The sequence below is a fragment of the Cryptomeria japonica genome, chromosome 8 (assembly GCF_030272615.1).
Source record: "Cryptomeria japonica chromosome 8, Sugi_1.0, whole genome shotgun sequence".
Taxonomy (NCBI): domain Eukaryota; kingdom Viridiplantae; phylum Streptophyta; class Pinopsida; order Cupressales; family Cupressaceae; genus Cryptomeria; species Cryptomeria japonica.
The window spans coordinates 724,835,370-724,979,548 of record NC_081412.1 but is presented as its reverse complement, the minus strand read 5'-3'; the positions used below and the strand labels follow the sequence as shown (position 1 = coordinate 724,979,548).

At 38.8% G+C, this 144,179-nt stretch overlaps 2 protein-coding genes and 1 non-coding gene across 3 annotated transcripts; 1 reads left to right on the top strand and 2 right to left on the bottom strand.

The window, feature by feature from the left end:
• Positions 1 to 22,736: 22,736 nt before the first annotated feature.
• LOC131046802 (secreted RxLR effector protein 161-like) lies at positions 22,737 to 23,492 on the bottom strand. Its single transcript, XM_057980587.1, has one exon. The coding sequence runs from the start codon at positions 23,490 to 23,492 to the stop codon at positions 22,737 to 22,739; it is 756 nt and encodes a 251-aa protein (XP_057836570.1).
• A 14,794-nt stretch (positions 23,493 to 38,286) lies between these two features.
• Positions 38,287 to 38,358, top strand: TRNAD-GUC (transfer RNA aspartic acid (anticodon GUC)). The gene has a single exon. It is a non-coding gene; the product is annotated as a tRNA-Asp (tRNA).
• A 21,828-nt stretch (positions 38,359 to 60,186) lies between these two features.
• On the bottom strand, positions 60,187 to 115,803 carry LOC131046804 (protein NEDD1). Its single transcript, XM_057980589.2, has 7 exons — positions 115,548 to 115,803; positions 98,708 to 98,820; positions 86,203 to 86,463; positions 85,884 to 85,988; positions 85,229 to 85,294; positions 84,709 to 84,930; positions 60,187 to 60,636 (listed from the first exon to the last, which is right to left on the bottom strand). The coding sequence occupies exons 1-7, from the start codon at positions 115,693 to 115,695 to the stop codon at positions 60,187 to 60,189; spliced, it is 1,365 nt and encodes a 454-aa protein (XP_057836572.1). The 5' UTR covers positions 115,696 to 115,803.
• Between the last annotated feature and the right edge of the window lie 28,376 nt (positions 115,804 to 144,179).

Sequence of the window (144,179 nt, the reverse complement as noted above, 5' to 3'; positions counted from 1 at the left end):
GTAGATATTTACCCCCCTATTTATGGGTGTGGGTCCCCTTTTTGTAAGGATGAATCTGGGCCACTTGTCTAGATTAGATCTTGGCCATTCATCCATTTTTGGAAACCTATTTAAGGGGACTGGTTTTCCCTCATTTAGGAGGAAGTTCTTGAATTGTTGCGAAAGCTCTGAAGGAATTTTGCAGGAATTAATACAATGGATTAAAATTACCTTCAAGATTCCTTGTGAGTGCATGGTCTCCTTCTTCATTTAAATTAGAAAGCTTTTAATTATGTCTATTCATTTTGCACAGCAGTTCTTACCAAGCATCTGATAGAACCTTCACAATCCATACCATTAGAGGATAGCTGATTGCTTTTTTCCTTTCTGCATGGTTAATCTGGGCTATTTTACGATTCAGTTCGATTATCAAATATATACATATCATGAATGTAGAAGTTCTAATATTGTATTTGGTAATATGAAAATCTGGTTTCTCCTTTGAAGATTGCACTAAGTTTATGCAAACATTGTGTCTGAATGACTGATGATGCTTAATTTGGTTTCCTGGAGGTGTCTGTCTGCTTGAGTGAACTTGCTGTCCTAGTTAACATTTACAGTTCTCTTTCTCCCTACCCTTCCTTTCTTTCCTCCCAATTTTATCCCCCTTTTTAGAAATCTGCAGTCCTGCTAAATCAGCTTCAAATTAACCAACACCACCTGAAAGAAAACCGTAAAAGGTCCCTGAGAATTTATACATGGAATTGCCAATCAAACGTAAGTCCCCTTGTGTTTCCAGCATAAACACATAAAGCCACTGAGAGATCCCGCAGTCAAGACCTGACAAAAGAAACCTTGAGGTAGTCTCCTTTGATCAAACTTAGAAAACAGCATTAGAGACTTCCTTATCTCAAGAGAGAGTAGGGTAATCAGTCGGCTATTCTATTCTGCGTTGGCCGTATGGAGTTTGCAGCAATGCGATTTCAGACACGTCAACAGGAACGTGAATCTCACCAAAGATCAAGCCCAACACTTAGTCCTTCGAACTTAAATACTACTTCGACCGAGAATGATTCAAGAAAATAAACAACCATGAAGATAGCCACAAGAATTGCAATAAAACACCATAACTTCAATATTTTATTGATCTCAAAGCCAAAATAGACAACAATTGTTTGAAATTCTTTCTTCAATACTCAATCTTGCTACAAAATAACTTTCTTCTCTCCAAAGCTCTAACTATCTCCTTAATATCTAATCTCTAATCTTCTAATTTCTAATTGACAAAATGAAAATGAGTGAGGGTATATATGGCATCCTCAATTACAATGAACGGCCCAGATCAAAAGAAGATCAACGACTGAGATTTTGACACCTAAACCCTAATTAGGGTTTGTTACAAAAAGTTCCCTTTTTAGTTGAACATTATTAAATGCATAGCCAAATATTTAATTGGCACAAAAATCGAGGAAACATAGACCAATGATAATTAAGATGCCACATCATTTTATAACAACCTCTCTTCTAGAACCTCATTCCGCTTCCAATGTTCCTTCTTAGCATATGCAACGAATCTGGTCACAATTCCTTCAATCTCAGCAATAGGAATCTCGGGAAGATTCCTCATTCGCTCCTCCAAGTGGATAACTTGATCAAAGGCTTTGAGAAGAGCCATTTCCCATCCAGGTTCGAGTTCTTTGATCTTCTCAATCAGGAGCATAGTAGTGAACATCAGATCTCGTTGCCCATCTGTGATGACATTCTCATCCTTGTAAAAGATGACCTTGACTCTTTCTTCCAACTCTTGAAGGTCCACATCTGTCTCAACTTCGATCCTCCTGCCAAGAATCGTACACAACACTTCGAACACCTTGTCCTGAATTGGATGGATGACACCTTCAACTTGATTGCATTTGGTGTTGATGTCCTCGAAAAGAACCTCTTTCATCTGGAGTAGAGTTGACACTGAAGTAAATTATGAGCTCCTCCATCCATTATCTTTTCTTGTGCTAGGATCTTCCTTGGTGTTTGCCTGATTACTTGCAGAACAGGAATGATAACATCTCTAGTGTGAGTGAAAGCGGCTACCGTTATCATTAGGTTGTGGACGATCTCAAGGACCTGGATAGCTCGGTGGATTGTCTGCATCATTCTTGTTGTAAATTCAACGACTACTGTGTGGGATTTGTCAATCCAAGAGCTCATAAGCTAAACCAAGCTCTTGACTCTTTCTGCCTCGCCAACTGATTCAAGGGGAAGTGCTTGCACAGGAGAGACTGCTGGATCCTGACGTCCCAAGGGCTGATTGAGATGGCTAAAGTAGCCTCTCCAAGCACCGACTTCTCTCTCAAGCTTTCTATTCTTTTCCATTTCTTCCTTAAGCTTGTCTTTAAGTGCTTCAAATGAATTAGTTGCCTCATCCAGTGCCTATTCAACAATGAGTGGACCAAGCTCCAATGTTTCTACATCATACTCTTCTGCAAGAATTTCACCTTCATACTTGTCCACTACTGGTGTAGCTATCTGCAACTTCCTAGATCCTGCCTCACCTGTGATCATCTTGGACATCTTGGTGGCCTTCTTCTTCTCCATTACTTCTTGAGAATTTCCTATAAGACTCTCTAAGTCAATCACATCCTCTTCATCCTCAATCACAATCACCTTCGTCAGTCTCTCCTTCAACCAATCCGGAATGGTAGATCTTGTCTCTCTAACTTGTATTTCCTTAAGCAATGGTTCGTCTTCTCGGAGAGGGGATGTCACTTCATCATCATTCTTCTCTTCATGTAGCTCATCAACTTGGAGAGATTGACTTGATGAATGCTGAGGTGCCTGCCCCTTTTCAGGTTTATCATTCTGTACCATCGACTCCATAGATTCATCAACCTCAGGCACCGTTTTCTCTTGTCCTTCAACTTGACTTGTCCTTTTTTCATGTCAAGAAGATGTGCCTAATGAGCGATCTCGATTGGCCTCTTGCTTCTTTTTGGAGGGCTCTCTTTTCTCAGGTCTTTCTTCCTCTTCGCGCCTCTAGGATGAGAATTGCCTTCACTTGCACTTTCTCCTCCTTCTTCCGGTCTTTCCTCCAAAGTAAAAGTCATTGATATGTTCTGTTCTCTTAGCTTCTAATATTGTACATCCACCCATCTGCGAGTACATGACAAAACTGGAGCCATCAAAGCTCTCAACTCCGAAATCTCAGGCTCGCTCCAATCTATCTTCACTGCTTTGTCCTCTCTGTCATAGGATGACTGAAGATGTCTGCCACTGTCCTGAGCTTGATCGGCCACTCTGTAGACTTTGCATTTCCTGATGAAATCTAAAGGTAATCTGGAATGCATCTTTCTTTTCACCTCTAAATCACTTGAGAGATTCATCCAAAAGTCCTCTACCTGAAATTCATGCTTGTACTTCCTACCAACTGTCTCTTCCATATAACCATGAGGATCGAAATTCTCCCTTGAGGCAAAGAACGTGAATGAATATAAAGCCAATTCCTTCTCTGCATCATCCAAGGCTTGAGCATTAGGACATACCTCAACTGAATTCCCCAATATGATGGGCACGGGTATTCCATTTCCATGTTTGTGTCTGGATGCCTTCACATAAGCTGCCAACTGTCTGGTCACCTCAAGTAGCACTATCCTGTCTATCAGATACCTTGGTAACATGTAGGGAGGTGAAGGACACCCATGAACTCTGATATATGTAAACTTTTGAAACTGGATGAACTAAGCACCATACCTCTTCACAAGCTCTTGTGCATCCAGAGATAGTCGATTGTGAATCCTACCTTGCAATATCCTAGTGATGTTCATCGTGAAGGTATCATTGACTAACTTGTAGTCACCTCTAGCAGGATGATGCAAATGAATATAAGAGTCACAAACTCTCACTTCTCCGGGTCCTCTTCCGATCACTCCTCTGTGAGGTAGTCCTGCATATTTGAAACTTCTGATCAAGGCATACATGATGTATGAGCTCATGTGAAATGACTTGGTAGGCCTTAGTCTTCTTAACTGCACATCCAGGCAATGGCTAATAATTCTAGCCCAATGAATCATTCCTTTTCCTTGGACTATCACTTGAATGAAGTAGAACATCCACTTCTCAAAGTAGAAGGCTTGAGGAGCCCTTGTAACTCGATTGAGCAAAGTTATCAAATCTCTGTACTCCTCCTGGAAGTCGATCCTATGTGGTGTGTTGGGAATCTTGCTCAAACGAGGATGACTTTTGAGCAACCAATTCTTATTGATGATATTCAAGCAAGTGTCGAGATCATCTTCATACATTGACCTGGCTCCTTCTAGGCTTTTGTAAATCATATCTTTATGCTCTGGAAGATGGAGAGCTTCACTTATAGCCTCCTCTGAAAGGTAAGCCAAAGTGTTTCCTTCCTTGGATACGATCGATCTTGATTGTGAGTCATAATGGCGGGCACACTCGATCATCAGCTCATGACACTGGACTGCTGGAGGGAAACCGGCCACCTTGATGATACCACTTTCAATTATTCTCTTTGCGACAGGTGATGGCTTGCCAATGTAGGGGACCTCTCGAAACTTCTTCACACTGAAGTTTCCCAAGTTAGTATCTCCAATATTGCTCCATTTGGACCCGATCCTGATCTCCAATTCTTCGTTCTTTTGATCTTCCTTCATGAGAGCTGGACGACTAGTAGATGCTCCTTCCTTTGGAGTCACCATCTTAACACCTACACAACATTTCATAATGAGTAATATATCTTGAAGAGTAGCAAGGAAGATTAAAAAGGAAGATAAAAGATATCAATTAGGAAACTTCATGATAAATCTTGAGTTATCATTTCCTAATTAACTACGTCAAGCTTAGAATTTTCAAAACAAAGCTCAAAATTCAAATCCTCAACAATGGTGGTAAGGTAATTACGCCATACCTCCACTTGAGTACCAACTCTAAGAAATGATGCAAAAGAATAGGTGAATTTTGCTAGGCAAAATGTAGATCAAAGCTCTCCCTTTAGCAAAATGCGCCTCCCTTTAGTCTTCACAAGAATCAACTCCACCTCCTTCTAGCCTCCAACACTTGAGATAAATTCGCTCCAAATAGACCAGATTTCGCACCTTCTTCTTGCTCTCCAAATTCGCACTTGAAGTAATGAGTGAATGATTGATTAAACTTGATCAAAACACCCCTATTATATAGGGCGCTCACCACATTGCTTCCCCATAGGCCAACTTGTCAAAACAGGCCTAAAAAATAAATAAATTTGCAAAAAGGAGAGGCCGACTTGATGAAATAAATAAAAATAAGACTTCAAGCGCTCCATTTTTAATTTTAATTCCATAAAAAATTAATTTTAAATGCCTTTATAATAAAAATTCGATTTTTAAGGCTCAAAATTAATTTATTAAATGCCAATGTGTCTTTTATTAAATGCCAATTTAATTTAATTTTTTCAAATATTTCGAAGTTTAGCAATTTGGCATCTAATGCAATTTTGGAGGATATTAACGCTCAAATATGGTAAAAATAAAGAATGCCATTAATTTCGCCCTGGGCCCTTGGAGAGGGACAGGAGCGAACTTTCAATTTAGGCCTTGCATTCCTCATTTTTCTTGCTCAAAACTTTATCTAGGCATTAAAATGGCATTTTTAATTGGAGCTTTGAGTTTAATTTCACTTGATCTCTAGGAGGAAAGTGCATTAGAACCTTTTTCGCCCTGGACCCTTGGAGAGGGACAGGAGCGATTTTTCACTTTTGCTCTTAATCCTTCACCTTTTATTTGTCAACTCTCCTTGTGGGATAAGCAATGATCTCTTTCATCCATTCTATGCATGCTTAATTTGTTTTTGCAAGGCAAAATAGGTGCTCCAAAGATTTTCGCCCTGAGCCTCCACTAAAGGACAGGAGTGACTTTTGCATTTTAGCCTAGGATTATCAAGTTTTGAAGTCAAATCTTTGTTCACCATGCTTTAGAAGACCTTTTCCATCCTTGCACAACCTTGCCTTAGCGTAATCTTGGAGGAAAGTTATTGGTTTTGAAAAAATCGCCATGGTCCTTTAGTGAGGGACAGGAGCGCTTTTGAGTCCTTTGCACAAATTCTTAGTCACTTCAACCTTCAAATTACCCTCAAGGCGTAGAACATCATTCTTCACTCCCTTTTGAGTCTTGAAAACGAAAATATTATCTCAAAATGCAAGGAAAGTGGGCAGATTTAGAAATTTTGCCCTGGACCTTTAGCAAGGGACAGGAGCGAATTTGCAAATTGTCCTCAAAATTTACAATCTTAGCATCTTAATTCCACTTCAAGGCATTTCAAACATTGTCTCAAACTTGTGTCAAGGCTTAGATTTGTCCAAACTTGGAAAGAAAGGCTGGATATTAGGTTTTTCGACCTAGTCCCTCAGAGAGGGACAGGAGCTATTTTGCACTTTCAAGTTTATCCGTCCTTTGTTAGCCCTCCAAATTATCTTCAATGGGCAAAACACGCCTTCTTCCATTCATTTCAATCACAAAACTTGCTTCGTCCTTGCAAGAAAATTGCACTTTTTAGAAAATCGCTCTGCACCTTTAGCAAGGGACAGGAGCGCCTTTTGTTTTTTGGGTTGATTTCTTCTTTTGTTGACCACTCAAGTTATATTCAACGCACAGAACATGCTTTCCTTGATCTCTTCGAATCATAAAATTACTTTGATCCTGCAAGAACAATGCAAATTTGAAAATCAAGCTCCGGACCTTCAGTGAGGGACAGGAGCGAACTTTGCCTTCTAGGCCAAAATGCTTCATCTTTCATCATGAAATGTCTTTGCTAGGGAAGATTTCATCTTGTTACACGCCATGAATAAGAGTTCCAGTCCAAAACAGGTCTAAAAACGTGTATATAAAGAATTTCGCCCTGGACCCTTGGAGAGGGACAGGAGCAAAATTACCCTTCTAGGCGAAACTCCATCATTTCATTGTCTTTAATCAAGTCTGGATGTTCTATCACATTCATTTCGTCCTCCACCATGCCTTTGATGTTTCAATTTGACCAAACAAGGTCAAGAATGACTCAAATAAGCTTTTTCGCCCTGGACCCTTGGAGAGGGACAGGAGCGATTTTGATGATTCCAACAAAATCCTTTATCATCTCGAGCTAAAACTCCTTCAGGCGGGTGGAGAAAGTCACTTGTTTTCCAATCATATCCAACACTTGATCCCTTTTCACTGCCAGATGAGGGAATTCAAAATTTCGCCCTGGGCCTCCAGTGAAGGACAGGAGCGATTTTTCCCTTAACCTCCAAAATTCATCATTTTCATGCCTTCAAAATCTTCAGAAGCATCAAGTCACGTCTAATCATCTCTCCTGAGACCTTGCACAAAACAAAATAGAAAAGTCAGTGACAAATATGCATTAAATAACATTTTCGCCCTGGACCCTGAGCAAGGGACAGGAGCGATTTTATCCTTTCTGGCTAATCCATCCAAAATTTAAGTCTCCAATCACTTCACAAGGCAGAGTTAGGTCATCCTCAAAGCCAGGAACCAGTTAGCAAGCCTTCTCAAAACAAGAAATTGCACTTAGAATGAATTTCGCCTTGGGCCCTTGGTGAGGGACAGGAGCGATTTCTCTGTTTCAGGCATCATCTTACCTCCAAAATTTGATCAAAATTTACCTAGGCAAGAACACACAATTTCACCTTCAAAATGCTAACACTTAGACAAAATTTGGATTTTACCCCAAAAACCCTGAATCTAGACTTAACTTGAGACCTATCTGACTTTCCTGACAAGCTTACCCTATCGCCTCAATCTCAATCCTCGAGAGGACGCTTAACAACTTTCAAAATTTGCCTGGACTCAACTTGAAAAACATTCAAAAGAAACCCCTAAGGTTTAGCTGTAGCCCAGACAGATAACTCACTCACTCAAAACCCTAAAAGCAAAGAGAAGAACAGACAAAACAAAAGCGAGAAAGAGGGGGTCCCCATTCTAATGGGGCAATGTGTGAAATGGTCACAACAGGATGCCGCAAGGTGCAATATTCGATGGATGGATGTTCTATTTCATCCAGGACTATCTTAGAGGGACATTGGTAAATTGGTCTAGAATCATAAGTGACAATATGGACTTTCAGTTGAGGAATGTGGAGCGGTCCAAGTCATTCGCCGTGACTTCCTACCTGGTATACCTGCTTGCACGGTTTGTTTCATACATAGGATTGATATGCAAAGGTGAAGTTGGGAATGGGCAAGGACAATTCAGGAGTCATGAGTGCTATCACCAATTGAACATGTATAAAATTGAAGATTATAAGAGAGTGAATGACGTATTCACAATGTACATCTCGCAGATGCTGCAAGGCGGAATCCACAGAAGATTGTCCAAGGAGGCAACAGAGATAATAGAGAAATATGGATCGTGGTATATTCAGTTTCCCACTTTCACGTACCTTAGGATTCATGGGTTTCAATCCGAACCCTACAAGCTTCCTAGGTATCCGTCTAACAGAATGATCTTGTTGGAAGTGGTGAGACAGCTTCAAGATTTTGATTCCATTCAGAGATAGAAGCATAGGACAGGCATGACATTCCCTATTTAAGTTGGCAAGACGTTGGAGGTTTGCCAGTCTACCTTAGCCGCCAGCACTACGAGTGAGGAGCTTGCATTCAATCGATTTGCAACCTTCAAGAAAAGAGAAAGGTTCAATCCCGATAAGAAAGTTGGAAGGATCGGGGGAGAGAAGTTCATCCACAAGGTAGACATAGAAGATTATTGGGCCAACCTGATGGACGAGCAGGCAGTGAAGAGACGAATGTGGTCCAGAATGTCAGTGGATTTCATGAGGAAGTGTGGACTTTTCCTCATTCCTGATTAGGTGTTAGATGACAGGGATCATACGCATCCACAGTATGAGAATGAAATGAAGAAGGCAATCTTATTGCCTAATTGGTCAGAATCAAAAGAGATTGATCTGAATGTATTGATGACAGAGGTCTTGAGTTTCTCCCGTACATGGGTAGATATTCAGATGAATAAGTTAGTTGATATGGGTGTTTCCATCACTTATGAAAAGATGAAGTTAGAAGAGTCTACTTCTGAAGACGATCAGAGGACTATCAGTGATGTTCATGCAGACGGAGAAAATCAAGCTCCCAAGAGAAGCAAAAAAACGCCAGGAGGAGTCAAGGCCAGAGGGAAGAAGATTGAGGAGGTGAAGAAGAAGAAACAAAAGACTATCATTCCTCCACCTATCATTCCTTCACCACCTCTCAGTGTCTCATCAATTAAGGTAATTGAAATAACAGAGCAAAATAAGGAAACCCAGCAATGTTCCAACACAGTGACACTACCAGAGAATATTCAAGAGTTACATGCCACAGCGACATCTACAATACCAAATGAGAATGATGATCAGCCGGGATCCCCTATTGTCCTTTTGGAGGTTAGTTTGGGAAATGAGGTATACGATTTGACCAGGAATAATCCTAATGATGATGATGATGATGTTATCTCGGCATTGAGAGGGCTTGATCGAGAGATGTGTCTCGATGATGGTATGGAGATGGCCACTATTCCTGATTGGCTGATGAGAAGTATGGAAAAGAGTATGAAAATGATAGAGGTACAGCCTATTGATAACATTGATGATTACCTAGCTAGGAGCAATAAGGAGAAAGAACCCAAGAGAGCTGAGATTTTGTCACACATAGCTAGAGATGAGACAGGAATGCGGATAGCGCAGGTTGTTGTTCCTATTGGAGGTGTGACAGTGGACATTGCTACTCCTATGGATTTGCAGATTACTTCAGTTGCCCTTGGTCGTACATCAAGAGAGCAAGAGTTTCAGGATGTTGGTGATAACCTTAAGGTGATCAGCGCAAGGTTAGACAGAGAAATAGAACAGAAGGAGAAGTATAGAGAAGAGAATATCAGACTTAGAGAGTATATTGCGGGGATAAGGCGTGAGAATCCCACCCTTATTTCCCCTATTGCAGTTGATCATGAACTGCATTCACACTATGAGGCAGCGAGAGATACACTCTCGCAGGTGGAAAAGTGGATTGAGAGTGCACGAAAACAGGCGGATGATTTCCTTGCTCAGTTTGTCCAAGCATATGATAGGACAACAAGGCTCGTGTTTAGAATCCAGTATTTGGAGGGAGTTTGGGAAGAATTCCGACCTATTCAGGAGAAGACTATTCCACACCTCAAGGCTTTGAAAAGGATTCCTAATTCCACCTTGGTCAGCGAGAACATTGTGCACAGTGGAGACAGATATGATTTTCATGGCTGGTATTGTTCATTGGCCGTAAAGAGATCAACTTATGAGAACGCCCAGTTGAGTTGTATGGAGATGGAGGGATTGATTCAAGACATTCAGATGAAGATCCTTGCCTCAATTGAGGAGTTAGTGGGTGTTGATGTTAGTGATGCTAGTGGTTTACACTTAACCGAATTAAGAAACAAGATGAAATTTATGTTTTTTGCCAGTTGAACTCTTTGAAGAAGAGTCAAATAGATGAGTTGGTCTCTTTGTTGATTCATGTTCATAGTTAGCAAAAGCTCATGCCAAATTGGGAGAACACTTTGGACGCTTGCTCGGATTCACTGGACATGATTGATTTGTAGAAGGATACCTTGCCTAGCATTTCCATGGAGAAGTTAGATTTTGTATTGGCTAGATTCTTGGAGTATGCTAGGAGAGAGACAGATGCAGGGAGGAATCTTCTAGAAGATTCCCTATTTGATGACTAGGTGTCTTTTTATTGAGCTATATGTTGGTGGTGCCATTTTATGTAAACCCTAATTAGGGCAATTCTAGGGTTTTGTTGGCATGATCTTGGTCGTTGATCTTGTATCAATCCTGGCCATCCATTTTGTGAGAGACTATATATACCTCCCTGTCTCTCATTTGTAGGGGAGAGTTTTTGTAGAATTGTTGGTATATGCTGCAGCTATTTGAATCTAAGTCATTGTTCAATTGTTGGTGATTTTGCTCTTCAAATGTTGTCTTTGCATTCATGGTTCTCAATTCCTCCAAGTTAGATTAGAATTTTAGATTAGAATTTATTTTCATGTATGTTAGATTGAGTGGAAGATGTGTTGAATATATTTGTGTGGAATCATTAATCCATACCACTAGCCTCTTGCCGTTGGTAAGTGTGCCTTGTGTGGTCAACTGGAGATTTGAGTAAGCTTTAACTTCAACTATTATGCGTCCCTTGACAAGCATCAACTTGGATAGTGTCAACATTTGATGGTGATACTCTGAAAATCCTTAAGTATACCTTAGATGATTGCACTAAGCTTGTGTCAATACCTGTTTGTGAGACCTTGCCTAGTTTGATTCCACTAGATTCGTTTATCATTTCCTACATTCTTAGGCCTAGAATAGATTTCCTGAACCCTATTCCTTTTGCCCATTTTTTAGTAAGAATTAAGTCCAGAGCTATATTGTTAAATCCTAAGTTGTCGGTACACCTATTCCGCATTTTCATGATCGAAGAAGATAATCCTAACATTTGCGTAAGTCCCCAAGTGAACACAACAATTCACATCGACCATTGAGTTACCCACTCGTCAAGACCTGACATGTAGAAACCATTTTAGTTGATCTTATCCTTAGCATCTGAGGTGATTTTGTTCATGAGAGGATAAATTACCTTGGTATTTTATTCTGAACTGTTATGTGCATAAAACACACATCAACACCACCCTGATTCGGAAATACGGTGCATGGTTCATCTAGTTCCCCAGATTCACCTACATCAGAATAGCAGGCTTTGAGGGAACACCGTATCAGCTTCCGCATTACCCATCATATAGATTAGTCCTCATGGAGGTAGCAAGACAGGCACATCCAGTAGGCAGCATACTCAGAGACAAAAAGAAGTCAGGATTTACCTTCCCTATGATCATAGGTAACCTTGATGTGCACTTCAAGAATTCGGTGTAGGCCGAGGAATCATTCGACGAACTGGTGTCCTATTGCTTACAAGAACATTTCCCCAGGAAATGCTTTGATCATGCTAGATTGGGAAAGAAGGCCTACGGCAAGCATTACAGGTCCAAGGTATCAATAGAGGACTATTGGAGCAAGTGTACGAATGATTTTGAAGTTTGTCAGCGGGAATATTCAAGGTTGAGTGTTCAACAAATGCGACTTTATGAGTATCGTCAGGTCCCGGATCAGGTAACAGACTATGGAAATTGCTTGCAAGTCCAAGAATTTGAGGTAGTCAAGGACCTCCCGCCAGCCATCGATTGGACTCAAGACCTGTTGACGTGTATTTTATACACCATCATACACAGAATAAAATACCAATAGGCATCTTATCCTCTCTTGAGAAAATAGTCTCTAACTGCTGAAGATTCGCATAAAGGATCAGTTAGGAAGACTCTAAGGTTCTGTTAGTAGGGTCTCTACGTGTGGACAAACTCCAGTGGTATGATGTGATTTGCTGGAATCACAAGGGGACTTACATGTGATGATTGAACTTCCGATCTGCTTTGCTGGACACAGGCTCTTACTAACTTAGATTTGAAGAAAAAAATGAAAAAAGGATAAGGGCGAAGAGAGGATCTAATCCTAATACTAAGAATGTAGGAGCAATGACTTAATTTTTGATGAAACTCTAACTAGATCTTGTTTTGACATCAATGGAACATCTACACAAGACTAGTGCGATCTTCTAAGGGAAGCTTTATGATGTTCAAATCATCACTGCAGGCATTGATACCATCCAAGTTGATGCATATCAATGAAGAGGCAACAAATTGAAATCGAGCTTAAGCTGAACGATTCCAGTTGACTACACAAGGCAAGTCTGCAATCAACAAACTGCTAGTAGTATGGATATACGAATTCCACCATTAATCAATCGCATTTCCTCCATTCATCTAATCATCTACCATTTAGGATTGAAGACTCAACAAGAAACCATGCAAATTGCAAGAAAACGACATATTTCACCATTACTTCAATGAAAATGGAGTTTGTTTACAATCAATGGCAACAATTTCTTGCCTTGTCCTCCTATTCTACTCTAATTACTATTCTATCAACTATATTCTAACTCTTCCAACTATTTACATGCTATCTCTAACTTATTGCTAATTACAAATGAAATGCCTGGGCTTATATAGTGCCCACAATACAATTTGATGGCTTAGATCAATTCAAGATCAATGGCCAAGATTCAACGATGAAAACCCTAATTAGGGTTTGTTACAACCATTACATAACATTTAATGCTTGACCAATGATAAAATTGTATTGCTTGGACACATGTCCTCTCTAGAAAAATCGACCAATGGATAGCCGGGGTAGGTACATCGGAGTTTGTGCCACCTTCCATGAGTTAAGTACATTGAATCTGGACATGCTAAGGTGGACCACACTGACTGGAGGAGTGATGACTAGGATGCCACCTCATCTGACACTTGTAGCTTGCCAGATATTCAATTTGATGTCGTTGAGAGGCTATCTTTAATTAACTCTTGTCCTAACTCCTTGTGTCCTTGATGTGCAGGATGATGATGTACCTCGCCTTGGAACACTGGATTGAAAGAGGTCACCCCTGTCCTGGCTTGATCGTCCTGGCGAAGACCGTCCTTGATCCGGCTTGATTTTCCTTGATGAGATCTCCATTTGATGCCTACACAACATTTCAAAATTAGCAACATGATTTTGCAATACATAACATAAATTAGAGAGCAAATTTTAGGAAACTTAATGATAAGTCCTTTATTAATCATTTCCTAAAAATGACTGAGCTAAGGGAAAACAAATTTTCAAAATTCAAAATCTAAGCTATGACGATCAAAAACTAAAACAATAAAACAAATATCGCCATACCTCAGTTGAGAGCTAACTCTAGAAATAAAGGAATTTGCCTAGGCAAAATTTGGAATAAGATGGTCTTCAACGTGATCTCCCTTCAAAATAGCAATTTCGCCACCTTTCAAGTTTTTGACGTGATCTTCAATGATAAGGAACGTCCTCTTTGTCAATTCGCCACCCTTGGGGATATCTTTGATGTGTTCTTCAATGTCCTTGGCAAGTTCGCTCAAGTGGAAACACGAACTCCTTTGATAATGCTTGTACCTTCCCTTTGAAATTCGCTCCTCCCCTTGAATGATCTTGGCGCCTTCCTTTGCTTGAAATGACTCTAACACACAACTCGCACTTCTCCTTCCAAGATCGCATGTAAGATGGTGAAATGATAATGTGAAAATAATGATTTTCACTTCTCCTTTATAAGCGCTCTCACCACAATTACCATATAGGCCGACTTTGGAAAAATTAAGCAATTAAAACGATTTTTACATCAATAACAAAGCCGACCTCATAACCTTAGCGCTCCTTTTGTTTTTTTATTAATTAATAAATAATTAATTAAATGCCTTTGTCATTTAAATTAATAAATTCGGTTTTTCTTACAAGGCAAAATAATTAATTAATACCAAACGCAATTTTTAAATGCTTTCAATTAAATATCGATTTTTTTTTAGCATTTAAGATAAATTCAAAAATATTTGCTTGAGCGCCAAATTTTGAAGATGAAAATACGTACCTCATCGCCCTGGTCCCTGACTGAGGGACAGGAGCGATCTACCTTCTTGGTCTTGATTCGTGCAATTTTGACGTCCAAAGTATTTATTTCCACGTTGAATTAGACATTTTTGCTAGGATCTTTGAGCTTGATTGTCTTGTTCTTGCAAATGAATGTCCTTTTGTGGTGATATCGCCCTGGTCCCTTGGAGAGGGACAGGAGCGATCTAGATCTTTTCACTTGAAGTTCTCCGTTCTTGATATCAACTTCTCCTTTATTACCTTTCAAACAACGCTTTGAACCCTTTGCAAGTTTGTTTTGTCATGATCTCCGAAGGAAAATGAGTGCTTTGGCAAATATCGCCCTGGTCCATTCCCGAGGGACAGGAGCGATCTTAGTGTCCTGGCTCAAATTTGCAAACTTTTGATCTTTTTTCTTCGTTCATTGCCTTCCAAAGGACGTCCTTGACCTTGGCTATCCTTGCCTTGTCTTGGTTTTGAAGGAGCATGAGTGTTTTAATAAAAATCGCTTTGGTCCTTGTCCAAAGGACAGGAGCGATATAGGCTCCTTGGCTCAATTGATAACATTTTGACGTCAAAAACCTTTGTATATCATCTTCAAAAGACATCTTAGACCTTGTATGACCTCGCAAAACATTGACTTAACGTGATTTTTGAGAGATTTGGCCAATATAATCAATATCGCTCTGGTCCCTTCCTGAGGGACAGGAGCGAACTTCAAGTTTTTGAGCTTGTCCTTGCTTCCATCAACTTGCCATCACTTTCATCGCGTAGAATGAAGTCCCTTTGATCCCCTTGGATACTTGATGTTTGATAAACTTTCAAAATTTAGAGCTTCATGAGGATTTCGCTCTGGTCCCTTGGAGAGGGACAGGAGCGAACCTAGGTTTTTAAGTGCAAATCCTTCATTTTGGTGATCCTTGTAACTTTGTGCTTGATTGAGACGCTTCGAAATGTCCTTGCCACCTCTCTCCTTGACTTGGAGTGGTTTGAATTTGAGGAAAAGGCAACATAACTAAGATATCGCCCTGGTCCCTTGGAGAGGGACAGGAGCGAATTTGTACTTGTAGTCTCCATCACACTTCGCCAGCTTCCAAATTTATCTTCAACGGTCTCGTAATGTCCCCTTTCATTCATCCATGCCTTGGAATTCATTGTAACTTGGCAAGAAATTTGTCTAAGACAAAAATCGCTCTAGTCCCTTGGAGAGGGACAGGAGCGAACTTGGGCATTTGGGTCCCTTGTTGACGTTTGATAATCTTCAATTTGTCTTCAACGGGCTCAAGTCACATCTTTTCTTGTCTTCAAACCAAAAACTTGCTTGATCTTTGCCCAGATCGTACCTTATGAAGAATTTCGCTCTGGTCCTTCAGTGAGGGACAGGAGCGAATTTGACCCTCTAGGCAAAAACTTCACCATTTCATTGTTTTTGATCAAGTCTGGATGCTCTATCATGCTCATTTCGTCCTTCACCATGCCTTTGATGTCTCAATTCGTCCAAACACGGTCAGGAATAGCTCAAATAAGTATTTTCGCTCTGGTCCCTTGGAGAGGGACAGGAGCGAAATTCGCTCTGGATCCTCAGTGAAGGACATGAGCGAAATTTGACTTTTCGCACTCTCTATCAGGGCAATTTTAATGGAATATAACATTTAAGTATAAGTGACATTTCCTTCTATGTTTCTTCTTTCTTATACTTTAAGTTATATTCCATATATACTTTCAGGATGTTTGAGAGTGGTTTCAGACCTCCAGTAGTTATATTGCAAAATCTAGTTTTTGGAGGTTTTTCAGTTTCCAGACTTAGTCAAATTTCAGGATCAGGACATTCCAGACTTAGCCAAATTTCAGGATCAGGACCTCACTCAAGCCGGACTTGCTATCCATGTGATCACCTGGGCGACACTCAAAATGCAAAGGCTAACCGACAAAACCCTAGAAAACCTAAAGAACAAACCCTAAAAAGCAAAAAACATGGGTCCCCATTTGCAATGGGGCGATGTGTGAAAACGTCACAACAAGACCCTATCTCAAATTTTGAAGCTGTCATGGAGGGTCCAAGAAGGTACACAGATAACTGGCTATCCCAACAGATAGAGAGGCTAACCCATGAGGGAACCCAATTTACATATAATTTGATGGGTAGTCTCAATTCCCAGTCTTCAAAAGATGAAGGAACATCAAGCGCGCCAAAAGAAGAGGTTGAGAAACCTAAAAAGAAGAGAAAGAAAGCAAGAGCCAATAGGGGGACTCGGATGTCAAAAAGGACAAGAAGAGAAAAGATGTCGATCAGGAGGCCAGAGGTTACTTCCTCATCCAAGGACCCCGGTTCAAAAGATGATGTGATTGAACTTGATCACCTTCCAACTCCACCTTCACAGGATAATCCTATTGCATCAGAAGCAAATGATCCACAAATACAAAATGAGCAAGAAGCAGAGGCAAGGATCACTGGTTTGGATGGACTTGAGAATCAGGTCGAGGAAGGAGAGATTGCACCTGATCAAGGAGTTGGTAAACAAGAGCTCACGCAAGAGAGCAGGCATGAGTTGCAGCAGGAAGGCAGCAACAAGGATGACACCACGGTTGAGGGAGAAAGGGAAGAAGATAGAACCCAACAGAACTAAAGAACAACCACTATTACAGGATACCCATCAGTTACTCAGTGAGGTGGGAGAGAACTCAACTGTGAGTAAAGGATTAGATACTGCACCCATTCCACCTTCTGTGTCCAATCAGTTGCAGATAGGCAGTGAATCAGCTGGGGCATTCAAAGAACAGAGTGGGGATTTAGTAGTCACATCTGGACAGACCATCCCTCATGACTGGTTGATAGCCTGGGCACAACGGAAGGCGGTTGTCAAGCCACCAATTAACCTGGAGAATATCTTCTCTCAGATAGTAGAAATAAAAGCTAAAGGAAAGAAAAAGCCAAAGACTTACTCCAGGATTACCAAATATGAACAAAAGAATCGTACAATTTATATTGCTGCCCCACCTGTAGACAAACCAGCAAATCAGGTTGCATTGGCTAACTATAGCATCACGTCCATTCCAATAGGACGAGCAACCAAAGAGCAGGAGAGGGAAGAATTCAAAGATTCTGTACAGAATAGTTCAGACAGTTAGATGAAATTACTGTTGAGAGAGATATGTACCAAGCTCATGCTGAGCAAGCTGAGGGGTACATAGATCACCTATTGAGACCACTGCAACATACCGATGAGTCCCATATTCCCCCATTGGCGTTAGCACTAAGGATTACAGCTGAATTTGAGGGAGCGCGTGACACCGCCAAGGCCGTCAGAAAATGGATCCAGGACATTAAAAGAAAAGGAGAGAAAATCATTATGGATGTGCGAAAAATGGCAAGGTGATTGAAGTAAAGAGAGAATGTTTCAATGTCCATGAGATGGCTGGTATGGTTTTGCCCCTCATGAGGGCTCTTTTCTAGACCCACGCTCAGATTCCCACATTACATACTATCCTAGATCCCTACGACATCAACACTTTCAAGGAGTGGTACTAGATTGCGAACATGAAAAATGATATGAGGGACACGATAAATAAAGAACAAGATGAGTGCGATGAAGTTTTGTCAAGCAAGAAGGATGTTGGTGAAAAGATCTTCAACGCGTTAGTTCCTACTTGGAATAGTAACATGAAAGAGAACGATATAAGATCACGGTGGGAAGATAAACTGAGAATTGATAAAACCACGTACTCCACAGAGGACCTGGAATTTGCCAGTGAGTTGCATGCAAACATATTGGGTTTTGAAGCTCGTCGATCGGTCTGGAGCGAAGAGCTGAAACATGTGGATCGCCACCGAGAGGGTATGCAGTACAAAATACACAATCCTCCTATGCCTCCCAGCAAAGAATTGTTCCAATTGTGCATAAGATTTCAGGATTACGTTCGGGTAGAACGTGCAGCAGGTCGAGACATCTGGAAGGACTACTTGCAAGAAGAAGTTGAATTCTTGGAGAAAGAGTCTACCTTGAGGAAAGAAAAAGTGCTTTCTTGAAATATTTGTTTCTCTCAAGTTCTAAATGCACTTTTTCAGGATAAAGTTTCTTTCCAACTACCAAAGTCATTGTAAATTTTTTGAGCTCCATGCAAGTGCACGTTTTGGAGCAACTTTATGTTTGGTAGTTGGTAGTTATTAGTTAGTTGATGGTTGGTGATGATATTTTGTTATACATTAATGGGTATGGGCAGCCATGTTTTATAGGATGAATCTGGGCCACTTGTAAGATTAAATCTTGGCCATTCATCAATTTTTGAAGGTCTATATATAAGGGATGGTTTCTCCCTTATTTTGTAAGAAGTATAAGATTGTTGCTGAAACTCTGGCGGAATTTATGTAGATTTAATGGTTATTAAAATTGTCTGGTTTCTTTGTGAGTGCATGGTCTCCTTCTTCATCTTTCATTTTTTTCTGTTATGTAGTTTAATTTCAGATGGTATTTTTTAGAATTATATCTGATAGAAACCTTAAGTGTTCACACTATTAAGGATTGATTGATTGTCATTTCCTCTTCCATGGTTAATCTGAACCAGTTTTATGCTCTTGTTCGGTTATTAAATATTAAATGAACGAATATCTGATTCTGAATTTATGTTTAATAGCATGAAAATCCAACTCCCATTGAAGATTGCACTAGTTTTTACAGAGTTGTGCTTCATTAGCTGATGATGTTTAATTTGGTTTTTTCAAGGTTTCTGTCTATTTTTTTGAACATGTTGTCTTAGGTAGATTAATTAGAAATTCTCTCTCTTTCCCTTCCCTTTTTCCCCCTTTTTTATCAAAAATTGAAGTCCGAACAGCATCATGTCAAAGATAAATTTGATGAAATCAAAACTGTAGAATCTTAGGGAACCCGTGCGAACAAAACCGATTCTATCTATCCGTAAGTCCCCTTTGTGTTTCTAGCAAAACACATCAAACAGTTGAGCTATCCTGCAGTCATGACCTGACAGTTGAAACCTTGAGGTCATCCCCATTGATCAATTAAAAACAGCATTAGGGATTTCCTTATTTCAAGAGAGGATAGGATACTCAGCATTCTATTCTGCATTGACCGGAGAAAGTAATAGCGATACGACTTTAGCCACATCAATAGGTAGCATGTAAATAATCTCAATCATCTTAGTTTTCCTATGCTCATGAAAGACAGTCACACAAAACCTAGGATTTCACACTTGAGCTTTTTCCTCTCTTCTTTCCTTCATTCTTACCAAATCCAATGCTAACAACAAATATTTTGGCCCTTTGCACATCTATTTGTACTCTTTCTAGTTTGGTGATTTCCTTCTTTTAAGATTAATCCTCGTGCATTTAGTCATTTGTTTTTCCTTCTTTTCTTTTCATTGTATTTTCTTTGAGTCTATAGTCCCCTTTTTGCCGTTCTTTTATTGTAACTGATGTATATTCCAATCCCATTGACCTATTCTCGACCATCCATGGACATTAATATAATTTCTTTCTCTCTCTAAGCATTTCTATTTAACTTTATTTGAAGAGCTACTCTCTTAGTTTGATCACCTTATCATTCTATGGTAATGTATTGAATGCTAGTGCTACTAGTGTCAACCTATTAAACCTATCCCTACTCCATCTGGTGGTGGAAGAAGATTTTGAAAGACACTAATGAAACCCCAATAGATTACAAAAATCCTGATTATATATTGCACAAGGCCAGATCTGAAGATTTAAAAGAGTTTTGAGTTTGCCTAAAGCCAAACTACTGGTTTCCACTAGGGAGCAGAAGTGAACAAAAAGATCCTATTCAAGAGCCCCTTCTATCGTGCAATGGAAACACATTTGTTCCAATAGTGTAATTAGACCACATATATATTTTGTGCCTGATTCTACTACACATCTTTATATCAGACACTATGTGGAATAGAATGAATGAGATGTTCCCCTCGCAAAGGTTTGTACTCATGAGATGCATATAGTGCAAGTGAGATCGATGAAGCTGCCAAAGGCTACACAATTAATTGTTGTGAAAGGATAAGAACCACATTATTGGTTATGGAAAATGTGGAAAGGGCCTTGCTTCATATCGGAGCTTTGTGTGAAGAAACAATGGTTTTCACCATTTCCAATAGATGGAAAGATTGCGAAGGCAAGTCGTTGACAATAAAGGGTACTCTCCATACACACCCAAACACATCCTCCAATACACTTGATGAAGGGTTACTCCACCCAATATTAATACATCGCAGCCCCGAAGACAGGGAACAGGCTCAAGGTAAACTCTCATCAATGAGAATTCAAGAGGAGTGATGCCTAAATCATGAAAAACACAGCCAATATTGAGAGGGGGGGTGAATCAGTATTGGAGAATTTTAAAAAACTCTAACAAAAGTTGAACCCACTCGAAAAGTAAATAAATGAATGCAAGCTAAGCATATAGACAAACCCTTTTGGGTAAAAAAACCACGGCACAAAAATCTCTTCAATATCTTAAAGTGGGCACCAACCCAGATTACAAAAACATCAAGAAGGCACCAACCCTCTACTCAGCACCAACTGAGAATGATCACTAAACAAGAACTTTTGAGAACACCAACTCTCTTACAAGCAAAAATTTTCAAAGATAAAACTTACAACTCCTTCAATACAATGCTCAGACAAAGGATTTAACACTGCTCGACTCTTATTGCACATTTTGACTGTCTCAATATGATAGTAACATGGTTTCTTTCAACAACACTGTAGACACTAACTTGTCCTTGTGCAATTGTAACAACACATAAGGCGAACTCCACTATAAATTCAGTGTAGGATTTTGAGAAAAGAAAACCTTTCATCATTACAATACTGTTTTGCTTATTCAACGCACGGACACAGAGAAATATATTTTTTGTGTCCACTCTACATCTCAATCACCCCTGAAATCCACGAACAAAAAAATATATATCCCTGTTCAAAAATATATATCTCAAATCGGAAGAATAGCTTGTTGTATTTTCAGTTACAACAAATCTAAAAATAATAATCACTCATTCATGCAACCCAACTCTAGCACCCCTGATGCATGCAGTCAATCTCGAAAAGAATTTTCTGTCAAAAACAACTTTAAAAAAAAAAACGCCATGCATATTCTTCTTTATTTTTGGCATCAAAAATAAACTCCTCATGAAGTAATTAAATGGTCCGACTTATTAAAAAACTTCTATCAAAAGCATTCCACCACAACCCAGCCGCACACGGTGAAATGATTGCAAGTCATAAACTCCCCTAAAATATTTGAATACGAAACAAATTCGAATTCAAAGTAAAACCGATGAATTCAGACTTAAACGCATATACACATATGCCTAAAACAGAAGGCATGATATCTGCCATAATAAATAAATTCGTTCCACCATACAGCAATATTCGACTTAAAACAAAAGGCCCTGCAAAGAAACTAATTATCATCAGCAAAAGTCTCAGACCACTATCATCTATTCTCCAAGCGATTTCTGAAAATACGTCATACATCTTAATTGACCAAGCCGCCAACACTCCTTATTAAGAAATATTAACACTCAACCATGTATGCCAAATATGGTCAAAGGATATTCAAATTGTTGAGACACAGCTGATGATGTGTCACAAAAGAAAATGATGTGGCACAAAAGTTTTAATGTCCAGCCATGCTTGGAAAATATTCACAAAAAAAAATCTTAAGGAAAAGTCTAGTCCCACCAAAATGATATTGGTGTCTGGAAAATATTCACAAAAAAAAACTTTAAGGAAAAATTTGGTCCCACCAAAATGGTATCGCTAGCTGGAAAATATTCACAAAAAACTTAAAAGGAAAAATCTTGTCCCAAGAAAATGATATGGCATAATAGGCTGAAGTGGCATAAAGTTGACTGCTGACCAAAACAAATAAGCACATAGGCAGTTCAAGCTGCTCAAACAACCACATAGATAAGAAGCTTAACCCAACAACCAGCAACCAAACTTTGACATCAATGACAAGAAAAAAATCAACAATCTCCCCCTTTTTCTTCATTGATGGCAACACAACCTTCATCTGGAACCCAAGGGATAAAACTTCTTCATTTCTCCCCCTGAACTCGTGGTCCCCCTTTGACATCAATGACTGATACAAAGCTGCAAACTAATAAAAACCAATGAATAAACCTACACAAACTGAACTGGGGCATAAGATAACACAATGGATGCTCCCCCTGTGCAATACAGGTCCCCTTCAATAATGGAGTGAAATCACTCCAAGCTGCTGTCTTATCCTTTCAAAGGTGTCCTTGGGCAAAGGCTTTGTAAAAATATCTGCGAGTTGATCCTTAGTAGAAACATATTCAAGCTTCACTTGCTGATCACTAACTTGTTCACGCAAAAAGTGATATTTAATTGGAATGTGCTTGGTTCTAGAGTGTAAAACTGGAATTTTAGAAATGCTAATAGCACTCATGTTATCACATAGAATAGGAATTGGCTGACTAAAATATACCTTGAAGTCTTGCAATGTTTGCTTCATCCAAAGAACTTGTGTACAGCACGACACTGCTGCTATATATTCAGCTTCAGCAGTTGAAAGAGAAACTGGAGCTTGTTTTTTACTGTGCCAGGAAACCAAACACTTACCAAGAAAGAAGGTACCTCCGCTTGTGCTCTTCCAGTCATCAACTGAGCCACCCCAATCTGCATCTGTGTATGATGTAAACAAGAAGTCATTTCCAGTTGGATACCAAAGACCATACTCCATTATACCTTTGAGGTACTTGAATATTCTCTTGATTGCATGAACACGTGCCTCGTTAGGGGTTGCCTGAAACCTTGCAACATAACCTACAGTCTGCATTATATCAGGTCTAGTGGTTGTAACATATAACAAGTTACCAATCATAGACCTATAGAGAGTCTGATTAGCATTTGGTGATTCATCATCCTTGCTGAGTTTACAACCAGTCGCCATAGGAGTGCAAACAAGAATGCAATCTTCCATTTTAAATCTCTTCAACATCTCTCTAATGTTATTTTTTCTGAGAGATAAATATACCTTCCTTAGATTGATGAATTCGCAGCCCAAGGAAAAACGACAGCTCTCCCAACATTGACATTTCAAACTCCTTCGTCATGTTATTTGCAAAAACTTCACACATCTGCACACAATCACTTCCAAAGATTAAATCATCAACATAAACAACCACAATTAGCATGTTTTTACCTTCCTCTTTGATGTATAGTTTGTTGTCCGCAACACCTCTTCTAAACCCTTGCTGAAGCAAATAGCTGTCCAATCTGTCATACCAAGCATGAGGTGCTTGTTTGAGCCCATAAAGTGCCTTTTTCAACTTGCACACATAATCTTGATCCTCTGAAATAAAGCCATCAGGCTGTTCTACATATACCTCTTCATTCAAGTTGCCATTTAAGAATGCAGATTTAACATCCATTTGAAAGACTTTAAAACCTTTAAAAGAGGCAAATGCTAAAAACATTCTAATAGCCTCTAATCTAGCAACTGGTGCAAAAGTTTCATCGAAATCTATACCTTCAACCTAAGCATATCCCTTGCACACCAATCTTGCCTTATTCCTTACCACTTGGCCATCCTCATTAAATTTGTTTCTAAAAACCCACTTTGTACCAATCACGTTTTTGTCTCTAGGTCTTGGAACAAGCTCCCAAGTTCCACTCTTGTTTATTTGGTCTAACTCCTCTTTCATAGCTGAAACCCAAGACTTATCCTCTACTGCTTCTTCAAACATCTTTGGTTCAATCACAGCAGTGAGATATCATCATCCTCATAGTAATTAACTTTTCTTGATGCTCTAGGTCTGTCCTCTTGCATAATCTGATTAACAGGATGATTTTTCTCAACAAATCTTGAAGTGGACTTGAGGGAAGTTCTGATTGTAGTCGCATTTCTATCTTGTGAAGTTGTAGGACCAGCTAATGCATTTGCTGTACTTGACTGATTTTCTGTTGTTTCATCCTCAAAAAGTGAACCAGCACCTTCATTTTGATCATTAGAAGGAGTATTTGGAACATTGTTGCTTGCTGTCCCAACTTGTGGATTAGTAGAAGTTGGCTGGCCAACATTTTCAGCTTCAACTCCCTGCAAGCTATCATCACAACTTTGCAAATTTTTAGAAGAATCAGTAATCTCATGAATTTTACATTAGCGCTTTCAACTATTTTGTGCAATCTCTTATTAAAACATTTTTAGGCCTTACTTTTTGAAGAGTATCCTAGAAAAATACCCTCATCAGCTCTAGGATCAAATTTGCCTAAGTTATCTTCATCTCTCCTAATATAACATGGGCTACCAAAAATTTTAAAATATTTAGCAATTGTTGCCCTACCATTCCATAGTTCATAAGGTGACTCGTTATGCTTAGCCCTTACAAAACTTCTATTTTGAATATAAACAACTGTATGGACAGCTTCTTTCCAAAAACAATCTTTTACCTTTGATTCATTCATCATGCTTCTTGACATCTCTTGAACTGATTTGCTCTTTCTCTCAACCACACCATTTTGTTGAGGTGTCCTAGGGGCTGAAAATTGTCTCTTGATACCATACTTTTCACAAAAGTTCACGAACTCATTGGAGGTAAATTCCCCTCCATTATTTGAACAGAGACATTTGATTTTCAGTCCTTTCTTATTTTCCACCAAGGTTTTGAAAGATTTGAACTTCTTCAAAGCTTCTGATTTTTCCTTCAAGAAAGCCACCCAAGTCATACGTGAGTAATCATCAATTAATAACATAAAATATCTCTCAACTTGGATGCTTCCAGTTCTTATTGGTCCACACAAGTCAGTATGAATCAATTCTAAAGGCATTGTGCTTGAATATTCTTTGGCCTTAAAACTCCTTTGAGTTTGTTTGCCCAACTGGCAGTCTTTGCATATAGTATCAAATGGTTTAGTGAACTTTGGCAAGTCTCTCACCACTTCCTTCTTGCTGATTTGAACAAGACTATCAAAACTTATATGACCAAGTCTCTTGTGCCACAACCAAGCTTCATCAAGTATACTTAAACAACATGATTCATCGTTAGCATCATCAAGAATATATAAATTATTCAAGGCCCTATGTGCATCAGAAATATGAATACCATCTTTACTGATTTTACAACAGTCAAAACTAAAAGTTAGAATATGACCTTGATAACACAACTGACTGACACTGAGTAGATTGTGTTTCAAGCCTTCAACATATAGCACATTCTCAACCTTAGTCTTACCATCACTCAACATGAGTGTACCTTTCCCAACAACTTTAGCAAAAGAATTTCCACCAAATCTAACCTTACCACCTGCATATTTCTTGAGAGTCAAAAATTTACTCTCATCTCCAGTCATGTGTCTGGAGCAGCCACTATCCACATACCATATATCCTTCTCATTATGTGCAAGAAGAGTTGTTTGCACAATTAGACTTAGTTTTAGCCTCCTTCTCCTTCTTCCTCCAAACTTTGGTTTCTTTCACATTGTTCATATCATCCTTTTTTTTAAATCTGCCTTGCCATTCTTACAAAACTTTGCACTATGCCCAATGTTATTACATTTATAGCAAACATAAGTATAATCTCTCAAAGAAACAAAAGAGTTCTTGCTTGCAAAACTGAAATTATTTCTAAAAGACATCCTACAACTTGTTGCCTTGTGTCCATAATAATTACATGCAAAACAATAACCATGAAAGAATGAATGATTAAACCTGGTTAAGTGTGCTTGCCTAGCACCGAAGGGTTGTCTGAAAGCATTGTTTTTGGTTTTTGTTGATGAAAACCTTGAGTTTTCTCCATTTGTGGTCTGTTGCCCTACTTTCGAATTCATTAAGACCAACACCACTCTTGTCTAAGGAGTATTTTTGCGCAGCTAACAAGTTGTCCAATGAGAGTGAACCAATCTGATTTATCTCTTCATGATTCAACAGAGTAGTTGATTTTTCTATCTTCCTTGAAGAAGATATCTCATCTTCAAGTTTTTCACAACTTTCAGCTTTAACCTTAATCTGATTTCTAAATTCCTCTTCAAGTTTCTTAGCCTCTTCAATCTGAAATTTCAGATTTTTAATTCGTTTCTCTGCATCTTCAAGAGCTTGTGATTTAGAAGATTTTTCTTCACATTCTTCTTTGAGCTGCACTTTTAAAGCCAGATTTTTCTTCTTAAGAATTTTGATCTCATGAAAAGCACTTATTAATTCTTGCTCTAAATCAACTTCTCCATCTTCTTCTCCAAGATCACTTTCACCATCCTACTTTTCTATATGATTCTCTTCCATTGCCACGAACAAGATTTTGTCACTAAGAGATTCTTCATCACTTTCATCAGACGATTCACTTTCCTTCTTTGAGTATAAGCTCTTCTTAGATTTTCAAGTCTTCTTGTCTTTTCCTCTATACTCCTTATTGAACTTTGACTTCCTTTCAGTGTTGTTGTCTTCTTAAGGGCACTTTGTTGCAAAATGTCCAGATTTGCCACAGTTAAAATACCTAAGAGAGGTCTTCTTTTTGTTTGTGCTAAAGTCCTTCTTAGATCTTCTAATGAACATTGCTTCTTCTGAATCAGCATCATCCTTTGAACTATCACTTTCATTTGCTCTTTTTGTTTGCCTTTCTTTGATGCTTTGAAGGCAATCTCTCTCTTTGTTGATTCAATGTTTGTTCTCATCTCATATGCTGTTAAAATACTATGAAGTTTGTCAATAGCCATTTGATCAAGATCAGCCATCTCCTCAACTACAGAAATCTTTGCATCAAACCTTAGTGGCAGAGATCTTAAAATTTTTTGTATGACAATTTTATCATCAACTGTTTCTCCTAAGCCTTTGAGAGAGTTGACCACTTCATCAACCCTTAGGAAATATGCTGCAACATTCTCATCCTCTTTCATTTTCAAACTTTCAAACTGCATCTTGTGAGTCTGAAGCTTGGCCTTCTTCACCTTTCCATCTCCTTCGTAGGCATTTCTAAGCTTGTCCCACATAGCCTGAGCACTGTCACAGTGAATGACTTTCACAAACTCAGATTCAAATAATCCACAAAGTATGGCATTCATGGCTTTAGCATTACTTTCAAATGCTCTCTTTTCATTAGAAGTAGACGGTGGATTTTGAGGTGTGTAGCCGGTTGACACTGATTCCAGACATCAAACCCAAGTAACATTAGGTAAACTCTCATTCTGACACACCAAAAGGCATAATTCAATCCATCAAATAGAGGAGCTTTGCTAGTTGCTAATCCTTGAAGAGCACTCATTTTGAGGTTCCAACTCTACCTCCAAGCTTTTAAGCCTAACTAGAAGGTACTGGCTCTGATACCAATTGAAAAACACATAGCCAATACTGCGAGGGAGGGCTGAATCAGTATTGGAGAATTTTAAAAAAACTCTAACAGAACTTGAACCCACTCGAAAAGTAAATAAATGAATGCAAGCTAAGCATATAGACAAACACAAAAATTTTCTCTTGGAAAACCCTTTCAGGTAAAAAATCCATGGCACAAAAATCTCTTCAATATCTTAAAGTGGGCACCAACCCAAAATAACAAAAACATCAAGAAGGTAACAACCCTCTACTCAGCACCAACTGAGAATGATCACTAAACAAGAACTTTTGAGAGCACCAACTCTCTTACAAACTAATATTTTTTAAGATAAAACTTACAACTCGTTCAATACAATGCTCAGAAAAAGGATTTAACACTGCTAGGCTCTTCTTGAACATTTTGACTATCTCAATATGATAGTAACATGGTTTCATTCAGCAACACTGTAGACACTAACTTGTCCTTATGCAACTGTAACAACACATAAGGCGAACTCCACCATAAATTCAGTGTAGGATTTTGAGAAAAGAAAACCTTTCAACATTACAATACTGTTCTGCTTATTCAACGCACAGACACAGAGAAATATATTTTTGTGCCCACTCTACATCTCAATCACCCCTGAAATCCACGAACCAAAAACTATATATCCCTGTTCATAAATATATATCTCAAATCGGAAGAATAGCTTGTTGTATTTTCAGCTACAACACATCTAAAAATAATAATCACTCATTCATGCGACCCAACTCTAGCACCCCTAACGCATGTAGTCAATCTCGAAAAGAATTTTCTGTCAGAAACGATTTTCAAAAAAAATGCCATGCATATTCTTCTTTATTTTTGGCATCAAAAATTTCCACCTCATGAAGTAATTAAATGGTCTGACTTATTAAAAAACTTTTGTCGGATGTGTTCCACCACAAACCAGTTGCACACGGTGAAATGATTGCAAGTCAAACTCCCCTAAAATATTTGAATACGAAACAAATTCGAATTCAAAATAAAACCGATGAATTCAGACTTAAACGCAAATACACATATGCCTAAAACAGTAGGCATGATATCTGCCATAATAAATAAATTCGTTCCACCATACAGCAATATTCGGCTTAAAAAAACGACCCTGCAAAGAAACTAATTATCATCAGCAAAAGTCTCAGACCACTATCATCCATTCTCCAAGCGATTTCTGAAAATACATTATACATCTTAATTGGCCAAGCCGCCAACACTCCTTATTAAGAAATATTAACACTCAACCACGTATGCCAAAAATGGTCAGGATATTCAAATTGTTGACACACAACTGATGATGTGTCACAAAAGAAAATGATGAGGCACAAAAGTTTTAACGTCCAGCCATGCTTGGAAAATATTCACAAAAAAAAATCTTAAGGAAAAGTCTAGTCCCACCACGGTCCCACCAAAATGATATCGGTGGCTGGAAAATATTCACAAAAAAAAACTTTATGGAAAATTCTAGTACCACCAAAATGATATCGCTGGCTGGAAAATATTCACAAAAAAACTTAAAGGAAAAATCTGGTCCCATCAAAATGATATGGCATAATAGACTGAAGTGGCATAAAGCTGACTGCTGACCAAAACAAATAAGTTGTTGCTGACCAAACCAAATAAGCACACAGGCAGCTCAAGCTGCTCAAACAACCAAATAGATAAGAAGCTTAATCAACAAATCAAAGATCACATCATTTTGGAGCAATGTAGGAGACACCAATCTTGGTCAAATTGATATGAAGAAGTTTCAAGGTCCCTTATACACAAGCAAGCCATCCGGATTCTCGAAGAAGATGATCGAGAGTGGGATAGTGAATGCAACAAGTTTTCTTCCATCCATCCAATGCAATGAACTGATAGTTGAATGTGCCAAACACTACGATGCTAGCACTACAACAGTAGGGGCATTTGATGGTAGAGTACTTGCCTACCTATCCAAGACAGCCATTGATGAAGCCTTCCACATCTAGGGTCACAAAGGGATGGTTTACAAGAGCAAACGAGCACAAGCAATCTATGATGATGATCCCGACAGATGCCTAGTCATAATCAACAAGTACTAGGTATTTAAGAGCAAACCTGAACTATCAAAGGTACCCAGCAGGTTACACAGAATTGATTTCAAGGAAGAGTTTGGTGATTTGATCACTCTACTTAACCGAGTTACGGGAAGTCCTCAAGCATATCAATTTGAGAATTGGATGTTCTATTTTATGGAAATAGTATCAACAGGAAGAGAGAAGATCAACTGGGCAAGAATTATAACCAACAACCTTGACATACAGTTGAAGAGGCTTCAGCGCACTAAGACATTACATGAGTTCATACCTCATATATTCATTAGCCAGAGCTCATGAATATGTAGGATTAATGTATAGAGGTCTAGTTGGAATGGGAGTTGGAGAGATGAGAGCATGTTAATCCTACACCCAGCTACACTATCTTGGCAAAGCACATTACAAGAGGGTGAAAGATGCTTTCACCATGCACTTGACAAGAACATTGCAAGGAGGCATCCATCAAAGACTATCCCCGTAAGCAAAAGAGTTAGTAAACAAATTTTGTGCTTGGTATATTCAATTGCCCAAGTTCACCTACATAAGGATTCAACGATACTCTTGCCCGCCTTACATGCTACCACACTATCCTACTGACAAAATAATATTGCTTGAGTTGGTGAGACAGTTGACCACATATAATAAAGTGCAAAAGAATAGACGTAAGATAGGGATTACTTTTCCCATCTCAGTCGGGCAATCATTAGAGGTACATCCATCCCTACAGGAAGCCTCAGAAGAAGAGTTGAGATCCCACTTCCTTATTCCATACTTTTCTAGAGAAAAACTTGATCCTTACTACAACATGAGAAGAGCTAACGGAAGAAGACACAAACACAAGCTATAGTTGGAAGACTATTGGATGAACACCCAAGATGATTTAGAAATCAAAAGAAAGATGTGCTCAAGGCTACCGATTGACATCGTCAGGATGTACAAATTTTTTGACATCCCAAGTCAAGCACAAGATAGTGGAAAACACCTCCAACTGGTATATGAGCAAGAGAAAGACAAGAAGAAAGAGATCAATTGGATTGATGTGGAGATCACTGATTTGAAAGACTTGATGAAGCCAACCTTAGCATACACAAGACAATGGGTAGACATCCAAACTTAGAAGTTGACGAGCCAGAATGCACAACTAACATTCGAATTGATAGGAGAGACAGACTCGTCCAATGAAGAGACAAAAAGCACGAGTGTAAGTGGAAGTGCCACCCAATTAGCTCACTCTGTAATGTCCCCATTTCTCTAGTGCTATCCAGATGTATGAATATGCCTGACCTCCATCCCCACAGGCAAGTTTACAGTGTAAGGGGATGATTGGCTAGCCAGAGGGGACAACCACTTAGACATATTTTGTTTGGTGAAGCCTTTAATAATAAAACTATATAATTTTATGTTATAAAGTTACTTTTTCTAAAAATAGAAAAAGTTAATAAAATTACTATTTAATTGAATAAATGACTTTATATGCACCCCTTGGCTCATATTCCTAAGCAGCATATTATTAAAAAGTGGCCCCACTTTCAATGATGAGCTAACCCCTCTATTAGGCGAACCTTTATGAGAGCCTAAGATTCCATTGGAATCTTCTAGATGCCAAGAGGGAGTTCGAATTAGGTTTGGGAGGCATAAGGAAGCTTCTACGTGAAAATCTGGGCATTATTGTTTTGGAAATTATCTTCTTGCTTTGGCACGTATTGCAGCAGAGAATCTAGGTTTGGGGAGCTTGGAGAGGACGAAAAATCCTCCAATAGCTACAGGTGTGGACGATACCCCTCACCCCCAGCATTCCCATGGCAGCATATTATGGTTCAGATTTGACCATTAAGGGTCAGGTTCAGCAAATTCCTCCATCAGCATCAGCTGGCCTATGACAGCAGATCTGGGTCGTTTGCAGGTTGTTTTCAACAGTTTTGGTGAAATTTATTGAAGGCCGTACTATTTCCAGCCCAGCCGTACCACCCCCATGCTTGGGTGAGCCAATAAAATAAATATGGGGGCTTGGCATTGAAGTATGTGCCCAGATTCCATTGACAAGGATTAATAAAGGCAGATATGTGGTTAACTTGGAGATTTTACAGTGTATGTGGGCTGCACCAGTATTTATGTGAGGAAAATTGATCAATTTGGGAGGATTTGCCTGGCAACCATTGGAATTTCTATCCGGGTCATCATATTTCTGCTCAATTTCTTTTTGATAATTCATTTTAGGGTCAAATAAGTGGTGTGGAGCCTCTATCTCAGTTATCAAGCTCTCCACCAACATTCTTTTAATTTCAGTCAAATAAAGGAGGCTTTCTAGGCAGGCTTGGGATCCCTGGTAGGCCAATTCTGGCTTTGAATGTTATTAATAATGATTTCTATTGATTGGTTAGTTGTTGCTAATAAAACCTAGATGTTGATTGTTTATTTCAGTCATTTACTATATTTGCTAGCATTAGTTTTCTTGCATTTTACCATAAACCTCAAGCACAAAACTAAAAACAACTCATCAAAACTCAAAACTAAACTCGCTGATCAAAGAAATTAGAACCTGAAAAATAAGTCAATTTGTGGGGAAATTTTGGTTGGCATCTTTCAGTGGTATCAAAACGATGATACTGCCAGCCTGGGGGTCAACAGAGTAATTCTATGCAACGGGGCAGATTTGGTACCTACAGATATTACACACAGGAGACCTAGAGTGGATTTAAATTGTCACAGAGCCACCCCTTGTTTACCTTACTGGGTAAACAGGAAGAATACTGAGACCGAACAGCAATGCACAATGCAAATACACAAGAAGTACCAGAATAAGCTTGCCATTAATGTCAAAAGATGTTAATATTATAATCTGTCGTCATATTACATGTCCTCCAACACCCGGAGGTGGTACAATATATGACAGCCGAAGGGGTGCGACACAACCGTCGCGACTCCAACTACCTACCCATCGGCTAACTAACTGACCGCCGTAACTCATTATTACCGACGACAACATAAACATAATATACCAACATAACATAATGATTATTCCCGTCAACATCATCCCCCCCAAGAAAAGAAGTCGACTCTGACGACTTAATACAAAATAGAGATGAACGGCAGGAACTACTAACGCCAGTCGGGCCCGGATCTTATACACTTGCTGCGTCCTCGCCTAAAAACCCTTTTCTGCTACCATCTGATGCTCAAGTGCGGATTTCACCAATATTGCTTCCTTTGCCATCATAGTTCTCCTGGGCCTAACCCAAACTTGTCTGCAAAACACGTTTTTCAGTCTCAACTTCCACCAACTGCTACTCAAATGATTCTGTCTCCCTAGCCAATTTGTCCTCGATAGCCACCCGTGCTGCTCTCTCGGCATCCAACTCCTGGGTACGCTAAACTAAGTCTCACGTGACTATTGCCTCCAACCTGGTGGTCAGCTCCTCCCGAGCCCTCTGTGCATCCACCACGGCAACCTCACGTCCAACCGAGACATCCTCCGAGTTCCTCAAAGCGTACCAGTCATGCCTGGAGGTGGCCACAATCCACTGGCACAAATGCTAGGAGACACCTCAAATCCTCCATCACACTCCCCAAAGGCTAAAAACTGAACTGAATAACTCCCTGGTGTCATACAACTGTGCGGACCTGCAATGCCTTCCCTCAAACTCTGTTTGTTCCCAACCTCCAAATCCGTCTCCCTCTACAGCTTATGGCTTCCCCGCCAATGCTTAGCTGCAAGCTTCTTTCTCACAAGACAGACAACTCCAGCAAATCATTTGAAATCTGGTCGTCGTCGTTTTTTTTGTTTTTTTTTTTTAGCACTGTAATGTCCCCGATGGCACCCCGGCCATACAACCTCCCTGTACAATCAACAACAGCATTGGCACCTCCGATCGTGCGGCTACCTTCCCGTGCGCTCGATTATCGTACGGACACACCTCCGGTCAACAACAGCACTGGCACCTCCAATTGTGTGGCTGCTTGGTCTACCTGTGGCGGTCATTTTGCCCTTACGTGGCTGTGTGGATTGTGCGGACTTGGTCTCTTTTTTTCTTTTTCCTTTTACGGCTGCTGCGTGTAACCCTTGCTGTGCGTGTTGATCGGGCCGTGCGGTGCGTGGTCGGGCCGTGCGGTGCGTCTTCCTCCTCCTTTATCCCTTGCTGTGCGGCGGTGTTCGGTGTTGTGCGGTGGTCGGGCTGTGCGGTGTGCGGTGTCTTTCTTGTTGCGCGCGGTTGTGCGGTGTCTTATCCTTGCGCGGCGGTGTCTTCTTTCTATCCTCGGTGTGCGGCATGTTATCCTTGCGCGGCCTTCGGTGGCTCCCACCGCACGATGGTGCCAACGTCGGTGGTTCCACCGCACGGTGGTGTCACCGTCGGTGGTTTCACCGCACGGTGGTGATTCCACCGCACGGTGATGCCACCGTCGGTGGTGTCACCATTGGTGGTTTCACCGCACGGTGGTGCCACCGTACGGTGGCCATTTTCCTCTCTCTTTTCTTTTTTTTTTCTTTTTTTTTTTTAATTTTTTTTTGACCGCACGGTCGCCTGTCATACGACCGTACGTTTTTGTTTTTTCCCCTCATCTCCTAATTTAGATGTCTTAGAGAGTCGTCTGCTCGGGTCCCGTGTCTCTAGGATTGCCCTTCATCCTTCTCGGTTTTCCTCGCTCGAGAGTCTCCTTTTTTGGTCCTATACTTGGCAAGTCGCCTGCCCGGCCTCTCGAGTCCCCTTCCATCCCCTCGGGTCCCCCTCCGGACTCCCGGGTGTCCTTCCGGCCTCTCGGGTCCCCTACACGCTTCTCGTCGTAGGGTTTCCCTTTGAACCTATTGGTGGCAAGTTTATTTTCCATGGCCATCCGAAGACCTAGAACCACAAATTCTACAGGGACCATGGTCTCCTTCCCGTACATAAGAAGAAGAAGAATAATAAATATTTTGAAGACTGCGGTCTTCCACACAAGGTTCCAATCGTTGCCAACACTCTTCGAATTATCTACGTCGCTAGGGTTTGGGGTGTCTCCCTTCCAATATTCTTTGTATTCCGGCAGGTACACCTCTGTTGGTTGCTCTGGTTCCTCTACTTCGAGCCTGTAGCTTTGGAACATTTTGTAATCTTCCATCTGCCAGTGGAAGAGCCCGTTAAGTGAGCATCTCTCATCTTCAGAACATCCCTTCAATTCAAGCACCCCTTCACTGTTCGGCTCCATCGCGTTCTTGCCCTTGCTTTCATCAGGACCCCCTTCCCCTTTATTAGAGTCCTCCGAGTCGGAAGAGGCGAGCTCTTCGCCAACATCTTGGGTGTGTAGGTCAATGGTATATTTCCGCCCTCCCTTCTCCATGGAAAGTGTATTTTTCTTCCAGTTGTGGTTTACCCTCGTGTTGATCAACCACGCTCTCCCCAGGATGGCGTCATAGCCTTTCTTCTTCGAGGGAATAACCACAAAATCTAACAAGAATGGTTGCGTACCAATTGTCACTTGCTGGGCCATCAACAGGCCGAGTGGCTTAATGCCGTGTTGGTCCGCTCCCACCAGGTTGAATGTGGGTGGCCACAGGGTGGGCTTCCCCAGCCGCTTCCATGTTTCTTCTGGTAGTACATTCACCCCAAATCCACCGTCCACAATGGTGTCCTTCAGAATGGTCCCACGGATACCCATTTCTACCACAGCTGGGTGTCTACCACTGCTCAAGGCTAGTAACATCGGGTCAGTCGAAGGGCTGACAGAAACCTCCACCTGTGGTGTACTCTTCGAAGCAGTGGCGGGAACCCCTACCTGTGGTGCACTCGACGATGTGATGGTGGGAACCCCTACCTGTGGTGTACTCGACGATGTGGTGCTTTGCACATTGGTGAGGATGGCAGTCCTCAATTGTGGCATAGAGTCTAGAAGGTCTTTTACCTTTATCGGCACCTCCATCTGCAAGATTTGCCCAATGATGTTATTTTCCGCTTCCGTACAGGATGATGTACTCGCCACCTCGTTGTCCCGTCGTTCGGTCATCATCTCACGTTCAATATTGGCCTTTGCCTCCCGTAATCTCTCCTTCTCCGTACGGGGGTCGGGATAAGTGGCTTTTTTCGTCTGGGCGTAGGTGATCTCCAGTACTTCTTTCTCACCAGTCTTCTCAGCCTTCTCAATGTGGAGGAGATTAACCCCTACCTGCGGGCAATTTGCGTCCTCATGGTCGCCTGGCCCACACCAACGACAAAGGTGCAGAGGGGTGGCTTCCTTCGTGCAATCACGGGCGAAGTGCCCCCATTGATTACAGGCCCTGCATTGGATAATTGGCCGTCCCTTGGCGTCATACTGGATACGGCTTCCATTATTGGTATTGTTGCTATTCCTTCCGCTGCCGCGTCTGTTGTCCCGGTATCCTCCAGATGATGCCGTTGTGTTAGTATGTTGGCCGGTACCCGCTGGTGCGGATGTTGTGGCCTGCTCCGTGAACATCACCTAGTTCATTTGCGTACCGCAGGTTTTCATGTTGTATGGGCAGTCCCTGGTGGAGTGTCCCATCACTTGGCAAATCTCGCAGAATGCCTTCTTTTGGCAAGTACCCTTTGTGTGCCCTTCCTCTTTGCACTCAATGCACCATATGTCCCCTTCGTTCCGACCAGTGCTTCTCATTATTTTGAATTCTTTTCTCATTCGCTCCATGTCTTTCTGGAGCGCTTGCACCCGTTTGCCAGCCTCGTCGTCGCTGCTGCTTTCCTGTGAAAAGTCATCGTCCTCGGATGAGGATTTATTACTTCTCTTCTTCTTTGATGTTTTGTGTTCGCTCTCCAGGTCCATCGCCCTATTATAAGCGTCGTCATATGACGTCGGGGGTACAATTTTCATCTTCCTCCGTAGGGAGGATTTCAACCCTTCAACGAACCATCGTTTCTTCAATCCATCTGCGGGTTGGCTTTCCATTTTACCCAAGAGTTCTTTCAGCCTCCGACTGTATGCACGTACTGTCTCCTTGGTACCTTGTTTGGTACTGTATATCTCCGTTACAATTTCATTGTCATCACGGAGCAACCGAAACTCCCCCGTGAATTCCTTTTGTAGATTGGCCCACGTGGCCACTTTTTGCTTGTCCACATCGGAGTACCAATCTATGGCAACTCCTCGTAACGTGGCTGGGAATTGCTGTACCCAGTCATCCTGGTCTGTTACTCCATTGGCGGACCAAATGGTTTCACATGTACGGCAGTGCCGTAAGAGGTCTTCCTTGCCCTCCCCTGTGAACTTTGGCAATTTCTGTTTACTCGCCATCCCAGCGCTGGGTCTCGCTCCTCTAATTCCTTGTGTGCTTGTACTTGGCGATCCTCCACCTCCTGCAACTAAACCTCCACTCGTGGGTCCTCCGGAAAAAGTTGCTGACACCGAACCAAACAAATTGCCTCCCGTACGGTACCCTTGTGCTCCCTCGGCACCTTCGGTCGTACCGTCACCTTCCGGTGTCTCCCTCCGGTTGTCCTCCGAAATAGACAAATTCTTTAGCAAGTCTCTAGTAGCGTCGACCAGGTTTAGACTTCGCCTTGTTTGTTCCACCAACTCTTCGTGGCTTCTTACCCTACGGTGGTATTCTGGCGAACTGTAGAGTTCTCCTTGGGCACCCTCCGTGACTCCTTCTGGCAGCCCTACAACAGTGTAGACAGTGTAGTTCTCTCCGTCTATCTCTGCCTCCGCAACCTCTGTGACACCTCCTGGGTTCCCTTCGGGCAACCCCTTGGCCGGTCGTCCCTCGGCAAGCTGCCTTAGCCTACGGCTTCGTTCTATCTGCTGTCTGAGATTCAACGTGGTTTGTACCACTTCCCATTCGTCACTCTGTATCTTTTTATTTTTGTCCTTATTTAGTCTATTGGGCATAAGTCACTTCCATACACAGCAAACACATGCCATGTACACAAAAAAACTTTTATTATTTTTATTTTTATTTTGCCTTTCGGCCACAATTTATATCAGCAGTGTGTCGGGATTATTACAAGGTTCAATTTCCTCCTGGCCTGGCACCATCTCGTTCCATTTCCCGTCGGCTGTTCTCTTCGTAGCATTGCAGGATTTGTTGTCGTCACTCTTCCTGGGCAATCTCCTCCAGGCGGGCCTGTTGTGCCAGCGATGCCTGTGCAAGCAACCGGGGGAGGTGGTTCATCAACCGGTTTACTGCCGGGCTAACCTCCGGTGCTGTCCACACGGCACTTGGTGGGATTTCTGCCTCCGCCGCCTCTCGTCGGACGTAGGTCTGAATGGCTACTTGGAGCAAAATTGAAAATTCTCGCATTGCCGTGTCTTCTCCTATGTAAAGTTCTGTTCGAGCGTCGTCGGCCTCCGGGTTTACTTCACCAACAGGTAGGCCCATTGTGTCTGTGCGCCATCCGTGTCTTCCGTTCCTGAGTTCGTCTAGGCAGCGGCGGTCGTTGTAGTATAGTGGTGAGTATTCCCGCCTGTCATGCAGGTGACCCGGGTTCGATCCCCGGCAGCGGCGCCAAATGTTTACCTTACTGGGTAAACAGGAAGAATACTGAGACCGAACAGCAATGCACAATGCAAATACACAAGAAGTACCAGAATAAGCTTGCCATTAATGTCAAAAGATGTTCATATTATAATCTGTCGTCATATTACATGTCCTCCAACACCCGGAGGTGGTACAATATATGATAGCCGAAGGGGTGCGACACAACCGTCGCGACTCCAACTACCTACCCGTCGGCTAACTAACTGACCGCCGTAACTCATTATTACCGACAACAACATAAACATAATATACCAACATAACATAATGATTATTCCCGTCAACACCCCTTGAGACCAATATGGGTGATATACCTAAAGGATAGAGGAGCCCACCTAGACAGGAGAGACGGATTCCACTCAATCCTGATCAGATTATGAAAACCTGGCTGAAGCACAGCAAAGAATTGTTCAGGCAATCAACAGGTTACAGGACACACTTGACATAATGGATTTGGGAAATAATAGGGGAAGGCACAAGAGTCGTAGCAAGACAGTATCAATTGCAGGAAGTAGGGGCAGCAGTAGAATTCCATCTTCCCTGAGTAATGCATCCATCTCACCACGGAGGGATAGGACCCATACTAGGACAGCAAATAGGCCTATGCTCCCACGGTTCACTACTAGACGTGAACCACTGTTGGCTGCTCCTCAGAATGGAATCACCTTTCAGGACACAATTATAGCTGCCAACAATGAGTGAGCACGTCTACCAGCACATGTCAGAGATGCATTTCCATTGCATCAATATTTTATGCAGCGCCTTGATTCCATGAGGGGACAGAATGACAAGTGACCCAAACAGCAATAGAATAATGATCTGAAGAAGGCTACAGATAAGCTGATTTTATCCACTTTTGATGGTAGTGGTTCCACTAGTGCACGAGTGTGGGTTCACAAGCTAGATATATACCTCTCCTTGAAACCCATGGCTGAAAATGAGGCCACTCAAATTGTTGTCCTGCATTTGGAGGGTGTCGCATATGACTGGTGGCACCATGGATTGGTCACGCAAAATCACGCCCTTATTCATTCATATGCAGAGTTCACAGAGAGACTAATTTCCAGATTTGATAGGAAGGACGTGGAACTTTACTACAAGGATTTAGCTCTGCTGAAACAGTCGAGACATGTGGATACATATATTAATGAATTTCAGCATATAGCAGTGATGGTACCTGAGATGCCTGCTAGGAGGGTAATTATGCTCTTCATAGAGGGACTTCATGAGAGATACCATGGTTTGGTTAAGGCTTTGAAGCCTAAGACTCTGCAAGAGGCTATACAACTTACCTTGGATTTGGACACCACACCTCCACCTTCTACATCTCAACAAAACGGGAAATCTTTCCAAGGTCCTAAACCTTCTCAAAGTTCATCTACACAGTTACCCAGTGCACCACCTCCTCTTAAGATGGATCGTGAGTCACCGAATGAATTAAGGAGGAAGAAATTGTGTTTCTCATGCAAGCAGCCACGAGAACCAGGTCATAGATGCCTTGGAAAAGCCAAGGCACATCTTATAGAGGTCTTTTTTGACAGTGAGGATGAGCAGATGCGAGATACAGGTGATGAGCATACATTGGCATTTGCCAACGTTACGATTGCATCATTATCCGGAGTACCTTGGTATTACGCCTTTCGATTGAAAAGAACTCTTGGGGAGCAGCTAGTGGATTGCTTGGTGGATACTAGTGCTACTTACAACTTCCTTAGTGAGCAGACTGTAGAGAAATTTGGATTACTGGATGAGAAATTTTCAGGATTTAGAGTGACAGCTGGCAGTGGTAATACCTTGAGTTGCACTATGAGAGTTCTCAGCTTAGCCTTCAGTTGGGAACTTATCTCTTGACTGATGATTTCTATGCGATGCCGATAGAGCAATATGATGTGGTTCTTGGTATGCAGTGGCTACAATCCATTGGTAGGTACACATTTGATTATCATAAGATGCAGTTAGAGTTCTCAGTGGATGGGAAGGAAGTGGTGTTGAGAGCTTCAACAGAAGGAAAGCCTAAAAGAATGACATCATGCTGGTTGGAAGCTAATATCGATGCATCTTGTAGTAAATCAGATTTTGTGCACTTTGGAACTGCTGATATAGAGCAATCCCAGAGGTTGAATGAGGATTGGTTGGCAAGAGCATGACATGCCAAATTGATAGCCCAACAAGCTAAGAAGCGTCTCCTTCATATTCATGACATTTGCCACACGGATGATAAGGAGAAATTGGAATTGTATTATTCTGAATTTTCAGTTGGTGCTGGTCAATTTCCATCTAGTGTTAATGAAATTGAATATGAGATTAAAGAATGGACAGCAAAGAGTAAGTTTATTTGCACCGGCTTTAAGGACTCCAAGGGTATGAGTACAAGTTCTAATCTTCAGATTTATAAGAGCAGTGAATTATTGTTCCTTCATCATGGCATTGATGCATATTATCACGAGGCAGTGAGCCATAGAAATTTTGCAGTGTTGAATACACGTGACACGTGCTTTGACTCTTCCTATGATGGCATATATATTTCACCTTTGAGTTTGCTACTGGTTACTCTTAGTGTGGCAGCGTTATCCTTGCTGTGTGAAGGGTTATTTGACATCATGCTCTCCTACTTCGGAAACTTTATCAGAGTGGAGCAACGTGTTGCTTGATATTGCTTGAGGGCAAGAAATACCGGGAAGGGAGGACTGTAATGTCCTCTTTTCTCTAGTGCTATCCAGATGTATGAATTTGCCTGACCTCCATCCCCGCAGGCAAGTTTACAGTGTAAGGGGATGATTAGCTAGCTAGAGGGGGCAACCACTTAGACATATTTTGTTTGGTGAAGCCTTTAATAATAAAACTTTATAATTTTATGTTATAAAGTTACTTTTTCTAAAAATAGAAAAAGTTAATAAAGTTACTATTTAATTGAATAAATGACTTTATATGCACCCCTTGGCTCATATTCCTAAGCAACATATTATTAAAAAAGTGGCCCCACTTTCAATGATGAGCTAACCCCTCTATTAGGCGAACCTTTATGAGAGCCTAAGATTCCATTGGAATCTTCTAGATGCCAAGAGGGAGTTCGAATTAGGTTTGGGAGGCATAAGGAAGCTTCTACGTGAAAATTCGGGCATTATTGTTTTGGAAATTATCTTCTTGGTTTGGCATGTATTGCAACAGAGAATCTAGGTTTGGGGAGCTTGAAGAGGATGAAAATCCTCCAATAGCTACAGGTGTGGACGATAACCCTCACCCCCAGCATTCCCACGGCAGCATATTATGGTTCAGATTTGACCATTAAGGGTCAGGTTCAGCAAATTACTCCTCCATCAGCATCGGCTGGCCTATGACAGCAGATCTGGGTGCTTTGCAGGTTGTTTTCAACGGATTTGGTGACATTTATTGCAAGCCATACTATTTCCAGCCCAGCCGTACCACCCCCATGCTTGGGTGAGCCAATAAAATAAATATTGGGGGCTTGGCATTGAAGTATGTGCCCAGATTTCATTGACAAGGATTAATAAAGGCAGATATGTGGTTAACTTGGAGATTTTATAGTGTATGTGAGCTGCACCAGTATTTATGTGAGGAAAATTGATCAATTTGGGAGGATTTGCCTGGCAACCGTTGGAATTTCTATCCGGGTCTTCATATTTCTGCTCAATTTGTTTTTGATAATTCATTTTAGGGTCAAATAAGTGGTGTGGAGCCTCTATCTCAGTTATCAAACTCTCCACCAACATTCTTTTAATTTCAGTCAAATAAAGGTGGCTTTCTAGGCAGGCTTGGGATCCCTGGTAGGCCAATTCTGGCTTTGAATGTTATTAATAATGATTTCTATTGATTGGTTAGTTGCTGCTAATAAAACCTAGATGCTGATTGTTTATTTCAGTCATTTACTATATTTGCTAGCATTAGTTTTTTCGCATTTTACCATAAACCTCAACCACGAAACTAAAAACAACTCATCAAAACTAAAAATTAAACTCGCTGGTCAAAGAAATTAGAACCTGAAAAAGAAGTCAGTTTGTGGGGAAAATTTGGTTGGCATCTTTCACACTCCAAAGGTTCGAAGAGGAAAGAAAATCATAAGGGAAGAATCATCACACAAGAGGCATGAATCAAATTCAGGTCATCCTTCTACTATTAATTCTTTCGTACATGATGTAGAGATGAATCAAGCAACTGATAAGGAGAGTCAACCACTTAGAGGAAACATAGATCATGGAGTGAATGAATCGATGGAGTCTACAGTTCAGAATAGCAGATGTGAAAAGACAGACAAAAGGAAACAACCCCAAGTTCAAGACAATTCAATTCCACATGAGCAAGCTAATAGCAAAGTAGGTGAAGATGAATATGTGGATATAGAGAATAAAGATGAAGAAGTAACCTCTCCAACTCGAGAAGATCAACAACTCAAGGAGGTGCAAGTAGGAGAAGAAAGATCTGCTATCCCAACATGGCTTAATAGGCGAAGGAAGTCATAGCAGTAGAAGAACCTTTGGATGATTTAAACGATTTCCTAAACAAAGCTCATGAGACAACTGAAAAGAAGAAAGCCACTAAGATGTCAAAGATAGAAAAGGATAGTATAGGATCTTGAGTAATACAAATTGCTACTCCAAAGATAGATAAACCTGAAAAAGAGATCACAGTAGAGGATTATGATTTGGAGACTATTGACTTAGGTCCTCCAACCACTGAGCAGGCAATGGAAGACTTGAATGATACAGTGAAGACATTCCATGATATGTTGAAGCTAGAAGTAGAGAAGAACAAGAAATTAGAGAAATAAGTGAATGCGTTGAGAGGCTATCTGCAGCAGTTCAAAGAACCACTAAGGCAACACGATCCTCAAGCACACCTCCACAGCTGCTTCCTCCAGACTCAATTGACAATTTAGAGAAAATGAGAACTTTAGCTCACCTAATGGAAAGTTGGATAGATAAGTCTTTCAAGAAGGCAAATGCATTTGTGAAAGAGCTAGTAAGGATATCTGATAACGTCACAAGTGTTCTTGAAAGAACTCAAATCCTCATGGCAGCCTATGATGTTTTCACTTTCACCAGAGATCATACTATGTCGAGATGTCAAGCAATGAAGAATTTACCTAAGCAGACTGTTTCCCGCTACAACGGGTAAATTAAATACAGGAAATAATAATGTACATGAAAATGCATACCAAACACGGCAGTAAAATATATCTTTATTCACACATTCAATTATTACAGAGAAGAGACCAAAGATGGTCGGCCAAGGATTACAATAGATCCAACAATACCATGCCACTTCCTTGACAGTACACGACATATTTAAAGGACCCGACGGTTGCCAAGAGGTACACAACCGTCAACCAACCAACACATAACTACCCGAGACTGACAACCCACTTGATACAATTAATTAATACCTTGTCGGATAACAAATATTATCAAACATAACAATAGGCAATTTATGTCGACGACATCATCCCCCGCAAAAGAAAAAATCATCTTCCAAACGACAAGCAAATATCAAGTAATATTCAGGAAGACTAACGACAAATAGCGACTTCAACTGGACAACCCCAACTTGTAGTGTACCTGCCAAATCAAATGGGGGTTTGGGGGCAACGCCCCCGACGGGATCAAGGGGCAGCGCCCCTCGCAGGGTCCCGGGGTAGCGCCCAACACCAAATTTCACATGATTTTCATGATTTTTTAAGATGCCAAAAACAATGCTGATGAAGCCAAAAAAGAGCTTTAACCAACATCTGCAACATGTCGTGAAGAAACCACTTTGTTGTACGGAACGATGGCATTGAGAGGATTGTACCATATATGACACGATGAGAACTCCACACGCAGGCTAAGGTTGATGATGTACGGCTGATTAGTGTTCCCGTACAGGATGCGACCCCTGTCGTACGATGCGAAAGAAATGCTCTTGTCGTACGGTGTCGACAATAGGCTTTGTCCGTACAAGATGAAGTATCATCCGTATGGTGTGGGCAATATGATCTATCCATACGTGACAGAATTGACATACGGCAATAACTCCTTGGAACTTTGAAATGTGCATTGGCAGTAGGGAACAATGCACTAGGTGTCGTATGAAAGGAATGCAGTATGAAAGGAATGCACCTGTGATACCGTACAAGATGAATGAACTTGCCATGCCGTATGGAATGAGCTAAAAGTCGTACAATACAAAGCAATGACTGTAATAAAGTTCGTATGGTTCTGAGGTGATGTACGTGGCAAGGAGAAGGTGGTCGTAAGGTGGTGATTGCCTCATGGCGGTTTGGTGTCCGTACGATGGTGATTTCCTCATGGCATTTTGGTGTCCGTACGGTGGTGATTCCCTCATGGCGGTTTGATGTTCGTACGGTCGTGATTCCCTCATGGCAGTTTGATGTTCGTACGGTGGTAATTTCCTCTTGGCAATTTGATGTGATATCGTCTTGGTCTTTACTTGCCTTCGTGTCTCCTTCCGTACGGACTGCTTCGTACGGGTTGAGCCTTATTCCCTTCGTCCAACCCCAAACCCTGCCAATGTACAGTTTGTCTGTGTAGCTTTTCTAAATTTCCCCTCTATATGGATTTGCGGTACGGAACTCTTCTTGGGTAGTATTCCACAGGGCGTACGGATCCTTTTGAGGTAAATGGTGTGCTTCCAAATTCCGTACAGATTTGTTGTACGAATGATGTGCTTTCAACTTGTACAACCTTCTCTCATACAACCCCCTATAGCATACAGAAGACGTACTTCATTATTCCTACAACTTTTTTTCTCCTCATACGGCCTAACCCCATACAATTCCTTCAAGCCTGTTGGACTTTGCACTTCCTCAATTTCACTAATCTGTAGCATGTTACAGTCGGAGTGGAAGACTTCATAATCCTCCATCTGCCAGTGAAATAATCCATTAAGAGAACTCGTCTCATCCTCAAAGCAATCTTCCAGTTCGAGCACCGCTTCATCGTTGGGCTTCATACCTTTCCTCCTTCCATCCATACCTAACTCTCCACCCTCAGACTCAAAGTTCGAGGGTGCCAATTCTTCACTCACCGCTTGGTTCCTCAAGTCAATGATGTGCTTCCTCCCATCACTCTCGATCGAGAGTGTGTTTCGCTTCCAGTTATGATTCGCCTTGGCAATAATCAACCATCCCCTCCCGAGGAGTGCATCATATGCCTTCTTCTGTAACCAGATGACTACAAAGTCCAAGAAAAATTGTTGTGTCCCAATCATTACTTTTTGTGCCATCAATGTTCCCAACGGCTGGATGTCGTGTTGGTCGGCACCTACCAAGTGGAAGGTTGGCGGCCAAAGCTTCGGCTTCCCCATACATTTCCATGTGTCTTCTAGCAGTACATTTACTCCCGAGCCTCCATCGACAATGGTGTTTGTCAACTTCTTCCCCATTATTTCCATCTCGACGACCGTCGGCTTCCTCCCGATGCTCACCGTCAACAACATTGGATCACTAGACTCATTCCCTTCGGCTGATGGTTTTCTTGTCAATTCCTCCTCGTGTGGCTTACATTGTTTCTAGATGACTGTGTTGGCAATTGCCATTCTAAATTGTGGCATAGTTTGAAGAAGGTTTGCCACCTTGATGGTGTTGTGACATATTCACACATCGCCCCATTGCAAATGGGGACCCCTACTTTTTTTGCTTTCTGGGGTTTGCTTTCTTGGTTTTTAGGGTTTGTCTATTAGCCTTTGCATGCTGAGTGTTGCCAGAGGGATCACTAAGATAGCAGGCTCTGTTTTAACTAAAGGCGAGTCAGTGGATGCTCCGAGTTAGGCTCATCTTTAAAAGTCTTCCTTAGGACAAAGTTTTGCTCTTGTTGCTAATTGTGTCTTGTTTGAGTTTGAGGAGGTCAATGAAGCTTGGTGAGTGAATATCCTCTTTGAAGGTCTGAGTTAGGTCAAGTTGGTGAGTGATGAAGTCTAGAATGTCATCCTGATCTTCAAATGTCCTGAAATTTGGCTGTCTGGAATGCCATCCTGATTCTGAAATTTGACTGTCTAGAAAATTGAAGAATCCTCCAAAAACTAGATTTTGCATTATAACTCCTAGAGGTCTGAAACCACTCTCAAACATCCTGACAGTATATATGGAATATAACTTAAAGTATATGAAAGAATATACTTAAATGTTATATTCCATATATGAATCCTGACGAAGAGACCAAAATGTCAAATTTCGCTCCTGACCCTTCCAAAGGGTCCATAGCGAATTCCAATTTTGCTCCTGACCAAAGGGTCCAGATCGAATTCCTCTATAGGACATTCTACTTTGATCCAAATTTAGAACTAACTCATTCCTAGGCATTATTGAGGGCAAAACACTTATTTGGAGTGAAGAAATATGAAAATGAAGTCGGGATTTGAGCATAAGGAGGAATTTCGCTCTTGACCCTTCCAAAGGGTCCAAAGCGAAATTCATATGAGACCGTTTTTTCTTCACAAAACCTTGAAGTGAATGCTAACTTGGACTGGAGAATGATCGGGAGAGGCCTAATAAGTTATATCCAAGCCAAAGAAGGGAGGAAAAAGGTGAAAATGAGCCTAAAATGAGAATTTCGCTCCTGACCCTTCCAAAGGGTCCAGAGCAAAATTCACTTTTCCTCTATTTTGCTCTTTGATATGGCCAAGTTTTGGATTTTTGAGGCATGGTTGAGGAGGCTTTGATGCATATTTGCCTTTGAGAAAAGGTTTGAGGCGATGAAGTGGTAGAAATCAACCCAAAAGGAGAATTTCGCTCCTGACACTTCCAAAGGGTCCAGAGCGAAATTCCCTGTAGGTCCTATCCTTGGCCAAGGTCCAAAGCTAAATCCTCTCTTTTGGTCTTTTAGGAGGTCAAATCAATGATGTCTTCAGGAGAAAGCAATTCAAAGGTCAAGGGAAGTTCAAGGCAAGGAGATGATAAAATTTGAGCTAAAATGCAAATTTTGTTCCTAACCCTTCCAAAGGGTCCAGAGCGAAATTCTTATAGGGCCTGTCCCTGGGGAGGATCTTGAGCGAATTTCATTCTAATGCCTTTTTGTTGATGATTTAAGGTAAAAAATGCTATGATCAAGATAAATATATCATGTGTCCTTAATCATCTTTTGGTTTGTTTTGCAGATGGAGGAGGATCAGACCAAGACAAGGACGACCTATTCTAGTCCATCATCATCAAGGACATTCCAAAGGCATAAAGGTGGACTACATGTGTTCTAGGAGTTGCCATCTACCTCCAAAACCTTCACTTCGCCACACTAAGGAGCCACAAGATGACAAAGAAAGGCTTCGCCAGCACTTCAAGGCAAGGTATGCTACTAGAGAAGGAAGACTTGACGATAAGAAAGCCTCATCAAGCACTTGGGAGTAAAAGAGGTACATCATTCATCAAATTGAGACAGAAAAGAGATCAACCAAGACACAGACGTCAGACAAGGTTGCATCCCAGTCACTGCTCCTCCAATCGGATTGGTCCACCTCAGCATGTCCAGATTCAATGTACTTGACTCATCGGAGGCGGCACAAACTTTGGTGTACCTACCCCTGCTTCCTATTGGTCCTCGCTCTGGGAATGTAATTTTCTAATTGGTTAAGGAAGTTTGTTGTAACAAACTCTAATTAGGGTTTCTATCTTGTAATCCTAGCCATTGATTCTAAGTCAATCAGAACCATTTGTTTGTAAAGGGTTCTCTATATAAAGCCCTGGCTCCTCATTTGTAAAGGTTAATAGTGAATAGTCAAAGAGTAGGAAATAGTTAGAGAAGAGTAGAAAGAGAAGGCAAACATTGTTGCCAAGATGTTGTTGCAAAAGACTTGTAAACTTCATTGAAGAAATGGTGAATTCTATGTGTCGATTCAACAATTTGCATGGTCTCTATACTTCTCAAATTTGATTTCATGTTATTAGGTGAATGGAAGAAATTTGTATGATCAACGATGAAATTCGTATATCCATACTACTAGCACTTTGTTGATTGCAGACTTGCCTTGTGTAGTCAACTGGAATCATTCAGCTTAAGCTTAACTTCAATTATCGCTTCTTCATTGATATGCATCAACCTAACGGTGTCCATGCTTGTAGCGGTGATCTAAAGATCATAAAGCTTTCCTCATAAGATCGCACTAATCTTATGGAGATGATCCTAGGATGTCAAAGCAAGACTTAGTTAGAATTTCATCAAAGGTCATTCATTGCTCTTACGTTCTTAGTGTTAGAAATAGATCCCGTTCCAATCCTTATCCTTTTTCCTTTTTTTAAAATCAAGGGCTGGTGAAATTCCACGTTCCAGTAATATCCAAAGCAAATCAGACGTTCAAGTCGTCGAAAGTAAGTCCCCTTGTGATTCCAGCAAAATCACATCATACCGCAAGAGCTTCTCCACACGTAGAGAACCTACATATCAGAACCTTGGAGTTACTCCGACTGATCCTTCGGCGAGATCTTCAGCAGTCGGAAAACTTTGTTCAAGAGAGTATAAGGTACCTTTAGGTATTTTATTCTATGGTTGGTCATGTACAAAAGACACATCAACAGATGGGTACGGTTGTTTGTAGCATCTACCGAACTATGTTCTTCTCTGACTCCCGCAATGATATACTTGCAGTTCCATTGGAAGTTACTTGTTCCTTTGCCAACAGTTGTTCTACTTCGGCTTGTTCCTTTTCTGTACTAGAGTTTGAATACATCGCCTTCTTTGTTTGTGCTCTTGTGATTGCCAAGACTACGTCCTCTTGTTCCTCCATGTCTAACATATTAATACCCTTTTGATTTGGGTAGTTGCTGTCTTCATGGTCACCTGATCCACACCATTTGCACAATAATTGTATGTTGTCTTTTTTGTTATGGAAGTCTCTCGCAAAGTGTCCCCATTCACTACATTGTTGGCACTGTATGATAGGACATCCTCTGGAGTCGTACTGTATTTGGTTTCGCCCTCGTTGATTTCCATAACCACTTGGCGATACATTCTGTGATTTCGATGGGCTGGACTCTCCCTGTATGAAGAGTACTTGTGTACTTCTCATCTTCAAATTGTATGGGCACTCCTTGATTGAATGCCCCAGCACTTGGCAAATTTCACAAAACATATTTCTAAGACAATTACCCTTCATGTGCCCCTCCCTTTTGCACTCAATACACCATAGTTCATTACCTTCATTGTTGGTTCCTTTCTCAACCTTCAATTCTTTCATCATTCTCAACATATCCCGTCGAAGGGCTCGTACGGTTTTGGATTCTTCGTCACCGCTACCTTCGGTGCTCTCATCATCATTGGTCTTCCTCTTCTCTTGGGAGGAGGTTTTATTTTCACTCTTGATGTCCATCGCTCGATTGTACACATCGGCGTACGAGGATGAAGGCACTACTTTCATCTTCTTGCATAGTGAGGGTATCAATCCCTCCGTAAACCACCTCTTCTTCAACCTGTCGGCTAGCTAGTTTTCTATCTTGACCAACAGTTCTTTGAGCCTACAGTTGTAAGCGTGTACACTCTCATTTTTCCCTTGCTTAGTATTATAGATTTCGGCCATGATCTCATTATCATCCCTCAAGAGTTTGAATTCCTTCCAGAACGCCGTCTTCAGATCACTCCATCTCGTCTTCTGTTGGGTGTCTTGTTCTGTGTACTAGTCAATGGCGATCCCCTAAAGGGTGGTGGGAAACGCCTTCAGCTAGTAGTCCTTGTCATCTTGGCCATTTGCCTCCCAAATGGTTATACATGTTTTGCAATGTCGTACCGGATCCTCCGACCTGTCTCCCGTAAACTTTGGCAGTTTCTACTTCTCTTGGGTGTTCAACATTGTTTTCACTCGGAAGGTACATGTGTATTTGCCTTTTGTGTCGGACTTGGGTTGACTGTTTTGACCGCTACGTTCCGATGCTTTCCCTGCACTCTCGGCCACGCAGGCATCCTCTACACGTCCACCTTCAACGTCCCCAACAATTCGAGTACTTCCCGGTGTGTCAGACCTGAGTGAACTGGTCCGACCGCTACGTTCCAATGCTTTCCTTGCACTCTTAGACACGCGTGCGTCCTCTACACGTCCACCTCCAGTGTCCCAACACTCCAAGGACTTTCAGGCTTCAACTCGTCTCTATGCTCCCTCGGGCCGAGGGTTGTGTTGATGTGTTTTTATGCACATAACATTTCAGAATAAAATACCAAGGTAATTTACCCTCTCTTGAACAAAATTACCTCAGATGCTAAGAATGAGATCAACTAAAATGATTCCAAGGTTTCTACATGTCAGGTCTTGACGAATGGGTAACACAATGGTCGATGTGAATTGTTGTGTTCACTTGGGGACTTACGCAAATGTTTGGATTATCATGAATGATGCGGAGTAGGTGTGCTGACAACTTAAGATTTATCAATATGGCTCTGGATTTTACTTCTTACTAAAAAAGGGGCAAAAGGAATAGGGTTCAGGAAATCTATTCTAAGCCTCGGAATGTAGGAAATGATGAATGGATCTGGTGGAATCAAACTAGGTGAGGTCTCACAAACAGGTATTGACACAAACTTAGTGCAATCGTCTAAGGTATACTTAAAGATTTTCAAGCTATCACCATCAAATGTTGACACCATCCAAGTTGATGCTTGTCAAGGGATGAATAAATAGTTGAAGTTAAGCTTACTTAAATTTCCAGTTGGCCACACAAGGCGCACATACCAGCGGCAAGAGGCTAGTGGTATGGATTAAGGATTCCACACAAATATACTCAACAAATCTTCCACTCAATCTAACACACATGAAAATAAATTCTAATCTAACTTGGAGGAATTGAGAACCATGAATGCAAATACAACACTTGAAGAGCAAAATCACCAACAATTGAACAATGATTATGATTCAAATAGCTACAGCATATACCAACAATTCTACAAAAACTCTCTCTTACAAATGAGAGACAAGGAGGCATATATAGAGTCTCTTACAAACTGGATGGCCAAGATTGATCCAAGATCAACCACCGAGATCATACCAACAAAACCCTAGAATTGCCCTAATTAGGGTTTACATCAAAAATGGCGCCACCTACATATGGCCCAATGAAAAGATACCGAGTCATCAAATAGGGAATCTTCTAGAAGATTTCTCCCTGCATCTCTCTCTCTCCTAGCATACTCCAAGAATCCAGCCAATACTGAATCTAACTCCTCCATGGAAATGCTAGGCAAGGTATCCTATTGTGAATCAATCACATCCAGTGAATCCAAGCAAGCATACAAAGTGTTCTCCCATTCTTGCATGAGCTTCTGCGAACTATGAACATGAATCAACAAAGAGACCAAGTCATCTATCTGACTCTTCTTAAAACAGTCCAACTGGCAAAAATACATAAATTTCATCTTGTCTCTTAATTCGGCTAAGTGTAAACCACTAGCACCACTAACATCAACACCCAATAATTCCTCAATCGAGGCAAGGATCTTCATCTGAATGTCCTGAATTAATCCCTCCATCTCCATACAACTCGACTGGGTGTTCTCATAAGTTGATTTCCTCACGGCTAATGAACAATACCAGCCATGGAAATTGTATGTCTCCACTGTGCACAATGTTCTCGCTGACCAAGGTGGATTTAGGAATCTTGTTCAAAGCCTGGAGGCATGTGATAGTCTGCTCTTGACTAGACCGGAATTCTTCCCAAACTCCCTCCAAATATTGGATTCTGAATGTGAGTCCCGTTGTCCTATCATATGCATGGACAAACTGAGTAAGGAAATCATCTGCCTGCTTTCTTGTATTCTCAATCTACTTTTCCACCTCCGAGAGTGTACCTCTCACTGCCTCATAGTGTGAATGCATTCCATGGTCAACTGCAATAGGGGAAATAAGGGTGGGATCTTCACGCCTAATCCTTGCAATATACTCTCTAAGTCTAATATTCTCTTCTCTGTACCTTTCTTTCTCGGCAATCTCTTTGTCTAACCTTGCATCAATTGCCTCGAGGTTTTCACCAACCTCCTGAAATTCTTGCTTTCTGGATGTATGACCAAGGGCAACCGAAGTGATCTGGAAATCCATAGGAGTAGCAACATTTGTTGTCACGCCTGCAATAGGAACAGCAATCTGCATTCTTGTCTCATCTCTAGCTATGTGCGACAAAATCTCCGCTCTCTTGGGCTCTTTCTCCTTAGCACTCCTAGCTACGTAGTCATCAATGTCGTCAATAGGATGTACCTCTATCATTTGTTTACATTTCTTCATACTTCTCATCAGCCATTCAGGAATAGCGGCCCTCTCCATACCATCATCGAGACATATTTCTCGATCAAGTCCTCTCAATGCCAAGATAACATCATCATCATCATCAAGATTATTCCTGGTCCAATCGTATACCTCATTTCCCAAATTAAACTTCCAAAAGGACAGTAGGGGATCCCGACTGATCATCATTCTCATTAGGAGGTGCAAATGTCGTTGTGGTATGAAACTCCCAAGCATTCCCTAGCAGTATCAATGTGTTGGAACACTGTTGGGTCTCCTTGTTCTGCTCTATTATTTCAATCACTTTGATTGATGAGACACTGAGAGGGGGTGAAGGAATGATAGGTGGAGGAATGATAGTCTTCTATTTCTTCTTCACCTCCTCAATCTTCTTTCCTCTGGCCTTGACTTCTCCTGGCGTGTTCTTCCTTCTCTTGGGAGCTTGACTCTCTTCGTCTGCATGAATCTTGTCATCACTAACATTCCTCTAATCATCCTCAGAAATAGACTCTTCCAGCTTCATCCTTTCATAAGTGAAGGGAACACCCATATCAACTAACTTATTCATTTGTATATCTACCCATGCACGGGAGAAACTCAAGACCTCTCTCATCAATACATTCAAGTCAATCTCTTCTTGACTCTGACCAATTAGGCAATAGGATTGCCTTCTTCATTTCACTCTCATACTGTGGATGCGTATGATCTTTGTTATCTAACACTTGATGAGGAATGAGGAAAAGTCCACATTTCCTCATGAAATCCACTAACATTCTAGACCACATTCTTCTCTTCACTGCTTGCTTGTCCATCAAGTTGGCCCAATAATCTTCTATGTCAACTTTGTGAATGAACTTCTCTCCCCTGATCCTTCCAACTTTCTCATCTGGATCAAATCTTTCTCTTTTCTTGTATGTAGCAAATTGATAGAATGCAAGCTCCTCACTCGCATTGCTGGAGGCTATGGCAAACTGGCAAACCTCTGACGTTTTCCCAACTGAAATAGGGAATGTCATGCCTATCCTATGCTTCTCTCTTTGAATGATATCGAACTTTAGAAGCTGTCTCGCCACTTCCAACAAGATCATTCTGTTGGTCGGATACCTAGGAAGTCTGTAAGGTACGTGAAAGTGGGAAACTCAATATACCACAATCCATATTTCTCTATTAGCTCTGTTGCCTCCTTGGACAATCTTTTGTGGATTCGCCTTGCAGCATCCATGTGATATACATAGTAAATGCATCATTCACTCTCTTATAGTCTTCAATTCTATACATGCTCAGCTGGGGGTAGCATTCATGACTCCTGAATTGTCCTTGCCCATTCTTCACCTTTGCATATTAATCCTCTGTATGAAACAAACTGTGCAAGCAGGTATACCAAGTAAGAAGTCATGGCGAATGACTTGGACCGCTCTACATTACTCAGCTGAAAGTCTAGATTGTCACTTATAATCTTAGAAACAATCCTGGATGAAGTAGAACATCCATCCATCGAATATTGCTCCCTACGGCATCCCCATCACTCTGTTGAGTAGGAATATTAAATCGCTATACTCCTCCTTGAAGTCTATGCACATGAGTGTCTTGGGAGCCTTGGAATGATGAGACCTAGGCTCAATTATCCACTCTTTGTTTATCAAATTCTTGCATACACCCATCTTCTTCGTGTATCTTTCTTCATATTCATCCTTAGTCACATCCTTCATGTTCGTTCCGTGTGGAATTCCGAACACCTCTGCAATAGCATCCTCAGCAAGGTAGGCAATGACAATGCCCTTATGAGTCTTGATCATTCGAGTGAGCGGATCATAACATCGTGCACGCTCCAGGATAAGCTCACTGCACTGTATGGACTGTGGAAATCCAGCAGCATGAAAAATACCACTCTTCATAATGTTCGCATATGCTGGGGAAGGAACTTGATCTTCGACTCCGAACATCCGCTATTGCATCTGGTCAAAGTCTAGGAAATGCATGTTTGTATCTGTGATCTCCTTCCATTTTGATGAAATCTTAAGCTCTAGATAAAATCCAATCTTCAGTAGTTCTTTCCTTTCCTTAAATCCGGACTTCGACATCGTACCTGTACGAAGCTTGAAGTTAGACTTAGGAAAGTAAATAATGCTCTTGATAAAATTCCTGACTTTCTAAAGATTTTAGCTAATTAGAGCATGAAGTCAAGAAAATAATCCATACTCTTTGTAGATTTTAACAATTAGATTCAAAGTGTGACAACGCTAGGGCATGGAGACCCTCTATTAAATTCATTAATACCTCGTTATGCTTGGAAAATATGCAAGCTAAAATGCAAAGGAGTATATCGGATCAACAATGACTAAGGAAAGGTGTGAAAAGTTGTGTTTTCACACAAAGTATGTCTAAAGACACCTTCCACAATCAACAATGGAGGTCAACAAATCTGAAGACAACCTAAAAATCAGACTTTTAAAACATGTTGTAATCCTTCAAAAATATGCATAACTTGATAAAAATCAGTTTTGGTGATGGAAACAATCATATTCAGGAATGTAAGTGTGGCTGGTAAAAAAAAATTCGAAGGACAAGTCTGAAAATTGATTACTTCAGACTTACCAGCACCTTGCAAAGTAGTAAAAAAATCCCTGAAAATGATGGAAAATAGCTAAGAAATCAGCTCCAAGCAAAATCGCCAAAGTGGTTAGGTGTCTGAAAATGAAAATTTCTGAGGACAGCTGCCTATAATGGAGTTTTCAGACCTGCAACAGCGATAAAATGGTCTGAAAATGCACTAAAAACTCCATAAAACACCTCCAAATTGAAATCGCCTAAGTTAGAATTGGCTGGGCAATGAAAATTGAAATCTGAAAATTAATGTGCAGCCAACAATGGAGGTCAAATCTGAAGCAAACCTCAGATCTGAAACAAATCAGCGAACTGGGAAAGATGGCAGCCACCAAGCATGAAGAAAATCACCCCAAACAATGGCACAAAACTCTCCAAATGAAAATCAAAATTTTCCCAGCTATGGCACCATTTTTTAAATTCTGAAAATGTCTTCAATGGCAGCTCGGATCTGCAACAATGGAGGTTGGAACAACGAGCAACAAATGGAGGAGAACTATCGCCAAATTCTCCAACACCAAAAATCGCTAGCTTTCACCAAAAATTGCCAAACTTAGGAGAATCGAAAAATCTGAAAATGGTCTTTAATGGCAGCAAGGGAATGGAACAGCCAAACTGGAAAAAAATGGAGGAAAGAATCCTCAACCCAACACTTCACTTGAGCACTTTGCCAAAATTCGCCAATAAGGGAGAAAAATCACCTTTCATGGGGAAACCTAGCATATTTAATAATAAAATAATGTTGGAAACTCCTCTCTTATACTTGCTTTTACCTCTCACTTTCACCACACAAGCAATGTGGGATAAAACACTTGCTTATATACTTGTTTGGTAAAAAACCAACTTGCTTCTAGAAGGTTAAAATATTAAATGCTTATTGCAAGTTATTTAATTTTTTGCTTTTAAAATTTTAAATAATCATTAATCATCATTTACAAACAATTCAAAATGGGGCTCACTTATTAAATATTTCAATTTAAGTCCAAATTGAGCCTCCAGGGGAAAATCAACTTTAGATGGGATTAAAAAATCCCTTAAAAATCATTTAAAATGTCAAAAATTTCCCTACAAGGGAAAATCGACCTTAGCTTGGATAAAAATCCATGCTCAAATTTCATCAAAATGCACATAAAACACTCCAAGAGAAAATCGATGGTAGTCTGGACACAAAATCCACACTCCAAATTCACTTTACTTGCAAAAAATACTCCCTGGTGGAAAATCGACCTCAGTCTAGATGAAAATCTGAACTTAAAACTCATCAAAATGCTCTCAGTGGAAAATCAACTTGGGTCTGGACTGAGAGTCTGCACAAAAATCCGCACTAATTTGTCACAAAACATCCTGGTGAAAAATTGACCCAGGCATGGAATCATCCTCAACGTTGTCCGCACTATAGTCTGCACACCAGTTCGCACTCCTGGTGGAAAATCGATGGCAGTCTGGAAAAATCCTGACACAGCCAAATTTTAGCACTTCCAGGGGAAAATCGACCCAGGTATGGATAAACAGTGGTGGAAAATCATAGCCAGTATGGATTTCAGGGGAAACCCATGTGCAGTGTGGATTTTGAGTGGGGGAAAGGGTGGGTAGTCTGGAAGATGAGGGGAAAAGCACGTCTAGCATGGATTTTGACCTTCCAACCCTTGGAATATGGATTTCTCTTAGGAATTTGGCATTTTAACCACTCAAAATCACCTAGAAACTTCAAAATTAGATTGGACTCAGGCAAATTTTCCAAAATATTGAGCTAAACGCTAGGAAATTGTATGGATAAAGTGCGAAATCAATTTAAATAATACCTTAGGAGCGAGAAAACAACTCCAAAAGGTCTGGGAATACCTTGGCACTTTAAAATCACCGACGTGCGTGTTTAAAAACGCGTTAACGCTGAAAAGGTCAACACAGACACAATTTAGGATAATTAAAATATCAACATTTGCAACTTGATCCTATAACCTCAAAACCCTAAACGACACTAGGCATGATCAAAAACTTCGAGACTCGAGCACGGGAAACGCAAAATTGCCCACTAAGCAGCCAAAACCCTAACCTAACAACGCGGAAAGCCAGAAAAAAGGGGGTCCCCATTAGCAATGGGGCGATGTGTGAAAAGGTCACAACAGGTCGGTAGATCACCTAATCGCTTGGTCTTGACCACCCTGTGGCCTCTTCTCACCTTTGATGGGATCTACGGACATGAATCACTCAAGGCTGACCCAATTTCTTTTAAGGCAACGGCGCCAAAATGTTTACCGCTACAACTAGTAAATTAAATACAGGAAATAATAATGTACATGACAATGCATACCAGACACGGCAGTAAAATATATCTTTATTCGCACATTCAATTATTATAGAAAAGAGACCAAAGATGGTTGGCCAAGGATTACAATAGATCCGACAATACCATGCCACTTCCTTGACAGTACATGACATATTTAAAGGACCCGACGATTGCCGAGAGGTACACAATCGTCAACCAACTGACACATAACTACCCAAGACTGACAACCCACTTAATACAATTAATTAATACCTTATCGGATAACAAATATTATCAAACATAACAATAGGCAATTTATGTCGACAACACAGACTTACGTGAATGGAGGAGTAGTGAAAGATGGACAATCACCTGATTTCCACCAGTGGTATAACTTGCTCCGAATGAGGAGGGTCATCTTTGAGGATATCAGTAGTGGTTGCACTCAAGTGGACAATGCAATAAACGTGATACATGATAAGATTGTGGAGGTAGCCGAAATCATACTTGAGAAGGAAATGAATGAAGGAATTCATATAGATGTCGATCAGCTGATTGAGAGAGTAAAAGTCACATTCTTTGGGACACCTGGATCACCTTCAAAGAGGCAGTTGGAAGACATACACACATTCATGGTAATTGTCAGCAAGACTAAAGATTTTGGGCCAAAATGGGAGAAAACCTTTTCTTTTGCCTTAGACGAGGTGAGCTTCATGGAAGATCAATTGAAGAACATACTTGCTGCTCCAATAACCAAAATTGAATTCACGGTGTCCAGATTCATTGAATTTGCAACAAAGGAAAAGGATAAGGGAAACAAACTTCTAGCAGATAGTTTGTTATTATCCCATGTGGCATCATTTTTCCTCATTGGAGGATTTTTCCTCAAAGTTTGTGCCAAATGGATGTCACATTCCCATTGGTTGATATTTAATAATTTGCATAAGATTAGGTTTTGTTATAGCAACCCAAATAGGGTTTAGGTGGCAATATCTTGGCCCTTGATTCTGATTTAATCTTAGTCATTCATTGTATTTAAGAGCACTATACAAGCCCCACTCATTTCATTTGTAAAAGATCAATTAGAAGAGTTTTGAAGAATTGTTGCTTTGATGCTGCCAGAAATAATAAAGTCATTGAAGTGTTGGTGAATTATTGTGTTTTGGAGCATTTGCTTGTTTCTTCATCCTTTTATGAGAGAACTTAATATTTAAAAGACAAAAAAAGATAGAATAGAATTTACTTAAGTATTTAGATGAATGAAAGACTCGTGTGCATGATTGATAGTGAAGCTCTTATTGTTCACACTACTAATATTTCATCAAGGGTGAAGTATCTTGTGTAGTCAACTGAACTCATTTTGGCCAAGCTTAACTTCAATTACTACTTCCTCATTGATATGCTTCATCTTGATGGTATCTGTATTTCTGGTAGTGATTTGAAAATTATTAGCTATTCCTAGAAGATCACACTAGCCTTGTGAAGATGTTCGTTGCATGTCAAAGAAAAGCTTAGTTGAGCTCACTTGAAGTTGTCCATTGCTCTTGCATTCTTAGTGTTAGTTTAGTATTCCTAAACCTTACCTCTTTTTCACTTTTTTATAAAGATCATTAGTAGTAGTAGTAGTAGTAGGAAAGAGCTATATTGAGAATTTGCAACATCATTAATAAAACAGCATTCCTTGCGATTAAAGAAGTTTCATCTCTTCAAGAACAATTACATAAGTCTCGTTGGAGGAGTAGCAAACACATCAAACCATTGAAGCTATCCAACACGTCCAGACCTAACATTGTAAACCTTGGAGTCATCTCAAGTGATCCTAGCACTTAGCATTTGAGAAGTCTTTGTTCAATAGAGGATAGAGTATTCAATACTTTATTCAGTGTTCGATCATGCATAAAACTCACATCAACAAGTGCGTAAGGAGGTGACTTGAAATCCCCAAAATGGGCACCTATAAATCTATCTATTCCACTCCACCTTATTATGACTCTTCACCTTCCATATGTGGCCGCCAAGAGGGGTATTCTTCCTATCTTGCCTTCAAAATGATATAATATGGGTCCACTCATGAAAAATACATTTGCCTTTAGTCATAGGCCACAAATATTAAATTATTTCAACTCCTTATGCCCCCTTGCACACTTTCCTTGGTACATAGAGACCTATAGAAGCAGGCATTTATTATTATTCACCTAATCTTAATAAAAAAATAAAATAACAATATTTTTTGTTGATGCAAGATTTCTCTAGGCCCGTGGATGCTCGTGCATCACACTCCCAAATTAGGAAACTTTTGTGAGCTTGGTCTCACAAAATGGAGTTGGATGATAGAGCCACCCTTTCAAATTGCCAACAATCTTCAGTGAACCCCATCACTATAATAGGTACCTCCAATTGGTTCTGTCTCTTCCAACACCTAGTTGGAACAAAGATCCTTCTCCATTGACTACATCTTCTCTACACTCTTCTTCCTTAATTTGGAACCAACTCTGCCATAATCCGACCTCCTCCACCATATTTTCTTTGCACTACTCTTCCCCAATATAAAATATGTTCCACCATAATCCGACCTCCTCCAATATTACTCCACTCAACATTCCTCTTCTCTTCTTTGTGGGTTTTAACCCACCCAAATCCAGTCACCTCAACCAAATGCATTCTACAATCTCCTTTGCACTTACCACCTCATCATACACCTTTCTAGCATCCTCTACTACAACATCTTAAATATTTTCTTCCTTCAATATCTCTTGCTTTACAACCAATCTCTCTATGGTCGGCTGCTCCACGTTCTCCATCATCCTCATGCCCTCCAAAGGACATTTAACTTCTGCTACATCTTCATATGCTGCAACACCACCCACAACTACAATCTCTTTCCTTTCTTCTTTCATGCCTTTCCAAAGACATGCTCCCTTATCTTCAATTGAAGCCAACCACTCTACCTCTACTGCTGCTGCAACCCTTTCTTCACCTTGCACTTCTGCTGTCAACATTTCCAAGCCTTCGCAAAGACTTGCCTCTTCTGCAATCTCCCAAAGTTCAACTTCCAAGAAGCTATTGATTCTTCTAATCTCCTCTTTTTCCAGGATAACATCCTCGTCTTGATTAATCTTCTCATCAAACAAGGGATCCTCAAAGTCCATCTTCAACTCTGCTGCAACCTCCTCGGTCTAGTTCTCCATGCCTTTCAACAAACATGTCTATGTTGCAAACTCTTCTTCATCTTCATCAAATATTGGACCCTCCAAGTCCTCTACTGCATTCTCTTCTTTTGTGCCACATGCAAGGCACTATAATGCATCTTCCTTCTTTCTTACAATCAAAACATCATTAGAAAAATTACCCATTCCCTGCAACTCTATCAACTCTTCTCTAGTTCTATCTCTTAGTCTACTTTCTCTTCTCACAAGCACAAGAATCCTCAAAATTCATCCAATGACAAATGTCATTTTCTTCTTCCTCTTTTCCATCTTCAACTTCTCGAATCCTCTACACAAATCCTCTTACCAACACTATTAGGTCCCAGTGCAAACTGCCTCACGTTCGGTGCTCTACTTGCACAATTAAGAACTCTTGCTCCACAACTCCACTACATAGCTCCTCTTGAAACTTTCTCATACACACACTCAACCACAGATCCCGGTGCAAGACTGCCTCACGTTCAACACTCTGTCTGCATGTTGAAGAACACTGCAACAACTCACGTACTTTGTAATGTCCCCTATTAGAACGCTACATTTTTCCCAATAGTTACATACATCATTTCACATCATTATGTCTTAAATTAGGTTACTGAGACTAGAAGTATATATGATGCAATAAATAACTAATTAAATTTAGGGTTCACCCTCACTTCTTCCCTAACCGTATGTAAGATGGTGGAATTACTGTGCTAGGGCGCTTGAAAACAGTCTACAAGCGGGCTCCCTCAAGGTTTCATAGGAAGATAAGCTTATGCCCATCTCGGGACTCTCCCTCAAGGCTTCAAAAATATATGTCCTTACCCATCTTGGGATTTACCCATCTAGTGACCAAATTACTCCGCCTTTCCCTACACAAACCCCCTATCCCTATTTAGGCATTAGTGGAAGACTAAGGACTGGGCTATTTATATAATAGTCTTTCATGTATTTTGAATGTGTATGAAATTAAGTATGACTGTCATACATAATGCAGTCTATATTAATATTACTACTAAATTCTGCATAAGACTATTATCAGGCTTCATATATTAAGCATACATATTCAGCACATCCCCATGCATACCACCAAGAACAAATATGTTACTGCCTGTAACTTAATAACAGATCAGATCTGACCTGATCAATGGTAATTCACTGGATGCTTTGATTCCTTTCTTTTATATCTCTCAACGTGAGGGAGAGATCACACCTCTTCATCATGTATGCCCTTTGGCAAGAGACACTTTTTCATCATTAGCACCCTTTGAAAGAGTGCAACTCTTCATTATTTCTACCCTTTGAAAGGGACGCAACCTTTCACAATCAGATCTGCACTTCTTATTTAAATCAGATCTGCACTTCTGATTCCCAAATTATCCCCCCTTTAATGAGTTCTCTTCTCCCTTTTATACCCCATCTTTGGGGGAATCACAACTTATCATTTCATGCCTTTTGTCCATTCATTAACTTTAATCAAATTTTAATTATATTTAATTATATTCTTTTATATTTTAATTTAATTTTTATTTTTATTTTTATTCTTTTGTATTTAAATTTTATTATTATTATTTATTATTAAATTATATTTTACAAAGGAGACATTACATACTCCACCAACAGATCCTGGTGCAAGACTGTCTGTTGATGTGTATTTTGTACACAACCAAACACAAAATAAAATACCCAAATGGTACCTTATCCTCTCTTGAATAAAGCCTCTGAATGCTGAAGATATTGCGGAAAAAGGATCAATCAGGATGGCTTCAAGGTTCTTCGTTGTAGGATCTCTACGTGTGGATAAGCACCAGTGGTCGTTGTGTATGCTGTTTCTTCAAGGGGCCTTACGTACTTCCAAAGAAAGCTTGTTCATTATACTCTCGTTTGACTACCGGAACAGGATTTTCCTAATACTAACAAGTTTTTTCAAAAAAAAATCAAAAGACAAAGGCTTCAAGGGATGAATACTAATCTAATCCTAAGAATGACTCAATGTAGGCTAGGCTTGGTAAGATTCTACCAATTTCAGTATTGCCAAGAAATTACAACTCTACTGGAATTGATGCGATTTTCTAAGGTAATTCAGTAATTTTCAAATCATCAAGGATATAGATACTCTCATAGAGATACATATCAATACTTCCAAAAATGATTGATGTTTTAAGCAATCTCAATATTTCCAGTTGACCACACAAGGCGTCCTTACAATCAGTAAGAAGCTAGTGGTTTGGAACGTGAATCTCACCAAAGATCAAGCACAACACTTAGTCCTTCCAACTTAAACTCAAATACTACTTTGACTGAGAGCGATTCAAGAAAATAAACAACCATGAAGATAGCCACAAGTATTGCAATAAAACACCATAACTTCAATATTTTATTGATCTCAAAGCCAAATGGACAACAATTGTTCAAAATTCTTTCTTCACTACTCAATCTTGCTACACAATAACTTTCTTCTCTCTAAGCTCTCTCTCTTCTCTAACTTCTAAAAAAACTCTCCCAAAATGAAAATGAGTGAGAGTATATATAGCATCCCCAAATACAATGAATGGCCCAGATCAAAAGAAGATCAACGGCTGAGATTTTGACACCTAAACCCTAATTAGGGTTTGTTACAAAAAAGGTCCCCATTTAGATAAACATTATTAAATGCATAGCCAATATTTAATTGGCACAAATATCGAAGAAACATAGACCAATAGGAATTAAGCTGCCACATCATCCTATAACAACTTTTCATCTAGAATTTTGTTCCCCTTCCTAAGCTCCTTTTTAGCATATCCAACGAATCTAGACACAATTCCCTCAATCTCAGCAATGGGAATCTCAGGAAGATTCTTCATTCGTTTTTCCAAGTGAAGGACTTGATCAAAAGCAGTGAGAAGAGCTGTCTCCCATCCAGGTTCAAGTTCTTTGATCTTCTCAATCAGGAACATGGTAGTGAACATCTGATCTCGTTGCTCATCTGTGATGACGTTCCCCTCTTTGCAAAAGATGACCTTGATTCTCTCCTCCAACTCTTGGATGTCCACATCTGTCTCAATCTCGATCCGCCTGCCAAGAATGGTACACAACACTTCAAACACCCTATCTTGAATTGGATGGATGATACCTTCAACTTGACTGCATTTGGTGTTGATGTCTTCAAAAAGGACCTCTTTCATCTGGAGAAGAGTTGACCACTGTAGGAGGTTTTGGGTTCCTCCATCCATTATCTTTTCTTGTGCCAGGATCCGTCTTGGTGTTTGCCTTATTACTTGTAGGACAGGAATGATAACATCTCTAGTGTGAGTGAAAGCGGCTACAGTTATCATTAGATTATGGATAACCTCAAGGACCTGGATAGCTCGATGAACTGTCTTCATCATTCTTGTTGCAAATTCAACGGCTACCGTGTGGGATTTATCAATCCAAGAGCTCATAAGTTGAACCAAGCTCTTGACCCTTTCTGCCTCGCCAACCGATTCAAGAGGGAGTGCTTGTAAAGGAGATATTGCTAGATCCCGACGTCTCAAGGGCTGATTGAGATGACTAAAATAGCCTCTCCAAGCACCGACCTCTCTCTCAAGCTTCTTATTCTTTTCCATTTCTTCTTTAAGTTTGTCTTTAAGTGCTTCAAATGAATCAGTTGCCTCTTCCATCGCTTGTTCGGTGGTAAGTGGACCAAGCTCAAATGTTTCTAAGTCATACTCATCTGCAAGAATCTCACCCTCATATTTGTCCACTACTGGCATAGCTACTTGCAATTTCCTGGATCCTGTCTCATCTCGAATTACCTTGGACATTTTTGTGGCCTTCCTCTTTTCTATCACCTCTTGAGAACTCCCTATAAGGCTTTCTAAATCAAATACATCTTCTTCCTCTTCAACCACAACTACCCTTGTCAGTCTCTCTTTTAACCAATCCGGAATGGCGGATCTTGTTTCCTTTACTTGTATTTCTTTAAGCAGTGGTCCATCCTCTCAGAAAGGAGATGTCGCTTCATCATCATTCTTCTCTTCATGTAGCTCATTAGCATCAACTTGGGGAGATTGACTCGACGACTGCTGAGGTGTCTTTCCCTTTTCTTGCTTGTCATTTTGTACCATGGATTCCATAGACTCATCAATTTCATATACCATCTTCTCCCGATCTGCCTTCTTTTCATGTCAAGAAGATGTGCCTGGTGGGTGATCGAGGTTTGCCTTCTGCTTCTTCCTGGTGGATTCCCTTTTCTCAGGTCTTTATTTCTTCTTTGAGCCTTTGGAATGAGAAGTATTCTCACTCACGCTTGCTTCGCCTTCTTCTCGTCTTGCCTCCAAAGTGAATGTCATTGATACATTCTGCTCTTTCAACTTCTAATGCTGTACATCCACCCATCTGCGAGTGCATGATAAAACAGGAGCCATCAAAGCTCTCAGGTCTAAAACCTCGGGCTCATTCCAATCTATTTTCACTTCCTTGTCCTCTTTCTCGTAAGATGACTGGAGGTATCTACCATTATCTTGGGCCTGATCAGCTACTCTATAAACTTTGCATTTCCTGATGAGATCTAAGGGTAGTCGGGAATGCATCTTTTTCTTAACCTCTAAATCACTTGGGAGATTCATCCAAAAGTCTTCTACCTGAAACTCATGCTTGTACTTCCTGTCGACTGTCTCCTCCATATAACCATGAGGATCAAAATTCTCCCACGAGGCAAAGAATGAGAATGAGTATAAAGATAATTCCTTCTCTGCATCCTCTGAGGCTTGAGTGTTAGGACACACCTCAACTGAATTCCCCAATATGATGGGCACGGGAATTCCATTTCCATGCTTGTGTCTAGATGCCTTCGCATAAGCTACCAACTATCTAGTCACCTCAAGTAGCACTATCCTGTCTGTTGGATATCTTGGCAACATGTAGGGAGGTGAAGGACACCCCTGAATTCTGATGTATGTGAACTTTTGAAATTGGATGAACCAGGCGCCATACTTCTTCACAAGGTCTTGTGTATCCAGAGACAGACGATTGTGAATCCCACCTTGCAATATCCTGGTAATGTTCATCGTGAATGTGTCATTGACTAACTTGTAGTCACTTCTAGGCGGATGATGCAGATGAACATAAGAATCACAAACCCTTATTTCTCCGGGTCCTCTTCCGATCACTCCTCTGTGAGGTAGCCCTGCATACTCGAAACTTCTGATTAAAGCATATATAACATATGAGCTCATGTGGAATGATTTGGTGGGTCTTAGCCTTCTTAACTGCACGTCCAAACAATTGCTAATGATTCTGGCCCAATGAAGCATTCCTTTTCCTTGGACTATCACTTGAATGAAGAAGAACATCCACTTTTCGAAGAAGAAGGCTTGAGGGGCCCCTGTAACTCGATTGAGCAAAGTTATCAAATCTTTGTACTCCTCCTAGAAATCGATCCTATGTGGCGTATTGGGAATCTTGTTCAGGCAAGGCCGACTCTTGAGCAACCAATTCTTATTGATGAGATTCAGACACGTATCGGGATCATCTTCATAGATTGACCTGGCTCCTTCTAAGCTTTTTTAAATCATATCTTTATGGTTTGGAAGATGAAGAGCTTCACTTATGGCTTCCTCTGAAAGGTAAGCTAAGATGTTCCCGTCCTTAGATACGATCGTCCTTGATTGTGAGTCATAGTGGCGGGCACACTCGATCATCAGCTCATGACACTTGACTGCGGGAGGGAAACCAGCCGCCTTGATGATGCCACTTTCAATTATCTTCTTCGCAACAGGTGATGGCTTGCCAATGTAGGGGACCTCTCGAAACTTCTTCACGTTGAAGTTGCCTAGGTTGGTGTCTCCAATATTACTCCATTTGGACACGATCCTGGTCTCCAATTCGTCATTCTTCTGATCTTCTTTGATGAGAGTTGGGCGACTAGTAGATACTCCGGCCTTTGGAGTCGCCATCTTGACACCTACACAACATTTCAAAATTAGTCCTTGAGCATTAAAGGGTAGAAAATAAGACTCAAAAGGAGGATTTAAGATATTAATTAGGAAATTTCATGATAAATCTAGAATTATTCATTTCCTAATTAATTAATCAACACTTAGACTTTTCTAGAAAAAATGCCTAAAAAATTAAGTCTTGAATAAGGATATTAAGATAATTTTGCCATACCTCCTCTTGAGTACTCAAAAAAAACTTGACACTGATGAAAGAAAACTAGACTTTGATGGACAAGGCCTAGATTATAGTCCTCCCTTGGATGGATTGCGCCTCCTCTAGCTTCAAAAGAATAAATTCCACCCTCCTTAGTATCCACACTTAGTAGAAATTCGCCTCAAACATGCTATATTTCACTCCTCAAATTCGCACTTCAACTTCGCATTTAAGAAGGGATGAATGAATGATTAAAACTTGAACAAAGCATCCCCTTTATATAAAGCACTCACCTCTTGTTTCCCCAAGGCCGACTTGCTAATAAAGAGGTAAAAAAAAAAAAAAACCTTTAAAAATGTGGGCCGACTTGCCAAATAAAGGCAAAATAATGCCTTGAGTGCTTTTTGATAAATTTTAATTTAAAAATTAATTTTAGATGTCTCTAAGATGCCCCTTTTGATTATTTCAAGGTCAAAAATTAATTTATTAAATTAAAATGCCTCTAATTTAATGCGAATTTGATTTAATCTTTCCAAAGGCCTCGAAGTTAGCAATTTTGGGGGATTTGAGGAATATCAATGCTTGACTAAGGTATCAATGAAGAATGCCAATAACTTCGCCTTGGACCCTTAGCAAGGGTCAGGAGCTATTTTTCAAATTAGGCCTTGAACACCTCATTGTTACACGTCCAAAACATCACCTAGGCATCTTAAATGGCATCTTTTACTAGAGTTTGGGTTTGATTTCACTTGAATTTTGGAAGAAAAGTGCATTTAGGGTTTTTTCGCCTTGGACCCTCACCAAGGGTCAGGAGTGATTTTTCAAATTTTCTCTTACTCCTCCATCATTTAGCCCCAATCTATTTCACAAGGTTAAGCAATAATCCTCTTCATTCATTCCATGCATGCTTGGTTTGTTATTGCAAGGCAAAATAGGTGTTTGAAAGATTTTTGCCCTGGACCCTTAGCAAGGGTCAAGAGCAAATTTTGCAATTTTGATTAAAAAATCCTCATTTCTTCATCTAAAAACTTCTTCACTACGCAAGACCATGTTCATTTCTCTTTTCAATATGCCTTTGATACTTCATTTCAATCAAACCAAGCAAGAAAAGCCTCCTTCAAAGTTTTTCGCCCTGGACCCTTAGCAAGGGTTAGGAGAGAATTTTGAAAATCAGACTCAATCCATCATCATCTTTCGTTGAAACTTTCATTCATCACTAGGTAATGTCCTTCCTTATCCATCCCATCCAAATTTGCCTTGTTTCTGCAAGGTAGAATAAGAGTTTTTCAAATTTTTGCCCTGGACCCTCAGCAAAGGTCAGGAGCGTTTTTTCTTCCCTGGCTTAGAATCATCAAGTTTTGGAAGCAAATCTTTATTCATCATGTTTTTAAAGGCCACTTTTACCCCAGTGCATCTTTGTCTTAGCAAAACTCAAAGGAAATAGGTTGATTTTGCAATTTTCGCCCTGGGCCTTCAGCAAGGGTTAGGAGCGATTTTGAGTTTTTTGAGCAAATTCTTGATCATTCCAACTTCAATCCACCTCACAATGCCAGGAAATATCTTTCTTCTTGCTCCCAAACCAAGTTTGATTTCGTTTTGCAAGGCAGAATGGGAGATTTTAAGATTTTCGCTGGGCCTCCTGAGAGGGTCAGGAGCGAATTTTGAGTTTTAGGCATAATTCTTCATGCTTTCAACTTGAAATCTCTTCTAAGGCAAAGAACATCATGCCTTCTCCCCAGCCAAATCATGAATACAAGATCTTGTCTCAATTTGCAAGGAAAATAGGAGGATTTGGAAATTTCACCCTGGACCTCCTGAGAGGGTCAGAAGCGATTTTCCTCCTTAGCCTTAAAACTTTCATTCTTAACAATCCCTTTTCACTTCAAAGCAATTCAAACATCATTTCAAGCTTATTCCTAGGCCTAGCTTTACTCAACTTTGGAGGAAAAAGGTCATATTTTGGATTTTTTGCCCTAGACCCTTAGCAAGGGTCAGGGGCGACTTTCCTTATTTAGCTTGATTGCTTCTTTGTTGGCCATCCAAATCATCTTCAAAGGATAAAACATACCTTTTCTTATCCATTCCAACCCAAAAAATCATTTTGTCCTTGCAAGAAAGAGGTGTTTTGAGAATTTCGCTCTGGGCCTCCTGAGAGGGCCAGGAGCGAATTTGCCTTTCCTGGGCAAAATTCCTTCATCTTTTGATCTTCAAACAAGTTAGGGGGTTCTATTATGTTCACTTCACCATTCATCACGCCTTTGACATCTCAATTTGACCAAACAAGGCTAGAGATGACTCCAATAGAGATTTTCGCCCTGGACCCTCAACAAGGGTCAGGAGCGAATTTCTCAATTCATGCTTGTTCCATCATCACTTCAAGTTGATTTCTCCTCTCCAAGGAAGAAAACACTATTCCTCTCTCATCCATACCCAAGCTTGACTTGATTTTGCCAGGAAAACAGGTGATTGAAGGAATTTCGCCCCAGGCCTCCTGAGAGGGTCAGGAGCGAAATTTAGGTTTTCAACAAAGTCCTTTATCTTTTCAAGTTGAAACTTTCTCAGGCGGGTAAAGGGAGATGTCTTTATTTCACTCATGTTCAAAACTTGATCTTTTTCACTGCAAAATAAGGAAAATTCAAAATTTCGCCCTGGGCCCTGTTGTGACGTTTTCACACATAGCCCCATTGCAAATGGGTACCCTTGCTTTTTTACTTTTTAGGATTTGTTTTCTAGGTCTTTTAGGGTTTTGTTAGTTAGCCTTTGCATTTTGAGTGTCGCCAAGGGGATCACATGGATAGCAAGTCGGGCTTAAGTGAAGTCCTGATCCTGAAATTTTGGCTAAGTCTGAAAGTCCTGATCTTGAAATTTGGCTAAGTCTGGAAACTGAAAAACCTCAAAAAACTAGATTTTGCAATATAACTCCTGGAGGTCTGAAACCACTCTCAAACATCCTGAAAGTATATATGGAATATAACTTAAAGTATAATGTTATATTCCATAAAATTATCTTGATAGAGAGTTCAAAAAGTCAAATTTCGCTCCTATCCTTCACTGAGGATCCAGAGCGAAAAGCGCTCCTGTCCCTCTCCAAGGGTCCAAGGCGAAGCGCTCCTGTCCCTCACCAAGGGTCCAAAGCGAAAAAGCTTGTTGGAGTCATTCCTGACCTTGTTTGATCAAATTGAAACATCAAAGGCATGATGAAGGACGAAATGAATGTGATAGAGCATCCAGACTTGATTAAAGACGATGAAATGATAGAGTTTTTGTCTAGAAAGGTAAAAGCGCTCCTGTCCCTCACCAAGGGTCCAGAGCGATTTTCTTTATATATGCATTTTTAGACCTTGTTTGGACTTGAACTTTTATTCATGGCGTATAACAAGATGATATCTTCCCTAGCAAAGGAATTTCAAGATGAAATGATGGAGCTTTTGTCCTAGAAGACAAAAAGTGCTCTTGTCCCTCACTAAAGGACCGGAGCTTAATTTTCAAATTTGCACTGTTCTTGCAAGATCAAGACAATTTTATGATTTGAAGAGACCAAGGAAAACATGATTTATCCATTGAATATAATTTAAGTGGTTCACAAAGGAGGAAATCAACTCAAATGACAAAAAGTGCTCCTGTCCCTCACTAAAGGACCATGGCGTTTTTTACAAGATTCTCATCTTTGTTTGAAATTTTGAGGCAAAACCTAACTTGGATAGGAGGGAGAAATGATGTTTTATGCCTAATACGCAATTGAGGGTTTTAAAGGACAAAGAAGTATGCCAAGAAGTAAAAAGTTCTCATGTCCCTCTCCAAGGGACCAGAGCGATTTTCTAAAAAGTACAAATTTCTTGCAAAGACAAGGCAAGTTTTGTGATCAAAATGAATGGAAGAAGGCATGATTGGCCCATTGAAGATAATTTGGAAGGCTAGCAAAGGACAAGTAAGCTTGTAATTGCAAAAGTGCTCCTGTCCCTCTCCAAGGGACCAGGGCGAAAACATGTTATCTAGCCTTCCTCGCCAATTTTGGACAAATCTAGGCCAAGGCACAAGTTTGAAGGGATGTTTAAAAGACCTCAAGGTGGATTTAAGATGCGAAATTTGCAAATTTTGATGACAAATGGCAAAAGTGCTCCTGTCCCTCTCTGAAGGACCAGGGCGATTTTCTAAAAGTGCTCTTGTCCCTCTCTGAAGGACCAGGGTGATTTTCTAAAAGTGCTCCTATCCCTCACTGGAGGACCAAGGCAAAAATCTTTGGAACATCAATTTTGCCTTGCAAAAACGAGTTAAGCATGCATGGAATGAATGAAAGGGATCATTGCTAGCCCCACAACGTGAATTGACAAATTTAAAGATGAAGGATTAAGGACAAAAGTGAAAAGTGCTCCTGTCCCTCTCCAAGGGACCAAAGCGAAAATGTCCTAAAGCACGTTCCTTCTAGAGATCAATGAATTAAACTCGATTAAAAGTGCCATTTTGGAAAGCTTAGATGAAGTTTTGAACGTGGAAAATAAGGAATGCAAGACCAAAATTACAAAAGCGCTCCTGTCCCTCTCCAAGGGACCAGAGCGAAGTTAATGGCATTCATTATTTTTTGCCATATTTCAACATTGATATCCTCCATATCGCATTATATGCCAAAATTACCAACTTCGAAATATTTGAAAAATTAATTAAATTGGCATTTAATGAAAGACGCATTGGTATTTAATAATTAATTTTAAGCCTTAGAAAATCGATTTTTTTATTATTATTAAGGCATTTAAAATTAATTTTTATTAAATTAAAATTGAAAATGGAGCGCTTGAGGTTTATTTTCATTCATTTTATCAAGTCGGCCCCTCCTTTTGCAATTTCATTTATTTTTTTTTGGGTTGATTTGCTAGGTCGGCCTCATGGGTAAGTGGAAGGTGAGCGCTCTATATATTGAGGAGTGTTGCTTCACATTTCAAATCATTCAATCATTCCTTTAAGTGCGAAATTCATATTGGAGGAGCAAATTGGAGAGGCGAATTTCTTGCTAGTTTGGAGGATAATTTCCAGATTTTTGAAGACATTTGGAGGCGAATTTCCAGATCTTGAAGAAGCTAGTGGAAGGTGGAGCTCTTTTGAAGGCTAAAGGAGGCATGATTCATCCAAGGGAGGACTATAAACTAAGCCTTGTCCATCAAAATCCGGTTTTCTTTCATCTTTTGCCAAGGTTTTGTACTTAAGCAATCAAAGAGGAGGTATGAAGAATCATTTTTGAAGTTCTTATTCAAGACTTATTGTGATCCCATTGCAATTTTGTAAAATCTAAGTCTTGAAGATCCAAATTCCATTCATTATTAATTTGAAAATGTGTAATTCTTGATTTATCATGGCTTTTTTCAAATTAATATCTTAAGTTTTACCTTTGAAAGGTCTTAAATTTCATGCTTTGAGGTTTGATGCTCAAAAGACTAACTTTAATATTTTGTGTAGGCATCAAATGGAGATCCCGGAGTTGGAAAATCAAGCCAGATCAAGGACGATCAAGCAAGGATAAGGGCGACCTCCTCCAGTCTAGCATCAACAAGGACGGCCTTCTTTGGACTAACGTCATCAAGGGCGACTTCTCCAATCCAGCATTCCAAGGCGAGGTACATCAATCGTCCTGCACAGCAAAGAAAAAGAAGTCAGAGCAAGGGTTCGTTGAAGAAGCAGATAGTTCCAGATGAATTAATTAAAGCTAGCTTCTCAACAACATCAAGTTGAATATCTACCAAGTTACAAGTGTCAGACGAGGTGGCATCCTAGTCATCACTTCTCCAATCAGTGTGGTCCACCTCAGCATGTCCAAATTCAATGTACCTAACTCATGGAAGGTGGCACAAACTTCGATGTACCTACCCCAGCTATTCATTGGTGGAATTTTCCAGAGAGGACATGTGTCCAAGCAATACAATTTTATCATTGGTCAAGCATTAAATGTTATGTAATGGTTGTAACAAACCCTAATTAGGGTTTTCATTATTGAATCTTGGCCATTGATCTCGAATTGATCTAAGCCATCGAATTGTAGTGAGGGCACTATATAAGCCCTGGCATTTCATTTTGTAAAGGCAGTTAGAAGGAAATAGGAAGCAGTTAGAGAATAGAATAGAGTTGGTAGATAGAGAGTAGTTAGAAGGTGATTAGCTAGTTGATAGAATAGCAATTAGAGTAGAGTAGAGAGAGAAGGCAAAGATTGTTGCCAAGATGTTGTTGTAAAAGACTTGTTAAACTTCATTGAAGAAAAGGTGAAATTTATGGGTCGATTCGACAATTTGCATGGTCTTTATACTTCTCATATTTGATTTCATGTTATTAGATGAGTGGAAGAAATGTGCTTGATTGATTGTGAAATTCGTATATCCATACTACTAGCAGTTTGTTGATTGCAGACTTGCCTTGTGTAGTCAACTGGAATCATTCAGTTTAAGCTTAACTTCAATTGTCGCTTCTTCATTGATATGCATCAGCCTGATGGTGTCTATGCCTACAGTGATGATTTGAACATCATAAAGCTTTCCTTCGAAGATCGCACTAGCCTTGTGAAGATGGTCCTGCGATGTCAAAACAAGACCTAGTTAGAATTTCATCAAAGATCATTCATTGCTCCTACATTCTTAGTATTAGGATTAGATCCTCTCCTCACCCTCATCTTTTTTCCTTTTTTTTCAAAGCTAGTAAGAGCCTGTGTTCCAGCAATATTCAAAGCAGATCAGACGTTCAATCATCAAATGTAAGTCCCCTTGTGATTCCAGCAAATCACATCATACCGCAAAGAGCTTATCCACATGTAGAGATCCTACAATGAAGAACCTTGGAGTCATCCTAATTGATCCTTTTTCGCGATATCTTCAGCAATCAGAGGCTTTACTCAAGAGAGGATAAGGTACCCTTAGGTATTTTATTCTGTGTTTGATAGTGTACAAAATACAAGTCAACAGGCCCTCAGCAAGGGTCAGGAGCGAATTTGCCTTTGTTGCCCAAAATTTATCAATTTTCATGCTTTCAAACCCTCAATTGCACCAAGTGACGTTCAATCTTCCTTCCGGGAGACCCTGCATAAAACAAGTTAGCCAAAATTAGTGACAAATAAACTTAAACAAAATTTTAGCTCTGGAACTCCTGAGAGGGTCAGGAGCGAAATCTTCAATTCAGGCTAAACTGTTCAAATTTTAAGTTTCAAACCACTTCACAAGGCAAAGTCAGGTCATTTTCAAGGCCAGGAACCAGTTAGCAAGTCCACTCAAAACAAGAAATTGTGTTTAGAATGAAATTCGCCCTGGATCCTCAGTAAGGGTCAGGAGCGAATACCCTATTTCAGGCATCATCTTGCTCTCCAAAAATCGATCAAAAACCTCTCCAAGCGAGAACACACAAATTCATCTCCAAACACGTTAAAACTTAGTCAAAATTATGAAGGAAATCTTGTCTACAAAGAATTTCGCCCTGGACCCTCAGCAAGGGTCAAGAGCGAATTTGACATTTTCAAGCTCTTGATCCATTTCATTCCCTATTTAACTTAGCCCACTAGACTCACTTTCTTCAATGACCATGCTCAACTGACTCAAACCTGGAAACAAACAGGACTTTACCCCAAAAACCTTCTTTCAATCAAGACCTAACCTGAGTCCTGTCCTATCCCTGACCTAACCAATTTGACTCTCCTGAAGGGTATACCTCATTCTGACAATCCTGAATCTTCAGGAAGACCAATAATTTTCCAAAATTTGATTAGACTTAACTTGGATGAAACCCTAATACTAAGCTTCCAAGGTTCAACCCTAATCTAGCTAGCTCAGACAGACCACTCACTCACTCAAAATCCTAAAAGCAGAGAGAAAAACAAGCAAAGAGAAGGCAAAACCAAAAAACAAAAGAGGGGTCCCATTCTAATGGGGTGATGTGTGAAATGGTCACAACACTGTCTCACATTCAGCGCTCTGTCTGCACACTCAAGAACTCCTACTTTGATACCACTGATGGAGGGTATTCCCCTTACACACCCAAATACATGCTCTGTTACAATTGATATAGGGTTGCACCACCCAATATTCATACGTAGCATAACAAAGAGAAACTCGAAAAATTGCAAGAAATAACTTGCCTTCTATTTCTCAATAAAAATGAAATACAAATTCATCAATTACAAAATATTAGCCACTTGAACTTTACAACTCTACAAGCTGGAGCTTCTCAAACTCTGTAAAGGACTCAGATCTGAATCCACTAGCCCAAGCTTCCCTTTTATACCACTTATGCCTCTTGGAAATCCCACACTCCCTTTTGGAGAGAAACACATGGCATCAAGAAATGCAACACAGCCCATATAAGTCCCTCGAACTTTCCCAAAAGGGTGCCTAAGGAAGTGACTGTTACAATTCCCAAAACGAGCACCTAGAAAGTTGTCCATTCAACTCCACCTTATCATGACTCTTCACCTTCCATATGTGGATGTGTTGTGACCATTTCACACATCGCCCCATTAGGATGGGGACCCCCTCTTTCTTCTTAGGTTTTGCTTTTCCCTTAGCTAGGTTTTCTCTCTGCTTGCTAGGTTTTGAGTGAGTGAGTGGTTGCCTGGGCTAGGTAGATTAGGGTTTCTTTCAAGGCTCAGTAAAGTCTGGATTTGGGAGGTCATAGGTTGTCTACCTTGAACCCTAGGGTTGTTGCAAGAGGTGTTTTACCTTTCAGAGGAATAAGGATGGATAGACTGAGTGAAGGAGATGGTAGGCCTCAGGTCAGGGTAGGTCTGGATTGTTGGTTTTCTTGTCAGAGTCTTGTTTTCCCTCCAGGTCAAAGTCTATTAAGCAGAGTCAGTGGCCAAGGGGAGACTCAGGAGGTGATTTCAGGGACTGGAATGCATTTTTGCCTTAGGAAGAAGGTTTGAAGTGATAAAATGATGGAAGTTGGCCTGGAAGAGGAAATTCGCTCCTGATCCTTCCAAAGGGTCTAGAGCGAAATCCTCATTTGACCCTCAATTTTGGCCTAAGAAATGGAAAGTGAGGATTTGTGAGTCAAGTGGATGGCAAGTAGACATGACAGTACTAGGGAGAGATAAAGTTGATCAAGTCTGGAAGGAAAAAGAATGGAATTGAGGGTGAAATCAACCTAAAATAGGGATTTCGCTCCTAACCCTTCCAAAGGGTCCAGAGCGAAATTCCAAGAAGGTACCCTTTTTCTCCTTGTTTGCACTAAAAATCTTGTTCCTTAGGCATGTGGTGAAGGTTTTTTATGTGTTCTTGCCTAAGAGGTGATCAAAAGCTTTAAAAGTTGAGGATTTGGACCTAAGGCATGGATTTTCGCTCCCTACCCTTCCAAAGGGTCCAGAGCGAAATCCAATTTTTCTCCACTTTGCTCTAGGATATGACCAAGGTTGTTGACTTTTGAGTCGTAATTGAGAAAGTTTGATACATGTTTGCCTTGGAGAAGAGTTTTTAGACTTTGAGATAATGAAAGCCAGCCTGGGAGGAGAATTTCGCTCCTGACCCTTCCAAAGGGTCCAGAGCGAAATCCTCCATTTAGCCTTCTCTTGGCCTTAAAAACCTAGTTTGACCTTGCCTAGACCCAGTTGGATGATGGATTGTCTTGATTAAGATGGAAGGAAGTTGAATTGATCGAGTTTGAAGGAAAATGAAATGAATCTAGGTGAGAAACTAGCCAAGGATAGGGATTTCACTCCTGACCCTTCCAAAGGGTCCAGAGCGAAAATCCCCTTAAAACTCAATTTCTCACTTATCAAGGCCAAGTTCATAGCATCTAAGGCATGTATGGAAGTGTTTGACTTGTTCTAGCCTTAGGGAGTGACTTGAGGTGGAAGAGATGAAGGATTTTAGCCAAGAAGGTGAATTTCGCTCTTGACCCTTCCAAAGGGTCCAGAGCGAAATTCTTGAAAACACTCATTTTCCCCTTAGCCAAAGTCAAGACCAAAATGGAGATGAGAGGAGAGTGGTCTATGTTTGCTCCCAAAACAAGATTGAATTTTGAAAAATGAACAATCAAGCCCAAATCGTGATTTTTGCTCTTGACTCTTCCAAAGGGTCCAGAGTGAAAATCTACCTAGACCTCATTCCCTTCCTTGTTTGACCAAATTTTGATTTGCAAGGTATGTTGAAAGGAAGAATGGACATTTTTTGCCTTTGGAAATGTTTGAAAGTAGTGGAAAGTGAGGATTTTGACCAAAAATGGAAATTTCGCTCCTGACCCTTCCAAAGGGTTCAGAGCGAAATTTCCCATAAACCTCATTTCCTTCTTTGTTTGGACCTGCATTCTAGTATTGAAGTGATGGGATGTGAGAATATGAAGGATTTTAGCCAAGAAGGTGAATTTCGCTCCTGACCCTTCCAAAGGGTCCAGAGCGAAATTCCTTGCAAACCTAGTTTTTTGACCTTGCTTAGGCCTAAAACCTTGTTCCTTGGATGAGAAATGATGAAATATATCTTGTAAGGAAAAATGAGATTGAAAAGATGAAAAATCAAGTCAAGAATGAAAAAATCACTCCTGACCCTTCCAAAGGGTCTAGAGCAAATTTTCTCAAAACCACCTTTTTTCCCAATTTTATGCCAAGGCAATTGCAGACTAAAGTGAATTGAGATGGGAGAGGTCCTTAGGAATGACTTCAAGTTGCTAAGAAATCTTTGAAATTGAAGGAATTGAGCTAAACCAAGATTTTCGCTCCTGACCCTTCCAAAGGGTCTAGAGCAAAAATTCTTCAATCACCTATTTTTCCTTGCAAAATCAAGTCAAACTTGGGTTTTTATAGCTTGGATGAGTGAGGAGAAGTGTTTTCTTGCCTTTTGAGGTTGATTCAAGTTGAAAGGATGGAGGAAGAAGACTAAAAAGTGATTTTCGCTCCTGACCCTTCCAAAGGGTCCAGAGCAAAAACCCTAAAAACCACCTTTTTCTCCAAAGTTTGAATGAAGTCAAGCCTAGACAAGGATGAGAGAAGCCATTTGGATTGTCTTGGAAAGACTCTTGATCACCAAAAATGCAAATTTTGAGCTAAAACTTGAAAATCACTCCTGACCCTTCCAAAGGGTCCAGAGCAAAATTTTGGATAGGTCCTATCCCTAACTAGGTTTTTGAGCGAATTTTCCTTTTTAGGCCTTGCGAAGATCGAACCAATGTTGCCAAGTTGAGAAGTGGATTCAAAATGAGGGACTTTAGATGAGTTGAAGTGAAGAAAATGAAATTGAGTGTGGATAAGCAAGCAAAAAGTGAATTTCGCTCCTAACCCTTCCAAAGGGTCCAGAGCAAAATTCTTATAATCACCTAATTTGCCCTTGGTGGAAGCTAAAAGGTTAAATTCCTAGGCTTTGTTGAGCTAAAACAAGCATATGCTCACCTTTAGGAGGGTTTTGGAGTGAAAAAAATGAGACAATTGAGGCCTAATCAAGAAAATCGTTCTTGACCCTTCCAAAGGGTCCAGGGCAAAATCCTTGAGGAAGCCTATTCTTCACCTTGTTTGGACTTTGACAAAGGCAAGTTGTAAAGAAATGATGACAAAGTTATGAAGATGTTGATTAATGGAGTAAATATAATAAATGAGAATAGTCAAACAAGCCTCCTTGGGGTGACCTAAACCATGGACATTCTAGTGTCTAAGAGAAACATCTTCTAGATTTACCTTGCCTTTTCAAAAAATTCACAAGCAAATCTCTTCAAGACACTTTTTTCCTATTTCAAATCATTTGCTAAGCCTTATCTTTGATTAAATAAAACAAATATACCTTGATTAAGCAATTCCTAAAATTGGCAAAATCAAAAAAATCAACCTTTAGGCGTTGAAATTATCCTAAAATTAAAAAATCCACACTTTAGCTCTTAAAGCATTTTATTTTTGCTTTATAACCAAGTCAGCCATGCTTTAAAGTGGTTTTATTTTATTTTTGTTTCATATTTATCAAGTCAGACTAGGGGTAAAGTGAGGTGAGCGCCCTATAAAGGAGAGGTGTTTTTTGAAATCATTTGTCATTCATTCACTTTCTCTCATGCAAATTTGAAGAGCAGAATTAGAAGTGCGAATTCTAGCTGGTTGAAGGCGAATTTCCAGATTTTGAAGGAAGCTTGAAGGCTGATTGAAGGTTGAAGCCATCAAAGAGAAGGATCTGAAATTCAAATTAAGGACCTTTGTCCAGCAGATCTCCATTTTCCTTTATCCATTTTTTTTCAAGGTTGATAGCTAAAAATCAAGGAAAAGGTATGTATAATCAGATTTTTGAAGGCTTATTCAAGATTTAATTTAATTTTCCATATCAATCCTTTGTAAGGTAAAGTCTTTCACAATCTGATTTAATTCATAAGTAATATTAATTTGAAAATTCATAATTCTAAGTATTTATCACATTATTTTCAAATTATAATTTATTTATTTCCTTGAAAGGACTTAAATCCCCTACCTTAAGATATTATGCTCAAACCTAACTTAAAGCCTTTTGTGTAGGTATCAAATGACGACCCCTAAGGCCAGTGGATCTACTACCCGACAGGCTCTCATAAAGGAGGATCAGAAGAACAATGAACTGGAGACGAGGATCGTGTCCAAGTGGAGCAATGTTGTAGACACCAATCTAGGAAACTTCAATGTGAAGAAGTTTCGGGAAGCACCCTACATCGGCAAGCCATCACCTATTGCCAAGAGGATAATTGAGAGTGGCATCATCAAGGCCGCAGGTTTCCCTCCTGCAATCAAGTGTCATAAGTTGATGATTGAATGTGCCCGGCACTATGCTTCACATTCAAGGACGATCGTAGCTGAGGATAGAACTGTCTTAGCCTACCTTTCAGAGGAAGCTATAAGTGAAGCTTTTCATCTCTCGGAGCAGAGAGACATGATCTACAAAAGTCTAGAAGCAGCTAGGTCTATCTACAAGGATGATCTTGATTCCTGTCTAAATTTCATCAACAAGAATTGGTTACTCAAGAGTAGACCTCACTTGAACAAGATTCCCAATACTCCGCACAGAATTGATTTCCAAGAAGAATTCAAGGACTTGATAACCATGTTCAATCGGGTTACCGGTGCCTCTCAAGCCGCCTTCTTCGACAAATGGATGTTCTTCTTCATACAAATGATTGTCCAAGGAAAAGGAAAGCTCAATTGGGCTAGAATCATTAGTAATAACCTGGACGTGCAGTTGAGGAGGCTAGCCCCTACCAAGTCATTTCACATGAGTTCATATGTTATATATTCCTTAGTCAGGAGTTTTGAGTATGCAGGGCTACCACACAGAGGAGTTGTTGGGAAAGGACCCGGAGAAATAAGAGTTTGCGATTCTTATGTTCAACTACATCATCCGCCAAGGAATGACTACAAGCTAATCAATGACACCTTCACGATATATATCACCAGGACATTGCAAGGAGGGATTCATCACCGATTGTCTCCGGAGGCACAAGAACTCGTGAAGAAGCATGATGCATGGTTCATTCAGTTTCCAAAATTCACCTATATCAGGGTCCATGGATGTCCTTCACCTCCCTATATGTTGCCAAGGTATCCTACAGATAGGATGATATTACTTGAGGTGACCAAACAGTTGGCAGCCTATGCTAGAGCATCAAGACATAAGCATGGAAATGGAATCCTTGTACCCATTCTACTAGGGAATTCAACTGAAGTATGTCCTAATTCTCAAGCCGCGGAGGATGCAGAAAAGGAGTTATCTCTATATTCGTTCACATCCTTTGCCTCAAGGGAGAATTTTGACCCTCGTGGTCACATGGAAGAGACAGTCGGGAAGAAGTACAAGCATGAGTTTCAAGTAGAGGACTTCTGGATGAATATTCAAGATGATATAGAGGTGAAAAGAAAGATGCATTCCAGATTACCCTTGGATCTCATCAAGAAATATAAGGTTTATAGAGTAGCCGATCAAGCCCAGGACAGTGGTAGACATCTCCAATCTTCCTATTGGAAGGAGGATAAAGAGGTGAAGGTAGATTGGAACGAGCCCGAAGTTGCAGACTTAAGAGCATTGATGGATCCCGTTTTAACTTGCACTCACAAAGGGGTGGACGTACAGCATCAAAAAATGAAAGAGCAGAATGTATCTATGACATTCACCCTGGAAACAAGAATAGGGGAAGGAGAAGCAAGTGTGAGTGAGAATGCTTCTCATTCCAAGGGATCAAAGAGAAAGGAAGGACCTGAGAAGAGAGAACCTTCCAAGAAGAAGCAAAAAGTGAATCCTGATCGTCCACCGAGTACATCCTCTAGGCATGAAAAAGAAACAAGTCAAAGAGAAGATCAAAGATAGATAGTGTATGAGATTGATGAGTCTATGGAATCCATGGTGCAGAATGATAAACAAGGTAAAGGACAAACACCTCAGCATTCATCAAGCCAATCTCTCCAAGTTGGGGCTAATGAGCAACAAGAAGGAAGGAATGATGATGAAGCAACATCCCCCTTCAAAGAAGATAGACCTCTGCCCAAGGAAATACAAGTGAGGGAAAGAAAGTCTTCTATTCCAGATTGGCTAAAAGAAAGACAGACAAGGGTAGTTGTGGTCGAAGAAGAAGAACAAGTGTTCGACTTGGAAAGTCTCATAGGAAGTTCTCATGAAAAGATAGAAAAGAAGAAGGCTACAAAGATGTCAAAGGTAATTAGAGATGAAGCAGGATCCAGAAAGGTACAGATAGCTATACCAGTGGTGGACAAGTATCAGGATGAGATTCTAGCAGAGGAATATGATCTAGAGACATTTGATCTTGGTCCACTTACCTCCGAACAGGCCATGGAAGAAGCAACTGATTTAGTGAGAGCACTTAATGACAAACTCAAGGAAGAAATGGAAAAGAATAAGAAACTAGAAAAGGAGGTTAATGCTTGGAGGAATTATTTTGGTCATCTTAGTCAACCATTGCGGCAACAGGATCCAGCAATATCACCTTTGCATGCACTTTCCCTCGAATCGGTAAATGAGGCAAAAAAGATGAAGAACTTAGCCCAACTCATGAGTTCTTGGATTGATGAATCTTACAAGGAAGCCATTGAATTTGCAACAAGGATGATGAAGACAGTCCATCGGGCTCTCCAGGTTCTTGAGATCATTCATAATCTATTGATAACTGTGGATGCATTCGCTCACACTAGAGCTGTTGTCATCTCAGTCTTGCAAGTGATAAGAAGGACATCGAGACAGATTCTAGCACAAGAGATATTAATGGATGGAGAAGCCCATAATCTTTTGCGGTGGTCAACTTTGCTACAAATGAAGTTCGTTCTTTTCGAAGATATCAATACCATATGCAGCCGAGTTGAAGACACCATCCACCCTATGCAAGACAAGGTGTTTGATGTGTTGTGTACAATCCTTGATAGAAGGATTGAGATCGAGACAGATGTGGATGTCCAAGAGTTGGAAGATAGGATTAGGATCATTTTTTGCAAGGAAGAGAACTTGGTCACAGAGGATCAACGAGGACGGATGTATGCTACTATGTTCTTGATTGAGAAAACAAAAGAGCTAGAGCCTGGATGGGAGACGACTCTTCTCACTGCTTTTGATCAAGTCCTTCACTTGGAAGAACAGATGAAGAATCTTCATGAGATTCCCATTGCTGAGATTGAGAGGATTACGTCCAGATTCATTGAATATGCTAGAAAAGAGTATAGGAAAGGGAACAAAGTTCTAGATGAAAAGTTGTTATAAAATGATGTGGCAACTTAATTCCTATTGGGCTATGTCTCCTCGTTATTTGTGCCAATTCCTATTGGCTATGGATTGATAATGTTTATCTAAATGGGGACTTTTTTGTAACAAACCCTAATTAGGGTTTAGGTGTCAAAATCTCAGTCGTTGATCTTCTTTTGATCCAGGTTGTTCATTGTATTTGAGAGTGCTATATAAGCCCTCACTCATTTCATTTCAGGGTTAGAGTTAGAGTTAGAGAGAGAGAGTTAGAATTTATAAGTTTAATATTGTCAGCAGCAAAAACATAAGTAGTGAAGAGAGAAAGTTGAACAATTGTTGTTTTATTTGGCTATGAGATCAATGAAATATTGAAATTATGGTGTTTTATTGCAATCCTTGTGGCTATTTTCATGGTTGTTTATCTTCTTGAACCACTCTTAGTAGAGATAGCATTTAAGTTTTAAGATTGAAAGACGAATGTTGTGCTTGATCTTTGGTAAAACTCAGAATCCAAACCACTAGCTCCTTACTGATTGTAAGTAAGCCCTGTGTGGTCAACTGGAAACATTAAGATTGTTTGAAAGTTCAATCCTTGTTGTGGTATTGATATATATCTTATTGATAGTATCTATCCCATTGATGATTTGAAAATCATTGAATCCCCTTAGAAGATCGCACCAATTCCAGTGGAGTTGTAACCTTTGGCAATACTGAAATTGGTAGAGTTTTATCAAGACCAGTCTTCATTGAGTCATTCTTAGGATTAGTTTAGTCTCATCACCTTAAAACCTTTATCTTTTGATCTTTTTGAAACATCAGTTAGTATTAAGAGAATCTTGTTTCCTTGTTAGAAAAGTAATTGTACGAACAAGCTTTCCTTGAAAGTACGTAAGGCCCCTTGTAAAACAATAAACACAACAACCACTGGTGCTTATCCACGAGTAGAGACCCCACATAACAGAACCTTGAAGTTCCTTCGATTGATCCTTCTACGATATCTTCAGCATTCGGGAACTTTACTCAAGAGAGGATAAGATACCTCTGGGTATTTTATTCTATGTTTGGTCGTGTACAAAAGACACATCAACAAGATGCCAAGATGGGTATTTTTCCTATTTTGCCTTGGAATGATACAAATACGTGTCCACTCATGAAAAATACATTTGCCTTTAGTAATAGGCCACAAATATTAAATTATTTCAACTCCCTATTTCCCCTTGGACACTTTCCAAGGTACATGGAAACCTATTGAAGCTTGCATTTATTTTTATTCACCTAACCTTAACTAAAAATTAAAACAACAATATTTTTGGTTGACACAAGATTGCTCTAAGCTCGTGGATGATCTTGCATCAACTAATATATTTTATTCTCCCCAAAGGGAGATGCTCTTAGGAGATTGATTTTTATGGGATAAGTCAAAAATGCACAATGCATTGTAAGCATCGTTATCAAGGCAACTGAGTCAATAGGCACACATAACGTTGTTCAAGCCATCTCTCATAAAGCTAACTTTAGTAGAGCAGAAATACTCCTACTTGTACGTGTAAATGACTACATTTTTTTGACACCTCCTGCAATCCATTCATTCCATCTGAATATCACCAATATAGGAAAAATTGAGTGAATTAAGAAACCTATAAAAAGGACAACGACATCAGATGCTCATATTATCAAATGTCTCAAGTCATATTTAGATATTTCTGGATGTTGCGGGAGATAAAGGTAATTTAGAACTATGATTTGTTTGCATAAAATTTCAATGTTGACTAAATCTCTACCTTGTTATTTTGTCCTCTGCCATATCATTAATATTGAGTTCTTAAATCGTGATTTATATTTTAATTTTTAATTGTACATAGTGAAGGTTGATGCTGCTGGCACACATAAGCATGTTGAACCAATTGAATTAGCTAAAAGTTGCTACTGAGAAAACTTAATCCTACCATCCTTCAACTTTAGTATTTACTCTCCAAGGTGCTCTTCTAGTATCCATGGGAAGAAGACGAGTATCAAACAGTGAAGAGTGTGTCATACAGTGAAACAAAGTAAGGTATGACATGGTAAACAAGTAAAAGTCACTAGTACTTGAAAGCTAAAGAAAGAAAGAAAGATGCAACGATGTCCATAAATGATTAAAGTAGGTTAATGGAACTCAAAAGCATAACCAATTACAATAGGGAAAGAAGACCATTGACTATGAAAGTAAACACAAGGATATACGAGCAAAAGGAAAGAAACAAAGTAATTGAGGAAACCAAAAATGATTGAAACCAATGACACACAAACATTAAATTTACATAATGTATCCTACCTCAGAAGAACCATAAGCACGAAGAATAGTAAAAGGATGCAGTCCACCACGGACATCATAAAACACAACACTGCCACTGCATGTTCCTGCAGCTAGTGTCAATCCATCATCTTTGAAGGCCAGGGAAGTAAAAGGTGCTTCGCAAGGAATACAGTATGCTGGCTTTTTTGATGTTGAATCAAAAGCATACAATTTTTTATCAAAACCAACGCTGACAATCATCTGCACTAAGAACAATAAGAGGACTTGAATATATGACAATTAAATTTAGTTAAAGAAACCTTCTTTTTTCCACCTCATTCCTTTAACTCTATACTTCATAGCAAATAATTTGACATAAGATCAAAAATTTATGTACATTGGCAGTTGTGTAAATGAGATTCACAAAACCTGGTGAGAAAGAGAGATCAAAACACTCTTCAAATTTTATTGCTTTTAAATCTGAACATTCTAACATGATACCAAAAAGCAAAGTCACTGTTTCCTTAAAAACAAGATGCATGGCATATGTTGCACCAACCTTGTCATTGTTGGGGCAAAAGCAGACACCTGTGGTGGGTGCTGAATGTTGTTTGGTCCATGAAACCTGGCATAAAACATACTGCACATGTCAAAATACTTTTTTCTTTTCTAGATGCTTGAGTTAAATATTTCTTGAAAATTTGGACCTCCATTATATAAACATGTGATACATTGATGGGTAAACGGAGGACTTCTATCCCTTGATATTCCAAATAAGGGTATACAATCCAAGTTTTCATCACCTATTTTGGTTATTCAAGGAAATCAATGTAATTTCTGTCTTTCTTTATGACATGCATCACAGAATAAAATTACAAACAGAATGAACAACAAAGAAGCTTCAGAAATATTGCATATCTGAATTTCAAATGTAACAGGAATAGTGCTGCAAGAATATTTGTTTCTAAACCATGGATTGGAGAGCATGGTGATAATACCATTGATTGACATCCATTGATCATCAATCAACATTTTGTATAGCAGTATGCAGCATTTTAGAGCCCAATAAACAAAATATTGGATAAAATAAGACCTAATCATACACCAAGTTAGATTGTATAGGTAATGGTAACAATATTTTGTATTCGATAACAGAACTCTATGAGCCTACAATATGAATATAATACTATAAAAGTAAGAAATGTAACAATCACCTTTGGACTGCGAGCAGTTGTATCCCAGAGATGTACTGACCCTTCATCTCCTGATGTCACAAAAACATGCCTGCTTGTTCGAGAATTATCAAGTACTCTTAGGACCTTTTGACATCAGAAACCAGATATCATATTTAAAATTCTTCCAAGTCAATGATATCTTATAGAGGTGACTGTGTTAAAATAACAATCCATTAGACAAATATGTGTATCTGTTTACATAAAATTAATCTATGGCAGTACGCATCTTCTTCTTATTATCAATAGGTTCGTATGATTATCTAACTACTACATTCCTCTGTAGAGTATTTATACACACCTGTGCATGTGGATCTTTAAGTTCTGTAGCCCGTGTTGCAGAAGCAAGATTATGAAGAAGCAGATTTCCGTTATAACTGATGGAAGCCAAACATTCACCTTTACAGTTGTATGTGATGCCTGCAATTGAGTCTGTGTGGCCTTTCAACCATTTAATGCACCTTTGGCGTTGCAAATCCCATACCCTAACAACCTTCCCTGTTCCACCAGAACAAAGATATCTGGAGCTTTTACTGTTAAAACAAATTCCAAGTATTGACTCCTGCAAAAGCCAAAAAATGACATATTTATGATGTATCTCATGATTGCTTCCACTGTAATTTTTGTGGACTATTTTTCTCCGATTGGCTAATTTGTTTTTAATTTTCAAAAACTAGATTCACCAATTGGCAACTTTTCAGAACAATTTGCATCAAATTTACTGCCTGCAAAATTTGATTGTACCTTGATAGATGTTCCACAACCCAAGTACTTCGTCCCTTTCGTGGGAGTTCTGTACTGGGTTTATATGCTACTGTAGTTTGCTTAAATGATACTGGTTTGCTCCTTTCTTATACAAGCATTGCTTTTAGATAAACAGAGAATCAAGGGTATAGTGCATAGTAGAATTAATCGGCAAAACAGAAGTATAATATTTTTTCAAAAAATTGGGAAAAATCGGATTTGTAAAAAGACGTAAAAAATTGCAGAAAAACAATCAAAAACTACTTTTTTAATATATATTTAAGGGCATTTCCATAGCATAGAGATATTGTAAACAAATAAAATAGAGACTTCAACACATAAATTGTAGAAAATATATTTTCATTGTTTATATTCATGTTGCTGATTACATTGCAAAAAACGTACCACGACATAAATAATAACTAGATGGTGATAGTTTCCAAAATGTCAATAACAATATAATTTGTGACTTTGTACAAAGACATCCTATAAACTAAGTACAAAGTTCCAAAAAATCAAATGTAGCCAATGACATGCTAGAGGGCAGGAGGCCCTAATAATGAAGTTCCTGAGTGAGAGTTTGTCCTAACTCGTTCAACCCATTCAAGATCCATGTTGGCCTGCCCCATGATATCAAAATCATCATACTCGAGCAAATTATCATCATTAGCAGCAGCAATCCACTCAGACTTTGGATCTATCTCGTCAAAGTCACTTGGCTCGTCTTCCTCAATAGTTCCTATTTTCGCCCATATAAAAATTAGTCTTTGCCTTACAAGTGAAAAAGACAATGAATATAATTTCAACTAATTGTAAGTATATATTAATATTCTTACCTTAGGCTTTGTTTAGCTTCAAGCAAAGGCTGTGGTGAACAAACACAAGTCATTCATCTATTGTTGTGTTAGGCGGTTGTGTCTGTTGGAATGTATGTGCTCAAAAACACTCCAATTATGCTCACAACTGGATGAGCTGCATGGTTGGGTCAAAATACCCATCACCGTCCACCTAAAATTGTTGCATTTGTCACCAAAACAAGCCCACCATTGAGCTGAAAAACTCATTATATGGAGATAATATTGTAAGAATATCTTAAAATCTTAACAAATTTAACGACCATGTTGACAAAATAAAGAGATAGTCTACCTGGTTGGAAGGTCTTTCTGCCTTCCATGGCAGCCCTAGAAGAGAGAAAACCCCTTATATGCTTGTACATTTGCAACTCTGACATAGCTTCATTAAATTGATCCCAGTTTGGAAACATTTTGCCCATACACTTGAAAAAACCTTGTTTGATCTCAGCATCAATTTCTTAGAATGGAGTCTTGTAGAACAATGATGGCTTGAGAAAGTATCCCACAACATAGAGAGGAGAGTGCCTCTATCCATCCCATCTCCTATCAATTATGCCCCACAACAAAATATGTCTATCCCTATTATTTACCAACCTACTCTTCATCACCTCCTTGGCCCTATTCATAGCCTCATACAAATATCCCATGGGGGATTTTTCCCCATCCACTAGTCTCAAGACTTTTACTAGAAGCTCTTAAAATTCTACAATTTGTTCAATCGAATCCCAAAAACTGGTAGAATACATGTACTCTACCACTGCTATGCAATCTGATTGAACTATGAAGTCAGACTCCATACACTCAGCTAAAACAAGCATTCGCCTCAAATTAATTTTTTGCTCATAGTGTTTGCAGTGGAAGGAAGTGTGTTGCAAATCTTGTCACCCTTGGTCGAACTAGCTCCTTCCCCCCTATGAAAGAGCACATTATACACAAAACCCTCGTGTGATTATAGATAAATTTGGTAATCGTGTGAGCCTTCTACAATGCCTCCTTAATCCATTCAATTTCTCCAATGTCCTCTAGGGTTAGATCAAGGCAATGTGTTGCACATGGGGTAAAAAACATAGAGGGGTATTTGTTTGACAAAAGTCTCCCAACAGCAACATTGTTTGTGTTAAATTGAATCACATTTTGTGGCCCTACATCCATGATTAACATGTCATACATCTCGAACAATGCAGTTGTAGATTTGATTATACCTTATGCATCCACAAAATTCAAAAGATTAGTGTCAATATCACAAGAGATAAGAAAATTAATGAGGGTTCGGTTCCTTCTATCTATCCTTCCATCTAACATAATGTTGCAACCACTAGTAGCCCACTCTAATCAATGCTCTTTAACATCTTGAACATCCCATATTGCATCTTTGAGCATACCAACCCTCAATGTCTTATCAAATGGGGCTTGAAACCCAAGACATGTCACTACAATAGCATCTACCATACCTTGCCAATATGGAGATCTGGCAGCATTGAATAACAATGCTAGAGTACCAATAATTAGCAGTTGCCTTCTTTGCTTGATCATGGACATTTTTCCCCCTTTTTATAAACTTTTTAGGGAATTTTCTAGAAACTCCTTTTTCAAGTCACTTTATTAATTTATTAAGCCTTTTAACTCCAAAAAGTGATATATTTTACTCTTAAACATTTTCGGCACTGAAAGTTACCTTTTAATGTCTCATTATTTAAATTTTTTTGTTCTTTTTTCAACAGGCTATAATACCAAGGTGCCCGATAAATTATTTTAATTAAAATGGCAACCTTAGTAAAATTAATTAAATATAGCTCAATATTACACCCAATTAAATGGCCAAAATGCATCAAAATTGAAATCTAATTGCATAGGAGTGATTCCGATGATGAAAGATGATAAATGGACCCGACTGGTCTACTTACTAAAATAGATAGTCGCTCCCTCCAAGAACCAGTCTGTTGACGTGTATTTTGTACACTATCAAACACAGAATAAAATACCTAAAGGTACCTTATCCTCTCTTGAATAAAGTCTCTGAATGCTGAAGATATCGCGAAAAGGATCAATCAGGGTGACTTCAAGGTTCTTCGATGTCAAAACAAGACTTAGTTAGAATTTCATCAAAGATCATTTATTGCTCTTACATTCTTAGTGTTAGGATTAGATCCTTGCCTCGCCCTCGCCTTTTTTCCTTTTTTTCAAATTAAAGGCAGTAAAATCCTTTGTTCCAGCAATATTCAAAGCAAATCAGACGTTCAATCATCAAATGTAAGTCCCCTTGTGATTCCAGCAAAATCACATCATACCACAGAGAGCTTATCCACACGTAGAGACCCTACATCGAAGAACCTTGAAGTCACCCTGATTGATCCTTTTCGCGATATCTTCCGCATTCAGAGACTTTATTCAAGAGAGGATAAGGTACCTTTACGTATTTTATTCTGTGTTTGATAGTGTACAAAATACACATCAACAGAATTGGCACTAGAAGGAGGGCTGAATACGCGAACTCCAAATTCTATCATTTCAAATTTGTGGAGGTGATCTCAAGCCTTTTTTTTTCACCCTCCTCCTGCGCACAACAGAATTGGCGCTAGAAGGAGGGCGGAGCATTATCATGCTGTGAGTAGATGAAATTGAGATCCTAATTTGCAAGGAGTAATCTTAAAGACTTTTTTACCACCCTCCACACTCGACAAAATTGAAGCACAAGAAAGGTGAGCGAATACGAACTCTTCAAATCCAAGGAAGATCAGTGGAAAGCCTTTTTCAACGCTTGACGAAAGTGATACAAAGAAGGAAGGTGATCGCTGGATTGTCAGTTGGACTTACGCAAGAAGGAATCAAGCTGGAACCAGTTGAACGTTCAAGTTGAATCTGAGATAGTCAAGATCTCTCTTATTCCAAAAAATCCAAAAAAAGTGAAAAATAGAAAATCAAAAAATCAAAAAAGAAAAGATTTCTCAATGGAGCGACAGCAATTTCACGAAGAGCAACAAATTGATTTTCCTGAACTTTGGTGGAGATTAGATACGCAGCTTTATCCATGCAGATTGTCCGAGTTTGCAAGACCAGGGTAGTGTCGAGTCCATGAGACAGAAGAACATGATGAGATGCATTGCTTGAAGTACTTATCAAGGATGGAATCGGCAGCGCAAGGAAAAATCTTCTTTTGGGATGTCCCCAGGCCAGAAACAGAAGAAGGCAACTTCAGTGTCCCAAAGAGCAAGGATCCTCTTCTAAGCTTCATGTGGATGATCGAGAGTCAACTCATTTTGGATGGTGAAATGCATTTAGAAAACATATTGCTACCATTGTGGTGTAGAATTCACAACTCACCTCACTCTGAATTTACTTGCTCAGTATGTGAAATGGCTATCAATCAAGTCAGAAACCAATTTGGAATGCCAACTTTGTCCGAGGAAGAATGTATTATTAACAGATTGTGGGGTGCACATCTCACAGCCGAATTCAGGAGGACCTATGAACAAGACATTGCTCTAGCATCTGATTGTGAGAAGGATCAGTTGTACGTTGACGATACCAGTGCACCTGAGGAACAATGTATTACAGTGGATAGCTTGCCATGCCTTGCACCTGAAAAAGAATACCATGAAACAAAAGTTGAAGAATTAGTTGAGAATACTCAAACAATGATAAAGGAAGATCCAGGAGTTGAACAAGCGATCAAAGGAGAAGACGACTCATTCCTTGATGAATTGTCACTTATGCTACAAAAGGAGATCCTTGAGACTGAATTGCAGGAGGTTTCAAATGGCCTCATTGAAGAAGACAATCAAGTTGACATGTTAAGTGAGCCCAGATATGAAGAACAATTGAAAGGGGCACTTGAAGATTTCATCACCGTTATGCTATTTGAGGAAATGTTGAAGGATCTTGTAGAGGAAACACAAATGGAATCACTGCCAAATTTTTTTCAAGATAAGCAAGTTATTGTGAGTGATATGATCCATCATCAGCTCCGACCTCCCGAGACTATGCTTGAAGACAAGACGTCACCTGAGATTATCCTTGATCGACTAGAGGAGTTGTTTGAAGCTCAATCCCTCAAGGAGACTCTCATTTTCGAGGATATGCTCACAAAGTTTCATGAAGATGCTTGGTTTATGCAAGATATCTCAGTGAAAACAGAGAATCTTGAGCTATTCAAAGGGGCGCTGAGATTGTTTCAAGAGGAACTTCCTAATCAAGGTCAACATGTTGTGGATGCTCGTGGAATAGTTCATCACCAATGGCGACCTCCTAAAGCGGCTGGTGACCTCGCTTCCGACAATATAGTTCCGTCTGAGCCTGAAATATGCCAGGTTGTCTCTTTCCTTAATCCTAGCTTTGAAAGTTATTATGATTTTGATTATGGGGATTTTGGGAAAACAACTTGCATCTGGATTGATCATGGTCCTAATGAATTACCTCAATTGATTATTTTGAGTGAAAACTTGCTTGAGTATGAGAAATGCATGGTGAGAGTTTGCCTTTCTGTGTTTAAGGACGAATTTGCCCGACTGAGAACCATCACGTTTGCCATGCTCCTGTTGCACAACCTGAGAAATCATGTGAAGTCATGTACATATTTTGCTTCTTTGAGTCGTGTCGAGTCTAGGAGTCTTGTATATAGGTTTAGAGTAGGTTTTCTTTTCGTATCTTTAGTTAAAGGTCTTCTGAGCCTTGTTCTTGATTTGCCTTGAGTCATTTGACTCATGATCTAGTGTGGCTCAGGTAGTTTAGTTGTTTGCTTTTGGTGTGCGTTTTAGCTTAGTTTGCTTTGAGTCGGTTTGTCGATCAGTTTGCTTTAGTTTAGGTGTCTTTAGTGGGAGCCTCCATCTTGTGAGAAAGGCGTTTGTGTTGTTGCTCACACACTGGCAATATCCGGGATCTTATGTTAGACTCATTTCTTAGATATCTATTCATGAAGTGCTCGGAATCCGAGGTTGTTCCTCTCCAACTTTATCATCTGATCAAGACCTGTATTTGACTTGCAAGGGAATCATTTTTTGTATTTTGATGCCGACATCTGTTGATTACTATATCTTCACACACTAATAGACTCCGAGTCATTATGGTTTTCAGGCAAAGCTGTGATTGGTGAAAAATCTAAAATCTGGCTTCAGCGCCACCGTAATCCTCAAACCCTAGTAAGCTTCACTGCTTACGAGCCAAAGGAATTGACGGAATGAAAAAGCAATATCAAAAGGAAAAAAAAATGAAATGCAATGAAATATCAAAATTGGCTAAAAGGGGAATATACAGATAACTCCATCGGGGCTATAGACGCCTGGTTGGCAATGGAGCAATGTTTGTGAGCTTGCGGCGATAACCTCGTCGGGACTATGGACGTCTGACTGGCAGCGAGGCTCTATCCAAGATGCTTTTGAAGTTCAGATAAACTACGTAGTCGATCACAGGGGAACCTGAAGGTTATAATTGTCTTGTCGAGAGGAATGAATACACTTGCACACACCTAGGTAATCAAAGACTAAGTGTCTGGATGTGGTTTGGGATTTTCCTTCCACTTTGAGTACATTTTCTAATCTCCTAATGAGCTAGGTTGAATTTTCCGGAGGTTCTAGGTGTCGATTGAGTCCTTATCTCTGAAGTGTTTCAGGAACATTTATTCAAGGTGGCGCTAGATGTTGTGACCATTTCACACATCGCCCCATTGCAAATGGGGACCCTTGCTTTTTTGCTTTTTAGGGTTTGTTTTCTTGGTCTTTTAGGGTTTTGTCGGTTAGCCTTTGCATTTTTGAGTGTTGTCGAAGAGATCACATGGATAGCAAGTCCGGCTTAAGTGATGCCTTGATCCTGAAATTTGGCTAAGTCTGGAATGTCCTGATCTTGAATTTGACTAAGTCTGGAAACTAAAAAACCTCCAAAAACTAGATTTTGCAATATAACTGCTGGAGGTCTGAAACCACTCTCAAACATCCTGAAAGTATATATGGAATATAACTTAAAGTATAAGAAAGAAGAAAGATAGAAGGAAATGTCACTTAAATGTTATATTCCATAAAAATTATCCTGATAGAGAATTCAAAAAGTCAAAAAGCGCTCCCGTCCCTCTCCAAGGGTCTAGAGCGAAAAGCGCTCCCGTCCCTCTCCAAGGGACCAAGGCGAAGTGCTCCCGTCCCTCACTGAGGGACCAGGGCGAAAAGACTTGTTTGAGCCATTCCTGGCCTTGTTTGGTTAAATTGAGACATCAAAGATATGGTGAAGGACGAAATGAACATGATAGAGCATCCAGACTTGATTGAAAACAATGAAATGATGAAGTTTTTGCCTAGAAGGTCAAAAGTGCTCCCGTCCCTCACTGAAGGACCAGAGCACTTTTCTTTATATGCACAATTTTAGACCTCTTTTGGACATTAACTTTTATTCATAGCATGAAGTAAGATGAAATCTTCCCTACCAAAGGAATTTCGAGGTGGCAAGTGAGACAATTTGGCTTAGAACGCAAAAGTGCTCCCGTCCCTCACTAAAGGACCGGAGCACTGAATTTCAAATTTGCACTATCTTTGCAAGGTTAAGGTGATTTTATGATTTGAAGAGGTTAAGGGAAGCATGTTTTGTCCATTGAATATAATTTAAGCGGATCACAAAGGAGTAAATCAACCCAAATGACAAAAAGTGCTCCCGTCCTTCACTGAAGGACCATGCCACTTTTTCAAGTTTCTCTTCTTTGTTTGATATTTTATGGCAAAACTTGACTTGGATGGGAAGGACGAATGATGTTTCATGCCTTGGACGCAATTGAGAGATTTAAAGAACAAAAAAGAATGCCAAGATGTGAAAAGTGCTCCCGTCCCTCTCCAAGGGACCAGAGCGATTTTCAAAAGTGCTCCCGTCCCTCACTGAAGGACCAAAGCGCTTTTCTAAAAATACAAATTTCTTGCAAAGGCAAGGCAAGTTGCGTGATTGAAATGAATGAAAGAAGGCAAGATTCATCCATTGAAGATAATTTCGAAGGCTAGCAAAGGGCAGATAAGCTTGTAATTGCAAAAGTGCTCCCGTCCCTCACTGAAGGACCATGCCACTTTTTCAAAAGTGCTCCCGTCCCTCACCAAGGGACCAGAGCACTTAACATGTTATCTTGCCTTTCTCACCAATTTTGGACAAATTGAGGCCAAGGTGCAAGTTTGAAAAGGTGTTTAAAATGCCTTGAAGTGGAATTGAGATGTGAGAGTTGCAAATTTTGACGACAACTGGCAAAAGTGCTCCCGTCCCTCACCAAGGGACCAAAGCACTTTTTCCAAATATGACCATTTACCTTGCATTTTGAAATGATATTTTTATTACCAAGGCTCAAGATGGAGTGAAATGTGATATTCTACGCCTTGAGGGTAAATTGAAGATTAATGTGATCAAGAATTCATGCAATGGACTCAAAAGTGCTCCCGTCCCTCACCAAGGGACCAGAGCGCTTTTTTTTTAAAACAATAAATTCCCTCCGAGATTATGCTAAGGCAAAGTTGTATGAGATGGTAAGGATCTTCTAAAGCATGGTGAACAAAGGTTTGACTTCAAAAATTGAGAATCCTAGCCTAAAAACGAAAAAGTGCTCCTGTCCCTCTCCAAGGGACCAGAGCGATTTTCCAAAAAGTACTCCTATCCCTCTCCAAGGGACCAGAGCGCTCAACATGTGCATTCTTTATTTTGCAATATCCCAACGTTAACATCCTCCAAATCGCATGAAATGCCAAAATTTGCTAACTTTGGAATATTTGAAAAAATTAATTAAATAGGCATTTAATAAAAGGCACATTGGTATTTAGTAAATTAATTTTGGGCCTCAAAAAATCAAATTTCTATTATAAAGGCATTTAAAATTAATTTTTTGTGAAATAAAAAAAATTAAAAGTTGAGCGCACAAGGCATTATTTTGCCTTTATTTGACAAGTCGGCCTACTCCTTTTGAGGTTTTATTTATTATTTCACCTTTTATTTGCTAGGTCGGCCTCATGGGTAAGTGGAAGGTGAGCGCTCTATATATTGGAGGTGTTTTTTCACAATTCAAATCATTCACTCATTATTTCAAGTGCGATTTGGAGAGCTAATTGAAGGTGCGAAATCTAGCTGGAGTGGAGCGAATTTCTACCAAGTGTGGAGACTAAGGAGGGCGAAATTCATATTGAAGGCTATTGGAGAGGCGAATTTCTTGCTAGTTTGGAGGATAATTTCCAGATTTTTGAAGACATTTGAAGGCGAATTTCCAGATCTTGAAGAAGCTAGTGGAAGGTGGAGTTCTTTTTCAAGCTAAAGGAGGCGCATTTTATCCAAGTTCCTTCTTTTGCCAAGGTTTTGTAAGTTAAACAATCGAAGAGGAGGTATGAAGAATCATTTTTTAGTTCTTATTCAAGACTTATTGTGATCCCATTGCAATTTTGTAAAATCTACGTCTTGAAGATCCAAATTCCATTCATTATTAATTTGAAAATGTATAGTTCTTGATTTATCATGACTTTTTTCAAATTAATATCTTAAGTTTTACCTTTGAAAGGTCTTAAATTTCATGCTTTAAGGTTTGATGCTCAAAAGACTAACTTTAATATTTTGTGTAGGCATCAAATGGAGATCCCGAAGTTGGAAAATCAAGCCAGATCAAGGACGGTCTCCTCCAAGAGGATCAAGCAAGGACAAGGACGACTTCCTCCAGTCTAGCATCAACAAGGACGACCTTCTTCGATCCAACATCATCAGGATAAGGGCGACCTCTTCCAATCCAGTATTCCAAAGCGAGGTACATCATCATCCTGCAAATCAAGGACACAAGAAGTTAGAGCAAGGGTTCGTTGAAGAAGCAGATAGTTTCAGAAGAGTTAATTAAAGCTAACTTCTCAACATTACCAAATTGAGCATCAACCAAGTGTCAAGTGAGGTGGCATCCCAGTCATCGCTCATCCAGTCGGATTGTTCCACCTCCGCATGTCCAGATTCAATGTACCTAACTCATGGAAGGTGGCACAAACTTCGATGTACCTACCCCGGCTATTCATTGGTGGAATTTTCCAGAGAGGACATGTGTCCAAGCAATACAATTTTATCATTGGTCAAGCATTAAATGTTATGTAATGGTTGTAACAAACCCTAATTAGGGTTTTTATTATTGAATCTTGGCCATTGATCTCGAATTGATCTAAGCCGTCAAATTGTATTGAGGGCACTATATAAGCCCTGGCATTTCATTTGTAAAGGCAATAGAATAGATAGATAGAATAGTAGTTGAAAGCAATATAGAGAATAGAAAGCAGTTAGAGAATAGTTAGAATAGTGAATTAGCAATTGATAGAATAGCAATTAGAGTAGGGTAGAGAGAGAAGGCAAAGATTGTTGCCAAGATGTTGTTGTAAAAGACTTGTAACTTCATTGAAGAAATGGTGAAATTTATGGGTCGATTCGACAATTTGCATGGTCTCTATACTTCTCGTATTTGATTTCATGTTATTAGATGAGTGGAAGAAATGTGCTTGATTGATGGTGAAATTCGTATATCCATACTACTAGCAGTTTGTTGATTGCAGACTTGCCTTGTGTAGTCAACTGGAGTTATTCAGCTTAAGCTCGACTTCAATTATCGCTTCTTCATTGATATCCATCAACCTGATGGTGTCTATGCCCGCAGTGATGATTTGAACACCATAAAGCTTTCCTTCAAAGATCGCACTAGCCTTGTGGAGATGGTCCTGCAATGTCAAAACAAGACTTAGTTAGAATTTCATCAAAGATCATTCATTGCTCTTACATTCTTAGTGTTAGGATTAGATTCTTGCCTCGCCCTCGCCTTTTTTCCTTTGTTTCAAATCAAAGGCAGTAAAATCCTATGTTCCAGCAATATTCAAAGCAGATCAGACGTTCAATCATCAAATGTAAGTCCCCTTGTGATTCCAGCAAAATCACATCATACCACAGAGAGCTTATCCACACGTAGAGACCCTACATCGAAGAACCTTGAAGTCACCCTGATTGATCCTTTTCGCGATATCTTCAGCATTCAGAGACTTTATTCAAGAGAGGATAAGGTACCTTTAGGTATTTTATTCTGTGTTTGATAGTGTACAAAATACACGTCAACAGAGTCGAAACTAGAAGCCGGAAATAAAATATGAAAGCATCATATGACTCCTCTAAACCATCTAAGCTCACTCGTAACATCAAAATACCCCTCTAAACATGCTGACACAAACCTAGAAAGTCAACACCAATTGCAAAGCAAGAGAACCCAAATAAGAGGATATTACAAGGACCCACTTCCCTCATTTGTGTATCAAAAATACTTGTCATAATAATAATAACTTCTCAAATTCTAAAAAGCTATAAAATATTTCTTATTGTTATTGTGATTTTCATTTTATCAAACAATGTAAGTGTAAATGAGAGAAGTGAAAAAAATCATGAGATTCTCTCAAAATGAAATCATTTTATTCTACATTTGTAGAATTAGAAACAAATTGTATGGATCTTTGAAACATGAATGGTGTATGCATCTAAATGCATAAGAGGCCAAAATTGTTGGAGGGAGCAAGACTTTAGAAAATATATTTTTTACATATTAGGATAATATTAATGGGACAATTTTATTGAAACTTGTATCATTTCTTTGCTGAATAAAAAAGGGTTTTACAGAGATACTACAACCTAAAAAAGAAAAAAAAAAATAGCGAAATTCTAAGGGCCAAATTTACAATTTTACAGCAATGACATGAAAGTGGTCTTTTCATTTAGTGAACTTCCAAATTTACAACCATATAGTAATGTCACTGTTGATACCCTTCCATGCACCCAAAGCCAAAGGTCATCACCCATCACCTAAAAGGCTAAAACACATGTAGAGCCAATTGATTTTCAACAGTGAGGATGCTCATAAAACTTTGGTACTCAATAAATAAAGTACTTTTGTTGATAAAGAAGCAGCTTTGTTGATCCTAAATCTAAAACATTGAACAAATAGAAGAGGTCATCCTTTTTTAATGTAGTCTCCCTGAACATAAATTCCCATGTGTCAAAGTAATAAATTATTTCAAATGCAAAGAGTGGATCTGAAAATTAAAAAATGGTACACCATTTACACTCAAGATAGCTAAAATGTCAAAATAATGGACCAAAGTTATGAGTACAATCAAGCTACCAATTTTGTAAATGGCAGTCTATTGACAATGTTTTTCTATAAATATTAAGTAATATGCACTCTCAACTTCAGAGATTCCAAAAACTTACATCAATATTACCCACAACATCACTTCCAGACTGTGGTACCACTCCCAAGCTCTGCCCACTCACTTTCCAAAGAGATATTTTGTTATCTTCTCCAGCACTTGCGACAACTAAATCTGCATCCAGTTACTATTATATTATCTTTGTAGGGCAGAAGCGGAGGACACAAGGAACTATCAATTAAATTATCATGAAATATTACTTAAATATATTATATCATGGATTATGACAAATTCTCAAAGCTTTATAGAGATTGTACAAGAACCACCTATTGCCATGTAAGGTTTGATATATTTTCATACCAAGAAGAATACAGATGACGTTTCTCTAAGCTACATCTACTGAATTAGAAACAACACACTACACACCATATGTTTTTCTTCATGTATCTTTTCTACAGATTAAGGCATTTGGTTTACAAATCTCATTTGCTATACCCATGGTTACAAGACTCTAACATAGCAAGCTGACTTTTTACTCAAACTCAGAATCATCAGAGACTTAGCAAAGACTCAACAAACTGAAAAACAATGAAATATAGAGATTTTTTTAAGATTTAAAGATTTTACTATGCAACCTTCAATGAATCATCTTTAAAGACATGATACACTCATCAATTAGAAACTACTTTGATCACGTACACACGTATGAATCAATCAAATGAATACAAAAGCGGATTTAAATTGAACAGATCATCATTTTAAATATAGAATATTCTCAAGTGTTTTAGACGTACAAAACTAATGAATTATTTCCATGAAATCAAAAATAAAAATCACAATATGGACTTATGAATTATGGTAAAGAGGAGCTTGTATCACTGTCATACCCCTCTTTTTGGACTGAAATAATTAATAATTTTATTTTAAGTTAGGAAAGGTGATTCCTAATTTTGAGGGCAACTTTATAATATTCAATATTGTTATAATTAAAATAAAACACTAATATTTAAATAAAATTTATTTTTAAATACTTGAAAAATAAAAAATAAAATAAGAAGATTTTAAATTCTAAAATAAAAATAAAATAAGAAGTTTTTAAATTCTTGGAGGGGAATTTAAAACCAAAAGCCCAATTCGGCAATTTATATAAAAGAGACGCCTAGCTTCATTTCATCATCAAGATTTCATTTGGCAAAGTGCACTTAGAAGCTTCATGTTCAAATTTGCAGCCAAGGACAAAAACCCTTGGTTGTTTTTTGAGGTTTAGAAGGATGAAAACCCTCTTATCCATCAAGGATGATTCCATCTGGGGGTCACAATTGTGCTAACTTGTTGAATATTAATTGAAGAATTGCAGTCATTTTCAGTTGCTACAGTGCACTACAATGTCGAAGGGTTGGGTATGCCGAACTGGGAGGGCTGGTTGCTAAAATTCTAGAGTTATTATTTCTATTGTTTACTGACCTATTAATGCTTGAAGGGATGAACCAGTTAGTGGCAGGATCACAACCGTACCACACCACATTAAGTGTAGCAATTCATAGAAAAAGAGATTGCAACAACCCTACTGCCATTTATCGGGAGGTTTCATGGATGAATAGGATCTGATTGTGGGCAGATTGCATCATTCCAGGGCTACTTATAGGTCCAGCCAGCATCACATAGTTCAACTTAGGGCAGATCCATTGATCATTTGTGGAACAGCGAAGGAGTTTGAGTTACCAAAAGATCTGCCCTCAACTTATTAGTTATTAACATTCATTATCTAGTCATCAATCTCATATCCCAAATCTAATGTAGGATATTCAATTAGTTGCTATCTCTCCTATGTAATTATGAATTTGCATTTCCAGATGAGTATATTTATATATATAAACATTCCAATTTTGTGAGTGACTAAATGTAATGTCCCTATTTTTTAGTTCCATTTGTAAAGCAACCAGTGTTGGCCTTTTGGGTTGGTGTCAGCAAAATCAAAGGAATATTTCAATGTCACCAATATGTTCAGAGGGATTAATGGAGATGAACGATGCTTTCTAGAGTGATTCAGATTACTTGTCTAGGACTTACTATTTTTAGTAAGTGTTAGTTTGGAAACTGATTGGTCAGTTGGGTGTTTTGGTTGACTTACTAATTTTAGCAGTTACTATTTATAGTGACCACTATTTTTGGCAATTAGTCATCACTTCAGTCTCCTCAACTGCACCATGTAGTATCTTTAGTTTCAAGACTTTTGAGTAACGTTTCTATTTTTATCATATTACAATTTATAGTAAATGCTATATCTGACAGGTCTCAATCTCAGTTACCCTCAACTAAAGAGTGCAATATCTTTAGTTTCAAGGTTTGGGCAGTTCTTGCTATTTTTAGCAAAAGGCTATTTTTAGCACTTGGTCTTGGCTTCCATTCTCTCTCAGCTCAGTGAAATACTTTCCAATTTTGGCATTGGTGAGTTCTAATGTTTTCAGAGAGATAATTGATTTTTATCATTTAATTCTATTATAAAGTTACTTTATGACTATGTTACCGGATCCTTCCCTTGCACCCCCAAGTCCTGGTCAAATTCTCACTGGGTTTTGGTCCTAGTCCAGACCTCTATGGGTTGAGCCAGAGCCCTACCCACAGCTTGTGAGTTTTGCTTTGCCAAACCCAAACAAACTCAGGGAGAATTTTGTTGTCTTTCAAGGAATCTATTGACGTGGCTAAAATCGCGGAACTACGACTTCATCCGGTCAACACACAATAAAATGCTAAGTATCCTATCCTCTCTTGAGATAAGGAAATCCCTAATGTTGTTTTAAATTGATCAATGGGGAATGACCTCAAGGTTTGACTACAGGATAGCTCAACAGTTGATGTGTTTTGCTAGAAACACAAAGGAGACTTACGGTTAGACGGAATTGGTTTCGCACAGGTTCCTTAAAATCTTACAGTCTTATTTCATCTTATTTGCTTTTATCATAATGCTACTTCAGCTTGACTTGCGGGTTTTAAAAAAGGAAAAAAGGGAGATAAGGATTGAGAGTAATAAGAACGGCTAGCTAACTTAACTAAGACAGCATATTTAAACACATAGACGGAAATCTTAAAATAACCATAAATTACTTTGCCAGCAAACGAGCACAACTAGGTAAAAACTAGTGCAATCATCTAGGAATTTTGAATTTTCAAATTGCTGAATACAAATGCTGGACTTTTACACCCATTCCTTCAAATTTAACAACCGAACTTAGCATAAAATTGGGCTCAAACTAACCATGCAGAGGGAATAATAATCAATTATTTCCTAATGGTATGAACCAAGATTTCCATCAAATACATGCATAAACAAACTATCTGAAAATTAAATACAGTTGCAGAAATTTAAAAGAGGTGGAGAAGAGGACCATGCACTCACAGTAAAAAAGACACAGCTTTAATATCCATTAAAATCTGTATGTATTTTGCCAGAGTTTTTGCAACAATCTTTAACTTTCTGCCTAAAATAAAGGAGAAACTAACTCCTTTATATAGAGTTCTCAAAATGGATGGATGGCCAAGATTAAACTTAGACAAGTGGGCCAGATTCATCCCCTAAACAAGGCTGCCCATACCCATAAATGGGAAGCAAAATATCAACACCAACCGTAAAGTAACTAATAACTACCAAATATAAAGCTGCTCCAAAAAGTGCACTTGCACAGAGCTCGAAATTTACAATAACTTTGGCAGTTGGGAAAGAAACTTTATGTTTAAAAAAGTGCACTCAAATTTTAAAAGAAACATATATTTTTAGGAAAGAACTTTTTCCTTCCCCTTGATGGACTTTTTCTCCACAAATTCGTCCTCCTCATGCAAGTAACCTTCCCAAATGTCCCGGTGTGCTGCACGTTCCTCCCGAACGTACTCTTGGAATTTTATACAAAGGGAAACAATTCCTCATTAGGGGGAAAAGGAGGATTGCGCATTTTGAACTTTGTGCCTTCAAGATTAGAGTCGACTATCCCTAGTCGCTCGCGCCAATCAGATTGTTGATCTTCGAAGTGCAATATGTCTAAATGTAGCTTGTTGATGCACTCTATGTCCTCCACAGAGTATGAAGTTTTATCGGGCTTCAACCTAGCATTCCATCGTGACACTACATCAACATCCTTCATGGCATCCGTCCAGCCAATGACCAATGCCTTATGAATATCTTCACCACCATTTTCAATATGGGATAGGTCCATCTCATATTCCTCCTGAATCCTCTTAACGGTACCCGCCATGTCCATCTTCATGCAAACAATCCAATACCACTCCTTCAAAGTATTAACATTATGGGGATCTAGGATAGAATGGATTGTCAGAATCCGAGTGTGAATCCAAAAAAGAGCCCTCATGAGTGGTTGAGCTAAGGCAACCACCTCCTGGATTTTGGCATACTCCTTTTGCACCTCCAGCATTTTGATCTGTGTTGCTTGTACTTCAATTGTTTCTTGAAATACATCATTAATAATCTTCTTTCCTTTCCTTTTAATGTTCCGGACCATTCCCTAACGGCCTTGGCAGTGTCACGCACTCCTTCAAATTCAGTTGTAGTCTTTGTGCCAATGCCAATGGGGGAACATGGGATTCAGAGGCATGCTGCGGTGGTTTCAGCAGGTGATCAATGTACCCCTTGGCTTGTTCAGCGCGAGCTCGGTACATATCTCTCTCAATGGTCATTTCATCGAGCTATCTGAGCATATTCTGCACGGAATCTTTGAATTCTTCCCTCTCCTGCTCTTTGGTGGCCCGCCCTATTGGGATGGTCGTAACCTTGTAATCAGCCAATGCAATCTAATATGCTAGTTTGTCTACAAGTGGGGTGGCAATATGAATCGCGCGGTTTCTTTGCTCATCTTTAGTGATCCTGGACTAAGTCTTCGGCTTTTTCTTGCCTTTGGATTTTATTTCTCCTATTCGAGAGAAGATATCCTCCAAGTTAATTGGTGGCTTGACAGTTGCTTTCCACTGTGCACGAGCAATTAGCCAGTCTTGAGGGATGGTCTGTCCAAATGTAATTGCTAGATTCCCACTCTTCTCTTTGGAGGCCTCAGTTGACTCGCTGCCTATCTGTGATTGATCGAGCATAGGAGGAATGGGTGCAGTATCCAATCCCTTACTCATGGCTGAGTTCTCTTTTTACCCTCTTGTAATGGTTGCTCTTCATTTTTGTTGGGTTCTTGAATCTCATCCCCTTTCTGTTCTCCCTCAATAGTGGTGTCATCCTTGTTTCTGCTATTCAGTTGCAACTCGTGCTTGCTTTCCTGCATGAGCTCATGCTTACCAGTCCCCTGATCAGGTGCAATCTCTCCCTCCTCAGCCTGATTTCTAGGTTCATCCAAGCCAACGATCCTTACCTCTACTTCTTGCTCATTTTGTGTTTGAGGATTATTTGCCTCGAATGCAGCAGGATCATTTTGTGAAGGCGGAGCGGGTATGTAATCAAGTTCAACCACATCATCCTCTAAACTGGGGTCCCTGGATGATGAAGTAACTTCTAGCCTCCTGATGGGGATCTTTTCACTCCTTGTTCTTTTTGATGTTTGAGTCCCTCGATTGGCCCTTGCTTTCTTTCTCTTCTTTTCAGGTTTCTCAACCTCTTCCTTTGGCGCGCTTGAGGTTCCTTCATCCTCTGAAGACTGGGAATCGAGACTACCCATTAGATTGTATGTGAATTGGGTCCCTTCATGGGTCAATCTCTCAATTTGTTGGGATAACCAGTTATCGGTGTACCTTCTTGGAGCTTCCATAACTGCCTCAAAATCTATGATTGGGTCCTAAGTCCAATCAATGCCTGGCAAGAGGTCCTTGACTGCTTCAAATTCTCGAACTTGCAAGCAATTTCCATAGTCTGTCACCTGGTCTAGGACCTAGCGGTACTCATAAAGCCGCATTTGCTGAACACTCAACCTAGAATATTCACGCCGACGGATCTCAAAGTCATCAGAACAGTTGCTCCAATAGTCCTCTATCAACGCCTTGGCCCTGTAGTGCTTGTCGTAGGCCCTTTTTGCCAAATTATCATGATCAAAGAATTTCCTAGGGAAATGAACCTGTAAACAATAGGATGCCAATTCCACAAATGACTCTTCAGCTTGTACCGAATTTTTGAAGTGCGCATCAAGAGTACCCAAAATCATGGGGAAGGTGAACCCGGATTGCTTTTTATCTCTGAGTAGGTTGCCTGTATAAAAATCTTGGAGTTATTTCGATTGATCAAGACATAATCCATCACCAACGGCTGTCAAGTTTGTCAAGAGCAGAATCGTTGCAGCAATTGGTTTTCCTCCTGCTATTCAGTGTCCAGATTTGATTTTGGAGTGTGTGAAGCATTATAATCCGGAGCAGAAGACAAGTTCAACGTCAGATGGTAGGTTGTTGGCAACATTGACTCCCAAGTCAATTGGTAAAGCTTCCGGAATTCCTTCACACCATTCCATGACGTAAAGGACTATCAGCGGAGCTCAAGCAATGTATGACACAGGTCCTGCCAAGTGTGCTAACATGATCAACAAACAGTGGTTGTTGAAACCTAGGCCACATGTCTCCAAAATGCCAAAGACTCTCACTATCTTTGAGTTCAAACAGGAATATGTGGACCTGTTGATGTGTCTTTTATGCACATGCGAACACAGAATAAAATACCATAAGTATCTTATCCTCTCTTGAACAAAGTTATTCGAATGTTGAAGATTTGCCTAAGGATCAATCAAAATAACTCCAAGGTTCTTATATGTAGGGTCTCTACGTGTGGATAAGCTCTATTGGTGTGATGTGATTTTGAATTTAAATCCCCCAAATGGTTTTGTAGATGTGACACATATTTCCCTTCAAAGGCCAGCTTGTTTATTTCCTAAGTGCCACACCTTACATTGTGTTTCATCGTGGCATGTGTTGGGAATATTAGGAGCCAAATAAAATGATGAGGTGGCTTTTTTCTTTTAAATATGCCTTAAAAACTTTTTCCTCTTTCCAAAGTTAAGTTTTGGTGGGCCCAAGCAATGATGTGGAAAAGGTATGTGAAAACTTTTAAAATTTCCATTTCTGATTTTGTGAGACCCAAGCAATATGTGGCATGGTAATTAAAAACACTTAAAATCCCCAGGCTAAAGCTCGATGGGTCCCAGCAAGGAAGGTCCTTAAAAATCTTATTTGATTCTCCATTTTTGAGTGTGTGGGGCCCAAAAGGATGATATGTTACGATGGAGAGAAATATGAAGGGGGGAGTGGTAGGAAATGTTAAGGGTAGCTTCTATGCGGAGAAAGAGGGGGGAATGGGATGTTGGAGGAAAGGGGTACATAAGGGATATAAATGATGGAAGTAGGAGATACGTGGGGGGGAATGAGGTTTAGGATGTGGGACGTAAAAGGGGTTGGAGGGAGTTAGGATATGTTGGGGAATAAAGTGGAGTGGGAGGTATAAGGGGGTAATGAAAGGGTAAAGGGGATGTAGGTTATAATCAGTGTTCCACGGGGACGCGTCCCCCCCCCCCCCTTTTTGGGCGCGTCCCCCCGTCAGAAACGTCTCAGGGACAGGGGGACGGGGACGCGACGTCCCCCACAATCCCGCCACCGCCACCCAAGCGCCGCCGGGACGGGGAGACGTCTCTGTGTCTCCCAGGGAGACGTGGAGATGTGGAGATGTCTCCTTGGGAGACGTTTGGGCGTCTCCCAGAGAGACATGGAGATGCCTCCACGTCTCCTTGGGAGACGTTTGGGCATCTCCCCGTCCTTTGAGAGACGTGCAGACATCTCTCCAGGGACGGGGGGACACCCAGACGTCTCCTGTATTTAAAAAAAAAGTGACTTTTTAAGTTTTTTGAGGGTTAAGGGGTAACTCTAATTGGACGTGGGCCAATAGAAAAATAACACCCGACGCCTTTAGAAAATAATAAAAGTATTTTTGGCCTCGCGAGGCATTGCCCCTCGGCCCCGCCCTATATCGCGATAGGGAATGCGCAAGGGGCGCTGCCCCCAAACCCCCATTGAAAAATATAGGGGGAAACCGTGCCAATAGAAGTAGGGAAAATCTAACCTCTGAGTTTGATTAGGCTCCATATAACAACACAACTTAGAAATCTTGGTATTTAGATTTAGTATTTCAAATTTCCTAGTCTCATTTGAAATGTAATTCTTATACTGTAATACTGTCATTCATCTTTTCAAAACTAGTTTTTCAAGTACTATATGTATATGTATAACTATATCAGCACCACCACCCTGCCACCCCCCCCCCGTCCGCCGTCCCCAAACTTAGGCCCTTGGTCCCCCCGTCCCGGAAACGCGTCCCCCTGTCCCCAACTCCCGTGGAACACTGGTTATAATGGGATTTATAAGAGGCAAGGAAAAAGGTTAAGGGGGTAGGGTGGTAGGTTAGGATAGGGATAGGATATGGGTAGGCTAGGATAGGGGTAGGTGATAAAGTGGAAAGGTGTGGGTAGGAAGAAGGTAATTTGGAATAAAGGTGGGAAATGGGAATAATTAAGTAGGTAGGGAGGTTAGGATGTGGTAGGCTAAGGGGTATAGAGATAGGAGGGTGGAAGATGTAGGTGTGGGCAAGGTAGGTGTAAATGTAGATGAAGGGTAGTGGATGAGTATACTAGGATGGGGAGAGGGTTAGGTAGGTAAAGGTATAGGTTAGAAGATGGGATGTAAGGTAAGGGACATTGAAGTGGTAGGTTATGTAGAGATGTGAAGGAGGTTAAGGCATGGGGTATGAATGGTGGATGGAAGATAGAGGATAGGAAGGTAGGTGAGTTAGAAGGTATGGTAAATGGAAGTGAAGAGTGTTAAGGGAGGTGGAAATGGAAGGAAATGGAAATGGGAGTGATTGGGTTTGGGCACCCACTGACAGGATCGGGAGAAGTGGAAGGGATTATGCCTTGTCTGGGCAAAGGGAATGTTAAACCTCACTTCATCTCAAAGAGAAAGACTTGGCCAGCTCCTGAGCAACTACGAACAAAAGGTTAACAGCAAAGACTCGACAACAACCAACTAAGCTAAGACAACTAACCTAGAAAGCGAAAAAGTGGGGGTCCCCATTTGCAATGAGGCGATGTGTGAATACATCACAACAGGACCTAATAAAGATGTTGAGCAAAGTAATGGGATGTTCACATACTGTGAACTTTGAAACATGGATGTTCTTTTACATAGGCGAGATCATGAATGCAAACAGGCTAGTTGACTGGGCCAAATTGATTAGTCATTACTTGCACGAACAGATAAGGAGCTTGAAAGAAAGAAAGTCTCAGTCCTTCTTCATGAGCTCCTACGTAATCTATATGCTTGCGCAAAGGGGAGGATTTGATGGTCTACCAGCAAAGTTGAATCATGGGTTGTGGACCAGCACAGCTGATAGTGCATGTGTTATCCCCAATTGCATCTTCACAATGTTAGTTCTTACAGGCTGGCGAATGACACCTTCACTATGTACTTGACGCGGCTCATGCAGAAGCAATTGCATGTAAGGGTGTCACCACAAGCAAGGGCCTTGGTTCAGAAGTATGGAGCCACAATCTTACAATTTCCTAAATTCACCTACATCAGGACGCAGGGATTTTCATTCCAATCATACAAGTTGCCAAGGTATCCATCAGACAAACTCATCCTGTTGGAACTCATGAGGCAGTTAAAAGCTTATGATCAATTACAGAAGAAGAAGAAGAATAAGCAGCCTATTGAATTCCCAGTTGTCCTTGGTGATTTCATAATAATGCGCCCAAGTTTGGAGGCGACTGAAAGTGTAGCGGAGGAGTTGGCATTCTATCACCTGCCATTTTATACATCCAGAGCTCAGTATGATCCTAACCGCCAAATCAAGAAGGTTGCTGGCGTGAAATTCATACACAAATTTCACTTAGAAGATTATTGGGCAAGTATCGAGGATGACCTTAAAGTCCAAAGGAAAATGTATTCCAGACTACCCCTTGACACCATCAGGATCAATGAAATTTACCAGGTGCCGGATCAAGTGAAAGAGGATTCGAATTTAATGCAACCTGAATTTGAGAAAGTGAAAGATTAGCCCATTTAGTTGCCAGATTGGTCGGAACCCGAAATTGATGATTTGAATGTCTTGGCTAGACTGGTGCTAAAATTCACTAAGCACTAGGTTGATCGACAGATAAGGAAGTTGGCGGAAGGAAATGTTCATTTGACATATCAGCTAATGGGAAGTCTAGATTCCCATAGTGAAACAACCGAAGGATCTTCACAGGCCCAGGCAAAAGGAGAAGTCCGGATTGATAAAGGGAAAAGTGCCCCGAAGAGACCAAGGATGGCAAGGAAGAAAGATATCCAGCAGGAAGATCCACAAGAAGTTCAACAAGAGGTGCAATAGGAAGAACCTTTGAAAAAGAGAGCAAGGATAGAAAGGGTGCAGTCACCAGCAGGTTCTTCCAGTGTACATGAGGTGGAGATGTTTGCACATCCAATGGATCCACCTCCAAGTATTAGTGAATTCCATCAGCATAAGGTCGAATTTCATCATTGGAGATGCAGGTCTAATCTTTTGGAGCGGGCGAGATTCATCATTTGAGCACCAAAGAGAAGCGAATTTGCTTAGCCAGCAAGCTTATCAGCCAGCGAATTCACCTTAAGACGGCCCAGATTTGCTCTAGGACATTAAGTTTGCCTTCCACATAGTGAATTCACTGATTACTGTCAGTCCTTTGATTAGATTTAGAAAGAAATCATCAAAAAAATCAAAGATTAGATCAAGTTGTATATCATGTGTGTTTGATGTGCAATTGTTCATTTTGCAGGAGGTAAGGAAAGAGATCGAATGGGCCAGGTTGAAGGAGGATCGGAACAAGGATCTCAAGGAGAGAATTTCAGCATCAAGGTCAAGATACAAGGAAGAGGCCTTCAAGAAATTTCATCAACATCAAGAACACCTCGAATGTATGAAGAAGTCTTAAAGTGCTACTAGGTTAAAAAACTTCAAATATTCAGCAGCTGCAAGCAGTAGAACGGGATATCTTCAAGGAGAGATTATAAGATGGCAAAGGAGAGATCATACAATCACTCCAAGGCAAGCAAGCAAGGATGGAAGAAGGACTTAGCTATATCAATAATTCCCATCACCACTACTTTGAGCAAGCTAGATAATGTTGAGGATCAAGAGATATCTCTTGATATCTCTTCATGATGATGAATATATCTAGTCTACAAAGGTGCAAGTTGAAATGGCATCCTAGATGGCATCCCAATCACCATTCACCAATCAGAAGGGTTCCACATCAGCATGTCTAAATGCAATGTACCTGACTCACCAGCAATGGCACAAACTCCGAGGCACCTACCCTTGCTATCTATTGGTCATACCAATGTGTTGTAATTATCTAATTGGCCAAATTGAGTTTGTTGTAACAAACCCTAATTAGGGTTTTCATTGTAAAATCTTGGCCATTGATCTCAAATTGATCTGAGCCGTTGAATTGTATTGAGAGCACTATAAAAGGCTCAAGCTCTTCATTTGTAAAGGTTAATAGTTAATAGGTAATAGTAAGTAGAATAGAATAGCAAATAGGATAGAAGTTAGAGTAGAATAGGAGGAGAAGGCAAAAAATTGTTGCCTAAGTTGTAAATGAACTCTATTTTCATTGAAGTTATGGTAAAATGTGTTGTTTTTTTTTGCAATATGCATGGTTTCTTGTTGGATCTTCATATTAGATGGTAGATAATTAGATTGAAAATGCACTCGTGTGGAATCCGCCTAGTCCATACCACTAGCCTCTTACTGATTGTAAGTGCGCCCTCCGTGGTCAACTGGCATTGAATGAGCTTAACTTCAAATTGTTATGCGTCCATTGTTTATGCATTAACTTGAATGGTGGTCAGCGTTTGATGGAAATAATTTGAAAATATCCAAAATGTCCCTTAGATGATTGCACCGAGCTTGTGTCAAATTGTTCTAGTTGATGGTGAGACCTAGCCCAGTAGGACTCCACCTAGTCGTTCATCTATCTTCTTACATTCTAGGTCTTAGATTAGACTCTCTAAACCCTACACCTTTTGCTATTTCTTTATCTCCCAGTGAGTAGATGGGACTCAAGTTCCAACAGATTAAGCGTTCAGACAATCGAATGTAAGTCCCCTTGTGATTCCAGCATAATCACATCATATCAGCAGAGCTTATCCACACGTAGAGAACCTACATACCAAAACCTTGGAGTTATTTCGATTGATCCTTAGGAAATCTTCAGCATTCGAATAATTTTGTTCAAGAGAGGATAAGATACCTTGGTATTTTATTCTGTGTTCGCATGTGCATAAAAAACACATCAACAATCCGGCACTCTAAATTAGGTGTCATTTTCAATGCAAACAAATCTACTCGATGTTGAGTCATTATCTATGTGCTGACGTTAGATATTCATTATGCATCAATCTAAATCGAACCTTCAGTTGTTGACTTCTCTCGTGATCTTTTACCAATTATGTAACTTACTAATCAAATTAGTCATGGCAACAATGATAGATGTTCATGTTCTCCTTATAATGAATACATGCCAATTGATATGCTCGATATTAACTCCTTTCACGATAACAATGGTTACAAATGAATGCAGGCTCCGCTCATTAATTCCCTTCTTCATCATTCATGAATATTTTGTTTTACCTTATGTCGTAAAAGGAAATATCTGTCTCGAATCTCATCATGGCCCGATACCTTGATACTGTCGTTGTCATAGAGGAAGTCGACTCAACCCATGGTGCAAATTCTTTTGTAGCTTGATCGTCGTTGTATGCAGTCCCTTACCATAATCCATGACAAAATAAAACCTCTTGTCTTGAATCAAAGTCATTACACATATTTTCTTTCATCAATATATATTAATGAATTGTTGTACATTTAAACACGTCACACTTGAGTCTCCAGATCGCTGCCATTGTAATAGACTCCATAATAGCCGCTGAGTTGCAGTCTTCCACGAAGGCTGATTGTAGTAGATTAGTATCCGACCCAGGTAGGATGCCCTGCCCATAACAAGTGGCAGTTGGTATTTTGTCCCGAGCAGCACAAAGAGGATGAGTTCTTTGGAACTGTCGGGTCGATTTTGTTTACATCTTGTGCTTACGGCCTCTATGTGTATGCACAGACAATGCATAGCCTCTGTGAGCCTCTGTGTGTATACACAAGTGGCACCACTACCTGCACCTTAGGCACCAACGTTCTCGGCTGATGCAAGGGTTTATGCGGCAATGCAGTGCTCCACCCACAATCCTCACCTTCGACTCTGCCTTCGCTCACACTCAAGGTAAGGTCCGTGATAGCCTTTCGTCCTACACCAACAACAGGCAGCCCATGGCTTCGCTGCAGAACCCACAGTGGGGTCCCCGCGCTGCTAGCCTCCTTGTGCACAACTCGGTCATGCCAAACAACGGTAGAAGCGCCCAACATGACAAGCAGGTGAACACAAACCCCAACAACGCCTACGTGGTCATACAAAGGCATCACTCGAGCCCCTCACACAATCAACTTAGCACCCTCAAACAGTTGGCTACGAAAATCCGATGGCACACCTGTGTGGCCCGACACAACACCTGCGGGGCCGTACACTTACAACCTGCGATGCCATTCGACCATGAATGGATCGTCAAAATTCGATGTCTATCTGATGATGAAGTCGTCTTTTTAGGCACAGTCTTCTTAATTCTTTCATTGATGATGTAAAACAGGGAGTTGATTATGTGCTCGAGTTGAACCCATCTTGTCATTAAAGAGCAGGCACAGGAAAGAATCTGCTCTGATACCATATTGTAGTTTAGGATCAGATTAGATAGATAAAGATTCAACACAATGCACAGAATTTACCTTGGTGAGGAATTCGATCTGCTTATTAATGAAAGTACTTCGATCTGCTAGATATGTGTATATACCTCTTCGATACTTGAATGAAGTCTTCAATCTTCAGTTATATGCGAGTGGAGTCTTTTCATCAAGAGTCCTCCCTCTTCACAAGAGAAACGATATACATAGAGTCGGCCTTCTTCAATATGGAGGCGACCATACACATGAAGGGATACATCCCTTAATTAAGCCGGCCCCAAAGATAAATACCTCTTGGTGGCGATCGGCTTAATGACTATTGTGTATATCTCCTGCCACTAATATTGGGTATGTCAACATAGACATCTCTTGACACTCCCATACATCCTGATGATGGATCATAGAGTGTGATCCGAAACGTTGATGCAAAAATGAAACACACAATCAAATCCAGAAACAGCTTGGTGATTAATGTGTATAATGTTGGAGGAGATTGTATTAGAGGTGGGCATTGAAAATGCATTGCAAGTTGTAATGCAGCATCATTTGTGATGACAAAGAGATTGCATCAAAAGATGCATTTAGAACTTTTTCAACCATTGTGCTAACCATTATCTTGACCTTCTCATACAGAACATAAGCAAAATTGGTTGGGCAAGAATGGTGATGAAAGAAGCTTGGAACCCAACAAATACATCGGCAATCACCCTTGAGTTCTTAGCTTGATGAAGATCACACCAATGAGAAAGAGCTTGTGCAAGCAAGTGTGATACGGTCTGCAACTAATTTCCTCACCTTGCAAAGTATTTGTAGTTTGTTAGCATCTTTGAAGCAAAAGTTTTTAAGTCAAGCATGCCTAGATTTATTATATAAGATGAAGGATAATATAGAAAGGGTCGTAAAAACAATTCTTGATGAAGTCTTTGCTTTTAAAAGAGCTATAAAGATCAACAATGTAACTCCAAACTTCATTTCAAATTTAAAATTGAATCCTTCAATTTCTTTTTTTAGTATTTATTTTTTATTGTAACTTTAATTTGTTTACAAGTGTTGAAGCCTTTGGTGAGCATTATGTAAGGTGTAGGGAGCGAAACCCACAAAGCCAAGGAGGCCATCCAAAACTACTAAATGGAGATAGTGCCAAAGTTGAATGCATTTTTTGAGATCATTGAATTGAAGGTGGAACAATCAACTCCACCAACCCATTCATGAACAAGGTACTATCTCAACCCCAAAGTTTTATTGAGGAGGTTGTGGAGGATCTCTCAAGTGCATTGTAAGTAAGACATCTATTATTGAGGCAATGGATCTACTTATTGAGGGGTTACAAAATTACAGCTAAGGGAAAACTCTTTTCTTCACCAATATCTATATGAGGGGAACCATCCAAGCACCAAGGAGAAGAAAATTGGAGTCTTCATTTATAACTTAAAATTATTGCTTAGAAGTTACAATTATAGTTTACTTACAAAAAAAAAAAACCTCTTATTTGCAGCTACTTGATGCGAAGAGAATTATTTTTATGCAACACATTTTATTTTGCACAAATGTGAGGGCCATAAGTGTTTCGGAGACAATAGACTTGGATGAGATCATGCCCATGTTTACAAAATGAAAAGACAAGATTGGTTATTTCAAGAGACAAGTAAAGGAAGGTGCAACAAAAGGAGGAGACATTGGTCTGGATGACATCATTGCAAATTAAGTTGAAATTGAAGCAAAGGAGTCATTCTCATCTAGTTCCAAGATGGAGTCACAACTTCATAGTATTAGAGATGAGCCACATCCAATTGCAAGGAGTGAGCCCCAATATTTCACTAGAATTTATGTGGGGAAAAGGAAATTGTAAATAGTTGTAACTTGCATGGATGTATAAATCTCTCAAATATTAAATTAAAAAACCGGACCGCCAACACCACATTCTCTACAAAGATAGTACATTATGTTAAAGCGCATAATTCAAGTTGAGACCGGCTCAAAGTTAACCTAATGTATATAAGTTGCTTTAAGTTCCCTGAAATTTAAAAAATACACAATCCAGAATGACAAATTATTCATGAAAACAATGAAGATTATCGAAAGAAACATGTAGGAATAATTGTTGTGCATAATTTTTAAGTCTGATTAAAGACTTTAAACTCCAAATTAAGTAATAGCCATCATAATACATTATTCGCTTGCAACTGAGCTCAAATGTAACTTACCGCACACAATTTATTTCAAATTCAGTAGCCGAAACAGAAAATTCTTCCCAAAAGGCATTACAACAGATCAAAGTGCATAATGTACATGGCAATCAGCTAAAATTTAAGCTAACTGCACGACAAACTTCAAAGTCCCTCCCAAAAAAAAACCACTCAAAATGTCAAATTCTTGTAGGAAAATATCGAGCACTATTTGTAGGCCACAATGATAATAATAATCTACTTGAGATTTAGTTCTTTATAGAAAAAAATGTGAACGGAGACTTTTTTGGCATGGACATTTCGGGTATCTCTTTATATAAGAGGTTGTGGTGTGATTGTAAAAGGGGGATTCATGAAGAAAGTGATTCGAAGTTCAAATATCCTATCACAATAGGTAATCCACAATCTGGCCCATGTGTCTGTGATAATACATCCAGGACTAGGGCCTGTTCATCCCTATGAACCCAGAGATATTTCTAGTTACCCTTAATAATCTCAATCTCATATATCATAATAATGGATCTTGTAGAAGACTAAAATGCATGTGAAAAAAATTTAAAACGTTTGAAAAATCTACCATGCAGGTTTTGCTCTGAGCTGTCTCCTGATAATGGTTTTAAAACATTTGCTTGAATTCAAATATTATATGCTAGCATTGGCCCCCACATTCCAACCAGCAATTCTTTTAGCATAAATCCATTCATTGTACTTATATAAATATTTTGATATCAAGATTATGATAATCTCCGATATTAAAATTTCAATTCATAAAATAATAATAAGTCTCTGCAGCCATGAAGTCCATTCAAATTCCAGTATAACACTGAGCATTTATACAATAAGTCGATTCAAATTCAAATTCTCTGTAACAAGAAAATAGATAGCCTCTAATTAGGCTAAAAATATAGGAAGACAAAAAATGAAGAAGTTACTTGTATGGTTCCATTTGACTTGGAGGATCTTTTTTCCAGGCGTAGGCGTGTACTGTAAAATGCAAGGATCGCCTGCATCGTCTGATATATCGAATATTTTAATTGTATCTCCTGCGCTCGCCGCCAGCATTGAGTTAATTCCCGCCATGAATCAAACCGTCATTATAAACAAAAGAAACGGATGAAAAATTTCTAAGCGGGGATTTTGAAGTGCAGGTAAACACTCTGTGCCGTTGTGTTATGATGGTGACCGGCTTTAATTCAATTTGTAATATCAGGGAATGTCAAGCGATGAAAATTAAGAATGTGATGGAAAGGAAAAACAGAGTTTCCTATTTATTCGGAAGCTTATTTATTTATCATTCAATAGTGTTCATATTTCAAAAAATTAAAATAGTTTTATTTATAGGTTCATAATTATTGATAGTGAATTTTGTTATTTTTAATATTTATAATTGTGAATTATGTAATTTTTTTAATTTATTTGATCTTAATACAATGATTAGTGTGTAAAATATTGAATTTCGTATAGAAGTTGACAAACAACATTATTTTAGTTTGTCTCCATCTACACTTATTCTTAGGGTCTAGATTCAATCCTCACTTTTTCCCATTATCATCTTGAGTTAGATTCATGAATTGTAGAATTGGTGTAGATTAGTTCCACAATTTGCATAAATGAGCTTAGATTTTTTAAATTTTAAATTTAAATATTGGATCCGAATTTTTCCCTCCATTTAGTCAATATGAGTTGACTTTTAAAGAATAAAATATGTGCATTGCATGTTAATGTGATGTATTATGGATGACCAATAATTTGTTTGGAATGTCAAGAAAACTACTTGAATGACCTACGTCTTTGATTATTACACCAAGTTGTTAAAACAATATTGAAGAGTTTGACAAGAGAGAGAGAGAGAGAGATTCATACTCACTACAAAGTCATTTATTCATGCCAATTTTTATTTGCATGTTAAAAGAATCAACATGAGCAAGTTTAAGATTTGAGATTAAAAAAATAAACTCATTTATGTAGTTATAAGTTTAGGTCCATGAAAAAGAGTTCAACATGTAGTCCAAGTGATTAGTTCTATAATTGAACAAGCATCTTTGCACAATACGAAAGTAACCCACACAATCAAGTAGAAAATTTGTTGATTCACATCAAATCATATAACATCTCTAATATTTTTGTGCAAGAATGAATCATTCAGAAACAATCCAAGAGCTAGGTGTCATTTTTATTAAATTCTATAATGATTTTAAGATATTATTTGAGATGGCTACTACCTCAACTCTTGTTCCTATGATTGTTTGTTAATCATTAATCATTAATTGATCTATGTTATGCCATTTATGTAGAGGTATTATTTAGTTATTTATATAGTTTTGGTGAACTAAACATTTAAACGTGTGACATTTTTCCAAGATCAAGAGCTCAATGAAAAGTACAAAAGAGACAAAATATAGGACAAGAATAAACTGTATTCTCATCAATAGATAAATGATCAATAGTTGTTACATACAATGAATATGAACCTGCATATATAGGCAAGGCTATATGGATATGTGAGCACACAAACATGACATGTGGATCAATAAGAAACAAGAGTAGGTGGGAAATAGGTGTGGTATGTAGGAGAAACAATAAAATACTCCACATGAGGTGGATCACCCACCGAAGGTGGAATTATCACTCCACAATAAGTGGATATGATAAAGTAGTACCAAGATCAACACCATAAAAGGTGGAAATTCTCCTACACACACTATCTCAATGTGGCACAGACACCCAAGTGTCTCATACCCAAACTACTATGAAATGCATTTCCTAAGTAAACTTAAGTAAGTGTAATAATATTGATGATGAATAATTATTTACACCAACACCCCCCCTTAAGTGCAACTTAGGGGAATGCACTTAAGTCTACAATGCAACTAAGCAATGCAAGATGGGTCCCGGCTACAAGGCCATGTTAGGTACCCATGTACAAATGCAAATGCATGCAAACTAATGAAATGAAATCTCTCACAAAATGGGGAAAGAGGGAAAAACCCAATGGGAAAAAACCCTCCCCCAAAAGAAAGATGAAAGCTATACTAGAGAACTCTCATAGAAGTGTGTGAGGAACAAAACCCCATGTGAGGAAAAAGTCCCCCCATATGAAAGAAGAAGAGAAGTGAGGTAGCACCCCCCTCAATGTAGAATCTGCACCAATAATAGAATCTCGATGATGAATGAAGAAACTGCTCCATGAACATCGAACAACATTCCTCCTCTTAGGAAGAAAGAAAACCAAAGGTGTATCCATGAAGTCTCCTCAATCATGAAGGGAAGATGTATGAAAAAAAACTCATGATGAATGGAATCTCTGAAAACTGCTCAAGTGTCCCCATGTCGATGCTGAAAGATACCCCCTCCAAAGGTGGTAAACTGTTCCACACTGCTGAAAAAGGCACTCCAAGATCTAGTGGAGATGAATGTAGAACAATAGCAAAAGACTCACATGTCTCCTCTAAACATAAAGAGACCCCCTCCAACTATTGTGCATAAGTATCCACAATCATGTCCACTTTGAAAGAATGATCATGTAGAGAATGAACAAGAGGGTCAGAGTGTTCCCTCGCAACAATTGAAGAAGGATCATCTTCATCAAAGAGAAGATAAATACCATCAATGATGTCTCCCAAATCTGCAATGTAGGATTCCACAAACAAACCTGCAATGTATGTCAAGTATGGATTTGAAGCTGGAAGACAATGAATATCTTGTTACATTGAATCATAAGAAGGCAAAACTGTCGCACTATTTGCATCATCAGGTGCAATAGGTGATGTGATATCAATAGGAGGAGATGAAATGCAAGGCTCAAGAATGGGGTCACATGTGAGAATCCCCAAGTTCAAGTGCCCAAAGTTCTCCTCAAAATCTGAATCATCATGTGAAGAGTCATCATATGTAAAATCATCCTCATCAACAAAATCTGAAAAGGAATATAACCGAGATGCATGATCAACCACCCCAGTCGCAGTGATAGCTCTAGTCTCCAAGTCTCTAATGAAAACTGACTCAGGTGTGAACTCCACAATTCTTTTAGGTGCGCCAAGTGTGATTTGATAGATGGAAGGGAGATTGTTTGTCAAATGGGGTACACACAACACATCATTGAAGGAGTTATCCCCAATGGCAATAGATCCTTTCCCAATCACGTCCATGTATGTATGATTGCCCATCAAAATTTGCGGCATTGTGCAAGGCTCAAATGTAGAGAACATAGACTGCGAAGATGCCATATGATGAGAAGCCCCTAAATCTAGAAGCCATTTGTAGAAGCCATTTGTAGTCGCACAAAGAGATTTTCCTTTTCTTGTCCCAAAAGAGTGAGTCTTCCCACTTGTAGAAGCCATGCATGCTTGCCCTTTCCCTTTTGATTGTGAGGAAGTGGAAGTTGATGAATCATCCTTCTTGTAGACATTAGGCAAATCAATATTATACTTTTTGAGGATGTATGTGAGCTCATCAATCTTCTTAGAATGGCAACGACGCTCCTCATGACCAAACTTTTTATAATAGGCACAAGTAGGTCTCTCCCTCTTTGGTGAATTGTCCTCGTGGAAGAGGATGAATCTCCTTGTTGTGGAGAAGGTGATTCTTTGTCCTTAGGCTTTGATTGTCATTTCTTCTTGTTTGAGTTGTCATTTCCTTGATTTGCCACTAATGTTTGAGACTTAGAAGCCTTAAGAATGTCCATGCTTATCAACTTAGTTTGTTCCATCGTCAACATTTCAGCGAAAGCATCAAATGTAGGCATTGTGTAGCTTGAACCCATTGTCATCCTATGGGTTTGGAAACTAGAAACAAATGTTGCATATTCTTGTGGAAGCTTGCCCATCAAGTTGAAGATCAATTGAGTATCCTTCTTATCAATGCCACAATCTTTGAGTTGTGCCCTCAACTCTTTTGCCTTAGTGACATAATCTTGTATAGTATCAAATTTCTTGGGATCTAACACGATGAGATCACTATCAATTTGATATCCCCTAATCTCATCAACTTGACCATACAAGTCTTGAAACTTTTGCCAAGCATCCTTGATTAGAGTACATTTTTCAATATGAAAAATGAGATCCTTTGATACATACTTTCTTAAGGTACCAATTACCATGATATTTTTAGTAAGCCAATCCAAATGACCAACAATATCAGTCTTAGGATTAGCAGGAGCAACAATAGTTCCATCAATATAATGAGTTAGTCCTTTTTCCATAAGTTTACTCCATGCATCAATTTTCCAAGTAACATAATTATGAGGAGTTAAGAGAGGAAACTTAGAAGAACCCATAGTAGCAAAAAGGAAGGAACACAAGAGAACAAAATAACAAGATCTACACCAACCCCCCCCTCCCAAAAAAAAAAAATGATGATTTTGGCACTTTATATGTAGTGTGTGTACAATAGGCCACTTGCAAGACAAGATGGAATTTTGTTTTACAACTGCCCCAATAGGCTGAGAACTACAATGCAAAAGACCAACAAGATAGATCTATGCAATACAAGTGCCAAATTGGCCAAAAAAGACCATATGTTGAAAGTATAATTTCTACCCAAAATTGTTGCAAACTAATAGCATATTATGAGATTAGACAAAAAAATTATGGACTTTAAAAAAAAAACGGCACCTAAAAAGGAGTTCGTATGAGCCCAAATGGAGTCCTGGAAGTTGCAAAAATGGGGATTGGACAGGTACAATCACCAAAAACTGAGATTTATGAAAACACTGTCCATCCAAATCATAAAATAATTCCACCATGAGAACGTACACGAAATTCTATCTCATTTCAAAAAAATTGCACCAAAAAAGGAGCAAAAATGAGCAAGATATGGCCATTTGAAGTTGAACTACAAAATAAAAAAGCTCAACGGAGGGGGTTTGCAAAATTTTCAAAAAAATGATGATGTCAGCAAGTCACGAGTCTAAATTTGACAGTTGTCTAGCCGTCGCAAAAACTTCACCTCCCCTGCTGATTGGGCATCTGTACCGTACGACCGGATGATGTGGCATAATTTGGTTGGTTGAAAAAGTGGTGTGGCACAGGATGGGCGCCAACTGGGCACTGACGTGGTGTACAGATGTGCCACGTGGACGACCACATGTAGGTGAGTTGTCTGGGCAGTGTTTGGTGATGCCTGCGTGTAGTGTTGACGTGGCACCAGGGTAGTCGAGAGCCTATGTGGCAGAAGGTGGGACCAGTCGGCAAATGCAGCTGTCGAGGTCCACGTGGCAGTCAACTGACAGGTCACTGACAACGGAGGGTAGAGACTCAGTGGCGGAGGGCAGAGGCCCAGCGAGGGAGTACAGAGCCTGGTGAGAGTTTGTGCAGTTGGGAGTCGCCAGAGCTGCGACGGACGGGAGAAGACCTGGCGAGATACAGGAGTACGACAACAACAAATTCAAGGAGGACGTTGACTGACGACTGACTGAGAAGACACGACAGCGATGCATGAAGATGGATGTCGAGTGGTCGCCGCAAGTCGCCGGAGATGAAGATGCTAGAGAATGGTAGGTGGCGGCCGGTGTTCAATGAGAGGTACGACAACAACCTGCAAAGAGCGCAGAAGGTATGGAGTATGGTGGGGCTGGTCTGCGAACTGCCCCCAAATATTTTGATTTTTTAAAATTTTTTTTTTCAAAAAAAATTTCAACAAATTCTTTTTCTGCGGATAAATGGAATTTTTTTGCAGAAAAATTATTATTATTATTTTTAAATAAAAAATGAATTTCAAAATCCGTACCGTACTGCCCAAATTGGGCAAAAAATTTCCTCCAAGCCCGAAATCTGATTTTCACCAAAATAGGCCAAATTTATACTCAAAATTCATAGAAACAGCCACCCGGACACAATGACAAGGTCGGATCTAGTCTAGGATGCCTCCAAAAGATGTTGCTCCTCAAATATGCCTCTTGACGTCGCAATAATGCCTCTCAAAGATGAATCAATGATGCTCTAAAGGCTTTGATACCATGTGAGATTTTGCCAAGATCAAGAGCTCAATGAAAAGTACAAAAGAGACAAAATATAGGACAAGAATAAATTGTATTCTCATCAATATATAAATGATCAATAGTTGTTACATACAATGAATATGAGCCTGCATATATAGGCAAGGCTATATGGATATGTGAGCACACAAACATGACATGTGGCTCAATAAGAAACAAGGGTAGGTAGGAAATAGGTGTGGTAGGTAGGAGAAACAATAAAATATTTCACATGAGGTGGATCACCTACTGAAGGTGGAATTATCACTCTACAATAAGTGGATATGATAAAGTAGTAACAAGATCGACACCATAAAAGGTGGAAATTCTCCTACACAGACTATCCCAATGTGGAACAAACACCCAAGTGTCTCATACCCAAACTACTATGAAATGCATTTCCTAAGTAAACTTAAGTAAGTGTAATAATATCCATGATGAATAATTATTTACACCAACAAAACATTTATATAAAAATTCACCTTAACGTGTTTACCTTCACTCTATTTTTTGTTTTCAAATCTAACATTTATGATTAATATATCTTTATTTTTATATTTTCTAAAGATTTTGATCTAGACTTCCTTATGTTTTTTATATTTTATTTTGCATTAGGTTTCTATATTTTGGTTTTTCATCTATATATTGATGAAAAACAAAGCAAAGAAAGAAAGCATGCATAAATGATAGGAAGAAAAATATGAGGTTGTCCCTAATCAAGATGAAAATTGATGGTGGATTGATTTTGATGATGATAACATTTATATGTGGGAACAGTACATCTCAAGAATAATGTGAGGATCATTTTGTTGATGTAGGAATGATATATGTCGAGAACAACATGAGGATTAGGGTTGATGTAACTTGATGATAATGGTTGATTCGATGAAGTTGGTTAACATTTTACTACAACATTGTGATTGAAACTATTGGATGATTTTTAGAATGTTTTGCTAAAGTTCTTGGCAAGATGTATGGATAAGGAATACTTGCAATGAATTAACTACTTCAAGATTATGTGGAACTTCTTGGGATGATTAGCTAGAATTTTTTGGTAATATTTATGGACAAGGATTCCTTGTGGTGGACTAAATGCTTTAGAATTGCATTGAATTTAAATTGGATTGTGGCATTGTGTTGCTTTTGAATGAGAGTATTGTTTTCATATGATAATCAACGAGAAGGGAGCACCAAGTCTAGTTCAACAAGGATGTGAGATAGGATGATTTAGGATATGTAGCTTAATGAACTCGATGGATGGATTAAGGGATTATTGATAGGGATAGAAAAATAGATCAACAAACTAAGGGATTGTCAATAATGGATAGGAAGATGGATGGGTTAAAGGATTATTGATATTGGAGAGAAATTATGAAGGATTTGAACTCTAAGGACTATGCTTCATAAGAAAACATTCCACTTTGTAAATGTTGTTTAGGATGTTTGACTAGATAGATACAATGTATGACATAAGTGATAACAATATAAGTAAAGATTTTTTTGTAGAAGGATACACTATATCAATTTTTTATTAAAGCATGTAGCAAAATCATACCTCAATCCTTATTAAAATTAAATTACTTATCAATATCAATGTTAAATAGGGTCGATAATGGGGGATGACAGCATGGAGACATGGATTTGATAGATTATAGTGAAAATAAATAAGAAATAACTTGCTCCCATTGTAAAGTATGTAAACAATCAATTTACACATGACAACTATTTGCTAGATTTTCATCATGGTCCTTATTCAACATCCCATGAAGACGATTTTCACCTTTAGAAATATGATTTTTCTTTACTATTTTTATTTTTTATTTTATGATTCATGGATCGAATATCACTCATAGCTTTCTACTCAGAGTTTCTTCATAGGTCTTGAGACACCTAAAAATGTCTCACTGGTCATTACTAAATATTTGTCGTACTAGTTAAATAATTATTTGATTATTTAATTGATCTAATTATTCTTATTCTTCTGAATTAATTTAATCATCATTATCCATCTTACTAATTATTCAATTTCTACATCCTTAATCATTAATCACTTAAACCCTCTCTCAAATATTAATTAAATATTATTTATTTAATTATGAATATTTCCTTAATTAAATAATCTTTACTATTTAATTAATTCCATTTCTAAATTCAAATTTCAATTAATTTCATTTCTCCCAAATTTGCATTTCACCAAAATTCTAATTTCATCCCATTTCAATAAATTTCATGTGCATTTCATCATTCGAAAATCAAAATTCAAATCCAAATCAGAATGAAATTTGAATTTCAAATTCAAAATCCCATAGCACGTGTTGAAAATCATAATTGATTGATCTAATCAGTTAACTCTCTAATCTCCCCTTTTCACTCCAAATCACCTTTTCTGACTAATCAATCAAATCAGTCATCTCCCTAATCAATTGATTTATCTCTTCAATCAATCCACTTAATAGATCAATCAAAATGAGTTTGGTGATCAGTCAAAATCAGTTATATATCAATCAACACTCCAATTTCAAATATCACCCCATCTCACCTGAAAATCTATAAAAGCAAGATCATTTCACCATTTCCAATAATCACGATCTTTGAAATTTTTGTATCTAATCTATACAAGAATCCCAATGTAATACCTGAGAGCCACCTATCACACAATTCTGGAGAGGAACAATGGAAGCCATGATGCTGAATAGGGAGTTTTATATAGTTTATTCATTCAATTCTTGCATCTAATTTCTATTGATTTATGTTTGAGTTTGCTTAATTAGTTAAGGATTCTGTGATTGTCCTTATTTCTTAATTAGCTCATATGACTTTTAAGCATGAAAATGGGTCCCTGTTTGTTTGAGAAATCTAATTCACATGAACTAGTTGCTTTGTCTACATTAGAGAAATCTTATACAATCCTTTGATGTTGTAATGATCTTCATTCATGACCAAGTTGGCCTTATCTAGATGTTTACATTTTTATAGGCTATCATCATAGCTCTTGTAGTAAAACATTTTGCAAAAAATATAATGGATTTGGACATTAGATTTTTTAGATTTTAAACATGAATTTATATTCTTTGGGGGGGAATGTTGAATGTGGAATTAGGTGACTATAATGTATTAGGTTTGAGTGGATAGATTTGTGATGTGAATTTGTTTGGCATATTATGGAATTTTGGTTTAAGATTATAAAGTTTGAATGTGGGATTAAGATAGTGGTTAGGACCAACATTTTTTGTAGAAGTTGGAAGGTAGTCAAAACCTATTATATGTAGGGTGCACATTTTGTTTCATTTAATTTGAATGGTCCATTTTGTTTCGGAACCCATATTTATTTCATACACTTTACTTTATTCTTATATTCATATGCTTTTGAAGTTTTATTTGGAGCATTTTATTTTTTTTCTTTATAATTATTTAGTCATAATCAAGGGATGTAAGATATGGAGAACAAATTCTAATAGCATAGATGGTGGAAGTGGGAGAATGGTTAGCATAAAGCTTATTGCAGGGGCTATAAATGGTTTGTATCTTGATATACTTATTGGATGAGGTTACGTCAATGATCATTGAAGTACCACAATCATCATTAGAATTTTTGGTAGAAGAATTGGATTTGTGTCCTTTACCATTATTAGTATAGATTGGGATAGGATCTATGATGCATTTCTCATGAAGGCCTAATCCTTTCCCTTGATAATTTATAATTTTATGTATATTATTTGCAATAGGATACTTTTTTTCAACTAACGATGCTAGACCATATGTATTATGTTGAAGATAGTTAGAACTTGTTTTTGTCCCATTGATGTGAGTCTAACTTGATAAGGTAGGTTATTCTATTTGAAAAGATGTTTTTTATGCTTCATTGTCGTGTACGCTTATATCATGATCATCTAAATGCTTAAAATAGGATTTATTGTGACTTTCTTGTCCTCTTGTTTGATATTATTAAATTCTTAATGACCACTTTTCTCATTATAATTATATGCAATCTGATTACAACCATTTATATGATTCTCCATTCTTTCTTAGGGACCATGTGTCTCATCATTGGAGGGAGATATTGTTGGATGATGGATATTGTTAAGTTTATGGGTCAGAATTAACATTTATCTTGTTCTATGTATTATCTATCACTGAATTGTTGTATAAATCTGATTGTCTTCTTTTATGTTGTAGGAGAGGAGGAGCATTTATTAATTTCAATGCCCATTCTCACACATTTCATTTGGTATATGTAGTGGGCTGGGTACGTTCAAGCGATGCCTTGACTGACCATGTCTTTTGGACATGGTCGATCAAGACATCACTTGATCATGCCCCCTCATGATAATAATGCAAGGCATATTACGTACCAACCGGTGCATATATTAAGAAACCCGATAATTATAGGTGGTGTATAGTTATCTTACCACCCGGTATAATTATCAGTGGAGCATGGTTTATATTAACACCCGATATAATTATATGTGGCGCATGGTAATGTTGGCATTATCTTTTACACCTGATATAATTGGTGTATGCCAAGCAATGTATCCTTAACATCCAATATAATCGGTGTGAACATAGACTGATCTAAATGATAGTTTAACCGATAATCGTTAAGTCTTATTTGCAAGAATTAACTCGATTTGTCAATCGGTGAATATGAATAGATTATCATATTTGGATACTATGATTAATATAAAGGGAATGTTTATCAATTGAATAATCGATATGATAAATGTTTGAATGAGAGACTTCATTTATCTCTCATTCAATCATTTATCTTACCGAAGCTATCATGCATTAACACTCCTTCTTAGCTAGGTAAGATAAATGTAAAAGGTATTGGGAGCAATATTCATAAATCCTATGACGCTTATCTTGGGACCATAGTTTCAAGATGTGAATTGCCTTTGTTGGCGATTCTATTCACAAACTCTTGAGTGGATTGCCTCTGTCGGTGATTCTATCCATAAGCTCTTGTGTGGATTGCCTCAGTCGGTGATTCTATCCACAAGCTCTTGTGTGGATTGCCTCAGTCGACGATTCTATCCATGAGCTATCACGTGGATTGCCTCAATCGACGATTCTATCCATGAGCTCTTGTGTGGATTGCCTCAGTCGATGATTCTATCCACAAGCTCTTACGTGGATTGCCTTAGTCGGCGATTCTATCCATGAGCTCTTGTGTGGATTGCCTCTGTCGGTGATTCTATCCACAATCTCTTACGTGGATTGCCTTAGTCGGTGATTCTATCCACAATCTTGAGTTATTGTAAGATCGTCACCTTCCAATAACCTAAAAAATACAAGTGGAAATCATTTGGAAGTCATCACTTCCTTATGATTTACACAGGGCCCATAAAATAATTATTAGTATTAATAATAATAATAATCAATATTTACAATTTTTACCTTAGAAGTGCTCAATCTTGATTAGTAAGCTCCATCTCAATCACAAGGTATCTTGAGTTTCTTCTAGAGAAAATATTTTTCTGAACATAAATCTAAATTTCTGACTTCAACAAGGGACGCTTGTAGTTTAAGTTTGAGAGGACAAGTTCTTTCAATGTGGCCATATTCATCATATATGAAACATTGTACTTTAGAGGAGTCTCTAGTCTTCTTGAATGATCGATCACCATATGTCTTTTTGTCCTTTTTCCTTTTCAAACTAGAGACTAGAACTTGAACATCTTCATCAACGGGTTTCATGATTCCTCTTGATATTAGGTTACACTCTTCTTGAATGCAGTCAGCTTTTAGTCTATCAAATTTGGGAACTTTGGATCGAGCACTAACTCCTTGTCTAAAGTTTTCCCATGAGATAGGGAGCCCATTTAGAGTTATCATAGTTAGCTCCTTATTATAATAAATGTGACCAATTGATGAGAGTTGGTTCCTTAATTCTGTTATCCTCATAAAATATGAAGTGATAGTCTCTTCTTTACTCATTTTAATATTAGAAAGTTGATTTTTAAGTGTGAGGATTTTGCTCATGTTGTTAATCTCAAACATGTCTTTCAAGGCTTTGAACATGTCATATGCAGAATCTAACCTTGTAATGATAGGTAGTAGATGAGTCTTTACTCCATCTACTAATAACTCCATTGCTTTAATACTATTCTTTTCCCACTGACAATGTTCGTCTTTTCCATCAGGTTTAGAAGGATTCTCTATTATTGTTTTTAACTCATTCTTTCTTAGTACCAACATCATTCATAGTTTCCATGAATCATAGTTCGAGGCACCTTCAATTCTGTCTTCGAATCTGATTCCATTCATCATTTTAAAATATAGACTTTCAAGGAGATATCAATCTGATCTTAATCAGATCTTCTTTCAAGCGGTTAGGCTTTATAGAAGGAAACTTGGCTCTCATACCATGTTAAGTTTATGGATCAGAATGAACATTTATCTTGTTCTATATATTATTTATCACTGAATTGTTGTATAAATCTGATTGTCTTCTTTTATGTTGTAGGAAAGGAGGAGCATTTATTAATTTCAATGTCCATTCTCACACATTTCATTTGGTATATGTAGTGGGCCGGGTATGGTCAAGCGATGCCTTGACCGGCCATGTCTTTTGGACATGGTCGATCAAGACATCACTTGATCGTGCCCCCTCACGATAATAATGCAAGGCATATTATGTACCAACCGGTGCATATATTAAGACACCTGATAATTATCAGTGGTGTATAGTTATCTTACCACCTGATATAATTATCGGTGGAGCATGGTTTATATTAACACTCGATATAATTATTGGTGGTGCATGGTAATGTTGGCATTATCTTTTACACCCGATATAATCGGTGTATGCCAAGTGATGTATCCTTAACATCCGATATAACTGGTGTGAACATAGACTAATCTAAACAATAGTTTAACCGATAATCGTTAAGTCTTATTTGCAAGAATTAACTCGATTTCTCAATCGGTGAATATGAATAGATTATCAGATTTGGATACTATAATTAATATAAAGGTAATGTTTATCAATTGAATAATCGATATGATAAATGTTTGAATGAGAGACTTCATTTATCTCTCATTCAATCATTTATCTTACCGAAGCTATCATGCATTAACAAATATGATTATTTTGGATTTCTTGATTGTGGATGACATTAATTTGGATGAGGGAGTCTACTTGGCTCTCTTAATCATAAGTAGGCTCACTATCATGAATGGAAGTAGCTTGAATGGCTTTCTCTTTGCAGTGTCATAAATTATATCCCTCTACAATTTTACACTCATTTTGGGCCCATCGTGGTGGTTGTCCCTCATGCCCCTGATTCATACCTAATTGTTAGTATAAGGTGATATTTACCTTGCAATCCTAATCCATTCATATATGTCTCCATGATCACTACAAAGTGTTTCCTAGGACATGCGAGAAAAATATTAAATATTTATACTTTATGGCTATTTGTAATTGCATTTTCAAGAGGTGAAATGAAGAGGTGACAAATATAAATTAAAATGGACAAAATACATTCCCTCCCATGTCCATATTTAGACATTAAGGGTCATGCATAAGGAGACCAAGTTTGGGAGGAGAAAAGGTGTTAATTTGGGGATTTTGAACAATCATTACAAGCTACAAAACACTTGAAATGTGTAAAGACTAAATAGATTTGGGTTTGATGCCCTTGAGGAGTCACTTGAAGAGTTTTTTATTATTTTATTATGTCTATTGGCTATTCATTCTTCAAGGCATGGGTTTTTGCAAGTGGTTTTGGCCCCTTATTTTGGGAAAACAACAATGGTTTTTCCTCTCCCATTTGACTATAAATTGGAGCCAAGGCAAAGTTGGTTAATGATTAGGTGATCATATTTCCTTTATGGTTTTTAATAATTTCTAGGATCATTTGGAGAAGTGTATTATTGTGGTGTTTTCTATTTTGAAGAATAATAATATACTTGCCCTCATTCTCGGGTGGAGTTTTTTCTTGAAAGGGTTTCTCCACATTAATCTAGTGCCTCTTTTGGTATGCTTATTTTAATATTTATTTTGAATGGTGCAATCACATTTTCATTTTAATTTTAGTGATATTTTCAAAATTTTAATCAAATAAGAAAGTTAATATTGCAAGCTTTCTTAACCTTGTTTCTCAACATTTGATCTTAGAGCTAATAGTTTTGTTGAGAGGGGGATACCTTTCTCTTTAAGTATTGAAGGTTTATTGTTGCAATAAGATCTTTTATTGTGTGGCTTTGCAAATTAGAGAAGAGGATTGAAATCAATGGTTTCTACTTCTCATACAAATATTGATAAATTCAATGGTATTGACTATGAGATGTGGAAATTGAAGATGGAAGATATTTTGGAGGAAAGAGATCAATGGTTGCCAGTTTCAAATAAAAAGAAACTAGAAGACTCTACTTTCAAATTCACACTTAAGGGTCTTTGGTTGTGAGGCTTTTGTTCACGTGCCTTAGGAGAAGTGATCTAAACTAGATGCAAAAGTTCAAAAATGCATCTCCATTGGTTACAATGAAAATATAAAAGGTTCTAAGATTTGGAATCCTCTAACCCAAAAAATGATTATTTCTAGAAATGTTATTTTAAGGGAGTTTAGAGCTTACTCGGGTGAAGAACAACCAATGGAGAAGTCACAGAGAATGCACTTTGAAACAAAGATTGAGAATCAGGAAGGTACATGCATGTGGAAGAATAGTTAAATGGGTCTGAGGATTAAGGAGAAGAAGAGGGGTCAACGAGTTCGGATGATGTGCATGATGAACATGCAAAGGAAGATGAACAAGTTGAGCCCATTAATCCTACCTCGAGAAGGTCCACAATAAAATAGAATCTAGTTGACAGGTAAAGCCCACTAGATTTTTGTTGCATTATTTTTTTATTAACTATTGATGATGAAACGAGATCCTTCAGGGAGGATAACCATAATTAATCCACATTTAGCTAATACAAGAACCTAACTAGATATAAAATCCAAATAAGGTGAAATGGTGCACCACACCAATCTTAGAAATATAATCAACAATTGAACATTAGGTTTTAACAACCAAGATCAAGGAGGACTACACACATTTCAATGCAAGAGCAAAAAAATGATCATCGCAAAGCAAAATATAAGATAATCACTCAAGAGTAACATACTACAACAATGCATCCACAAGCATAACTCAACATCTAGAAACAAGGTCATATCATCACAAAATATCCACATCACTAGATTCTACTACAAACATAGTGCCAAATCATCACCAAAATACATGTAATACAAAGCTGCAAGTAGGAGAGGCATTACAAGGCCCAACTAATTTATAGAACTCCTTATAGTTTCAACTTGTCTTTGATACCAAATGTGATGCCCAAAAATTTCAATAGAAAAATCACAACTATTTTTTTTTAAACATCTAAATAAATGTTTAACACCACTCAAGTGTGCAATAGTGTCATGTTCGATATTTTTTATTGAGAAAATCAGACATTTATTTTCATTTTTGTTTGCTCACCCTAACAAATATGAGGGTAATAATAGAGATTTCCTTAGTATGGTTATAACTATACCAAGTTAACACTCTTCACCTCAGCAAACAAGACATATTATGCTAGGAGATCATAACAACTATAAAATTCCTTATGCTTTCTAATTTTTACCCATTTCCTTTTTATTACCATGATATAGTGCTCAAGTACTGAAAGTTATGAATAAGGAATTGTGCTTTGATATTTGGTACTCAAGAAACTACTAACTAGAACACAAGCCATTTAAGTATTAATTCTCTATATTCGTCACTAAGATGTGGGGTGGTATCAAAGATCTTAATTTATAATTAGATTATTACCTCAAGTTGAGATATCACATAAGTTCAATATAAGTTTTTAAGTATAATCATTTTATATCTAAAACCTCTATTCAATTACAAATTTTATATTATCGCTACAACCCCCCCCCCCCACTCCCCCCCAACCCCACACACACACACATATAGGTGGATGGATGGGAGAGCATTTTACATTAACAAAGTATTTATTCATTAACCTTGTTATCCCCTTGGAGAGGAACGTATAGGCAAGACTAAGACAAGTTTTAGTTTTCCAAGTTACTGCATAAATCTAGAGTTTGTAAATAAACTATATGAACCTTCTTTCAAGAATGGATTTTTTTTTTAACATTTCCTTTAGTTAAAGGCCTATATTTGTGTTTTGAATATATGAGTTCAAATGCTAAACCTACGAATAAGGCGTAAGCGTAGGAAATATTAGAAGATATGAGCCTTTTATTGCAACTCGTTGGAATCGTTTCTAAGTATCACATGGTTTGTTGGTGCCAATGGAAACATTGGAAAAGAAAGCAATTCTATGCGAGTGATATTAACTCTATGCTAAGTGATTACGTACATTCAAAACTTAATTCTATGAGGATATGGTGAGTAAGAGAACAAATTTCACTTTGACTAGACTCTTTAGGCTAACACAAGCATTCATGACTGGTGAAGAACCCTACAACAATGGGTTTTTGTCAGCAATGTGTAGTCAGTGCAAACTACAAAGCACTAACAAGACTTATGTGTCATTATATTAGCGTTTCCAATAGACAAAAAATCTATTGAAAGTGATCCTTAACCTACCTGTGGAATCCAATGAGTTATTGTTACATGTACTTTGTTAGGGGAAAGGACCCAGTAGTTGTGCACCCTAACTTCGCGTGTCTCAAAATCCTACGTGGAAATTTCAAATCACTTCGATTTTTTTGCAATAGCTTACTTGGAAAGTCCCCTGATTATAACTAAGGTTTTAGGGGCACATCATCAAATGTGATGCCACATCAACATGCTTTTTTCCAAGGTGTCCAAGACAACCCCCCCAAAAAGTGAGACCAATAGGTGTACAAAAGGGCCCCAATACTTGTGCAACTGATGTGGCATCACATGATTGGTTACTTTTCACAACAAATAATATATTTCATTCAATTATTGGTACTTATCATACAACTATTGGTGCAATGTTGTACAAAAGTTGGACATTAAATCAGTTAGTATGGGGGTATTAAATCAACAACTTCTATCACAAGAATTGGAACACGCTCAACTACTAGGTCCTTTCCCCTAGATATAAGGAATTTTATACCTCCTCGTGATAGTGCATTATGCCTAGCACAAAAGGAGAGTTAGGCTAACCAATATACTTCTAAATATTGACCCATTTAAGTGGCTAGTGTGGGCCCATCCGTCATCCCACTTCAATTTTCATTAATGGAGTCCGCTAGGTGGATGCACTCAGATATAAATTTTAAACCTTCTTTTCCTTCCTGCTCACCACACATGCCTTAAAATTACCATGTTGCGGAAGAACATAGGAATTTTGTCGGATGATGTTCTCCCTTGAATGGCTCTCATCTCTATTTCCTTCCTTTGTGAAAACATGCTCTATAGAGGAGAAACAATGATTGCCTACGAAATCGCTCAAGCATATTTGAACAGAGGACAAGTGTGCTTGGTAGACATGCATGAAAATGTATAAACCTTGATAAGGGACATGAATTGTTTAACAAAATGCTTCGAAGAAACGTAATTCTCATGGAATCCCTATTTGTACGATATCCATGAATAGGATTTGTTGAAAAGGCTTTAGAAACTTTCAATAAAATTCAACTCACATGTGTAAATCATAAAATGGATTTGACAAAAAGGATGCATAAACTTTCAAAGTCTGAGAATGTTAGAAAAGGTTGATGAGTTTGGATTTACGCTTATAAATTGATTTTTCTTGAAAGTTTCTAAAGCTTTTTCAACAAATTGTCAAGGTGTAAGATTGTCTAGAATGTGCTAGAGAAATAGAGTTTTCTAGAAATAAGAAAAAGCTAGAAGTTGTCCAGAAAAAAAACTTTCTAGTTTTAGAATTCTCTAAAATTCTAGAAGCTTTTAAGCTCAGCTATAAATATGAAGCTGCATAATGCCATGCAAGGTAACATAAACAATGTATTGTGGTCGATGATATTGTAATATACACATAATGTATTATGGTTGTATGTTATTGGCAATACACAATGTGTTGTGGATGTATATTGTTGGATTGAATCAATAAAAGCTAGATTGTTATTTCAATCATTTCTCTCTCACCATTGCCTTGTTTTGCCTTGTTCACTATTGTTATTTCAGTTCATAATTATTTTTGGGGCCTATTTTTTACATGGTATCAGAGCTAGAGTTAATCTAGAATTTTTTTAAACTGGGTTGTTGGATTGATGGTTGCTCAACTATTTTTTCTGCTAACATGGGCTCTTCAAATGAAGTTTTGCCTATCTTTGATGGAAGTGGTTTTGTAGATTGGAAGATTGTAATCAAGAATTATTTAAGAGAAAAAAATTTATGGAGTATAGTGAACAAATACAAAGATAACCTCAATCTGAAGAAGAAAAGGAGCTATAGAAGTACAATTTGGAGCAAGCTTCTAGGTATCATTGGTAGTGATGATGAAGAAAAAGACATTTCAGCTAGACAAAAAACAAGGAGTGTTGAAGAAATCTATAGTCAAGGCCCTAAGAGCCAAGGAATGGTAGCGTTATTATGGACAAAATATTACAGGTACATGACTCAAACTGATATGAAGAAGCTAGAGGGAAGAAAGAATGGAAGCAATCTAGATGAAAGAGGAATGATTGGTATTCTAGAGGAAGCAAGCTAGATAAAAGAATCTCAAATGCTTAGTATGGTAGAGGTGAAAATTAAGGGGGGATAACATTATAATATTCCCCTCTTCTTTGTATCTCTTTTGTATCTTATTTTTAATATTCTAGCCAATCTTAAAAGCAAATTGTTGGCAACAATGCAAAAAACTGAGAGGGGAGGTAGGGGGTGAATCAAATTTATAAAAATCTTAATTCAACTCAAACACAATTTTAGATCTAATAATTAACAGTGAAAGCACAAATCAGTACCACATCAATAACACACATAACACCAAGTTTTTTGACGTGGAAAACCCAGTTAAGGGAAAAACCACAGTGGGAACCTACCTACAATATGATGATACCCTATTAGAAGTATATCAAAATATTACAATGGGAAATGCACATGCATTCAAGCACACTGCCTAGAGCTCAAGCTACTCAAATCACAAAACAAGAAGGGCTACAACCCTTGGGAAGGCTCACTGCCTTACAAACACATTTGAATTACATTTGAAAGATCATGTACTGATAGAATAATATTTGCTCATGACTGGTTACAGTTTCAGTTAGGCACATAATATTTCTCACTCTTCTTCTTCACACTTCGGATCTGCTACCAAATGATTATTACATTATTCGCACCTTACATTATTCCTCTCACAAGATTACAACATATATTTATACATGACATCAACCAATCACACACCTAAAATAATTACAATGATATAGCTATTGATCAAATACAAAATATCTCATGCAGACCAATACAATGTTGGCTAAGACATAGTATGGACCTAAGCCACCACCTCAAACATGAAACACCTCCAAGAATTATACCTTGAACATCCACAATACGCTACAATCATCATGTCAACTAAGAACATGAAGAACACCACTATACAGAGAAAAATAATCAATAACATGTTCAACGATCAATGTGGACCACCAACACGCATAACACATGATCTAGAAACATCCAAAAGCAATGTGAATCATGCTACAACAACCACATCAACTCGGATTACTAGAATCATCATCTCTCTATCGGAGCTCAAGAACACCAACATAACTTACTGTCAAACTGAAAGATTCACTTGCGGACCTCCAAATCATGAACCACTCGAATTGAGGACACACATAAACATCCAAAATGAATCCCACACATCCGTCGATCAATATATTATAGTGCAGAGCAATATAGAGAAAATTACTAAACACTACCAATTCTGAACAATTAAGAAACTAATTGCAATACTGGATCTCATAACTTGATCAAATCTCCATGTAAACCACTAAAACTTTAGTTGAATCAACTAGAGATTCTTAACTCAAAACCCTTTAATCCAAAACAACTCATATGCAACACACTGACCAAACCAACTCACTTAATCTAATTGTAACACTAGAACACATAGAGGAATATGTTGACATCAATGACAACACGTCACTCAACCAATCCAAACACATATTTGCACATTATCCCAATAGTCATCCAACAATCTCCCCCTTTGGCATTGATGGCAACATATGATGTGAAAAACAATCAATGACAAATAAAATATTAATAGCTCCCCCTTTGACCAATAACTCATACTCAAATCTTTGATTCTCTCCCACAATACTCCAGGGAGTTTTTTACATGATTATTCTCCCCCCTTGACATCAATGGAAAAGGCACATATTTGCACCAAATAACTCACAAACCACAACATTGACTACTCCCCCTGAGTAGCAATCACCACTCATCAATCCAGATCACAAGATATGACTATGAAATGCACTAGATTGATGCAAATTCATACATCTTAGTTCCTATCAAGAGGGGTTATCACCCCTAACTTCTCTCAAAGATACTCAAAAGTATCCTTAGGCAAAGGCTTTATGAAGATATCTGCAATTTGTTCCTTTGTGGATACATATTCCAATCCAATCTCCTTCTCATTAACCTTCTCTCTCAGAAAATGAAACTTGATAGATATATGCTTAGTCTTAGAATGCAATACAAGATTCTTGGAAATGTTAATAGAACTTGAATTATCACAATATATAGCAATAGGATCATCATATACAATTATGATATCCTTCAACATCTGCTTCATCCATATTACCTGAGTACAATTTCTAGCAGCAACAATATACTTTGCCTCTGCAGTAGATAAAGAAATGGAATTTTGCTTTTTACTCAACCATGCAACCAATCTCTTACCCAATAAGAAAGCACCACTAGTACTCTTCCGGTCATCAACATCACCTGCCCAATTAACATCTGTAAATGCACTCAGAGTAAAATTATTATCTTTAGGATACCAAAAACCAAAATCAATTGTCCCCTTCAAATATCTGAATATTTGTTTCATAGCTACAACATGAGATTCTAGAGGATCATCTTGAAATCTAGCAACAAGATACACAAAATTCATAATATCAGGTCTAGTCTAAGTCAAATATAATAATCCACCAATCATTGATCTATATCTGGTCTGATTTTCTTTCAGAGAGTCATCATCCTTAGTCAACTTACATCTGGTCACCATAGGTGTACCAACTGGCTTTGTATCATCTAAACCGAACTTCTTCAACAATTCCTTCACATAATTGGATTGAGATATGAAAATACCTTTGTCTAACTGAGTAATTTGCAATCCCAGAAAGAAAGAATTTCACCAATCATAGACATCTAAAACTCATTCTGCGTCTCTTCAACAATTTTTTTACACAAACCATCTGTGATGCATAAAAATGGGATCGAGCGACTAAGACCTAATTACACTCTCATGTACACATAGTGGAATATGAAAGAGCCTAGGGAGATAGTTCACTTTAGCTATTTATTATGAGGAAGAGAAAGCCATGAAATATCCTTTAGGATTTCTATTCCCTTGTTGTAAATGAAGAGTAGATATGCAAAATGTGATGCGATAATTGACTAAACTAGGAGATGAGAAATAAAGCACACTTAAACTGAAAATGAAGAATATGTGCAAACTAAAACTAAAAGACATAAAGAAGGGATAGAAAATGGATTTAGAGGTGCACCTGCTACTAAAACTGATGTAGAATTGGGAGATCCTAGGGCGTTGGGCACCCCTTTCTCTGTACTGGCAGAAAGTTGAACTTCTGATTTTGAGATCCTGAGGGTCTGGTATGCAGATTTGGCACCTGAAATTCCAAAACCCTAGGGGCCAAGGCGCCATGCCCTACTCCTATCCTAGGGCACCATGTTCTTGTCTCTGAAGACCTCATATCAAATTTTGGCCCTGAGACTGTCTTTGTGTCTTCCGTCAGTCCCAAAATTCGTGTGTTCGCCGAATTTTTGTACCTGCACTTGCAACTTGAAAAATGGTGTCTAGGTGGCTATATATGGTTTTGCCTTAGTCAAATCCCTTGGTTTGGTGATTTCCACCTCCACAAATAATCGATAATGTACTGAAAATGTGTGTATGCAAGATCCTACGTGAATAAAGAGAGTTCTACCCTACACTTTGGAGAGCAAACCCTAAATGATTGTAAGTGTAAATGTAAATGCTTCAAATAAAAAATGAACTAGAGATCTAAATCATGAATTTAAATTTGAAAATGAATCTCATGCAAAGACATGAAAATAACATGAAACCATACCAAACCCTAAGGGAGAGGTACAAGCCAATTATCAGTCGGTGATCTCCTATTATTCTTCAATATATTTAAAGCTTCTAAGGGATGTTGAAAATGCTTGATGTAGATTTTGTGAATGCTTGATTTTCTATTATAGACTACATATAACCCGCACTTTCACTTCACAAGAGGCTCCTTCAATCGCTAGATCTTAGATCCTTCAAAATAAGGAAAGAAAGGGTTTATGTATGAGACCCTAACTTTGTTTTGAGCCATAGGATGACTTAGAAATAATATTTTTTGCCAACCTCTTGGATTTGAATATTAAAATACCGCCAAAACATGCTCCCAAAATTTAGGGAGAAAAAGTCAGGACCATGTTGGTACCAACATGGTTCAAACACATGGTCTGACCAACTTTTCACCAATTTTTTTGGGAAGCAAGATATTATGATTTTAAAGCAAATTCTAGGAGTTTGTGGGAATTTTAGATGTCTAGATATGCAAAATTGGGCCTTGAAGGTCGAAATAAGACATAATTAGGGTAGTTGAAGAAATGATTAATTGAAATAATAAAATAAAAAGGAGCACACTTAGGATAAAGGGCCCAATTTAATGATGTGTAGAGTGATGAAATGAGACATTATATTTAATTAAATTCTTAAACAAAAATTGAGATGCAAGATGCAAACACACTAAGGTGGGTGCTAACCTAAGTGTGGAATTGTACCACCCAATTAAGGGTGTACAATTTATGACACTACATTGAGCCCCAACTTTAGTAGTCATATGAAACTACATGTATATGCAAGCTAAAGTATAGAAAAGAACATTTCATGAAAAAGGATATGTCCATAAGGTGTTGGACGAAGCCCCCAATGACATCTATAGTACATTGTTAGGAACTGCACCCTACAAAACCACATGTTAGATAAAATCACAAAATCACCTAATGCTTACTAAGGAAGTGATGAAATTTGTGGGTGGGGTGCGGTTCCTAACATTGTATTGCAGATACCATTGGGGGCTTCGTCCTACACCTTATGGATATATCCTTTTTCATGAAATGTTTACTTTTCTATACTTTAGCTTGCATATGCACGTAGTTTCATATGACCACTAAAGTGGGGGCTAAATGTAGCGCATTGTAAATTGTACATCCTTAATTGGGTGGTACAATTACATGCTTAGGTTAGCACCCGCCTTAGTGTGTTTGCATCTTGCATCTCAATTTCCCTTTAAGCATTTATTTAATTAGTTTAATTAAATCTAATATCTTCTTTCATCACTCTACACATCATACAATTGGACCCTTTACCCTAAGTGTGCCCCTTTTCATTTTATTCTTTCAATTAATCATTTCATCAAATACCCTAATTATGTCTTATTTCAACCTTCAAGGCCTGATTTCACATATTTGGACATCTCAAATTCCCACAAACTCCTGGAATTTGCTTTAAAATCACAATATCTTGCTTCCTAAAAAAATTGGCAAAAAGTTGGTCGGACAATGTGTTCGGACCATGTTGGTACCAACATGGTATCGACTTTTTCTCCCCGAATTTTGGGAGCATGTTTTGGTGGTATTTTAATATTCAAATCCAAGAGAATGGCAAAAAATATTATTTCTAAGTCGGCCTATGACTCAAAACAAAGTTAGGGTCTCATATATAAACCCTTTCTTTCCTCATTTTTAAGGATCTAAGATCTAGTGATTGAAGGAGCCTCTTGTGAAGTGAAAGTATAGGCTATATGTATCAAGCATTCACCAAGTCTACATCAAGCATTTTCAACATACCTTAGGAGCTTTGGAGACATTGACAAATAATAGGAGATCACCGACCGATGATTGGCTTGTACCTCTCCCTTAGGGTTTGGTATGGTTTCATGTTATTTTTATGTCTTTGTATGAGCTTCATTTTCAGATTCACATTCATTCTTTAGATCTCTAGTTCATTTGTGATTTGAAGTATTTACATTTACACTTACAATCATTTAGGGTTTGGTCTCCAAAGCGTAGGGTAGAACTTTCTTTATTCATGTAGGATCTTGCATACACACAAGATTCTTTCACACACATTTTCAGTATATTATTGGCCATTTATGGAGGTGGAAATAACCAAAACAAGGGGTTTGACTAAGGAAAAACCCTATATAGACACTTAGACACCATTTTTCAAGTTGCAGGTGCAAGTATAGAAATCCGATAGATGCACGAATTTCGGGATCAACGAAAGACACAAAGATAGTCTCAGGGCCAAAATTTGATCTCAAATCTCAAAGACAAGGGCATGGCACCCTGGTCCCTAGGTTTTTTCAATTTTGGATGCCATATCTGTAAACCAGATCTTCAAAATCTCAGAATCAGAAGTTCAACTTTCTGCCAGTACAGGGACAGGGGCACCCAACGCCCTAGGACCTGCCAATTCTACATTAATTTTAGCAGTATGTGCACCTCTGAATTCATTTTCTAGCCTTGCTTTCTGTCTTTCATTTTCAGTTTGCATAGAATCTTCATTTTCAGTTTAAGTGTGCTTTGTTTCTCATCTCCTAGTTTAGTCAATTTTTGCATCATATTTTGCATATCTACTCTTCATTCACAACAAGGGAATATAAATCCTAAGAGATATTTTGTGGCTCTCTTTTCCTCATAAGAAGTAGCTAAAGTGAACTATCTCCCTAGGCTCTTTAATATTCCATTGTGTGTACATGAGAGTGGAATTAGGTCTTAGTCACTCGATTCCATTTTTATGCATCACACCATCATTTCCTCCAAAAATAATGTCATAAAAAAAACCTTCATCAATCAAAATTTTATTCTATTCAATCTTGAAATACAAATTACTATCAGCAGTACCTTTATTGAATCCAAGCTTCAACAAATACTTATCCAATCTGGCATACCAAACTCTAGGGGCTTGCTTCAATCCATACAATGCTTTCTTCAACTGAAATCCATTTGGTTTCTCGATATAAACTTCCTCTTCCAACTCACCATTAAGAAAGGTTGACTTGACATTCATTTGATAAATCTTGAAATCTTTGTAAGCAATATAAGCAAGAAGTAATCTAACAACTTTAATTCTTGCTACCGGAGAAAAAGTCTCCTCAAATTCAATTCCTTCCATCTAAGAATATCCCTTACAAACAAGTCTTGCTTTGTTTCTAACAACTTCACCCTGTTCATTCAATTTGTTTCGGAAGACTCATTTAATTCCAATTACATTTTTATCCTTAGGTCTAGGAACAAGATCCCATGTATTATTTTTCTCAATTTGATTCAATTCTTCTTCCATTTCTTTAACCCAATTTTCATCTTTGCATGCTTCATTAACATCCTTAGGTTCAACTTTGGAAATCAAGCAAATTTCTTCCACAATTCTTCTTCTAGTCGTCACACCTTTATTCTTGTCTCCTATGATCTGGTTTTTTGAATGATTCAACCTCACATACCTCGGAGTCTTAGGATTTTCTTGATATTTAGGCTCTTGAGTTCTTTCTTTTGTACTAGCACCAATATCTCCTTTATTTTCTAACTTTTTTGGAACAACCTGAATTAGGTTTTGAGTCTACACTTGCTTTCCTTTATCTGATATGTCATTCTGATCATCAGAGTCATATCCACAAGATCTGGTCTATCTCTCATCTCCTTCATCACATTAGCACTTTCTGTTATTGTGAGGATCCAGTTATTACTGAGAGAGGGGGGTGGGGGGGGGGGGGTGTGAATCAGTAATAATAGTAAACTGAAATCTTCAACCAAAATGATCAATATTACTCATAATCATTCACTCCAAACCACAACACTTAACTCTTCATCGATTTCCCATACCGGTCACTTGATCATAACATTATTCTTCTTTATCGGTTCACTATTTAACTGACTCTACTACCGATTAAGCTTTACAAAACCAGTAGACCCCAATGCAACAAGATTTGGAACATATAAGGAAAAATCTATAGAAGTGTACTCTGAGTTGGCAAAACTGGTGATTGCCAAGAAAGTTATAAAGGAAGTTGAATAATTTGTTGTTCAACAAGGATTTATAAAAGAAGCGATTTTTGAGGCAGAGCAAAATTTGAAGCAAAGAAGGCTACTGAATCCTCTAGTTCCCCAACTGGTACTAGTACCAATAGACAGACAAGAAGCATATTTGCAAAGGAGAAACCTTCCAAGATTCAGTTCAAAATAAATGGGAAAGAAGTCAAGCCCCCTGCACCTAAATAACCGGTAGCCACTGGTAAGAGGAAGAATGAGCAAGCAAAGAGAGCTACAGATGAAGAAGAAATAGATTCTGAAGGTGAAAAGAAAGAACTTAGATCTAGTGGAAAGAAGTCTAAGGTTGTTGGAACTTCTACAGTGAAATCAGTTAAGAAACAGGCAACTAAACTTACTCCCTTTAAAAATATATTGTTACATATTAAGGAGTATGGTATCTTGGTTGATGTAAAGAAACTTTATGATAAGTTTGGTGAAGATGAACAAAAGCAAATAGAAGATGTGGTAGTTTTGTCTATAAATAAATATAGAAAAGCCTTGATTGAGTTGCAAGGGCAAATATCAAATTCTTTGTACAATAAATTAGATGCAAGATGGCAGACGACCATAAATCAAGACAGGGAAATTATTTACAATCGGAAGCTTCTAAGAAGGAATTGGAAAACATTCTCTTAAATTCAAAGTCATTATTTAGAACAAAGAAAACACTTACAAGATTGCTTGTTGGAGAAACTGAGTCAGTTCAAATTGAGACTGAGCAAATTTTGAAGAATTTTTTAGGATTAGTTCTTGATGAAGAAGAAGAGGAACTAGAGAGATTTAAAGAAAAAGATCTCCCTGATGATTTGAAGATTGACGATATTATACTGGATGAGATTGTTTTTGATACAAGCATTAAGAAACATCCAATAATTATCAATGATGATGATACTGTGTTACTGAAAGCCATCTCCATCGGTAAGGATAAAGATAAAGAAGAGGAAGATACTGAAATAAATGCTCAAGTTTATGATGTAACTAAGCCACCGGAGAAAGATGTAGAAATGACAAAATCACCGATAAAGGAAAAGGAAAAGGACAAGGACAAGGAAAAAGAAGAGGAGAAGGTTGAAGAGAAAGCAAAAGAGCATGCTAAGTCACCAAAGAAGGATACTGAGAAACAAAAGGATGTAGGGAAGAAGAAAGAGGAAGAGAAGCAAGAACAAAAAGTGACCCCCCAGTCACTTACCTCTAAGAAAATTGATGATGATGAAGAGGATGACACAGTTAGCATCCAAGGTCCTATAAACATGGACATGATAAGTCCAATTGAGTTAATGGATATTGCATTTGCTATGCAATCTAGGGCACAAAAGAAGATAATGAAAGCACAAAGGAAAGAAGATCAAACTATTCAGTGTGCAGTTGATATTTTATCTAGTATATTACCAGAGACTGATATAGATAGTCTTCCCACTCCTATTGACAAATTGGATCAACTAGTAAATTCAACTAGGGAACAAATGAAGAGTTTGGAGGAAGCTGCAATAAAAAATGCTAAGAAGGAATATGAGAAGATAAAGATTGCAATTTTGATCAAGGAAATTGATAGATACATGGTAGGTCTTAGTGAGAATATGGAATAGATAAAAGATGCACTAAGGATCAGAGGTAAAATACTATCTACAATTTGTAATTTTTCATTATTTCTTAATGATATTGAGAAGAAGATCAAGGCAGAATAGAATACAATAAAGGTTATGAGTGAATCATTTGATCCTTTAAATGATTCAGCTACAATTTTTGGCCATTCTATTGTAAGTGTATAGCATAAGTTGAAGTCATATGAGGCAGAAAAGGTTAAGAGGACTGCAAATCTACAGGAGTTACAAACACATATAGTTCCCAAGTTACAAATTTTGCAGAGAGGCTACAAAGAAACATAGGCAATCTTGTTGACACCGGAGATGAGCATGCTAGATGCCATAGAAGATCTTGCACACCAGATCTGAATCCACATTGAGATCACATCCACTCTTTTGGAAATATGGGATAATGACTTGCAGGCTTTGAAGATTAATTTTGATGACTTTTTTTTAAAATGTATTATGTAACTTGTTGAACTCTTATACATTTTGCACTGGTAATACAAAATTTGGTCTATTGTATTACATATATTTGCTTACCTTTGAAATTGCTATTAAAGGGGGAGTAGTAGTATACAAATTTTGTAAAGGGTAGTAGTATACATGTTTGTAAATTTTGGAATAGCATGTAATTGCTAAGGGGGAGTTTTGAGATAATTTTTGTAATGTGACACTTAGACAAAAATTTTCCTAAGTGTTGCCATCAATGCCAAAGGGGGAGATTGTTGGCTTGATGA

Excerpts from the sequence above, each read along its gene's own strand:
- LOC131046804 (XM_057980589.2), bottom strand. The coding sequence starts at position 115,695 with ATGGCGGGAATTAACTCAATGCTGGCGGCGAGCGCAGGAGATACAATT. Across the intron at positions 98,821-115,547 it reads AGTCAAATGGAACCATACAA|ATTTAGTTGTCGCAAGTGCT; the intron begins GTAACTTCTTCA and ends AACTGGATGCAG. Across the intron at positions 86,464-98,707 it reads ATGTTGTGGGTAATATTGAT|GAGTCAATACTTGGAATTTG; the intron begins GTAAGTTTTTGG and ends TGGCTTTTGCAG.
- LOC131046802 (XM_057980587.1), bottom strand. The coding sequence starts at position 23,492 with ATGGAAGATTGCATTCTTGTTTGCACTCCTATGGCGACTGGTTGTAAA.